We start from the raw sequence: 144179 nt of genomic DNA on the forward strand, positions 1-144179 counted from the left end.
CTTTTGGCCAGTATTAAAAAGAAGAAAAAATAGAAAGAAGGAAAAAAAAAAAGTAGGCAGTCCCATTTCTCCGTATCTGTCATTTTTAACACACACACAGCTTGTCCTGTTGGCTAAGGTTGGCTCTGTGCCACACCTGCAACTCTGCTCAGTGTTTGTCCCATGATCCGAGGGTCTTCACTGTTAACTGAAGCTTCCCCAGGCATGTGCATACGTACCTATCCGTACACGCTCATGTACATGCACACATCTTAAAGATCAGGTATAGTGGAGTTTTTGTTGGCTTTTTATTGTTGTTTCAACAACAATAAAAGTTCATGAGCATGGAATAGAAAAGTAACATCCTAAATAAATGTGTATAGTCAAATCAGCAGTTAGAAGATACAGCAGAAAATCCCCAAATCTCTTCTCTTTAGTCTTTCACGGTTCAAATAGTGAGCAAGGTGCCTTCATTAGAGAGTGTCTCTAGCTGTTCTTTAGTTCAGCACTGCAGCACTCTTCACTGCTAATTCCATTTCAGATCAGCACACATACCTCAGGAGAGAAAGAAAGTTTCATAGGAACCAAAACACGCGTGCGAAAAGATTGTTTTCTCACTTACTAAATAAAAGAACAAAGTGAGAGAAAAATCAATGCAGTGCAATGTTTTCTTGGGTTAAGCGTACAAAATGAAGCTTAAATGCACCGTTGCTAAAGTTGCTGACAATGCTGTGGATATTGATTTTTTAAATTGTTATAAAATTGTTTTTTAGGAGAGACATGTGCATCTATTTGACATTATGCTACCGATAAAAATCAGGTATATTGTGTTGCATAACTTTAACATGACCACGGGTGTTACTATTCCCCCTCCCTTAGGATACAGAGTAATGCATAAAGACAGTTTACACAAAACACTTGTGAACATGTGAACAGAGTTAGTAGCTGCGGCATGTAACCAAAATCACAACACGCCGAAACAACAGACTACATTTAATCAGATACGAATGGCAGATCAAAGGGCAGTTGTTCAGGTAGAAACGTTTCTGGTATAGGAAATCTCTGACCACATACCATTACAAGATAGGAAGTTCCCTAGGTCTTTAGGAGCTTTGAGTTTAAATAGTGCACTGCTAAGCCCACGGAGATTGTGGCCAGACAGTGTTAGACTGCAAGATTTAACGATAACCGTTACAGGGCATGATAAGTTGAATAAGTGAAATAATGGGAACATATACTTTTGTGCCTTGTAATAAGAGTCCCTGTACCCTTGCATTTCATCCTGGACATGTGACTGGCATCACAGCCAGTGTAAAGATGGATAGCCTAAAGCAGAGTTTTCTGCACTTTGTGATAACCCACACACTTGGTGGTTTCACTGATATAGTTGAAAAATGCTTTTATTTTTGGCTTTCTTTGTTCTCATACTATAAAAATCCAGTGAAACTATTACAATATTGGAATACAAAATCTGGAGTAACCTAAATCTATCCCCAGGCTCCGGCCACTCATACTGGGCTTTTTCTCTCAGAGGCGAGAGCTGTGTGTGTGTGTGTGTGTGTGTGTGTACGTGTGTGTGTTTGGTTGGTTGGTTGTTTTTAAGAGTTACAAGAGGTTCCTGTCTTCAGAAAGAAGAATCATTGCTGACGCAACCCAGAGAAAACCAGAAAGAGCAAGAAGGGATCAATCTGCTTTGGATCCCGCCTCTTTTTTAACTGTCCAGTCTCTAGCTATGAATAGAAAAACTAGTTTCCAAAATCTAACCTTAGCATCAGAGAACAAATTATTCAAGAATAGATGGAAAGCCAAGTGACAGTTGTCAAATGACACTTCCGATTTAATAACAGAAAGTTCCATCAGTGATTTCCAATGGCTTCAGCCTAAACTCACTATTTTCAAACTCCCAAGGTGTGTATTATCTAATGGCTTAACACCTGTCGGTTACCATGATGTACATTCATTGTTTCGTTCAGTCTTGTAGAAGAGCAGCTTTCTGACTGAGGTGCTCTCTCTGCATTTATTAGGTGGACTTTGTACAGAGGAACAGTTCCTCACCAACTATAGTTCAATATAATTTACAGTCTGTGCAGCAAAAGACAGGGGAAAACTTGCTTATTCCTCTAAGTCAGTTTGCAGAGTTGCCAAGTTAGAAATGGGTTAGAAACTTTTGATATTAGAAATTTGTCACGTGTTCCTATTTTTTGGTCTTCTTTTAGTCTACTGTAGGCATTATTGTATTTTATATGCAGGTTGTTTCATTTTAGGCTACTTAAAGTGTTCATGGCAGTTTTGTTTGTCTGTTTTCTGTATTTTTTTTTTTTTTAGTTGTTCTGGATTGTTCTTGAAAAAAATATCATGCACAATCAACTTAATTCTTTCCCTATCACTTGGCTCTAAAACACTCAGTTCTTCAGTGAAATTAGCAACTTATCTTGAATCCTCCCCCCACTTGGTAAGAAGCTAAAAAACCCTTTAACTGTGTAGTGTTGAGCTACTCTGGGGAAATAATCAAGAGATGCCCTCTCTGCCAATACAACAAAGCTAGTGTTAACAAAATAATTTAAAATTGTTTAATTCTAATCAAATTGGCAAGCCCTTTTTTTATCTTTTATTTTTTGGTATTATGTAGTAGTATTTCCTCTACTTCTCATGGGGGAAGATGGGGGGATAACAAAAGAATGATTTATTCTAAAACAGAAAGCTAAGATTTGAAATTATCTTGTGTTTTTCTAAAGCGAGAAGTCATAAATGTTTGCCCTAAAATGGTTTAGGTTTTGCTCCTACTGTTGAAATTACAACTGTCATCTTACCGTGTGGGAGCAGAGAAAGAACAAGTTATGGACCCCAAGATTCACCTTCTTGAGAAAAGCTTTTTTTCTCCCAAACAATTAGCAGTGTTCTGACTTACATAGGTGCTGCCTTATTTACGCTTATTTAGTCTTTCAGAAGTGAAGAAGCTGGCAAATAACAGCGCCTCAGGCCAGACGGACAGGTCAATTCTTGGGAAGATGTCTTGGTTTCCTCCTTGTTTACTGTGTGCGATGGTCCTTGTCCTCTTTCCTGCTGTCAAATTCAGCTACTGAAAATTTAGACTTTCTGGTCAACTGAACTAGGTAATTGACTTACTAAATATCTCTATTCTTTATGCATCCATTTTCATGTTCTTGCCAAAGAAATCTAAAATTTGATTCATAGCACTTCAGTAAATCTTGTTACCTTTAGAGGGGGAAAACCCTACATTTCTCAGCATGGAATATGATACCTTCATCATCTGGTCTCTACTTATCTTTCTGCCGTCCTCCTTATTGCCCAGGCCCCTCAGGCTCCACACCTAGTGTTCAGGCTCTGTCGACAACGAAACTCTGACAGAGAGCCTTTGACCCTAGGCTTCTGCATTTCAGCCAAGTGTGGTCTGAGAACAGTTCTCTTTCTCTGTCTCTCTCTCCTTCTCTCTCTGTCTCTCTCTCCATCTCTCTCCAAATAGTTAATTAGGATTCATTTTAAAATCCAGTCAAACATTGCCTCTGTGTGAAATATGTATCGCAAGCTCTAAAAATTGATTAAAAGGAATAATCAAGTCTCCCCCTGCCTTTTCTGCACAAATTTCAATTCAGATGGACCAGATAATTGGTGAAGGAATGTTCTTTTGTGTGGACTCCCAACTGAGTGTCTCTACACCCCAGTGTATTATTAGCTGCCTCCATAATGCCATGGACAGAATTATTATCACAGTAATTCCCTGAGTGTGTGACATTTATTATGTCCCATAAGCATCTTCAACTAGTTGATCTTTGTGTGTGTGGTGTATGTTTGTGTTCATGTGAATGTGTGCATGTTTGTGAAAGTGGAGGTCAGAGGTCAACTTCTGGTGTCTTCCTAAATTACCTCACCTTATTGAGAAAGGGCCCCTGACTGACCTTTGAGCTCATCAATTTTGCTAGGCTGTCCATTGAGCCTGCCTCTTCCTGCTCCCACCCAGTACTGGGGTTAGATATGTGCAGTGGGGTGCCCAGCTTGTCCATGATACTGGAATCCAAACTCCAGTACTCATCCTGTTTACATAGCAGGAACTTTATCAACTGACCCATTTCTCTAGCTCCTCTTATATTTAGTTTTTGGTATCCAGCACTATGTTCACTATAGCTCCAGTGAATATTTTCTAAGGGAATAAATATAAGACTGAAACATCTTAACAGCATTTTAACCATTCTTTCAAGTTGTGTTAATTTATATATTCTCTCAATATAACATAACTGTGCTCCCTGATGTTCCACATTTGTACCAGCGAAGGCATTGTCAGTCATTCACATTCCAAACACTGCAGGGGAGGGTGATCTGTCCTTCTATCTTGCTGTAGCTTTAAGAAGCCCTTAGCAGCTGTAAAGAAAGCATTTCTCCCCCATTCATTAACACTTCCTTAAAGTTTCAGATGCAGCCAAACTTTTTCTAGGAGCAGTAAGAAAACCAGTAAGTGTGATACAAGATGAAGACTGTGGGTAAGATCTTAGAATCAGAACAGAAATTGATTTGATCAATTTGATGAAACTGTAGGTATTTATATGAAAGTCCATTATGCTTATTCAAATTATACATGCTTGGGTTATGGTTCTGGTGTAGTAGTTTGGAAGCTGGTCCTAGCATCTGGATTTTTAAAATAAACCTCCTAAGTGACCTTGAAATGGTCCACAGAATGGAAAACACTGTTCAGGGAACAGCTCCATAGGACAAGTTAATTTATGAAACCACCTACTTGATCTGTCATGTTGTTAATGCAAAGCTATCATCTCTCCATTCTGTGTGTACATGTGGCAGAATTTCACAAACTGAAATTCAGACTCCTTGGCAAAGTTTAAGACAGAACACACTAAATAAAGGTCTCTGATGATGTTGCAAAAGCAAGAGTAGTTATGGGGGCGGGGGGTTCTGTGGTGAAAAGGTGTCACTTTAAGAATAGGTGGAATTAGGGACTGGAGAGATGGCTCGGTGGTTAAGCGCACTGACTGAAACCAGAGGACCCAGATTCAAATACCAGCACCCACATGGCAGCTCACAGCTGTCCTTAACTCCAAGATCTGACACTCTCACATAGACATATGTGCAGGCAAAACACCAATCACATAAAATAAAGGTAAATAAAAAAAAATAAGTACAATTTAAGACTCGTCTGTTATTTTAGGCAAGTCCCTCAATCTCCCTGGCTCTCCCTTTCTCACATAAAAGTAGTACTATATCTGCCCTTATCAGCCGCACACAATTATATAAGGTTTAAAATGGGTGTGACAACTGCTGCCAGGGAGGATGATCTGGTTACAGACTGTTGCATCTTATAATTATGATTTTAAATGATACATAGCCTTGGGGAATTTGTTAAGATAACCTTTGCTGCTTCCTATTAACGGGTAATTAGGATTTTAATAACCGAACTGTGTCATATTACAGTTCGGATACACGTGTAACGAAAACCTTGAGTGACAAAGATACAACATTAATTTATATTCAAGAGCAGGATTCAAGAGGTTTTATTGCTCCAAAGCATCTTCCACCACACGCGCCTGATCAACAGGACAAAGGATTCTGATGTACGCCTGGGTTTGACCATCACCGTTCTACTTCTCTTTGGATCTGATTGTAGGGAGGAAATCGTTATCCTTCGATTGAGCTTATTTTGCTTTATTACGGTTTCACTCATTATACCCAATTCACCAATCTAAATTGTATAACTCGGTAGTTCTTAGCATAACGGCTTGGCATTGGCAGTGGTTCTTGGCATAACCATCATCACCACCACTTACAGAACATTTTCACCAGCTCTCAAACCGGACAGCAGTTACATACTTCATTCGACCCGCCCCGCCCCGTTCCCCACTCCCTAGCAACCGCTGATTAAAGTCCGTATAGACGCGCTTATCCGAGATCTTTTATAAAAATAACGGCACCGTACAGTACGTAGACCTTCGGGGCGCATTTCCATCTCCTTCACGCCTCAGCAGGCGCACATGGATCGGAAAACACAAGGACGGTCCCCTAACAGGCACCCGGCTCCCTCCGCTCGGTAAGACCCGGCTCCCCGCCTCCAGCGTTAACCCCGCGACAGCGGAGGGCGCAGCGCCCCGCCCATCCCCAGAGTCGCCCCGCTGACGTCACGGCCTCCAGCCGCAGGCTGCCAGCCTCCCTCCCGGTCGCGGTAGCTTTGACAGCGCACGATGGCGGCGGCCGGGACTGCGGGGATGCCGGCGACCGTGTCGGAGAAGCAGGAGTTTTACCAGCTCCTGAAGAACCTGATCAATCCCAGCTGTATGGTGCGGAGGCAAGCGGAGGAGGTCTATGAGAATATCTCAGGTCTGTGTAAGACTACCTTCCTCTTAGACGCCGTCCGAAACAGAAGAGCAGGTTATGAGGTGAGACAAATGGCTGCCGCACTGCTACGACGGCTTTTGTCCTCTGGGTTTGAGGAGGTCTATCCAAATCTGCCTTCTGATGTGCAGAGGGATGTCAAGATTGAACTGATACTGGCTGTTAAATTAGAAACACACGCTAGCATGAGGAAAAAGCTTTGCGATATTTTTGCAGTGCTGGCCAGAAATTTGATAGATGAGGATGGCACTAACCATTGGCCAGAAGGTCTGAAATTCCTCATCGATTCGATTCACTCTAAAAATGTGGTTCTGTGGGAAGTTGCACTTCATGTTTTCTGGCATTTTCCTGGGATTTTTGGGAACCAAGATCGCCACGATTTGGATATCATCAAGAGGTTGTTGGACCAGTGTATTCAAGATCAAGAGCATCCAGCAATTAGGACCTTATCTGCTAGAGCTGCAGCTGCATTTGTTCTTGCTAATGAAAACAATATTGCTCTTTTCAAAGACTTTGCAGATTTGCTTCCCGGAATCTTGCAGGCCGTGAATGATTCCTGCTACCAGGATGATGATTCGGTGCTAGAATCTCTTGTTGAGATTGCAGATACTGTACCTAAGTACTTGGGTCCCTATTTAGAAGATACTCTGCAGTTGAGCCTGAAGTTATGTGGAGACTCTAGGCTTAGTAATCTGCAACGCCAGCTGGCTCTGGAAGTAATCGTGACCTTATCTGAAACTGCAACTCCGATGTTGAAAAAACATACGAATATTATTGCGCAGGCTGTACCTCACATATTAGCAATGATGGTTGATCTGCAAGATGATGAGGACTGGGTGAATGCTGATGAAATGGAAGAAGATGATTTTGACAGTAATGCGGTTGCTGCTGAGAGTGCACTTGACAGACTGGCTTGTGGACTTGGTGGAAAAGTTGTTCTGCCAATGACCAAGGAGCATATCATGCAGATGCTTCAGAGCCATGACTGGAAATGTCGACACGCTGGATTAATGGCCTTATCAGCCATTGGAGAAGGTTGCCATCAGCAAATGGAACCAATTCTAGATGAAACAGTTAACTCAGTTTTGCTTTTTCTTCAGGATCCTCATCCAAGGGTCAGGGCTGCTGCCTGTACTACACTTGGACAGATGGCTACAGATTTTGCGCCTGGTTTCCAAAAGAAATTCCATGAAATAGTGATTACAGCTTTGTTGCGAACCATGGAGAATCAAGGTAATCAGCGGGTACAATCTCATGCAGCTTCGGCTCTTGTTATTTTTATTGAAGACTGCCCAAAACCATTGCTAATTCTGTATTTGGAAAATATGGTGAAAAGTCTACATTCCATCTTGGTAATTAAACTTCAAGAACTGATTCGGAATGGAACTAAGTTGGCCTTAGAACAACTTGTGACAACCATTGCCTCAGTTGCAGATGCCATAGAAGAAAGCTTTGTTCCATATTATGATATATTTATGTCCTCACTCAAACATGTTGTTGAGCTCGCTGTTCAAAAGGACCTCAAGCTTCTTCGAGGAAAAACTATTGAGTGCATTAGCCATGTTGGTCTTGCTGTTGGGAAGGAAAAATTTATGCAAGACGCATCCAGTGTGATGCAGTTACTGTTGAAGACACAGTCAGACTTAAACAGTATGGAGGACGATGACCCTCAGACTTCTTACATGGTTTCAGCATGGGCTAGGATGTGTAAAATTCTTGGAAAAGACTTTCAGCAGTATCTTCCACTGGTGATTGAGCCTCTTATTAAGACCGCTTCAGCTAAACCCGATGTCGCTCTCTTAGACACACAAGACGTGGAGAACATGAGTGATGATGATGGCTGGCAGTTTGTCAATCTTGGAGACCAGCAAAGCTTCGGAATTAAAACTTCAGGACTTGAAGCCAAAGCAACAGCTTGCCAGATGTTGGTGTACTATGCTAAGGAGTTGAGAGAAGGATTTGTGGAATATACGGAGGAAGTTGTGAAGCTGATGGTTCCTCTGTTGAAATTTTATTTTCATGACAATGTTCGAGTGGCAGCTGCAGAAGCCATGCCCTTTCTTTTGGAATGCGCAAGAATTCATGGCTCGGAGTATCTTTCACAGATGTGGCAGTTTATATGTGATCCCTTAATCAAAGCTATTGGAACTGAACCTGATACGGATGTACTCTCAGAAATAATGAATTCTTTTGCAAAGTCTATAGAGGTAATGGGAGATGGTTGTCTTAATGATGAACACTTGGAAGAACTGGGAGGAATTTTGAAGGCAAAACTTGAAGGGCATTTTAAAAACCAAGAGTTACGGCAAGTAAAAAGGCAAGAAGAAAATTATGACCAACAGGTTGAAATGTCTCTTCAAGACGAAGATGAATGTGATGTTTATATTCTGACCAAAGTATCAGATATTTTGCACTCATTGTTTAGTACTTACAAGGAAAAAATTTTGCCTTGGTTTGAGCAGTTACTTCCATTAATTGTAAATCTGATTTGCTCAAGTAGGCCATGGCCAGACAGACAGTGGGGATTGTGCATATTTGATGATATCATAGAGCACTGCAGTCCAACCTCATTCAAATATGTTGAGTATTTTCGGTGGCCAATGCTCCTTAATATGCGAGATAACAACCCCGAAGTCAGGCAAGCTGCTGCTTATGGACTGGGGGTTATGGCACAGTTTGGGGGAGATGACTATCGTTCTTTATGTTCAGAAGCTGTTCCACTCTTGGTAAAAGTTATAAAGTGTGCAAACTCCAAAACCAAAAAGAATGTCATCGCTACAGAGAACTGTATCTCAGCAATAGGGAAGATTATGAAGTTTAAGCCCAACTGTGTAAACGTAGATGAGGTTCTCCCACACTGGCTGTCATGGCTTCCGCTGCATGAAGACAAAGAAGAAGCCATTCAGACTTTGAACTTTCTCTGTGACCTAATTGAAAGTAACCATCCAGTTGTGATTGGTCCAAATAATTCCAATCTTCCCAAAATCATCAGTATAATTGCAGAAGGAAAAATTAATGAGACTATTAGTCACGAAGACCCCTGTGCCAAACGCCTAGCTAATGTTGTTCGTCAGATCCAGGCTTCGGAAGAATTATGGTTGGAATGCACATCCCAACTTGATGACGAACAGCAGGAAGCTTTACAGGAATTACTCAGTTTTGCTTGAAGCACTTTAATACCACTTGAATAATTCATCTGTCCTAAAAGTAACTTCAAAGTGTTGTGAGTGAACCCATTACAGATGAGAGATAGCACTTCTCTGCTAGGTAGTTCATACTTCTTCCCTGTGCTTCTCCAGGGTCAGTGTTAAGGTCTTCTGTTTATTTGGCATGTGTCATCTCCTAAACTGTGCTTGTAACTTGTGCTTCCAGTTGTCTTAGAGTTATTTGTCACCTTCCCCCATTTAGTGTGAAATGTATGAATCACTACTATTGATGTTGGGCAGATGGTATACTTGGTGCCAAGATGTCTGTGACTATCACAGATGCAAAGAGCTCATGAAGAAAGGGGTATTTCGAGGATAAACATCTCTGGAATTGAGGGTGAAGAATAGAGTGGCGGACTTGTTCTTCCTTGGTAATACTACTGTTTGTGATGGTAATGGAAGGAGATGCTAGAACTAAGTCTCAAGGTACTGCAGTGGGTATAGGAGCCCCCCCCCCAATATAAATGAACCTTTTCATATAGTACTCCTGAAAAGTGGTTGGAGCATGCCTTAATTCCAGTTCCCAAGGTGTCCAGCTGACAGTTATAAGAACTTTTAAATCTCCTTAACCAAATTGCTCTCTTAAGAAATGTATCTAGAAACATTCATGGGTGTGAGGAAGGACTGAGAAATCGAACACTGAAAACATTTGACAGACTATAACAGCTTAATGAATACTCAGTAGTCATTGTTTGCGGGAGGCAGTTATTGTTACATGTTTTAGCAGAGTATTGCTCTGTGTTTGTATGTCATAGTCCCTCTTACCCCCACACCCAACCTTTAGGGGAACTGTCATTCAGAATGGGGGGTTAAATAGGTTTCTATTTTGAAGCAGTTCTAACAGATTCTACAGAATCAGTAAAACAAATTTTTATCCTTAAACATTAAAAAGAAAAGAGCTTTAAGACTCTTTTTAGTCATTTATCAGTGTCTGTGTATTACAAAACAGCTCTATGAATTTAATTACATCAATTGGAATGTCTTTAATGTTAAAGGTGTTTGTAGGGTAGAAAAAGTTTCTACCTAACAAAACTTCATTCAAAACTTACAACAAGAATGTCTGTTGTGGTTTCCTGAGTCTATTGTGAGTACTGTGTATGTAACAGAGCAAATATGTCGAATCCAGTAAGTGCTCAATAAACTGTCAGTGTTACTACTGTTGATTGTACCTCTACTGTGTTCTTTTTTTATAGTTTAGAATGTTTTACATCGAATTTCCTCCCTACTAGGTATGTATCCAGGCTACTGCAGACAGGGATATAAAGCTAGGGTTTTAGATAGTTCAGAATTTGATATATAGTATGGTTACAAGTATATTTAAAACTAATAGAGAAATAGCTACCTTGAAGATTTAAATGGCAGCTTTTTCTCTTATATATAATTTACCTACAAAATAACTATTTCTTATATAATAAAGTATTTTTTGAAGTTTAAGGACCTGATTTTTTTCATAACTAAGATACTATCATCTTGACCTCTTAATGAATGGAGTTTAAGGTTCTTTTTATTTATTATAGCTCTTTGCTTTTATGTGTCTTAAATCTTTTATCAATCTGCTTTTGTCTATTTCTACAGTCTTGTGAAGGTCTGGCAAATGGTTTGTAATTTGGCGCTGGAGTTTTGAAATAAGAGTTTTTAAATTTGAAATTTGGTAAACTATTTTCCTAAGTGTTAGTTTCCTCATCTGTAAGATAAGGCTAATAGATATCTATGTTATTGTTGTGAGAATCCAGGGAGATAATGAATATAAAGTGCTTATCAGCACGAGGTTCAATAACCAGACACTATTGTGTGAGAATTCTGAAATAGGTCTGATGACTAAAGGGGTGGGGGTATTTGCTTGAGTTCGGTTGGCTTTAGATTCTTGGGCTTTATTAAACGAAACAAAGGAAAGCCCAGCCAGGCATATTTGCCAGTTGATGAAGCAGAGGCTGAGGTGTGTCTGATAGAAAACCATGAATGCTAGATCAATACATGCATGTGTGTAAGCGTGCGCCTGCTTCACTATTTTACCTTCAACTGCTATTTAACTGAGGCCCCCACAAAGAGAGTTTAAGATATTAAATTGAATCAGTTTAGAAGTCTTTGTTTATACGGAAGTAAACGATGCTTGAGATTATCTCAAGCATTTAGTTATAAATCTCTTGTTCAAATTAATTTCTATAGCTTTGGTTTTATGTTTTATTCCAAGTTTCAAGGTGCTCAGTCTGAATATTATGTGCATTAGACAACGGTAACCTCTATTTGGGGCTCATTAATTCTCCCCCATTTTAAGCAACATGTAAACTAATGCGTTGAGTCCACATTTTAGCCACACCAATGACAAGCTGTACAGCGTAGAATAGAAATATGTGGAGACGTTTTAGTGAGAGTAAAATTCTCTTAGTTCTTAGCCGAACTCAAGAATCCCCGAACTTTTCGGTTTTTAAATTTTAATAGGAAACAGGATTCGCTTTCAAGAACTAGAGTTCTGCAAACCGCCACTCTTCTTTGGCGGAGCCCTTAAACTTCCTTTCTAAACTTTTCTGAATGCTGGTTTTATGCTTCAGAAAAAAGGCGGTCACAAGAGGGGCGCAAAGATAATATTCTACAACGGAGAGGATTTAATTTTGTGCATCCTCGTCATTCATTTGTCCTTAACAGAGGTTACCTAGTAACTGCCTTGAGAAAACGGTAACACTTAGGACTAGTAAGGGTCTCGCCTTCCCCAGTGTGCACCAGCGCAGGCGCTGTTGCTCCCTCCACCCCGCCCCTTACAGAAGCCTGCACACTGATGACATCATTAGTCCGCGCCACACACTCGGCCTCCGGGCCTGTGGAGGAGCCAAGTCCTGGCTTTGGCGTAGCTGGGCGGGACGAAGGGGGGCGGGGCCACCTGGCGCTACTACGCATGCGCGCCGGAATGGCGACGGCGCTTCTTTCTTTCCTTCTCTACACCGCTCTCCCCGGCCGGGGGGGCTGAGTGCCCTCCCCCTTCCCTCTCCGCCCCTCCCCTCGGCCCCCTCCCCCGCCCAGCGGGGCTCCTAACTGACAGTTGTCGCCGGGCCCGGTCCGAGCGCCGCCTCCTCCTGCCCAGGTCCCCCGCAGGTAGACAGGGGCGGGAGGGGGTGTGAGGGAGAGGAGGAGCCGGAGCCGCGGCGGCCCCGGGGCTGCGGCCCACCCGGGAGGGAGGGAGGAGAGCCCTCTTCCTCCTCGCCCCCTCCCAGCGCCCCGCGGCCCGGGAGGGGGTGGGGCGCCGAGGCCCCGCCGGCCGGGCCGGTGAGCGGGCGGGCGGGCGGGCGGGGTGCGGAGGGCGAAGCCGGCGCGGGCTGCGCGCCGCCGGGGGGGAGGGGAGAGGAGGGCACCTAGGCTCTCCTCTCCCCCCTCCCCCGCGCGCCATGTAACCCCGCCCCGCGGGCGCGAGCCTGAGACCCCCGCGCGCGCGGGTCCCGGCCGGCGACCGGAGACGGCGAGGCCCGATGCGGCAGGGCCCGCGCGGCGCCTCGGATCCCTGACGAAGCGGGCCGCGCTCTCGCGTTCCCCACCCCGGCGCCCGGAGCGGCTCCTCCGCTCGACCCAGCCTGGGCCTGCCGGGGGGCATGAGCGGGCCGGAGACGCCGGGGGAGATGGAGCGGGCCGCGGAGGAGGAGCGGCCGCTCCCGGCGCCCGGAGAAGGGGACGAGGACGAGGAGGCGGCGGCGGCGGCCCGGGCCTCGGGGCTGGTGCGCAGGAGGAGCGCCTCCTCGCTGGACGACGAGGAGGCGGCGGCGGCGGCGGTCGCGGGCGGTGGCTGTGAGCGGCAGGAGCTGAGCTACGAGCTGCAGCAGGGCCACCGCATCCTGGGCGAGTTCCTGCAGGAGAAGCACCGCGGCCTCACCGCCCCTTTCCTGCAGCCCTTGGGGGGCGTTGCCGCCGGGGAAGACGAGGGGGCCGAAGGGCGGCGCGGCGGCGGGGGCCGGGCCGGCCGCGTCCTCCCGCCGCAGCCTGGCCAGGGCATGTGCCTGCTGAAGATGGAGGAGAAGTTCTCCAGCGGCCAGTACCGGGGCATCACCGAGTTCGTGGCTGACTTCAGGTTGATGCTGGAGACGTGCTACCGCCTGCACGGCGTCGACCACTGGATCTCCAAACAGGGCCAGAAACTGGAGATGCTGCTGGAGCAGAAGTTGGCGCTTCTCTCTCGGTAAGCGAGCTGGGTCCCCCGCGGGACTGACAGACCGACACAAACAGACCCGCACACGTGGCCGAGGAGGGGCTGGGCCAGGGCCCGGGGGGCGGCGCTGATAGGTGCCGAGTTGATGCCTGGACGGCGGGAGGAGGAGCAGCGCTGGGCGTGGACGCGCCGGGGGTGGGGTGGGCACGGCTTGCAGGGTGAGCGCACCCCCGCTGCTGAGGAAGCTCAGTCCTAGGAGCCCCAGACTCCGAGAAGAGCTACACGAGTAGGCAGGGGGAGAGGGGTTTTTTGTAGGATGGAAGTTATACCCGCCACGTGTAGGCATGGTGTTTAAAACAGCACGTGGGGCGAAATACCTTTAGAAAAATAATTTTGGCTCGCGTAAAAAGATGGCCGTCAAAAATTTTATCTTATACTGTCAGTTCCAGCCATTTGAAATTTAGTGTTAGTAAATTTTACTGTTTCATCTGAGGAAGTTGGATTTTTGCACTGACAAGAAATGAATACATCAGCAGAACATCTTTCATATGTTCAGACTTGCTCGCGGAGGGGTGTGTCTGTGAGCATGATTATGAAGTGGAAGCAAGAAGAAAGTCTGTGTTTCCTGCTTTCACTCTTCACCTTTTCCTTTGAGGCATGGCCCCTCCTTGAACGTGAGGCTTGTCTTTCCTTAGACTGGAAGCCAGTGAGCCCCAGCCAACCTCCAGTCTTCATCTCCCTTGGCGCTGGGGCTTCTTCCGTTTCAATGGCATCTTTTTGATTGGGCATCAAGGGCTGTTTACTGTTGAGTCATCTCTCCAGACCCTGGAGTAGGAGTTTGACTATTTATTAGCTTGGTGAACTTGGCTGATTGACTTTTTTGGCTTGTTTTCTTGTCTATAAAATGGGATCTATAAAATATCTTCTTTAAAAAGTTGCTGTAAGGACAAAGTGAGTTTTTTTAAAAAACAAAATCAATACTGTTGGTTATGTAACTCCATGTATTTATTAAGCACAGTCAAATCTGAACCTGGGTATTGTATAAAATATGTAAAGTCTGTTCTTCATTGGTCTTTGGCTGCTCATAACCATTTTCAAATCTATTATTGACAGTGTCACTCAAGAGTAATATAGTGAGTGCCTAACTCATTAGAAAGCAAACTGAAGTTTGCTTTAAACAAACTGAAGTTTTTGCATTCTTCAGTGAAGTAGAAGTATTTGGTAATAGGTTAAATGTTTACAAATTAGCTTTGTAAGTTATTTTAATATTTTTATTTGTTTTTTTTTACTGCATTTGTTACTCATCTTCACAGTGCATTGTTGTGAATATGGTACATACTAAAAAGGAGTCCATTAACATGTCATCAATTTAAAAAGCTTTTTAAAAAATTTATTTTTAACTTAAGGTGTGTTTGTGGGAGGAAAATATGCTTGTGAGTGCATTTGCCCGGGGAGGCCAGAGTTTGTCACATCCCCTCCAACTGATGTTACAGGTGGTTGGGGGCCACCTGAAGTGAGTGCTAGGAATCCAGCTCTGCTTCCCTGGGAGACAGCAGTAAGTGCTGTCTCCCATTCTCCAGTAAGTGCCATCTCTCCATTCCCACATGCCATTATTTTGTAAATCACTAAGTATATTCCAAACTGATGTTGCAGGATTTTAAACCTAGAAGGAACTGTAGAGTTCTTGTAATCCATCTACTTTTATAGATGGAGAAACAGGCATGTAGAATGAGACAGAATAGCTAATGGAAGTTTTTGAAAGTAGCATATTGATATAGCTAAACTAGATATTTTCAAAATTACTGTGTACATACCAAATCTTTGTCCCACAAAAGAACAGGTTATTCTTTTCTCTTTTGCATAAAACTTTTACTAATATAATTATTCCCAGTGGCTTATGCCCAGAAATATTCTCATGTGAGCTAGTAGTGTCTACACTTAGAATTTAAACTTACAATGTTGTAAATTTAAATATATATATTTTATTAATATAAGGCCAAAAGAAATAATTCTTGCATTTTAGTAGCAAAGGTAATATGATGGTCTCAAATAGTCCCTCATGTTTTTGTACTAGTATTTGATGTATGCAAACATTTTGTAAGTGTTAGATTGTATTTGCGAATACTGAAAAAGTTCTTTTTTATATTAGCTTAAAATCTGAGTCATAACTGAGTGTTTTGAGTGGGCAGACCTTGGTGAAACATACAGCTGCTTGGCATACAAGTTGGATATATACATATTGTAGAACAGTATTCTACAGACTTTTTGTGTGATTATGATTTTCAGAAAATAGATTACTTCATGAATATCATAAAGTGGTATGTGGTATATTAGTAATTAAGCCAGTACTACATATTCTTTAAGTTTTGTCTCCTGATGTATATTTCTTAGACACTAAGTTAAGTATTATTTTCAAATAGCAAAGATTACTTCAAAATTGCCGCATATTTGGATCTGTCGAGAATATTCAGTGAGTAAAGGCATTTGCTTTCAAGCCTGGGAACTTGAGTTTGATCCCGGGGACTTAATGTGGTAGAGAGAGAGAAAACTAACTCCTGAAATTTGTCCTCTGACCTCTACTTGTGGGCTGCATAACCCTCTCCATAAATAAATGTAAAACAATTTTTTTTTTTTTTTTAGCTGCTCCATATACTATTAGGCTTTTCATTGAGCAGTTGACGGGGTATTAGGTAAAGAAGATGTCATGTTATTAGAGAACAGCCTAGTGGTACTTGTACTGTGAGCATGCTGTAACAAATCTCAGTTCATTCATACAGTGAAAATGTTAATTTAGATTAGTTGATGGCAAAAATATTTCTATATTTAGTGGAGTTGTCCTTGAAATGAAAACATCAAAGCCAGGTGTGGTGGCTTACGCCTTTAATACCAACACTCAGAGAGGCAGACACACATAGATCTCTGTCAGTTCCAAGCCAACCAGGGCTAACGCAAGATATCCTGTCTCAGAAAAACCCAGTGGGAAAAAATAAAAAGAGAAAAAAAGAAAGAAATGAAGACATTAGTTCCTTGCCCCAAGTGGTACAGAAACATTTAAAATAATATGATTTTGTAATGGATATCTAGAAAACATATTAGAGGACATTGGCTTAAAGCTAAGGGACAGGCGAGAGCAGGGATGGCAGGTGAGAGAAGAAAAGGAAAGGGGGAAAAAGTAGTTTAAGCAGCTAGAGAGTTTATACTTGTTCTGATTCTTAAAGGAGTTGAATAATGTTTTTGGATTTTTTTTTTCCAGAGGGGTAGTTAGATTAGGGACATTCCAGAATGCTAAACTACAGTGAATGCAAAGTATGAAACAGTTTCTAGAAAGTGCAAATTATTCTGCATTCTTTAGTAGGGGTCTGTTATCACAGAAAAGTATGTAGTATGATCCACTGAGGAAAGGAAGAAAATATTAGAACCTGAGTATATCCCATTGTTTTGACTTGTGTCTTTGTGTATTTATAGTAGCAGTAAACATAGAAATCTATAAACAAAATTTGCATATGTTATTAAATTTTTTTTTCAGAACCAGGATTAAAGCTCAGGTCTTGTTCTTTCAGTTTCTAAGACCTGGTTAATTGTTTGCATGCATTTTAAATGGAGCTACAGATGTGGGTTTTTGTTTGTTTGTTTGTTTGTTTGTTTCCTAAAGTGATGCCATGTTTTGAAACTCTTGACATAACCTTTTTAAGTAATTAATTTTAAAACTATACTTTATACCACTTGACTTGTTAGGGTTTCTATTGCTATTATAAAACATGACCAAAATCAGGTTGGGGAAGAATGGTTTTATTTCATCTTACAGTTCCATAGTATACTCTTCACTGAGGGAAGTCAGGGTGAAGGACCTCAAAACAGGGCAGGAATCTCGAGGCAGGAACTGAAGTCAGAGTAGTGCTGCTAACTGGCTTGCTCCCCATGGCTTGCACAGCCTGCCTTTTTAATCACCCAGGACCATCTGCCCAGTGTGGTGGACCCTCCCACATCAGTTGTCAATTAGGAAAGAGGCCAGTTTAGGGAAAGAATTTTCTAAATTCAGATTCTTCTTTTGAAAATGATACTATCTTGTGTCAAGTTAATAACTAACCAGTATTCTTTCCATTCTCATACTCTTCTCTATTAGACAATATGTCTAATCTCAAGGAGGTTAAGTTTTAGAAGTAATATAATTTCTCATTTGTGGTAACTGAGAAAGATCCGCATTAGTAATAGGGAGTAAGTTGGTGAGGTAGGGCACACCATCAGTCCCAGCATTCAAGAGTTAGAGAACAGCCTGGTGTGTGCATGTGTGTGTGTGTTAATTGCTAGATTTGCTTGGACCTGCCAGTGTCTAAATAATAACACAGAGACTAATTAATTTTTATTATAGCTTAGGCTATCTCCCAGCTAGCTTGTATTAATCTGACTATTCTAGTCCATGTCTGCCATGTGTCCCATTACCTCTCTAGGTTCATCCTACCTTCTCCTGTCCTGCTGACAAATTTCCTCTCAGTTCTTCTCTCACAGTCTTTATCTCTGCCTGGAAGTCCACCTTCCCTTCTTGCTTCAGCTATTGGCCAGGAGTGCTTTATTAAATCAGTCAAAAGGTGAGGGAGGCATATGTTTACAAAATACTGAGGCAGGTGATGAGCCATAAGAACAATACCAGAAGTACACAGCTCTCTCTGCTGGTATAGAAATCAACATTTAAATAATATTAAAAAAAAAAACCTTTACACAGTGTACAAAAATGTTACTCCAGCTCTGTGTGTGTGTGTGTGTGTGTGTGCGCGTGCGTGCGTGCGTGCGCGCGCGCAAGCGCGCAAGCGCATGCGTGTCAGCTGGAGCTACGTAGTGAGAGCCTGTCTTAAAAAAGTAGAAATAGGGATAAAGTTATGTAATGGAAAGGATTGGAAGAATAGATGTGTAAAGGAGTTAGGAAAACGGACTGAGAGCTGGTTTAGCAGTTGAGAGCACTTGCTGCTTGCTTTCAGAGGACCTGAGTTCACAACCTAGTCCCTATGTCAGGCGGTTCAGCCACTTGTAGCTCCAGCTCCAGGTGATCCAGTGGCCTCTTTTAGCTTACACACACACACACACGAACACAAATAAAAATAAATCTTAAAAGAAGGATTTAGAAAAATGACAAATATTAAGATTCTTTCAAAGTTGGTCAATGGAGTTTTGAAAGTTTTAAAAATATTTTCATGGGGCTGAGAGATGGCACAGTGGTTAAGAGTACTGACTGCTCTTCCAGAGGACTTGGGTTCAATTCCCAGCACCTACATGGCAACTTACATCTGTCTATAACTCAGTTTCATGGGCTCAGACATTGTCACACTGACAAAACACCAATGTACGTATAATAAAAATCAGTAGAGCATTAAAAAAAGAAAGAAAAGAAAGATTATTTGCATGTAACCCATGACAGCTTTTTCTAGTTTTAAAAGGTTGATGTTACAAAATATCCATTATCTATGATGCTAATGGAGGTGAATTAAGGTTTTTGCATTTGAACATTTTAGATATTTTGGCGAATATAATCTTAAATATCTTATTAAATTATTCTTTCTCAGTTAAGTTGATATTAAAATTATATAGGTATGGTCTAAAATAACTCTTAAAACACCAGTTCTCGACTTTCCTAAATATGAGACCCTTTAAAATAGAGATGTGTAAGTGCAAGTAATAACTGAATCAAAATGAATTCTGTAGACTGATATTAATCCTCTCCTAAGTTAAATTCAAGGTTTTCTTCTCGTATACTCAAATAAGCAAAACTCAAATTGGTTAAGAGGCTTTGTTCTCAGTAGTCTAACCTCTCCCACCAAATTCTGTTATTCTTTTTTATGAAAAAGTTGAAAGATTTATAGGAGCTCAAGAGAAACCAAAGTATAGAATTCTTTTTTATATTAATATTTAAACATTGGAGACTTTTAGCTTTTAGTAATAAAATCTGGACTTGCCTCTTGTTCAGAACTATAGAATATTAAGAGTTTGATATTGCATGTAATTTTAATTATAATTGCCATTTGTTTTAGAAAACTTTTATTTAGAAAAGACCCTAGAAATGTTTAAATGTAGGATGAAAATAGAAGAACTCAGTAAGACATTTATTGATCACTTCTTTTGTGATCACTTGTAGGTCTTGGGAGCACTCCTATTTCCGATAGATTTAAAAGCAGGTAGGAAGAAACAGATACACAGGTGTGCTGAAAAGTAAAACATTCTGTGATTCTCAAAATAGCTCCATTGACAGAACACTTAGGTGGCATGATGCTGTTTTCACAGCATCCTGTTTTGGTGTACTTATATCTCACTTGCTTTGTTTTTTCTAAACGGGTTCAAAAGGCTTTAAACAGTATGGAAGGAAGCTCCTCATCTAAGAGTTTACGTAAAACCTAACTGTTTTTCTACTTCAAATTGAGAAAAGTACTTACTTGGTGGGGTTGATTGGAAATTTTGGCTTGGCTTGTAAATCAAGTAGTCTAAGTGTTCCATGGGAGCATATTTTAGGGAAACTGATGAGCTGTGTTCTAGAGTGTTTAGCAGGTATGTAGAGAAGTGGTGTAACTAGTGGTGTGGGGACAAGGGTGAAGTTTAAAATAATAATAATATCTTATTATTTCATATTTAAGACATTGTAGTTTTGAGCTAAATAAATTTGATCTCATTGAATTAATATTTAAGCAGTTCTATACTAGATAGTGCATAAAATCCTCTACATATGTTGGTAAACATTTTGTTCCTTCAAGGTTGATTGGTGAAGACAAACACAAAGATCTGGAGATAGTAAATTACAGTAGTGGACAAGGGTACCAAGGCAGAACTTTATATGAGCATTGATGGTCTTCAATAGGTTTTTGTCAGAAAAAAAAGATTATGGAAGATTGTGGTTAAAATGTGTATATGATATATTAAAAATTGGACAGCTTGATAGAAGGTAGCTAGTAAGGCTAGAAAGAGTATATTATGGCACCAATAAAAGTTATTATTTTCAGCACTTTATCTAAAGTTTCTGTTCTACTGGAAAATATTTGAGAATGTTGTAGATTTCTTACTATAAAAATGCCTCGGTAGAGTAGTGTGTTTTTACTTTTATGCCTGTCAGTATGGTTGTTAGTTCCAGTACTATGGCCAAATACCTTAGAAAAACAACTTCAAGAAGTTTATTTCACTTTATGCTTCTATTTTAGCTTTTGTATATCAGATCATTTTTAGGCTATTTTCTTAAAATTAGAATTACTCAAAACAAATGATTGAATTATTTGATTTGTGGGTGTTTAACTTCTTGAATTCTTCATATGTTCTGGATATTAGCCCTCTGTCAGATACAGGGTTGGTGTAGATCCTTTCCCAGTCTACAGGCTGTCATTTTGTTTTGATGTCCTTTGCTTTACAGAAGCTTTTCAGTTTCATGAGGTCCCATTTATTGATTGTTGATCTTGGAGCCTGTGCTGTTGGTGTTCTGTTCAGGAAGTTATCTCCTGTGCCAATGAGGTCAAGGCTCTTCCCCACTATTTCTTCTGACAGGTTTAGTGTGTCTGGTTTTATGTTGAGGTCTTTGATCCACTTGGACTTTAGCTTTGTGCAGGGAGATAAATATGGATCTATTTGCATTTTTCTATATGTAGACATCCAGTTAGATCAGCGCCATTTGTTGAAGATGCTGTCTTTTTTCCATTGTATGGTTTTGGCTTCTTTGTCGAAAATCAAGTTTCTGTAGGTGGATTTATTTCTGGGTCTTCGATTCGATTCCATTGATCCACCATTCTGTTTCTATGCCAGTAATATGCCTTTTTATTTCTATAGTACAGCTTGAGATCAGAGATGGAGATACCTCCAGACGATCTATTGTACAGGATTGTTTTAGCTATTTTGGGTTTTTTGTTTTTCCATATGAAATTGAGAATTGTTCTTTCAAGTTCTGTAAAGAATTGTGTTGGCATTTTGATGAAAATTGCCATTGAATCTGTAGATTGCTTTTAGCAGAATGGCCATTTTCACTATGTTAATCCTACTGATCCATGAGCACAGGATATCTTTCCATTTTCTGATATCTTCTTCAGTTTCTTTCTTCAGGGACTTGAAGTTTTTTTTTTTTTTTTTTTTGTTTTGTTTTGTTTTTTTCAAACAGGTCTTTCACTTGCTTGGTTAGAGTCACACCAAGGTTATTTGTGGCTATTGGCGAAGGGTATTCTTTCTCAGCCCTTTTGGAATACTGCTAGCAATTTAAAACAAGGAAATCATGAAATTTGGAGGCAAATGGATGAAACTAGAAAAGATCATCCTAAGTGAGGCAACCCAGAAGCAAAGAATATATGGTATATATTCACTTAAAAGTGGATATTAGACATAAAATATAGGATAAATATGACAAAATCTTACACCTAAAGAAGCTAAGCAAGAAGGAGGACCCTAGGGAAGATACTCAATCCTCATTCAAAAGGCAAATGGGATAGACATCGGAAGAGGGAGAAAACAGGGAACAAGAGAGGAGCCTGCCACAGAGGACCTCTGAAAGATTCTACCCGGTAGGGTAGTGAAGCAGATGCTGAGACTCATAGCCAGACTTTGGGCAGAGTGCAGGGAATCTTATGAAAGAAGGGGGAGATAGAACTGGAGGGGACAGTAGCTCCACAAGGAGACCGATAGAACCAAAAGATCTGGGCCTGCAGGTCTTTTCTGAGACTGATACTCCAACCAAGGACCATGCATGGAGATAACCTAGAACTCCTGCACAGATGTAGCCCATGGCTGCTCAGTCTCCAAGTGGGTGCCCTTGTAAGAGGAGCAGGGGCTGTCTCTGACATGGACCCAGTGGCCAGCTGCTCTTTGATCACCTCCCCTTGGGGAGTGCAGCCCTACCAGACCACAGAAGAAGACAATGCATCCAGTCTTGATGAGACTTGATAGGCTAGGATCAGATAGAAGGGCAGGAGGACCTCCCCTATCAGTGGAATAAGAGAGGACCATAGGGGGAGAAGAGGGAGAGCAGGTAGGACTGGGAAGAGACTAGGGAGGGGGCTACAGCTGGGATACAAAGTGAATAAATTGTAATAAATAAAAAAATAAAATAAAACCCAAATAATAATTTTTTATTGTCCACAGCCATGTGTAATATTACAGATCTTTAACATTCTTATTAAATTACCTGAGGTTTATTTGTTTTGTTTTAGCTTGGAAAGACTACAGTGGTAGGTAATATTATCTACCCAAACTTTTTGCTGTGTCATCTTCCATACTTGTAAATGTTCTAGAATTATTCATGCTTAGATCTCAGGATATTGAGTGTATATACTATGAAACACAGGAAATCAACCAAATAATGGTTGTGGTTATTGCCAACCAGAAAGTTGCTAGATTAATCCCCCACCTCTTTCTTTTCCTTTCTACAGAGTTCACTGTCCCTAAGCTGACCTTGAATTCACTGTGTAGTACTGGGGACCAAACTCCAGGGCTTTGTGCATGCTAGGCAGGCACTGTGCCAACTGAGCCACATCCTGAGCCCCATTTAAAAATGTTCTGTGTGTATTCCTAAAGTTTATATAGTAAGCATACTAAATATTTATATTGAAAGATTTTTATTAAAAGTTAATAATAACATATTTGAATAAATTATATAGGTAAAAAGTTGAGTTTGATAGGAATCATCAGGACTCTGATATAGTATACTTAAGAGTATTTGTAACGTTACATTAGAACTGTGGCTGTTTAATTTGTCCTGTTACTTTTTCTGCAGTGGCCATGTATTATGGCTGTTATTTTTAAAAATTTTACCCAAAATATAAACCCCACGAGTTTTCTAGGTGCAGTTCTAAGGTTTTAGAATACCTAGTACTAAGGATTGAATTCACATTTTACTGTGTAAAGCTTTTGAGTACAAACTTCTGAAAGTATTTTCAGATAGAAATAACACTTCTGATGCTGTTTATATTTCTTTTCAAATGTTAGTGTCTTAGAATTCACATTTGTCCATTGCGATATTGAAATCTACTGAAAGATTAAAAATAGTGAATATAGATAATAAAACTGTTTCATCTTATACATGTTGTTCATTGTGAGGTTTGTCTTTTGTATTAAGTGAAAAGCAGTGCTAAGAGATAAAATGCAGAAAGTGTTTGAATTGGTGATTTAGTGCATGAAGTGTGTGTGGGATCTTCTTCTCCCAAAGGATAACCTTCTTCTTCAGATACTTTCAATTTGTTAAAGATAAAATTTCTTTGAAATGGTAGCGTACTAATTTGTAGGAAGTACCACTTTAGTTTACAAAAGACTTGCAGATTAGCATGTTAGCAATTAAAAAAAAAAATCTAATTCAAGCCAGTCTCACAAACACAAGTCACCGTATGATTTTTTTTTCTTGTATGTATAATGGTGGGGACGTATCATGAAAGTAATAATTGGATTATTGGGCTTATGAAAGGGTGGGAATAAAGGAGAGTAAGAGGTGGTGGAGGGTGAATATGATCAAGTGTGTTACATTCGTGTTTGGAAATGTCACAGTGAAACACCCTTGTATATTTTAATATGTTAACAAAAATAATTTTTTAAGAGGAAATAATTGGCTGAAGAGATAAAGAGGTCAATAAATACCCTGCAGGGGAGCATAAGGATCTAAACCTGAGTTTACTTTCGTGGTAGCTGGATGTGGTGGCGGTGGGGAGAGGTGGGAAGGTCCAGAGACAGGCGGGTCCCCAGGGTCTGCTGGCCAGCCAGTGTAGAGGGTGATTAGCTTGGGTTCAGGGAGAGCGTATTGGAGAGATGGCTTGGTGGTTAAGAGCACTTGTTGCTGTTGCAGAGGACCCAGGTTTGATGCCAGCCACCCACAGGGCAGTTCCACAACCATCCATGACTAATTCCAGAAGCTAAGTGTCATGTTACGACCTTCATAGGCACTAGGTTTGCACATATTGTGCACATATATATACATGCAAGTAAAACACTGTATACATATACAAACGTAAGTGAACCTTTTCAGAATAGTAAGATGGAGAGCGATGGGGAAAGACACCTGCCTGAATCACTGGCCTGTATATCAAGAAAACTTTTCCACAGAATGTGCAGAATCGTATTTTCCCAGGAGGTAGTTCATACTTTAGTTTTCATTTTTATTTTTATTATTGTATTTATTTATTTGTATGATCATGTGTTATTTGTGCACACATACACAACAGCATGCTTGTATAGGTTAGAGAACAACTTGAGAAAGTCAGCTTTCTTTTTCATCATGTATGTCCTAGGGATCAAATTCAGTTCATCAGACTTACCTGCCAAGCAATGTTACTGGCTCATATTTTTGTTTTTAAAATTGCTTTTTCAGGCAGGCCTTAATAATGCTTAATAATTCCAGTGTCTGGAAGGTCAAGAAAATAAGCTATTCAAAGCCTGCTAGGCTCTATGAGCCTTGAAAAAAAGCTGAAACAAAATACAATACCCGACTCGGAGGAGCATACTTTTGATGCTAGTGCTTGACCAAAGAGGCAAGTGAAGATCCAGAGAACTAGGAAACAGCTACTGAGTAAGCAATTCCTAAAGAGACAGATCAGAGTATTCTCTCAGGTTTGTCCTAAAAAGGAAGAGTCCACTTCATTTCACACAGAAAGCAACAGACTTTGAAGATTTGTACTTAAAATATACTACGAATACATTCATTCTTGACTCCCCTTTTTTTCTTCTTTGATGCTGCCTTATCTAAGACTTCCTAACCATTCTTTCTTAAGTAATTTCCCTTTTCTGGGTCATTATCACCTTTAATGTATTTTGTTCTTAATAGGTTTTTGTTTCATAACCTACTACATAATGTCATTTAGTTTATATTATATATAATATATTTCTCCTCGAAGAATATAAACTGACTGAGCACAGGGACTTTCTGCTTGGTTTGCTGCTGTGTAACTGTGTGAATATTATTCACTTGCAGTTAGAAAGTAAGTAGCTCCTTAAGAACAGAGGAATTCAGTAATTACTTGGGTTGGAAAGAAGCTCCATACTCTGTTCCTCAAAGAATGGATACAGTTTTTAGAAACCTGATAAAATTCACGGAAGTTAGGTCAGCTGGGGGCATTTTAATGACCCTCAGACCCTGCTGAAGAGGGTAGTGGGGAGTGATACTGAATTTGCCTACGTTGTAGAAGGTGCTGGTAGGTTCAGCTGTTCATACTACAGAAGGAGAGGGTGGGAGGGAAGACAGATGAGCATGTACACAATAAATGCTAGTATGAGCCGGGGGTGTTGGTCATTGCTTGTGGTACCAGCAGTGTAGCAAGAGGATCTCAAGGATCTCACACCAGCATGAGCTTGTGAGTAGCTAACCCACCCCCAAAAGAAAAAGCAATATATGGTTAATGTTAGGTAGAGTCTAGACTGAATAAAACGAGAAAGTGAGCAGAATAGCAGCATTAGTTTGACTGGTTGAAAGTGATGCATGCCTGTATTCCAGGTGGGTTACAGAGGTAGGTGGATCACTGTGAGGCCAACCTGGTCTACAGAGTGAGTCCAGGACAGCTGAGACTACACAGAGAAACTCTGACTCGTAAACAAAACAAAACAAAAAAGATTAGTTTGCTCAGACTAATTAGTGACAGGACCTGGATATGAATGCAGGTGGTTTGGCTTAAGAGCCAGTATTTAAACACTGCTGTGTTGCCAAAAGATATGTAGGGATTGAGAAGAAGCTTTTGATGCTAGTGGGGAGGAAATTATTATAAGGAATTTCAAGGAATAGGGGCTAATTAGAGATCTAGGGTTGTAGGATTGATAGTATTTGTAATATTGTTTAAAAAAAGTAATAGTAACATAGGCCAGGCATGGTGGCACATGCTTTTAATCCTAGCCACTGGGAGGACAAGGGAGGTGGATCTCTGAGTTTGAGGGCAGCCTGGTCTACATAGTGAGTTCCAGGAGAGCTAGAGCTACACAGTGAGACCCTGTGTCAAGAAACCATATCAACAGTAAAACACATGAAGTAACTATTATGGAAATCTAAAGAAAGGTAATGCGTCTAATGTATGTTAGCTAATTAGCAATCCACTGATTAATGTTTGCATTGCTGTTGATTAAATTAAGAAATGGTGTGTATATCTGGTAGCTAAATGGTATAAAAAGGAAGTAAATTTTTTCCAAGAAGTCACCTAAATTAAGAAGTTGGTTTAGGGAGTAAAGTGCTTGCTGTATAAACTAAGAACCTCGGCATCCACGTAAAAACTGGGTATGGCAATGCATTTCTGTAATCCCAGTACTGGGAAGCAGGGATGGGACGATGTGGAGAGCTCAACAGACCAACCAGTCTAGCTAGTCAGTGAGCTCCGGGTTCACTGAGAGATCCTGTCTTAGAAAATAAAGGCAATTGAGAACTATACCAGGTGTCAACTTCTGCCCTTCACATAACCTACACACAGATATGGCCCTTGCAGGCATACATATGTTGCATACATATGCATGCTTTAGATGGGTGGGTGGGTGTGGATGGATGGACGGACAGACAGACAGATAGATAGAATCTTCTTTTACCTGCAATACAGTTCTCTTACTGTTTTGAGACCACAGTTGTTTCCTTTATCTAGTTGGTATCTAATAACCATTTCAGGCATGTTCAAACCAGTGTTTGTGGCTTGTTTTGTTATGGTAGTGGTAATAGTTCTACCATTGCTAATACTATCTAGCACTGGCCAAAAAACCTTGTGTTTTTCAGGTTTCTTCCACTTCATATATTTCCCTTACTAAAAATGTCAATTCTGAGCTTGTGTATTTCTAATGTTGATGCTTAAGTTCAAGCCATTACAATTTCTTACTTGTAGTTTCCTAATTTCTGCTTTTTCCTTTGAGTTCATTTTCTGTCCATTAGCCGTTTATAAATATATATTAAGAGAAGTCAGGAAGTAATCTTACGGATAAGTGCTTCACTGGCATTTTGGGTTTATTAAAGAATTTAGCTCTGTTCTTCCTACATATCGGCCAAACCACCTAGGCACCAACCCATTTCTCCTTTCTGTTTATTTATTTGGTGTTTGGGTGTGTGTGTTCTGTGGTTCTAGAGTGGAGGTCAGAGGACAAGCTGGGAGAGTAGGTTCTCCCTTTCCACCACATGGGTTCTGGGGATCAAACTTGGGTCATTATGTTTGACAGCAAGCCATTTCTCCACCCTCTAAACCATTTCTCACCTCATCGTCTTTACTCTTGATCTTTTATTTTGAACACATATTCCTAAATGGTTTTGTTATTTTGGTTTAGTTTTGCATGGTTGGCTCAGCCTTGTCACTTCCTCAGAGAAAGTATTCTTAAACTAAGTATATGTAACTTAGAACTAAGAACTAATGTACATATTTGCTTACTTTGATTTTGTATATCTTTAGTATGGCAGTTGTACCAGTACCTAGCCACACTACCTATAAGCATTTAACTAATGCTGAATAAAGGCATTTAAAAAAAAAAAAAAGTGGATCTATCAAGAAGTTGTTGGTCAAGAAATGAAGTTGATTCCAGCTTCTGGCTATTACAAATAAGGCTGCTACAAACATGGTTGAGCAAATGTCCTTATTGTGTACTTGAGAATCTTTTGGATATATGCCTAGGAGTAGTATAGCTGGATCTTGAGGAAGCGCTATTCCTAGTTGTCTGAGAAAGCACCAGATTGCTTTCCAGAGTGGTTTTACAAGTTTACATTCCCACCAGCAGTGGAGGAGGGTTCCCCTTTCTCCACAACCTCTCAAATCTGTACACCTAAAGAAACTAATCAAGAGGGAGGACTCTTGCTAAAATGCTCAATTCCTATCCAGAAAGGCAAAGAGGATGGACATCAGAAGAAGGAGAAAAGAGGGAACAAGTCAGGAGCCTGACACAGAGGACCTCTGAAAAGCTCTGCCCTGCAGACTATCAATGTAGATACTGAGACTTATGGGCAACCTTTGGGCAGAGTGCAGGAAATCTTAGGAAAGAAGTGGCAAACAGTAAGATCTGGAGAGGACAGGAACTCTACAAGGAGAGCAACAGAACCATAAAATCTGAGCACAGGGGTCTTTCCTGAGACTGCTATTCCAACCAAGGACTATGCATGGAGATAACCTAAGACCCCTGCACAGATGTAGCCCAAGACAGTTCAGTATCCACGTGGGTTCCATTGTAATAGGAACAGGGACTATCTCTGACATGAACTGATTGGCCTGCTCTTTAATTACCTCCCCCTGAGGGGGAAGCAGCATTACCAGGCCATAGAAGAAGACAAGGCAGCCACTCCTGATGAGACCTAATTGACTAGGATCAGAAGGAAGGAAAAGAAGCCCTCCCCTATCAGTGGACTTGGGGAGGGGCATGCATGCAGAGGGTGGAGGAAGGGACCGATTGGGACGGGGGAAGGGGGAGAACCACAGGGGGGATACAAAGTGAATAAAGTGTAATTAATAAAGAAAAAAAAAAGAAAAAAAGAAATCATGCCAGTGATTAAAATATTGTTTACTTCAACAAAGCAAATGCATCCATTAAAATATATATCTATTAAAAAGCAAAACTAAAAGGCCCAAAACACCCCATATTGAGATATAATATACATATCTTAAAATGAAGGCAGTTAAAATATATAGTTACATAGTTTTTAATGTTATCCATATAGTTGGTATCAGACCCTTTTGGCTTTCTCTCCTTAAACACTGTGCCATTAGCAGTCACTCCTTTCCTTCTTTAGCTTGTATCCAGGCAATCAGGAATCTACATTTTGTGGGATATATTTTTTTATTCACCAGGGAAGGAATGGTGGATGGGGCTACAGCTGGGATACAAAATGAATGAACTGTAATATAAAAAATTAAAATTTAATAAAAAGATGTCAGCAAGCAATAATCGCCAAAGATAGTATATAGTATATTTATTAGCATTATGCTGTAATAAAAGAAGCTTATAAGAAAAGCTTCAAAGCCAAGTGATCAACAAGAGTTATTGATCACTATCAGAAATTGGTAATTTCACATTACCAGGACTCTAACTATTCTAACACGTATGTCTTTGGTAACATAGAAAAAGAAATCAATCAAAAAAGTTGGATTCTTAGGAGTGGCTGTTTTAAATCAGACTTGGACATGATTTTATGCTAAAGAAAGGCACAAAATTCATAAAATACGAATATTGAAAACCTGTACAATGATTGGTTTGGGATCAGAGAAACAGTTTTTATTGAGACATTCCTAAATTCTTTTTAATGGCTATCTTACTTGAGAACTACCTTCCTAAGTTGTAGTAGGTGATAGAGTAAAACTTTTCATAATGGTGGCATTAGAAGTACCTATTACGGAGAACAAGAGAGAGTGTTAACTACTTTCAAAGAAGTAGTCTTAGTGTAGATTGAACCAGATGTTTATAACTAAAAAAATAACTGCAAGGTTTTGTTTTTAGCAGTAGTGCTTAGTAGTAGAAGTATATGAGCAGAGGGGCTTTAGACTGAGATTTAAAAGAAGCTAAATGTGTGGAATAAAGAGGTAATTTGGTCAAAGGAGATAAAAATTGTTAATGTATTGAGTTCCAGCTTACTTATATGACTAGTGAAAAGAAGCTGGATTGTGTTAGAGCTAATGAAAGACAAGATACTACGTTTTTGGGTGAGCCTAGAATTTCAGTGAAAATAAGAATAATGACTGGGAGGAAGGAACAAAAGGGAAGGAATAGTAGAAAGTACGTAATAGTTTGTTATTAGTACTTTCTTGCATATTGTGGTTTCTGAAAATATCTTGGATATCAAGTAGCTTAAAAATGAAAGCAGTAGTTTCCAAACTTGGGTTTGTTGTTTATTTTTAAGCATAAATTTATTATTTGTACAAAGTGGTTGGTCAGGTTACTAAGCTTAAATAAGCTGCTTTGGAAGAGAAAAAATAGTGTGTATACTGTACTATTTTTTTTAGAAGTTCTCTAGGCATTTTTTATGAAAGCATTGTGATTTGTCAAGATCTGGTTTAATACTTGGCTGTGGAGATAGTTGAAACTTTTTGTATGCTAGGATTATATACTCATAAAGACGCATATATTTAGATAGAAGAAGTGCATAGCAGCTTCAAAGACTATATCACTTATCTACCAAACATGCCTAAGTTTTTGTTAAAGTCTCTAAGTAAAATTTCTTTCTTTTTCTAATTTCATTCAGTTGTTCTTGAAAATTAATACTCAGGTTGTGCTATGCTGTTAGTCATCATATGCTTCTCCAGATGCATTCTCCACCCTTGTATACTCTGTTCTGGGCCCCAGGAGGCTGATTTTTAAGGACTGCATCAACTAGTCTGCCTTGTCCCCTGACTTCTGATTGGGTTCAGCCAATGGAAGGCACTGACAGGAGGACCAAGAGGTAGGAGTATTTACTTTAACATCTTTCTCTTTCCTGGCCATCAGGTTGTCAGTAATTGTGCTCAGTTGCTGTGTCCCTCTTCTTTAGTTACAGCTCTCTTGATTCTTGATCTAATAACTATTCCTTATTCCATTCTCTTCCTCTTTTAGACTTAGAGTGGAAAAAACGTCTTGTTATGGCTTTTCCAGGAACATTTCATCATCTCTTATCTAGCTTCTCTTAGCCTTGTACATTTGTAAATAGTCCCTGCGTTAAACAACACTCACTATCTTAGTACAGGTCCTTTTTTGCTAGGACCTTGGGGCTTGTAGGATTATAGTTGCATTTTAACATTTTTTAAATGAATGAGTTAACAAAGTGAAGCTTTTCACTTAGAATATGAAACATATTAGATAATTTTATTTCCAGTTTGTAATTGTGTGAGTGAGTGAGTGTGTGTGTTGAGGATTGAACCAAGGGCCTTGTGCGAACTAAATATGCTCTCTACTTTTGTGCTATATTTCCTTACAAACAGTTGTACTATTAATAACATTCACATTGCTTTTAATAATAATTTAAGAAACCTCATGTAATAATGGAAACATTTCTAAATATGTTCTTAATAAGTATCTGTAAGTAAATATCAAGTATATTTATGTTAGTTTTAAGTATCAATTACCTAAAAGAAGTTTGCTTCTTTTTTTGTTTGTGTTGGTTTGTTTGTTTTGTTTTTTTAATTCAGGGTTTCTCTGTGCAGCCTTGGCTGTCCTCAAACTCACTCTGTAGACCAAGATGGCCTCAAACTCACAGAGATCTGCCTGCCTCTACCTCCTGAGTGCTAGGATCAAAGATGTGTGTCACTACCACCCGGCTTAGTTTGTTTCTTGTTAATACTTGTCATAATCATTGGAAGTAGAATTTAGTCTCTGAATTCTGAAATTCAGAATCTGTTAGCATAGACATTTTGTGCTTTAAAGGAAAAATCAATAGAAGTGATAAGAAAAACTCAGTGAGTGTAATATAATTATTGCTAAGTTTTTATGTGTAGTTGGCATCATATTTCAAGCTACTGTCATACTGACTTCATAAGATAATTTTCCTCATAAAAAGAAAATAGTTCTGTGTGTGTGTTTTTTTAATAAGTGAAGAGCTATTTTAGTGTATTTGTGTGATCCTTAATTATGTGACAGTTCCTGTTTGGAGGTAAAGTGAGATTTATTTATCATTTATAGCATTTTATTCTCTAATGAATAAAAACCAAATAACATGTTTAATCAGGACTGTTGTTATGGACAAATACTCATATATTGGAGTTTTAACTTTTAATTATATTTAATTGGCAATGTGAAACAGCTTGGTTTGTATCCTTTCAACGATATTTAAACATGCATCCACACACATAAACATATTTATATTATACACATATAAACTATATGCATAGTGTAGTTTTAGGTCAGAAAGTGCAGCCAGTAAGGGAGGGGAAAGTCCCTTATATTCCTGGACCTTTCCTTCTTATTGGGGTATAGATATTTTTTTATGAAAAAACTTTCCAGGGGCTGGAGAGATGGCTCAGAGTAAGAGCACTGGCTGCTCTTCCAGAGGTTATGAATTCTATTCCCAGCAACCACCTGGTGGCTCACAGCCATCTATAATGTGATCTGGTGCCTTCTCCTGCCTTACAGGTATACATGTAAACAGAACATTGTATATATAATAAACAAATCTTTTTAAGAAAAAGGAAAAATCTGCATATAATATATTTTAATCATGTTTTTCTGCTTCCGAGATCCTCTCTACTTCCCTATGCACCCAATTTTATGCTTTCCCCATTCCTTTCTCTTAAAAAAAAAAAAAATCAAGAAACACACACACATAAACAGAAGCAAAAGATCAATAGTACAAAAAACTACCCAAAGCAAGTTAAGACCAAAAGTGCACAAAATATTGTTGAGTGTGTTTTGTGTTGGCCAGCTACTCTTGGGCCTGGGGCCTACTGTGAAGTGGTAAGTGTCAAATGCAGTTCTTGGCGAGGTGTGGGAGCCAGTGTCTCATTTCCTCATTTTCCGTAGAGCTTGAACCATGTCTGAATTTAACCCAGCATGGGCCTTGTGTGTGTTGCCACAGTCTTGAATTCATATATGCTTCAGTCCTGTTACGTCTGGAAGACAGCTGTTTCTTGGAGTTATCCACCAGCTCTGGCTCTTACAGTCTTTTCTGCCTCGTATTTTACATAGCTCTCTGAGTTTTGTTGGGGGAAGTGGATAGACAGTTCTTAAGTAAATGCAAATTAACACAGTGTGGTAATAAGTAACAAAGACAAATCGTAGAGTGATAGGAGAGCTGTTATTAAGCATCACAGTCAGAGAAGCCCTCTCAGGTTTGGTGGCATTTGAAAGGTGGTTGAACTGATAGACCCAAATATGAGTATCTGAGGAAGAGTATTTTTATGAAGAATGGATTGCAAAGATTCTAGGGAAATAGGTGTATTGATATGATTTCAGAATAAATGGGAGACTTGGGCTGGCGTGCAGAGCAAAGACTTAGAAAAGCAGAAAGAGTGGCCTTAAGGGGTAAGGACCATATCTCTTGAATGTCAGATGTGTTCTAAGTGTGACTGGATGATTTTGGAGGCAACAGCAAAATAACAACATACTCCAAGTAGCTTTTAAAAGTATTGCACAGGTTTCTCTATTGATAGAGCTGAATGAAAGGAAAGAAACCTGTGTGAAGCATTTGTAGAAATCTAGGCTAAGAGTTTGGACTCATATACACACACACACAAACACACAAGCACATATACTTCTAGATGATGCCATTTTATTTGTGATGTTTGTAGATTAAATATATTTTATTCAAAAACTTTTATACTTTAATGACATCTTTTTTTTTTTTTTTTAGAGAGTGCGAGAGTGCATATACACATACCTGGTCCTTTTAGATGAATGAATTATATTCTGTGGTACAATAATTAATGTAATCTGGGCCATGGAGATAGCTTAGCAGGTAAAAGTCCTTGCTACCAAGTTTAATAACCAGGGTTTACTCCTTGGAACCCCCATGGTAGAAGGAGAGAACACTTTCAGTTGTCTGCTGACCTCCACACATACCTGTCTGTGCACACTACACACAATATATACATATATGTAAATTTTTGTTAAAAGGTAAATAGGGAACCCACTTGGAAACTGAGCTGGGTGGGGAGGGTCTAGGTCCTCTCCATGCATGATCCTCAGTTGGAGTATTCCCTAGTAAGGGGAGCAGGGCTGTCTCTGACATGAACTCAGTGTCTTGCTTGCTCTTTGATCACCTCCCCCCGTTGTGGGGGGGAGGGGCAGGCTTGCTAGGCCACAGAGGAAGAACTTACAGCTGGTCTGATGAGACCTGATAGGCTAGAGTCAGAAAGAAGGGGAGGAGGACCTCCCCTATCAGTGACTGGGGAAGGGGCCTAGGGGGAGAAGAAAGAGGGAGGGTGGGACTGGGAGGAAATGGAGGCACTACAGCTGGGATACAAAGTGAATAAATTGTAATAAATAGATAGATAGATAGATAGTTAGATAGATAAATAAATAAATGCATGCTATTTTTTAAAAAAGGTAAAGAATCTACTGACACCTGAAAGCAGTCCTCTAATCGCTATAGGCATGTGTGTCTCTCAATACACAATAAATGTAATTTTTTAATTAAAATATTAATTTTAAAAAGAAGATAACAACTGCCTGAAATAGAATACCAGATTAGCCCAAATTCTCCATTATTAGAAAACTAATGTTTTTATTCTATATAAAGCTAAATCAGTGTTATCTCCTTGTAACAGAAAAAAAATAGTACTACAATATCTCAATAGAATGTATTCATGGGATCCAGATGTCAGTGAAGGTAAGATTGATAAGTTATTCTAATTTACAGTCATAAGTTGATGTGGACACTGTTTAAGAAGGATGGGGCTTTTGATTGTACCTCACCGTGTAAAGCTTTATGCTTTTTGACCATTTTTAGGAAAGCAGGGAAATATACCCATAGCCAACATTTATTTCATATAAGTTCTCTTTTGTCTGTCTGGTTTGTTTATGCAGAGCGAATATTGATTTATTAAGGAACAGTAAGAACACCCAAGAGTAGGGAGGGGGCTCCAAGGGAGGAAAAATTCTTAGAAATTACGTGCAGTATTTTGAGTGATTTGCCTAAGTAGTGACTTAACTTTGCCATTGTAGAAATAATGTGCAAAATTTTTAGCTTGCTCCTTATTTATTTATTTATTCATTTATTTATTTATTTATTCATTCATTCATTCATTTATTTATTTATCAATTTATTTGTTTGTTTATTTATTTAGGGTGAGGGAGAGTGGGGGTTTTGAGACAGGGTTTCTCTGTGTACTGTCCTGGACCAGGTTGGCCTCACAGAGATCCACCAGTCTCTGCCTCCCAAGTGCTGGAATTAAAGGCGTGTACCACCACACCACACCCAGCTAGCATATTTTACAAAAGTAGAGAGATTTTTACCTGACTGGGGGGTGTTTTTCTTGAGGCAGGATTTCTCTATGTAGTCCTGGATGTCTTGGAACTCACTCTGTAGACCAGGCTGTTCTCAATTTCATAGATCTGCTTCCCAAGTGCTAGGGCTAAAGCTGTGTACCACCACCACCAGGCCTGAATTTTTTTCTTTATAATTACTGTTTGTATAATACATACAAACTTAGAAATCCATAGTTGGACTAGCCTTTAAAACTTTGAAAGGTCAGTGTGATGTTTTCTTTTTTAGTGTAAATATATTTTTACTGACTTTTTTTTTTTTTTTTGGCTGTACTATAGATCAATCTTAGGGTCTTATACATGTTATGTCTGAGCTACACCCCTAGGTCTCTTGTAAATGTTTTTAGTTATTTTAAATTTATTGAGATGATTTGTGAGCAATTAAGTGAACTGCTAAGATACTGTTTTTAAGCATTAGACCAGTATCTCAATAAATTAATAAAAATATCATAAAGAACACATTTGTATTGAGATTGAAGAGGAATTCTATAGTTATAAACTATTTTTACAGTTTAGTCAGAAGGCAGATTTCATTACATTCATTTGTATTACTAACATTCTCTTTTATTAGTATTGATAAGTAATTAATGTAACAGAATCAGTTAAATCACTTGGTAAAAAACACATTAAAATGAACCTCTAATTCACCTAATCAGGGTCTATTATTGCTAGGCAGCTGTTTTCCTTGAGCCGTATAATTCCTTATTCTTGGCCCATATAGTGTAATTGCTATATGTTGTAATACCACACTTGTTAATAATTCCCCAAAGTATTTATGTGTCACATCATCTTTCTCAAAATGTTTTATAACATTGTACATTTTCTTACACATCAAAAAACAGTATAATACCTATTACCAAAAAAACTTTTCTATTAAGGAATTAGTGTTTTAGTCCTTAATTTGAATACTTCAGGCTTATATTTGTTAAACATAGCAGAGATACTGTCCTTCAGTGGATTTTATGTGAAAGAAGTTAGACTCTTGTGTGGAAAGATAAAGCTCAAGCATGGCAAAGAAAAGTTTAACTAAATATTTTGTATGTAGTCAGCAGAAGAAATCCTACTGAAAGTAGTGGTGAAAAGGTGTGTTGCTTATCCAGAAGATTTACTTGTGAATTGACTTATTCTTCTCCAAGGCCCTTGAGAGAAAAGACCACGATAGCAGTTACATCTAGAGGCTCTGATGGATTGGAGGAGGAGAAGGGAACTGCATGTACTTCAACAAGGCGTCGGCCAACACCTCGAAGTTTGGCAGGTTTGACAAGTGGAGTTTTTGAGTCTGTAATGGTTCAAGTTTTGAGACAGGAAGAACAGCTGAGAGCAAAAGAAGAAAAAAGGTAAATGTTAAAATGTTAAATGTTCATTCAGATTGCCAAGAATTACTTTTTAAAGACTAGCTGCCCTTATATGCCAATACCACATTTTAGTAGTATTTCATAATGCACTGTCAATAAAATATGAATTGTTAATGGATCACAGTGAAATTTGTTTTCAAGTGTAGTTTTAAATTTTGGCACTATAAAATCTATTTTTTATAAAAGATTTTCTAGTTTTCTAGAAATAATCTCAAGGGAAGTTCAAATTGTAGCAGTTTTATTTACTTATATTTTTAGAATAGAATCACACATCTTTAAATTACTACCAGCTTCAGAAATAATGATATAAGGGCTGGAATGATGGCTTAGTGGTGAAAAGCACTTGCAGCTCTGGCAGAGGACCCAGAGTCAGTTCCCACATGGCTACATGGTGGTAACACTAGTTCCAGGAAATCAAACATCTTCTGGCCTCTGAGGTACCAGGTGCATGCGATGCACAGACATAAAACACTCATACACATAAAGTAAAAAAATAAATTTAAATTTAAAAAAAGAGTGACAGAAGTCCACCTCTGCCATTTCATTAATATTAACTTCTTGGATGACTTGATTGTTTTATGCTCTTCAGGAAAGGGTCTTGTAATCCATCAGTAGCACCTTTTTGTGCCCAGGTCATAGAGTGATGGCATTACATAACATTTGTAGTAAAACCAAAGTAGAGCCCCAAGAGGTAAGTAAACTCAAGCTTCTGTAATTGACTAGTGATTTACACCAAATCAAATCTCAAGCTATGCCAGGAATATTTGCTGACATAATTAGGATTTGCTAATGCTGGTTGAAGGCAACTTAAAACATTTTGTTGCTCTTATATTAATAAATGTAATTTGTTTTGATAATTGTAGGGCTAAAACTCAGCCATGATACTTTCAGCAGTCTTACTTTTTATAGTAGTGATTAATTGGGAAATAACTATGAAACATACCCCCCACCTAGTACAGAGCCCTAGAGAGTTTTTCTGCTATAGGAAATGGAAATATTTTAGAATTAAAATTAACAAGACAGTAGTGCATAATTGATTGGAATGGGAGGAACCAAAAAAAATTAGAAAGCTGATGGAAGGAAAACAGCTCCATTACCAGTTTCCAAGAGGAGAAAGAGGTCAGATTGTCCTGTAGGGTCAGCAGGACCTTATGCCTTCATGATCAAAGTAGAGCAAGGCAGAATGAACCCTAGAGCACAGCTGATGTGGTGGCACTTGCCTTCAATCCTGGTGCTAGGGAAGCAAGGCAAGGGGTCCGGCCTTCTGTGGGTGTGAGGCCAGCTACACCCGATAGTAATGACACTGTGCTAACAAGGAAGAAAACTTCTGACTGTAGTATTTTCCGAGCCAGGGTTAGCTTTCAACATGTGTAGTTTGTTTGTATCTTGAGTCACAGAGAAATAAAGTAGTTTGCCCAAAGTCACATAGTTTTTGAGCATCTCTTGTGCCTATGTTACTAAGCAATACATAATCCTATGACTTGTAAAACCATCAAAGAAGCTATAAATTTGAAAATGTGAGCTGAAAGGGAAGGGACAGAGAATGTGTCTAAAAAATAAGGGGATTGAGATGATGACAAACATTTAAGCATCCAACAGTATATATGAATGTACACAGAGAAGCTAGAAATTGTCCCAAGTCAACTTTTCTTTTAGCCTTATATATATTTACGTGTACTCCTGCCACAAATAAACGTAGAATAAGCCAAGGCAGAACATTGTCCATGAAATGTTACATGCTTCACCACACCCAACTCCCATGTGTTTTGTTTTGTTATCTAATTGTAACAGTTCTGTACTTACTCAAGAAAAAAAAAATTTCCCAGATAAATATGACTGGCAGGTGCTTCTTTAAAACTGTGCCCTGCCTTTCTGCTTTCAGTGTATATCAAGAAGAAATGTTTACCTTTGATATTCAGTTGATTTTTTTAATTATACTTTTTGTGACCTGTATAAAAGAACTGTAAACATAACTGGGGTTATGAATTTTTTTTTCTCTGGAAATTTCTAAGTTTCCATTTTTATGATTATATTTATTACCTAATTGAAGTTAACTTTGTGGTGTGAGAAAAGGATAAAACTAAAATTTTTCATACTGGTAACCAGTTAGGCCAATCTCATTCATTGGGAAAACAAAAAACAGTCTATTCTTTTTCCACTGAATTCTCTATGCATCTTTATTAAAATTAATTGAAAATGTATTTGTGAATCATTCTGAACTCACATATACATTTATGCTACTACTCCATAATTTGATGACTATTTATTTGATACTGAGTACTATTTGAATTTATTCAAGACTTTATATAGTAAGCTTTGAAATTAAGTAATGTGAATCTTCCAATTGTATTTTTATTATTTTTAAATTTGTCTGTATTATGATCTCTACTTTTCCATGTTATTTTAGATACTGTAACTTTCTATATAAAAAAAGCCTGGGGATTCTGATCAATATTGCATAATATTACTGATTAATTCCTGGGTATTTGTTTTTTTTAACATCTCTCAGTGATATTTTGTATTATAAATCATTTTAACTTGTAATTATGTAGAAATTTGTAATTATATAGAATAGTGGTCTCTGCCTCTTTCTTGATTTTGGCAGATTGTGCTTAATCTAATTTAAATGTTACTACATACGTGTAATTTTTTAATTATAAAGTTAATTCATTATTGTACAAGTTAGCTGGGCATGGTAGTGCACACCTGTAGTCTCAGTACTGGGAAGGGGGAAGGTAGGAAAATCAGGAGTTCAAGTCATTCTTGGCCACACAGGAAGTTTGAGGTCAACATCGTCTTTGTCAGATCCTGTCTCATAAAACCAGATTTGGGCTAGGGAGAAGGCTTAGTGGGCGAAGTGCTTGCTAAGCAAGCATGAGGACCTGGGTTTGAGCCCTAATATCTACTTTAAAAAGCTGAGTGTGACAGCACACAACCAGTACTGGGAGGCAAAAACAGGAAGACCTTGATCCCATGACTGTGCCACCCAGCCAGTCTAAGAAATTGGTGAACTCCAAACTCAGTGGGAGACCCTGCTTCAAAAAATAGGTTGGAAAGCGATAGAGGAAAACACACAATATCAACCTCTAGCCTTACCATGCATAACCTCCCCCCCATATCTGCACATAGGCATGCATGCAACACATTTAGGTACATACATACATACACACATACACACACACATACACACACACATACACACACACACACACACACACACAGACACTTAATTTTGAAAAAGAAAAATTGTATTATACCAGCTACTATCTTGACTTAAAATGATAGTGTGTTGTCAGCTGTTCGGATTGATACCAGAAAAAAAAAAAATCTCTTTCACAAAACATGTATTTAAGGTAGAATATTATTTTCTCAGTAACATTTCATGTTTTTATTCAGTAAGAGACGCTTTCTCCAAATAATGAAGTAAAGCGCCTGGTGTTATGTTACATGCCTTTAGTGTCAGCACTTGGAAAGCAGAGATAGGTAGATTTGTGAGTTCTAGCCCACCCTAGTCTACCTAGAGAATGCTAGGGCAGCAGAACTGCACAGTGAGTCCCTATGACATACATACCAAGCAAACAAACAGAACACAAACAACAGCAAAATCAGATGGAGCACAGTAGAAAAAAAAATTTACTTTTTGCTTCCACAGTGCAATAGATATATATTCCCCCCCACACACAATAAAGATATATTATACATACAATTGTTCAGTTTGATTTTTGAGTATTTTATTGAATACTATTGCATATATGTCCAGCAAGAATGTTGCCCTGTAGTTTTCCTTTTTTTGTTGTTGTGTTTTTATCAGTTTTGATATCAGAGTAAGACTGCCTTCGTAAAAATGAATTTGGAAACATTTCTTCCCTGATGCTTCCTGGAATAGTTTGAGGGAGTAGTTTCTGGTACTCAGGAGGGAGAGTTATGAGAAGATTGTTTTGAAAGTATGATATCTTCCATTGAGAGGTTCAACTCAAGCTAAGGAAGGAGCCAAAAGAACAAAATAAATACTTTCTGGTCATTTCCCAGAGATCTGGGGCGTAGAGGATGAGGTTGATAGACATAATCTATACATCAAAGAGTAGGGTAAAGGTCCAGGCAAACAAAAGATATTTGGTATAGTAGCTTTAAATTGTTCATAATTAAAATTAATTATTAATGTCAGGCTTCTTAAGATTCAGCATTGCTACAGGGCCTTTTTTTGGTGAATGATATTAACATCTATTGAATTGTGCAGTTTAGAAACCTGGGATTCATCCTGGAAATGTTTGTATTACTTACATGCATTTAAAGTACACCCTGAGATTCTGACAGTTTGTTTTCCAACTAGCTTTGATGTTTGTATGTGTCTCTTGTTTCTGACTTCATATAGTTCTTTTATCCTTCACTTAAACTAATGAGATTGTTTCTTAATTGGTTTAACAGTATCCATGCTCTACCCATTCTATTGTGTTTTGCCCATTGAAACTATATTGAGGTCTGGGGAAATAGCTGAGCTGGTAGATTTAAAGTTAGCTGTCTTTAGGAAAATACTGACAAGACAGCAGGCAATTTGTGCTAACTGGTACAGAGAGGGCCTTTTGATTTAGAAAACATCAATACTGTAAGTGAAAGACTTTCTAAAAATGAGTTGGTTAATTTATGGTTGTTAAAATAATCTTGACACTATCTCATCAGTTCATTTTATTTCCAGGGGTGACCTTGAACCATTTAAAGAACAAATATATTTTGTAGAACTTACTTATTGAACAAAAAGATATTTAGTACTTACAAAAATTAAAACTTGTTACAAGAATATATTGGCTCTCCTTACATAGATTCTGTTAGTCTGGAATTTTAATTTTTTTCTTTTTGTATTCATTTGTTTTAGTTTCTTTGTATTATGGGACAAATGCTGAGATCTCAGACATGTACCGTCTTACTCAGCATAGAATATGACCATCAGATAGTAGTTTTGATACCTTAATTGTATTAGAAATCTTTTCATGATTGTTTTTTGTAAAAGTTAATGTTTGGATTACCAAAAAATGTGTCCTTGTATTGTTTCACATACCTGTATAAACCAACTCATCTTTTGATTTGGAAATCCCCATAATTAAAGCAGTAAGTAGTTTCTACATTTTTGTAAAATAAAAATTCTGACTTTATAATCCATCTTTTTCCAAATCTATCAGAAATAGCAGTGGCGTTTGACAATTATGGTCACTCTACATTTTTTTTTTTAAATAGCTTCCCAGCCTTTTGCTGATTTCCCATGTGATGTTCCAGGTCAAATGCCAAAAATTTGATATTCTCATACCCACTCACATCTAAGGTGAGGGCATGTGACCAGTTATATTTCTTAAGTGGCATTGTGTAGGCACAACATGAAGTGGCAGCCTGAGAGGGGAGATGTCTACCTTGGCAGAGGTGGTAGTAGGAGTTTCAGATTATTCTAGCTTCTTATTTGCAGCTGTGTGGAATGCTGCTGGAAGTCTTACTAATTTTCCAGGAGAAGTACATAGATATAGTTTTGGTTCCTTCGTGGCTTCTTTCTTTTAAATTTGACGGGCTCTGTCAGTTCCCTATTAGACTTTAAATTCCTTTCTGTTTTAATGTTGATACTCTGTTGTTAGTGGAGAAGTAAAAAACCTGAATGATAAATTTGATGAGTGATAGTATTCCTAAAATATATACATTACTCATTTTAAAATGCAAATGCCTTAGCTTTCCTTTGTCATGCCTTCAGTTTGCTTACATTGTAGTGTTTCCATAATGGATTATTTTTAAGCATTCACTAAAAGTTTGTAAAAGTGAGGGCACTTTTAAATATGAGACATATGTGTGCATGTGTGTGTATGTATTTAAGGCTAATATCACTAGCAGTGTTCTTTCCACATTCATCATACATAGTTAAAGTAGCACATTTAGTTAGAATTTTTCTTACTTTTTCATACAGTAGCAGGCAAATGTTCTCCAGGCCTGTAAGAAACAACATTTTGAAAATGAGAGCTTATTAGAAAAAAGAAATAAAGGCCAGTTTTTTGTTTGTTTGGTCTTTAATGAGTGATTGTGGGTTTTATGATTCTTAGTCTGTAAATATTTCTCCAAACAGAAGGCTTAATATCATGAGTTAACATCCTAAAACCATGCGCTGCTTTCACTCACTCACTCACTCGTTTATTTATTTATTGATGGAGGAAGGGAGTGCTTGGTCTGCATGTACACCTGCATGCCGAAAGAAGGCATCAGATTCCATTATAGATGGTTGTGAGCCACCATGTAGTTGCTGGGAAATTGAACTCAGACCCTCAGGAAGAACAGCCTGTGTCCTCACTCACTGAGCCCTGCTTTCTTTTGTTCTAGGACTGTGTACTTAAATGAATTTTTGGAGAGCTGGTTTTAAAAGTTGGGTCTTTATCAGCAAAATGTGGTTAGCTTCAACCTGCCTGCTTGTCTTTCTTTTTTTCTTTTCATTTTTTCCCCCTTTGAGACAGGATCTTAGTATGTACCTTTGACTGGTCTGTAACTTACCATATACACCATGCTGGTCTTGACTTCACAGAATATACCTGCTTCTGCCTCCCCAGTGCTGGTGTTAAAATTATAAGCTATAATGTCTCAAAAAAAAAAAAAAAAGTGAGGGACTAGAGTGGTTAAGAGCACTTGTAGAGGACCCACATTCAATTCTCAGTACCCAAATGGAGGCTCATATCCCTTTGTAACTTTAGTTCCAGATATCCAGTGCCCTCTTCTGACTTCCACAAGCATTAGGCGCATGTGTGGTGCATATACATACAGGTGAAACAAACATACATACAAGATAAATTTAAATTTAGTATATTACATACATTATCTCTAGAGCTTTATATATTAAGGCTCTTCTATTTGTTATTCGCCACACTGTTGAGAATCAGTTGAAAGACTCCACAGTCTTGTTTTTATGAGACTATTTTAAGCCTGGAATATGGTACTCACCTGTCACTCCAGTATTCTAGGAGACAAACCAGGAAGATTACTGCAAGGTCAAGGCTAGCCTGGGGTATGCAGTGAGCTCCAGGCCAATCTGGGCTGCATAAGTGAGACCCTATATTTAACAAAACAAAGCAAACAAACAAAAACCCAAAGTAACCATATACTTCACACGCACACACCCTTCTTTACACTTTCTTAGTAAACCCAGAGTCTGGGACTAGGTTCTGGCATCCTCTCCTGAAAAATGCAGTTCATGACGAGGAGCATTGTGAACAGTATCCTTCCCTTTAGTAACTCCACATTGTGTACATGGAGTTGACAGCATCATGTTTCACCTACATGGGGGCTCTTCTAGGGGCCTGACCTAACAGAATGTACATGTAATATCATTGCTTAATTTCCCTTCCAAGAATAACCCAATTGATGCTAACTTTAGCCCGCGCTAAGGCTCTCTTACACTGGCCTGCTGTGGAATTCTGAAGAAGTCATCTCACAGTTAATTTTCTGTGTGTTCTTTAGTGTCTACATTAGATAGTTTTAGAAATTACTGTGTCGCCAATCTAATGACCAATAATCTAATGATCTAAAGGTTCCTTAACACTTTTTTAGGCAAAAACAGCCCATATATATATTTTTTTTCATCTGCTTAAATTTCCTCTTCCATTCTCCTCCTAAGTACTGGTTACTTTTCTTTCCATCTCTTCAGAAACATATAATTTTTCTGTATCGAACAAAGAGCCCTTTATTGATACTAGTTTTTTATGTATTATCTCCAGGATCCCATGATTATTTTCTGTTCTCTTTCTCTACTTGGGGTTTATTATTGTTATCACTATTAATTATTATTATCGTATTGTCTATTCTAGTATTTGATGTTCCTTCATAGGAATTGAGCATACTGAATTCAAATAAAAAATTTAATGCCCCAGAATTTGATACTTTGAAACTCTGATATAACACCAAAAAAGGAAAATCCCCACACCTCATGAGATTCACACTCCTTTAAAAAGTTTATATGGGTTGTACTCAGTGCACAGGGGCATTAAAATGCCGCATAATGCGTAAAACTACCTTTAGTCAGCATGTATATGATCTGTGGAACATAAATTAATTTCATGTATAAATTTAGATTTCATCTGAAAGATATGCTATTTAATGTATATCTAAAAACTATGAAATAAAATCCCCAGCATTTTTGATAGAGATACTCAGCCTGTGAATTCATTCTCTGGGGAAAACAACAACAACAAAAGACAAGGTATTACACATTTTGATTTTTTAATTATGTTTTTCATTCTTTCGTGTGTATGATATTTTGCTTGATGTATGTATGTGCACCATACATGTGCCTGGGGAGGTCAGAAGAGGGTGTCTGATCCCTTGGAACTGGAGTTATAGACATTTGTGAACTGCCATGTGGGTGCTGGGAACTGAACCTAGATTATGTGCAAGATGAGCAAGCATTCTTAATTGCTGAGCCGTTTCTCCAGCCTTTGAACTTTTTTTAAACTCCAGTGTGGGGCATGCATTTCAGAATATATGTGTGTAATTCAGAGGTCAACTTACCTACCATGTCCCAAACCCTTACATTTTGATTTTAAAATAGAAATCTATCATAAATGCCATTAAATTTTGTTTGTGTGTACAGTTGCATAGAGATCATCTCTACGCTTAGTATCTGAGAGCTTTTCCTAGCCACTAATTGATCTTACAGTGAGTTCATAGTCAAAGGTTATAATGAAAAAGTTGGTCAAACACAGAGACAAACATAGTAAGTAAACTTTTTTTGGTGTCTGATATTCCTACAGGATCTTAAAACAACTTTCTAAGTTCCTAATTAAATTTTATGGGAAATGACTCAAAAAAAAAAACTTTTGTAAAGTTAACAGAATTTTGATGAGGAAATTCTGTTTGTCTTAACTTATAAGTCTAGAGAAACTTTGTTTTTGGTAAAACAAATAGAATCTGTACTTTGAATTAGATAAATAGGACCTTGAAATGACCTGGCTCATTTTAGGTTTTAAATTTTTGACATAAGTTTTTTTTTTTTTTTTTAATTTTTAGACTATAAAGTTATCATACTGTTAAGGGGTCTAACAACAACAACAAAACAAACAAAAAAAACAGTCTCATTATACCTCATCCTCAAGTCTCAGATTCAGAAAGACCTACTTTCTCTCTTAGCTCTTTTTTACATTTATTTTCACATTGTCAAATAAGTTTTTGTATGTCTGTTTCTTGCGATTTTTTTTTTGTTTGTTTTTTAGTGTGTAGCCTGTATGGAAAAGAATATTTAGTTCTATTACAACTATTTTTACTGGTAGAAAACTTGCATGTTCTACTTCTGTCTTGATTTTGACCTCTTTTGCCTCATCTTTTTTGTTTTGTTATTGTTGCGATGTGTATTTTGAGACAGGATCTCACTGTATAACCCTGTTGTCCTGGAATTCATTATGTAGACCAGGCTGCCCTTGAAGTCACAGAGATTTACGTGCCTTTGCCTCCCTTACGCTGTGATTAAAGGCATCTACCATTGTGCCTCACCTATGTTGTTTTTATTAATAATTTAGCCATTTGGTTTTTTAACACCAAACTAAGCATTACTTTGGGGGAAGAAGGGGTATCGAGACAGGGTTTCTCTGTGTAGCCTTGGCTGTCCTTTATTTGCTTTGTAGACTAGGCTGGCCTTGAACTCAACAGTGATCCGCCTGCCTCTGCCTCACCAAGTGCTGGGATAACAGGCGTGCACCACTGGGCATGGCTTACTTTTTCATTAATATATTTACCCATTTGACTTAATAGTTTATTTCTAATCATTCTCGTATTTTATTTCTTTTTATGATCAGTTTTTTAATTAAATATATTCCGTTAAATTATTTCACTCTATATTTCACATTCACTGCTCTTTCTTTTCTTGCTACTTCTGATTGCCATTAATCCCATTTTTATGTGTGTTTTTGTGTGTGCGTACTTATCTCAAACATTTTAATTTTCAGCTGTAAAAGTTCAGTTTGGTTTTGGAGGGTTTTTTTGTTTGTTTGTTTCTGGGTTTGTTTGGTATTTTGCTTTGTTTGGATTTTTTTTGGTCAAGACAGGGTTTCTCTGTGTAGCCCTCGCTGTAGACTATGTAGTAGTCTAGGCTGGCCTGAAACTCAGAGGTCTGCCTGTGTCTGCCTCCCCAGTTCTGGGATTAAAGGCAGGTACCACCACTATCACCTGTCATTTCTTTGTTGTTGTTTGTTTGTTTTAAGTATGTTCCAAGTTAACTGAACTTTGTTGTCATTTTTGTTTGGTTTTATTTTCTATGTTTGAGTCCAGTTACTATGTAGTCCTGGCTAGCCTGGAACTCACTATCATCAACCAGACTGGATTTGAACTTGTAGCATTTTGCCTGCCTCTGTCTTTAAGTGCTGTAATTGTGCAAAATACAGTTTCAATAACTATCACAATGTTTGCTAATTCTAAGTATCATTCCTTAATTTGTTTTTATTGATTTTTTAAGATATATTTATTAATTCTTTGAGAATTACATGCTATATAGTTTGATTATTATGCCCTCACTCCTCCCTCTAGCCCCTCCCAAATTTACCACTATTACCTTCTCCTTGATGTTTCTGTCCTCTCTTTTCAAAATAACCTATTGAGTCCAGTTTCTGCTGCCTATATACTTCTGCCTGTAGAGCCTGGCCAACCTACCTGGGGCCACACTCTTAAATAAAGTTGACTGTACTTCTTCAGGGAGACACCACTTGTCTGTAGTTCATCAGCTATGGGTGGAGCTTGTGAATCCTTTCACCTCCATGCTAACACGTTGACTAGCTTGATCTTGTGTGAGTCTTATACCAGCAGCCACAGCTGCTCTGAGTTCATCAGTACAGCATTCCTGTCATCCTGTCCTCCCTGACCCCTGGCTCTTAACTTCATTCTTTTTAACCCCTCCTCCACAATGATCTCTGAGTATTAGGGTGGGTGGGTGATATAGTATCCTAATTATGGCTGAGCATTCCACTGACACATATTCTCTGCATTTTGGCCAGTTGTGAATTCCTGTGTTTGCCATCATCCACTGCACTTCTCTGATGAAGTCTGATAGCTGTACTAATCTGTGGGCACAGACAGATGGATTTAGAAGGCAGTTTGATTGACTCTGTCCATTTAGCAGATTAAGTATAGACTCATTCCTGGGGTCTGTGAGTTTCCCAACCATGGGTCCTTGGCCAAATTGATGGTACCAAGCATGCATTTTTTCCTGTGGCACAGGCTTTAATCAGAAATTGGTTGGTTATCCCTATAACATCTGTGTCACCATTGGACCCATGAGCATGTCTCTCCATAGTGTTTATTATAGCTCACAGGGTTCTGAGCTGAGTGAGACTGTTGACTTTTTTCACCCAGCTGCCTGTATCACACCATCCAGCACTATGAAAGCCAGCAGTGAGGAAGCTCTATGCTCATTGCCAACTTGATTTCTTCAAGTCCTGTGACCTGTGTGTGTGGTGTCATCAACAACAGGGTCTTGCCATTAGATTTTAGCAGGCAACCAAGAGCAATGTCAACAGCCTGTGTTGCTTTGATCTCTGGATACCTCTGACCAACAACTTGAAGGGAGGTATCACACACCTAGCACTGGGCTTCTTATTCGACATTGTATGGATTTGTGAAGAAGCAAAATTTCCTGTGTAGGGTCACTAAATATAAGTGCTTATAGAATGGGTTTCCATGTGCCTTTTTCAAAATTGCTAAATATAGACAGTGTATGGTTCTTTACAATCTGTTCCTGGCTTTTTAATTTAGCTTCCTTCATTCTTTTTGTCAAAAGCTTAACATATTCTATAGCTTTCTTAATTTTCTTAGTGTGTTGTTTCTTCTGGACAATACTTAAAACATTTATGTTGCAAGACATGTAGAAAAATTAGACACTGAGTCTTGGGTGCTTTGTTTTTGGGCTTCTGACCATTGTTTAATGGTTTTCTTACAACATACCATGTAACTGAAAAGTTTATGTGTTCTGCCTTTTGGACCTGACCTGCTGAGGCACAGTGGTGTTGTCAGTTTAGGAATACATTCTCCCTTTATTTCCTCCTTTTTTCCAGTAATTAAATTGAAACCTCTCAGATTGGCATCTTTATAAATGGAAGAAGCCACATTCTACCAGCCTACTACTACTACTGCCTCTACCACATAGTGAAAATAAAATTCTTCAGAACTATAAAAATATTTTAGAGGGAGCAGCCATTTATTCTGTTCTGTTTTTGAGACATAGTATCATGAAATTAAAAATTTTTTAAATATATTTGTATTTGCCTTTGTACGTGCATATATTATTTGTTGCCGAGGACAAGTTCTGGGAGCTGAATCTTTCCTTTCATTCTGAAGGTCAAATTCCAGTCATCAGGCTTGCAACAAGTAGCTTTACCGTCTGAGCCATCTTGCTGGCCCTCAACAGCTGAATTATGTTAATAACATTTAATATTTTTGGATGGCCAAATGCAAATTTGTACTAAGTTAATAATTTAGTACACATACTAAAGTATTCATGGAGGTATCTGCATTAATATTATTTAATGAACTGAGTCTATAAAATAACTGATTACATTTTTAATATAAGTGAGATAACAGTGTGAACTCTTAGCTAAAACTATAAAATAGAATTATTCTATAAAAGAAAGAAGGAAAAAAAAAAACTCCTGATCTTTGTCAGTGTAGTTTTTAACCGTGTATTTACTTAAAAGATTACAATTGCTGAAGCTCAGAATTCTTCCTGTCTGTGTTTTGGTATCTTCTGACTACTTCTTTTATTTTTTTTATATAATTTGTTTAATTTTATTTTATGTACATTAGTGTAAAGGTGTCAGATCCTTTGGAATTAGCGTTACTGACAGTTGTGAACTGCCATGTGGGTGCTGGAAATTGAACCCCGTTCCTTTGGAAGAGTAGACAGTGCTCTTGACCACTGAGCCATCTCTCCAGCCCTTCTGACTGCTTTCTACATGTTCCTTTTTTCTGGCCTCTTATAATCATTATTTCACCTGGTGCTTCCATTAGATGCACTTTTTAATTTCTACAAATGAGTGAAAAGTTGCAACCTTTGTCTTTCTGATTATGGTTTATTTCACTTACATAATGATTTTCATTTCCATCCATATTGCTAATAACAAATTAATTTTTTACACTCTTTATTTTTTTAATTCTTTATTAATTATACTTTATTCACTTTGTATCCCCCTGTGGTTTCCTCTCTCCTCCCGTCCCAGTCCCTCCCTTCCTCCACCCTCTGCATGCATGCCCTTCCCCAAGTCCACTGATAGGGGAGGTCTTCTTTTCCTTCCTTCTGATCCTAGTTAATTAGGTCTCATCAGGAGTGGCTGCATTGTTTTCTTCTGTGGCCTGGTAATGCTGCTTCCCCCTCAGGGAGAGGTAATTAAAGAGCAGGCCAATCAGTTCATGTCAGAGACAGTCCCTGTTCCTATTACAATGGAACCCACTTGGATACTGCCATGGGCTACATCTGTGCAGGGGTCTTAGGTTATCTTCATGCATGATCCTTGGTTGGAGTATCAGTCTCAGGAAAGAACCTTACGCTCAGATTTTTTTATTCTGTTGCTCTCCTTGTAGAGTTCCTGTCCTCTCTAGATCTTACTGTTTCCCACTTCTTTCCTAAGATTCCCTGCACTCTGCCCAAAGGTTGCCCTTAAGTCTCAGCATCTGTGTTGATAGTCTGCAGGGCAGAGCCTTTCAGAGGTCCTCTGTGTCAGGCTCCACACTTGTTCCCTCTTTTCTCCTTCTTCTGATGTCCATCCTCTTTGCCTTTCTGGATAGGGATTGAACATTTTAGCAAGAGACCTCATTTGCTCAACCATGTTTGTAGCAGCCTTATTTGTAATAGCAAGAAGCTGGAAACAGCCCAGATGTCCGTCAGTGGGGGAATGGATACAGAAATTGTGGTACATCTACACAATGGAATATTACTCAGCAATAAAAAACAAGGAAATCATGAAATTTACAGATAAATGGTAGGATCTGGAAAAGATCATCCTGAGTGAGCTGTCCCAGAAGCAGAAAGACGCACACGGTATATACTCACTTATATAGACATGTACTAAATTCTGTACATCTAAAGAAACTAATGAAGAACAAATTAATTTTTTAATGGCTGAGTAATATCCTGTTTTATTTATCTTACCTTACCTACTTATCTATGATAGGCCTCTTGGCTCATTTTATATTTGGCTAGCAATACAGTTTATTTTTGTGTGTGTGTTGTGTGTGCATGTTTCTTTGGGTGTGTGCTCACTTATATGCAGGTGTGTATAGAGACTTGAGTTAAGCATCAGTGTCTTCTCTATCACTCTCCACCTTGTTTTTTTCAGACAGGACTGTCCGGTCAGTTAACTTCTGGGATCCACCTATCTCTACCACTTTGTACCCCTCGCCCACCCACACATACACAAAATACTGGGCTCATAGCTGCATGACACTATGCCCAGCTTTTGCTTGTCCTGAGATCTGAACTCGCAACCTCATGCTTATGCAGCAGGCACTTTACTAATGGAGCCATCTCTCTGTCCCCTGCAGTTTCTTTATAGTTCTGATTTTCTTTTCTAATAAAGCTCTATGTAATACTGACAATCATATCACTTTTGCTTAAATTCTTTGTATTGTTTTATTATTATTACTATTATTTGCCATGTCCTTTCTGTCTTTCTGAGCCAGTGTTTCTCATAGTCAGGTTGGTCTTACACTTACAATCTAGTCAGGAATGGCCTTGAGCATGCAGTTCTTCTGCAGTGCTGGGTAGTCAAACCCTGAGCTTCTTACACACTAGACAGAGACTCTGCAAGCTGTCTGCCCGGCAGCCCCATCCCATAAATTTCTAGAGGTAATGTATGTGATAAAGGGAAACATTTTATAGCTTTTATTGAGGTCATAATGACATAACCACAGTTAAAGTTCACTGTGTCTTATTAGCTAAAGTAGATAGACATAGTAAGTTAAAGAGTCTGACCCTGGAGATAATGTTAGTTCACCCTCATAAAACCGAGGGTGCAGGAGTACATGTATATCTTATGGGGATTGAGGGACAGCATACTTTTAATGGGGCACTTTTTAATGACATGGAAAACTAGAACAAATGTCTTAGTGATTGAAGATAAATATAACTTAAAATTTCAGTGTTTTATGATACTGTCTTTAAGTAATAGTAGTATTAAATTTTGTTTAGGCTTCGGGAGCAAGAAAGAAAAGAAGCAGAAGAAGCTTGCCAAAAGGAAGTAGAAGAGTGGGAAAGAAAACTTCTTGCTCAAGCAGCTCCAGCCTGTATGGAGAACATGTGGGAAATTCCAGCCATTGGGCATTTCCTTTGTTTAGCCCAACAGATTCTAAACTTGCCAGAAATTGTCTTTTATGAACTGGAACGCTGTCTTCTGATGCCTCAGTGTAATGCCTTTCTATCTAAAATAATGACTTCTCTACTTAGCCCTCCCCATCGCAGACCCACCTTACATCGAAGACCTACTTTGCCTTACAGGACTTGGGAGGCAGTGCTGAGACAGAAAGTGCAGCAGTGGTACACGGCTGTAGGGCAGACGGACAACCCTGACAGCTGCGCCGAGAAGCTTGGCTTGTCGCCTCAGTTTTTTAAGGTTCTTGGGGAAGCTAATCCATTGGAAGAAAAACCTTTTCATGAGCTACCTTTCAACCAAAAAGTATGGCTACTTAAAGGACTTTGTGACTTTGTGTATGAAACACAGAAGGAAGTTCAAGATGCTGTGCTTGGGCAGCCTATTCATGAGTGTAGGGAAGTTATCCTTGGTTATGATTATCTGGAGAATGCTTATGTGCATTTTCCACAGTTCTGTGGTGCAGATGTGCGGATCTATAAACAAAGACCCTTTCAGGCCCCAGAATTTCCAGTTCCACCCATTAAAGTAAAAAGAGTACCTCGGATTAAACTGGAGAAATTCAAGTGTGACTATGTTAGTACAAGTAACGGAGAACACAGATGTCATAGAGAAGGGCTGCCCTCGACTTTCAAGAAAGAGCAGGAAATTGATTTTGATCCAGCCTGTTGTCCTGCTAAAAGGAACTTTGATAATCATGACATCTCTGTTGAAATGGAAGTAAAATCCAACTGTGACATTAAAGTTCACGGGCCCTGTGAAATTGAAAAGCCTGATTGTTGTAAAGAAAATTTGCAGAAACCCAGAAGTCCAGGAGAACTTACTGGCTTTGGAGAACCACTCAGTCCAGGTGAAATAAGGTTTATAGAAAATCAGGAAAAATATGGTGAAGCTTCTAAAATAAAGGCAGAATCCAGTCCATTAAAAGAAAATGCTCTAAAATCTTGCCAAATTCATATAAATGGAAGTCACGTTGATCATCCAGACATTAACTGCCATAAAGTTGTAAGGGATGTATTGTTAGAGCACTCACTACAGAGCCACAAAAAACTCAAACTAACCAAAATGAGGGCAAAAAAGAAGAAAAAGAAAAAAAAGAAATTGAAAGATGTTTTGAATGAAAATTTACAAAGAAAGCGTGAAGGTCTTCATTCTCTTGCCTTCAAGTCTTACAAACCTGAGATCCAAAATAAATTATTGATCATCAAAAAGAAAGGAAAACACAAGAAGCACAAATCTGGTAAGCGGACCTAATGAGCAAGACATCTTTAGGTGTAATTCTATTTTTCTGTCAGTTATGCATCATGGGAACTCTTAATGATAGATTGAAATGCATATGTGTACTTAGTTATGTATGTGTGAGAGGGTTAAGTTTTATTTCACATGGTTAAAAACTCGGGACAGATAGAAAGACCTGTAGGGGACAGGAACTCTTCAAGGAGAACAACAACTTGGGCCCGGGGGCCCTGCAGAGACTGATACTCCAACCAAGGACCTTGTATGGAGAGGACCTAGACCCCATGTTCAGAGGAAGCCCATTGGCTACTCAGTTTCCAAGTGGGTTCCCTGGTAAGGGGTACAGGGACTGTGTCCGACATGAACTCAATGGCTGGCTCTTTGATCACCTCCCCCTGGGGTGGGGAGGGTTGCAGCCTTACCAGGCCACAGAGGAAGATGATGTAGCTAGTCCTGATGAGACCTGATAGGCTAGGGTCAGAAGGAAGGGGCAGAGGTCCTCCCCTATCAGGGGACTAGGGTAAGGGCACAGAGGGAGAAGAGGGAGGGTGGGTGGGATTGGGAGGCGACTACAGAGAGGGCTGTAGCAGGGATACAAAGTGAGTAAATTGTAATAAATAAATAAAAACCCCCAGGACATGTGATATTTTTATATACTAACAGCAAAAATAGTTTGATACATCTGAATAAATCTCAGTTTGACATATTTGAATATTTTCATGTTTTTTTCTATAAATGATGTGCCTCATTACTTACATTAAGTGATTTCTTTTTCATCCAAGCTGATGACAGCACAAGTATATCAGCTTTTTTTTTTTTTTTTATCTAGAGTAATTATATTATTTACTTGGGTCTGATCTTTTTCCTTATATCACATTTTTAAATTTTTAAGCACTTTTTTTCAGTATATATTTTCACATCTAGAAAAACTGAACCTAGGAATTATGTCAACTAATAAATTACAAAGTATATACTTATAAAGGGTTTGTGTGTCGTTTGCCAATTTTAAATAATTCATATATTTGTCAGCAGCCTTTTTTAACAACAAAAGTACTATGCAGGTTGATTGGGGTTTTTTGTTGTTGTTGTTTTAAGGACTGTTACTTTTGTGTTTTCTATTATCTGTTTTAATCAGTTTATGTCTCATTTACCGCAGGATAGACATATGATCAATTTTATTAACCTTTATTTAAAAAATTGCTTGATGGAGGGAAAGAATAAGAATTGCTTCCCGAAATGAGTTGTTTCCAGTCATCATTTTTGGGTTTCATTTTAATTCCTTCTCACAGCTACATAGTTAATTATATTAGCAGAAACTTGCTCCTGGGTTATCAAATAAGGAGTGAGCTCTTAATTATTTAAATCATTAACTAGAACTCAGTATGTTCTAAAACATATATGTAAAGAATCATTGATAAAGGATAGGACAGAGAGATGTTTCAGCAGGTAAAAGCTTTTGCCACCAAGCTTGATGACCTGAGTTCTAACAACACACATACTTTCTCACACACACACGAAGGGGGTTGTATGGTAGTGTGCACACAATAAATAAATATAAATTCTTAAAGTAGTATAATGTTTACTACCAAAACCAAGCCTAGATTGTGGAACTGAAACTTCGAAAATGGTTCATATTGACCCAATTTTTTAAAGTAGCTTTCAGAAATAAACCTCTGGAATAAAAATTTACAAAGAATCTGTGAAAGTCTTTTATTCTCTGGCTTTCAGGTCTTACAAACGTGAGATGTAATAAGGATAAAGCATTTGTTTTACATTTCAAGCTGCTTATTTTATGATTGGATAATCTGCTAGTGGAATCTGCCAGTGGGGATGGCGCTGATCTCTGGAACAGACCAATTCTCCTAAACAGCAATTAATTGCCTGCAACTCTTTTTGTCTAGTGGCAGGACCTTGTGAGATCCATATACATATAAGCAACACTAAATAGAAATAACTTTTTCAGAGGAAAAAATATCAAAGTTTTTTTTTTTTTTAAAATGCATTCTTTTTAAAGTTACTATTGCCATTAGTAGAAAAGCAAAAGCAGTCTGTTTTCTACTATTAAGCAAAAAAATTATTTTTTTAAAAGAAGCCCTTTTCCTCATTCTTGTATCACTTCTTTAAGGAAACTTCCAATTATTTTCCTAATTAAATGCATAATTCAATCATTAAACATTTCTTTATAATACTTTTTTTGGGGGGGGGTTTCTAGACAGGTTTTTTTCTGTGTAGCCTTGGCTGTCCTGGACTTAATTTGTAGAGCAGGATGACTTTGAATTCACAGAGATCTGTCTGCCTCTGCCTCCCCGAGTGCTAGGATTATAGGCATGAGCCACTGCAACCAGCTTCTTTATAACTAACAGTGGCATTTATTTTTAGAATATTTTGATGAGTGTTTTAGTATTGTTACAGATTGTGTGAAGCAAATAGCTCAGATTTATAAATAATAATTTATAAATATAAATAATTTATAAATAATAGCTCACATTTACTGCATTTGCACTAATAAAAGACCTTTATATCGTAAGTTATCCATCCTTTTTTTTTTTTTTTTTTTTTTGAAATGGGTTTCTTTATGTAGCCCTGGACTCATTTTATAGACCAGGGTGACCCCAAACTCACAGAGATCTGCCTGCCTCAGCCTCTCAAGTGCTGGGATTACAGGCATACACCACCTCATCTGACTTAAGTAGTTTTAGTTTAAAGGAGTTTCCACCTCAGTAGTCATGCTTTTTAGCCAGATCATTTGTGATACCTCTAAACTGAGCTGAACAGATAAGGCAAGTGGTCTTATTTTCTTAAAGGTAAGACACTATGGTCAGTGAGATGGCTCAGTTTAGTAAAAGCTCTTACTGCCAAGCCCGATGACCAAGCTCATTCCTGAAACCCATAGGGTAGAAGGAGAGAACCAACTCCTACAAGCTGTCCTTTGATCTAGATATACACTCACATATATACATATATACATGTTTTGTTTTTTTTTTTTTCTTTTGAGGCAGGGTCTTAGTGTGTAGCTCTAGCTGGCCTACAACTCTGTTAGCCAGGCAAGCCTGGAACTAGAAGAAATAAACCTTTGTCTATAAAGTACTGAGATTAAGGTGTCCTATGCTTGGCTAATTAAAAAAGAGAGAGGGAAAAATTTAAGTTCAAAACTGGTAAATATGCATCTATGGAGGTGGCTCAACTCTCAGGAGCATTTGCTGGGGACTGGAGAGATGGCTCATAGGTTAAGAGCACTAGCTGCTCTTCTAAAGGTCCTAAGTTCACTTCCTAGCAGCCACATGGTGGTTCACAACCATCGGTTCCCTCTTCTGGCATGCAGGCATATATGCAGGCAGAACACTGTATACATAATAAGCAAATTTTAAATAAATAAAAAAAAGAGCATTTGCTATTCTTGCAGAGGACCTGAGTTCATTTCTTAGCACTCACAAGGAGCTTACACCATCCACAACTGCACTGCCAGAGGTTCTAACACTCTTCTGGCTTCAGCATATATACATGCAGATAAAAACTTATAAGAAATAAATCTGAAATAAAAACTGATAAATAGGCTTCTCAATTTAATAACCAAAACCATATAATAAAAATGGAAAAGCTCAGTGTATGTCATGGAAAGATTTCACAAAAAAAGGACATTTAGTACAACCACTAAATTTTACATCCTTACCCCTGTGCTATTTTATTTAATGTCCCTTCTATTTCTCCCTCAGGAGGAACATGTAAGTAAGACTGTTAGCCTTTATAAATTTTATTTCATTTAATCATAAAAACTCCAGAAATAGATGACTACTGTTATTTTTATTTTATGTATCTTAGTGTTTTGCCTTCATTTACATATGTGCATCACATGGGTGCATGTACTGGAGAAGGGGACCAGAAGAGGTGATGGATCTGCTGGAACTGGAATCAGAGATGGTTGTGAGCTAATATGTGGGTACTGAGAACTTAACCCTGGTCTTCTAGAAGAGTAGCCAGTGTTTTTAACTGCTGAGTCATCTCTCCAGTCCCAAGATTTTATAAATATTTTTTAAATGAGGAAGAGGAAGATCTGTTTACTTTTCCAGTGTTACACACCTAACAAATGGCAGGATTAGAAGAAAAATCTGAAAAGATAATTAAGGTGTAATGAAATAGCCATAAAAATCTGGTAGAGTTTAAATGAGCTGGCAGATGACTTTGAAGAGAAATTTAAATACAGATAAGGGATGCCATGTAACTTTTCTACTACATTGACAAAAAGAAAACAACAACAACAAAACATTCTTGTCTTAAGAGGCCGTACAGAAAATAGCAGAACTTGGCACCTAATTATTTTTCAGGTCCTTTTTTCCCTCTCAGAACTAATATTCATGTAACACTAAGTTAAAGGGAAAGATAATTGGATGTTTAAGAATCAACATATTGTGTGATTAGATAAAAGAAAATAACCATTATGACAAGAACATTCTTCATAAGCAAGGGGAACAATCTGAAAATCAATGGCTTAATTAAGATCAAATTGTTTACTTACAGCAGTCCAGAAACTTAGTTTAAGACATGCATGTGTAGTAAATAAGACACAAATTAAACTCCATTTCTGTGCTTTGACATCCCAAGCACTTCCCAGATCCACTGTTGAATATCATACAGTGTCCTTGGATTTTTTACTTTTAACAGTAACTTATGTCTTTTACCCGTCCACTTAATAATTATTGTAAAGCAAAAAAAAAAAAAAAAAAGGAAGGTAATGTCTATATTTGGAGAATGTTAAACCATGGAAATCATAGATCCAGAAAAGAATTATTAAAAGTCTTTGAGTAGCCCATCTGACCAAGGAATGAAAACAGACCAGGAATACAGGTGAAGGATGGGAATAAAAATAAGGAATAGAATGAGAGAAAGGAGACTTGAATTTCCAGTTCCAGATTATAAAGGAGGAGACATTTGTGCCTCAGTTAGAGGACAATACATTTTAATTACAGTTTTCTTTTAGGTGGAATATGAGTTCTTTAAGTTGTTCTGAGCATGGTGTTTTAGAGAGCTTCATTGCGTGTACTTTTGTAACATTACAAATGAGTTTTTAAATTAGGATTATTAAGATATTCTTATGTTTTCCGAGCACAAATTAATTTTGCATGTGACTGTTTTAAGCTCAGTGGTGTGGGGTGAAAACATCATATTTGAAATTCTGCTTATATTTTAAACTGATTTCTGATTCACACACAGTCTTAGGCGTAGATTATATTTGGTTTTATGAGACTAGGTGATTTGGGGCTCTGAGAGTAAAAGCCTTGAGTATGTTCAAGCCGTGAAAATGCCCCACTGGTGGCAGTTTGTGTATGTCTTGTTCTGAAACAAAAAACAAATTACCAAATAACTGGAATATGAAGGTGATTAGGCCGTGGCATCTTTAACCCCATTGTTCAGACATAATTGATTTGACCTGGCAAGTCAGACAGGTGCCCCTTTCTCCCTCACAATTATTTGTGTGTTTCTCATAAAGCTACTGCTCAGTGAATGAGGACAGCTTTTGCCTGATAGAAAAGGAGTATTTTTCAGTTATAGATTACTGGTGTTTGTACTTCACTGCTAGCCTCTCCAAGTAAACCCAAATAATGGCTGTGTAGTTTTGTACTAATCTTGCTTTATATAAAAAGTAATGTTTAATTTTAAAAGCCTGAATTTTAGCAAGCAATGGGAAACAAATATTCAGGCTATCTTTTGAGGTTGCACAAGGTGTTAAGCAACAGTGAATTGCAAATCTTAATTCTGATTTTTTAAAAAAGATTACTCTGAGGTCATTCAGAAGCACATATCATCCCTGCATAAGTCTGAAAGAAAGCAGAGTTATACCATCAAGAGTATAGTTTTGAAGTGAATGAAATATAGTTAATATCTGCTCCAGTGCATAGTAGCTATAAATCCTCCATTAATTTCTGTTTATAATTTATTCATTAATAAATGAGCTAATATAGTCTCTATCTTGCTGTTTTTCTCGCAAGATAAAATAACATTCATAAACCTGTCATGCCTATCAGTTGGTTCATAGTGGGAATCAACAAATGGCAGCTATGGCTTTTGTGAAATAGAGCTACATGGTGGAAGGAACTTGGACTTTGGAGTTAGAATCCCTGGGTGTGATGCTTACTTATTGGCACTTGAGTAAGTGAACTAATCCTTTTGATCTTTAGTTATCTCTAGTAAAATATTGGTTATTACCTACTTTCAACAGTTGTTTTGAGAAATAATTTATATTAAATCATTTTTAGTAAGTATGGCATATAGTAGGTTCCCAATAAATATTAGTCCGCTTATAACCACTATAAGCATTAGTCCTCCTACGTCCACTATTAAGTCATTTGTAAAACTTTGCTGAACACTATAAATTAAACCAGGAATGGTCATGTCCACTTACAATCACAGGCACTACAGAGGCGGAGGCCATAGGATCCTCATATTCAAGAGCGACCTGGGGATATAACTCAGTGGCAGAGTGTTGTGCAAGAAAGCATTGTGCCCTTGGGTTCAATTTCCAGGACTGAATAAAGTATTAATTACTTAAGTAATTTCAGTGTGGTCTTCAATACAAAAAGGACTCAACTAGGTGCACAGGATTTTTAAGAAATAATTTGCCTCTTTCCCTCCTGCCACTATACTGTCATTTTTTCTGATTAAAAAATGGAATTCTAAAAAATAAAAATTAAAGAAATGGAATTCTAGTATTTAAGGAATACTTCTTGGAAGCTATGCATGGTGTTGAGAATGTATAATTTCTGTCATCAGTAACTCAAAACATAAGAAAAAATTTTAGTTACAATTGCTTGATGGATATTACATTAGTGGACCTAATGTAAAAAAATATATATATATCAGGGAACATAAGACATAACAAAAGAAGAAGCAAGAAAGAAAAAGATTAAAAAGTAAGATTTTCAGGGCTTGGTGAGATTGCTCATCACTTCAGTTAGAGATACTTGCTACCAAGCTTGATAACCTGAGTTCAGTACCCAGATCCCACATGTGGAGGGAGAGAACCAGTTTCCACAAGCTGTTTACTTACATACTCAAAGTCATGTAGCTTGTGGGTGGCTATAGCAGATGTCCCAAGTCCACATGGCTTGGCTCTAGAGCTCAATCTTAAAGCCACTACATGACTACAGATGCAGCAGCGTGTCCAGGAACTTAATAACATGTAATCAGCCTAATGACCGAAGGAAGTAACCACATAACTTTCTAATCCACTCACATAAAATGCCTGCTAGAATTTATTGAGAATTTACAACCTGAGTTGAAAAGTCTATGAGGCAACAATATAAATTGCATTTGACTATTAAAGGTGTGTGTAGTTACAGAGCCAAATGAGTACATTTAAGCTAATTAAAGGAACTAGGGGATGTAGTTCAGTTGGTAAAGTGCTTGACTAGCATGCATGCAACCCAGGCATGATCCCTAGCATGGTCCAAATGGCATTGTAGTTCATACACATATTCCCAATACTAAGGAAACGAGGTAGGAGAGTTGTCATGAGTTTGGGGACAGCTAGGACTACATGGCAAAAAAAGAAAAAAGATGGCTTGATAGTTATAGGAACCTGCTGCCAAGCCACACAACCTAAGTTTGATCCCTCAGTACACCTCGTGGAATTAGAAAACATACTCCTACTAGTTGCCCTCTGATCTCTACAGGGGTGTGGAGGCACATACTTGGACATATATGCGCATGAAGTAAATAATTATTATTTAAAGTAATGGGGCATGCTTATAATTCAGCAGTTGGAAGTAGGAGAATAAATTCAAGATCATCTTCAACTAAGATCTAAGCTAGCCTGGGGTACAGGACCAAAGAAAGAGAGAGAAAGAAAAAAAAAGCCCGATACAACAATAAAAGAAGGAAAAAAAAATTATAATGATGAGATAGATGGCTGGCTCAGCACGTGTTCTCCAGATGTACTGGGGCCCGAGTGGTGACTCAGTGTTCCGAAGCTCCAGTTCCAAGGGATTCAGTAGCCTCTCCTGACTTCCTTAGGTACCAGTCACACATATAGTACACAAACATACATGCAGGCACACCACTCATACACATAAAAATAAATAAATCTTTAGAACCTTAAAATTATAAATAGAAAAGGCATCCTGGCATTCAGATCTGAAAGGCTCCTTGAGCTAGCTGCATTTTACAGACACTAAAAATTTGGTCATTTCTACCTAAGTATTGCTCATTTTAACAGCTCCTCTATTCTCCTGGAGTTAGTATTGTCATAGGTAACAAGGTAAGCACAGAAGCAAATAATGGTGATAATGATAAAGGAAATGTATGTTGGCTAATTTATTATATTCATTTAATTTAAACCAAACAGTGAAATCTGTTTGAACATAAGCACCTCAAAATTCACATAGTTCAGTCATAGTACATATACATTTTGAATCAAATTTAGGAAATATTCAAGTTATAATTCTGTGATTTTTCTTCCCTTTCAGGAATACAGAAAATAACAATTATATTATAATTGGAAATTATTTTAGTTGGGTTGAATAAGATGCTGCAACAAAATTAACATGTGAGATCTTATCAATTTAAAAAATATTTAAAGAGAGATATTAGAATTATATAAAATAACTTTTCTCTTTTGAAAAGTTAAGGATTGAGTTGATTTTAGTCTAAAAATAGTTGTGAATCAGAGTTAACAGGAGAAGAATCGCAGATGTTGCCCTGAGGTAGAGCAGTTGACCAGCATGCACAGATCTGGATTTGAAACCAGTACACAGCAAAAATTAAGAGGCATTTTCATGCTCCTGGAGGTGATGAACATCTGAAGACAGGCTCTCCGTTCAATAACTTCCTATTGTCCTCATAAACTAGTACCTTTATACAACATTTGTTGCACAATTAAATTAAGTGTCTTTATTTTTATTTTGTGTATGCATGTTTTGCCTGCGTGTGTGTCTGCACACCATGTGCGTGTAGTGTTTGTGAAGACCAGAAGAGAATGATCTCATGGAACTAGAGTTGTAAGCCACCATCTGGGGTTTCTGGGAATGGAACCCAGATCCTCTGGAAGAGCAGTCAGTGCTTTTAAAACCCCTGAGCCATTTCTCTAGCCCACAATTAAATAAATTTGTTATTCCATAATTACACACAAGGAGAAGATGTGGTAGCTCACATGTATAATGCCAGTTTGTGGGGGCCTGAGGCAAAAGAATTTTTGTGAGCATGAGGCCAGCCTTGGTTACAGTGTGAGATCCTCAGCAGTAAAACAGAGTAAGGAAGAATACATTTTAGCATGTTCCTTGCCAAAAGTGTGTGTGTGTTTTATTTTTCGTGAAGCTAAATGCAAAGAAATAGATACATACTTCAGATGTGTTCTGGAAATTGGACTCTTTAAGGATGAGGTTTATTTTTCCTCATGATTTCTGAGTACACAAAATACTATTGCACATTTAATGGATATGCTAATTATACTTTTTAAAACTTTGCCTATCAAGTACTACCAAAGTACCAAATACAGAGCTAAAGGAATGGCATCCTAATGTTCCTAAGGGGTTTCTGCTTTTGGCTGAGCAATGTATTATCTCCAGATAAAATACTTACCGAGGTTCCTAAGTCATTATTCAGGTAAGGCTCCTTACTGTGCTGTATCATAAGCTGTGAATGCAGATTTTAACTAAGCAGTAGTTTTGTGGCTTTTATGCCTACTCCTTTTAAAAATTCAAATGTTTATGCATCACCTTGAAAAGCGTAATAATCTTGGTTCTTACATAAATACACAGCATAGTTAATGTGTCTGTTACTGGTGGTTACAGTTTAATATTTGCTTTCACTGAGGCTTGTTTGATTCATTATTTTCATTTGACTTACTAGCAACCATCTGTTAGTTACAGTTTAACTTTCAAGGCTCTATGTAATTTGGTTTCTGTTAATGAGGTGCTGTAAACAGCATTGTGAAGTTTTTTCTCTTTTAATCTTGAAAGGAAAAAAATCCATATCTAAAAAAGCAATTACAAAGAAGAGGAAAACTGTCACAAAGTCACCTGCTGTACCGGAGTTTCAGGTAAATGTTTCAACATTGTTTCCAAGGTTTTTTTGTTTGTTTAAATTTTTTTTTGTTTTGTTTCAGTGCCGTTTCTTGAGAGAATGGCAGAATTTCAAGAAACTACAGTGTGTATACATGTAATGACTTTCTAACAATGTGTTTCTGAAGTATAAATGTAGGCAAAAATGTATTTTTTAAAACCTCATTATCTTTCATAAACCTTGGTGTTTTTAGTTTCCTATAGCAGCTTTTGTAGATGTAATTTAGTGGACGTGTGTGTACACATATCTCTCTTCTTTATGTCTGTATTCATATATTCATAAACAAATGTGTAAATGACTCTTCTAAGGAAAAAAACAGGCTTTGTGCATAGTAATGTTACTCTGGTAATCCATTCTTATATTTAAGCAATACAGAAATGATAGACTGATTAATTTGAAAAACAGTTCTTTTAACTCTTAGCTATAAATTATATTTTGTAAAGGCTAAATATAATAGTCTTTGAACATTTCTGCAAAAGAAAATTCTGCCATATGTACTAATTGAGATAAGCAATCTTATAACTATGTATGCCTTTATTTTCTATTTATAGAATAAGTATTTTCTTCAACAAATGACACTTTCTTTAAAAAAAAAAAAAAAAACTTTTACCATGTTGTGGCCAGTCCATTTTAAAAAGTTTATAAGCTCATAAACTAAAAGTGATATAATTGATTTTGTAGGTTTTAAGTAGTTAGGAAAATAAAGGGGCAAGAAAAATACTGTGTAACAGTAGTATTCATCTACTTTTAATAAAAATCCTATTTAGGGTAAGTTGAAAATTGATAAAAAGTCAAGTATCCTTAAATAGTAAAACAAAATATATTTTATAGTAGAATACTTTAATGACTTTAGGATGAATTACATTCTTTAGAATTTTTTACGTAACCTTTGTATAGTAAATATAATTTACTAGATTGTATGTATATGACTGGAGGCCATACTTCCATTCATTGCTTGTAACATGTTAGTGGTATACTATTACAGCTTTATGCTGCCACTGGTAATCGTGCTACTTACTTCTCCCACTCGTTTTTCCCCCAGTTTCTTAATATAGAACTGTATAGATCTTAGGACAGAGTGACCCATCTTTGGTATTTTCCTAGCTCCTAGCGTCGTAAGTGAATTCTTGTATGTCGTCGTAACACAAACTGCATAGGTAATACTTTGTACAGTTGTGGGTGCTGTTAGTGATATATGAAATCAACTCAATGGATTACATGACCAGCATTTCTTTAAGTTACCAAATTTTTAAAAAATGTATTGCTATATCACATATCTGTGTCACACATAATATCATGAATATGTATAGTCATATATGTTATTTTATGGAACTGTGGTTTTAGTTGCCTCTGTGTGTATGTGTATTGACATGTATGGTAAATGTTTTGTTGTTTGTTTTTTGTTTTTTACTCTGGCTCATGGAAACATGATGGAAAACATTGTTGTAAATGGTATTTCCAGTGAGTTATTGACCATTTGTTTATTGCTCAGAAATTTAAGGTCAAAAGTACATGTTTTGTTAGATTGAGCTATTTAAAATAAATACAGTCTATTTCCTGGTTCTTAAGGCATAGAGATAGAGGAGCATGGTGTGGTGTGCGTATGTACGTGTGTGTGTGTGTGTGTGTGTGTGTGTGTGTGTGTGTGTGTGTGTGTATGTGTGTCTTTGTGAGTCTGTATTGGGCTAAGGTAGCTCTTATTTCTGGTTTACAGTGCGAATAATATGCTATGATTCATGAGAACTTGAAACTGTCTTCTAAAAGTACAGCTTTTGCTGTTCTTGCAGAGGACTCAGGTTTGGTTCCCAGTATCTACATGGTGGCGTACAACCATCTGTAACTCCACTTCCTGGGGATCCAAAACCCTCTTCTAGCCACTAAGGGCAATGGGCACTTTGTGGTATACATACATGCAGACAAACATTCATACACATAAAAATTGGTGAAATCTTAAAATACCAATTATTATCTAATAAAGAAGTGAGGGGTTTTTCTTCACAAAAGACCTGGTAATATATTTAGCATCTTATTTGTTGGCATTGAACATAGAAATACTTTGTAGACATAGGTAAATAAGATTTTAATAGTAGCCATTATAAACCTAAATATCTATACTTATTACTGAAAATAAAAAAAACTTTGATGCATAAATATTAAATTGCTTTTATAAAACCTGACCTAGTTAACAAAAAGCTGATCTTCTTTAACTGATAGATAATGTGCTTAGAAACAGTTTAAAGGATTAAATTTAAGTCTTAATGATCTAAAAAAAAAAAAAAAGCCTGTTTTGTTTGACCTCAACTTCCTTGACAGTGTTCCTTTTGACTTGTTAAACACTAGATATTAAATTTTCGTCTTTACTTGCTTCATGAGAATCCATGTTTATATGAGCACTATTAAAAAACTCTGTGTCAGAGTAATGACTTTGGTTTCATTTTATGTGTATATTGTAAAGAAAGTAACAGTATCTGTGCTACTTTTTCCTAAAAGCTTTGCCCTTGGTTGTTAAAGTTTTTAAAGTATTAAAATAACCTGATGCCTTTATTAAAAGTGAAGATTCCTAAGTTTCATCCTCCAAAGACCATGGGTAGTGGGTATCAGCAATGTACTAGTAGTTAAAACATGGAATCAGAACTAGGGTACTTGAGTTTGAATGCCAGGCCTAGCACCTGACTATTCTGTCACCTTAGCTAAGTTACTTAACTTTCTGTAAGTCCAGTTCTTCATCTGCACAGAGGTGTGATAGCAGCCATTACATTCCTAGACCTTACTGTTCTAGCTGTTCTTACTTTTTATTTTCCAAATAGGCGTAGAGACTTCTATAGGAAAATACTGCACTTTAAGGAAAATTAATTAGGATTTTCGTTAAGAGCATCTATTGCTAACCTTAGCACTTTCCAGCTACTTAGGATATTGAAATAAGCCTTGAATTTGGTCTTATTAAAGTAGAATTTTAAAGTAAAAAAAAAAAAGTAATATATCTGATCAGAGTGAGAACTTAGACTTCCTTATTCTAGTACCCTGATAAGTCCACCGTGGCATTTCAGGACTGTGGGGTTTATTTTTTTCATCATCAGTAACTGTAAAAAAGAGAAAAAAATAGAGAATATTTTTATTTTAGATGGATAGAATATTGATGGTTCAAGTTTTTATATCAAATTTAGCAGTTATGATTTTGTCAATTTTTCTTTATTTTGTAATATAAAAAAAATCTTAGACACAGAAGTAATTGTCAGTTTTCCTAATAAAGTTGATTCTCCCTCCAGAGCCTTTTTTTTTCCTTTTGTACAGTATTTGGGAACTGTAATAGTATATAAATTCTCTTTTTGTGCTAAATTAAGTTAGAGATTATGTTTAAAACTTGATGGGTCAAGTTCCAGTAAACCACATTTTAAAGGATAATTAGAGGAGCTAAAAAGATGGTTCATTAGTTAAAGAGTACTCAGTGCTCTTTCAGAGGATCTGAGTTCAGTTTCAGGAGTCAAGTCAGGCAGTTCACAACTGTCTGCTGTAACTTTAGCTCCAGAGGATCTAGTGCCTCTGGCTTCTACTCAAACATGCACAGACACACATACATACACATAATTAAAAAATAATCAAAATGATTTTTTAAAATTCTAGTCAGTAGGAGGTAGAGAAATGGCTTGGCAGTTAAGAATACTTGCTGTTCTTCCGGAGAATTCAAGTTCTGGTGCCAGCACCCCTGTCATGTTTCTTACAAGTGCTTGTAACTCCTGCTCCATGGGATCTTGTGCCATCTCCAGGCTTACACAGGCACTGACACACTTGGTAGTCACTTAGACACACATAAATAGAGATAAAATCTATAAGGATATGTTTTGTTAGTAACCCCCACCCCACAAATACACACAAAATACTTTTTAATCAGTGTATACTTGACATCGTTCCATACACGTGATTCCTGCTACGGGTTCGTTGGTACCTTCTTATTTCAAATCGAGACTAAAGTTGAAACCAGAGTTTTTAACTTCTGTGTTATAAAGGTCTATGGATTAAGTTATATTTTAATTGCTACCTCTTAAAATATATTTTTTCAACTTCTGGTTTTTGTTTATGAATTGAGATTTTTTTTAAACCTCTCTAAAAAAAAAAAACCTTTCAATTTTCTTTAATGTAAGGCATTGGAAAATGTTTTTAATTACATGTTATTTTAAAAATATTTTGTTAATTTGTCAAAATTATTTTGTTCTCATGTCAAGTGAGTATTTGCTATAATTTATTGTCCTTGCTGTTATGGCATAGTGATCATAAGAAATAATATTCTTTTGGGGGGAAAGGGATGAGGTTTTGTGGGGTTTTTTTGTTTTTTGTTCTTTGAGACAGGGTTTCTCTGTGTACCCTTGGCTATCCTGGACTGGCTTTGTAGACCAGGATGATCTCGAACTCACAGAGATCTCTGGTCCTCTGCCTTCCTGAGGGCTAGGATTACAGGTGTGTGCTTGGCTAGAAATAATATTCTTGTAGCATATTTTTAACAACTGTTAATATAATTTTTGTTTATGTATGGATTTTAAATTTAGATCCTGTATTTATTATTTTAGTTGCAGATTTTATAACAAATCATGGACTTCTTCATTAGAATGATAGAATGATCCATTTTGCTTGAACGTATTTATTTTACATTTCAACATGATTTTTCCTTTCTAATATAACCTACCCTTTTTATTTTGTATGATGCCTTATTTGAAAATATCTTTCAAACCTAGTGAGCCTCTATCAGAATGGCGTGATTTTGGTAATTGAAGTGATAAGTAAGGAGATCTTTATTATGTAATTTTCTGAAATATGGTCATGAAATTCTTATATCTATATAGTACTTTCCTTCTCCTGTTATATACATTCATTTGTAATTTTTTAGTTGAAGAGGTCTTTTAATACTATTTGTCAATGAAAATTAAATTGATCCTAAAACTGTGTGTTCAATTGTTGGAAGTTTTTAAACTTTTTTATTTTGTTTAAAAAGAGCCCTTGTAAAATATAATGTAGTAAATGGAGTTTAAAATTCTGTAGTTTCCTCTACCAAAGCATCATCTGAGGTTACTTTACATCTGTTTTAATTCTTATGAAGATACATCTCTCTAGCGTACTCTAAGCATTGAACAAGTTACATAATTTTAGTCCCTTTCATCTGAAAATTGGTTGATTGTACCTCAGCCTTGCTTCAGTCAAGTGAAAGTCTTACTTTAATGAGCATGTATCACTGGGTTCTCCCTCGGGAGGAGAGGCAGCAGTAACCTCTGGAGTATGAAGGAAAGCTTCCCTGATCCCTGCAGCTCAGCCAGCTTTCTTTTTCACCCAAGAGGCCCTGTATCTCAGAAACACTTTCTAAATTAATACTAATGAGAAAAGGATTTAATGAGATGCTTTTTTTGTTCTTACTGAATACATCTGTGCTCCTTACTAAAGAGAATTTTTACTGTTGAATCTAATTTTAATAGAAATGCCATTTGAAATTGAAGACTTTCATTCTTAAAAAAGTAAGAAATGAGTTATATGTGACATAAAGTTGAAATAACTTAAACTATGTTTTTACTCCAGAATTTTTTAATAGTTTAGGATGATCTTACATATTGTATATTAGGTATACCGAAATTTAAAGAATGTATTTGCATATTAAGAATATAAACCAGACCTGGTTGTGATAAAACATATCTGTAACCCCAGCACATGGAAGTCTAAGACTAGCCTAGGCTACATAATTTTGAGGGCATCTTGCATCGTGTAGTGAGATCCTATCTCCACAACAACAGCAAAGATTGTAAATTATCTATATATTAAGTTATTTTAATGTACCTTCAATATAAATACCACTAAAAGAATTCTGACCCTCAGATTTAAAAAAATACTCTTAGGACTTAGATAAAGTACTATGTTTTAAGAATATTATCCTAAAAATATATTACCCCCTAAATTTGGAAATTAATTATTGTGAATTTTTATGCTTGTTTGCTTCATAGCACCAGAATGTCTATGTGTCTCAGTAGCTGGTTTATAATTCATAGTCATTAAGTACATGACTACTTAAAATGTAACTATAACAATAAACTCATCAGATGTGAGAAATACTAAATCCAAAACTATCAGGGTTCCCCTGTAGTTCTTACGCACACTGAAATTTGAGAAGAGTTGATTTCACACAGCTTATTAACTGGGTAAGCCATTTAGAAGTAGAGCTTTTAATGCTTTGGCCTTAGCTGATTTACAGTAGATGAAATATAACTGTTTGTTGATGTCATGAGTAACTGATAGTTAAAAGATCTTTAAAATTTTTAGGATGTGTTTAGTTGTTTGGGTATATGACTTTGTTGTTCCTGAAAATTTCTACAAACTGCACATAAAACATACTCTTATGCATTTTAAGTGAGATACCCTGAATAGGAAAATTTCTCTGAGCCATAGATGCGAGAAATCTATGCTGTGATATATTAAGCAGTATGCCAAGTTCCTTGAGAAAGGACAAGTCTGACAAAGCAGTGACAACAACGGGCTGCTCAGTCACTGCTCATTAAAACCCACTGGGGAACTGACAACGCTCTCTGACTTCATAGATACACTAGACGTTGAAGATGTTTTCTGGTTGTAAAGGTTCTTATCTAGTTGGCCAGTCCATTGCTTGACCATCACCATTTCTTTCATAACCAGATTTAGCAAATTGGAACATGCGATTTCTAATAATTATCAGTTGCACTCTCCCACTACAGTATTGTGTAATGATTTCTACTCTGAAGTTGCTTTTGTTGTTTTTTTGTTTTGTTTTGTTTTGCTTTCCAAGTACACTACCATTGAGCACATAGCTAGTCCTGAAATTGTTTAACTTGGATTACTTAAGTATATACATGCCTTGCTTTATCTTGCATTTGCAGTTTTGTAGATTATTCTAATAAGTAATTGTTAATACTAATTATGGTATAGCATTGGTGATAATTTTTTCTTAAATTTCTTAGGTTGTACCATATTTCCACCTTTGTAGTTTATGTTATATCAAAATTTCTTATGGTTTTAGCCAAATTTAAAGCACTTCCTATCTCCTGTTTTTAATTACTTATTAACAACTAGCGGTTATCTTGTTGTGACCCACTTTGCTTGTTACTTTTGTCTGATTTTCTAGTAAGAAAACAGTAACTTTACATTAGTGAATGTAAGAAGCACAGTGATAAAGGTTTTTGATAATTTATAAATATATACCATATTTTAACTTTAACAATATAAACATCACAAGATTTTCTTGCACCTTGAAACTTTTTGTATAGATAGTTTTGCTTCTGAATTTTTTATCACTTTTTAAAAATAGATCTCTTAATTGTTTAAATTATTTTATGAAAAGGTTAAATGTACTAAACTCACTGGGCAAACACAATAAATTTTACATGAACCAAATGGAATAACAATGTTTTGTTAGTATTTCAGATGCTTCAGTTTATAAAACTGACCTAAGCCAAGCTAGGTCAGTTAATAACTAAAGAATTCATTATTTTGGTCGCATTTATTTGGTAAAATAAAATGATCCACACAATTGTAGAAGGAAATAGTTACTACTTGTAAAGATGGTTTATTAAAATGTGTTACGCTCAGAAGGGCTGGGTGACTCACATCTGAAATACAGCACCTGATTGGTTGGCTGAGCAGGACAGAAGTCTGAGGCCAGCCAGGGCTACGTAGTAAGACCCTTTCTCAAAAAAACAGCAGCAGTAAAAATTATTAAACTCATGACAAGAATGTGTACTTAATTTTGTTCCTATCTTTGAATATATTGCACATAGTTTTAGTCCTCCTTTAGTATCACTGCCAGCAGAAATAACTCAATTTGTTAAATTATATAGGTAGCAAACAAAAAGGGATAATGGCCACCTGCAGTGCTGTATTTCTCCTGCTTGGAGATGGCCTGGTGGGATTGTAACCTGTAAAATCTAATGAGTTTCCAGATCTTTGTCATTCTGGGCTGAAAGTTAGTAATACTAAGAAAATAACAGGATTATAATACAAACTTAGAGGTAGAGTGTAGGATGAGATTACCAATGTTGAAAATTTAGCTTATTTTATAGGAAGCCTGAAGTTCATACATCATAACAAGTAAATATCTCAGATACTAACTGTAAAGCTTTCCGTGCTTTTAATTATTGCAGGGAAATACTTTTAATTTCAGTATATGTTAAAAAATTTCTGTTACCACATTTTGGGTGTTTTATATTATGTGTTATCAAGCTGTGTTTTTGTGTTTTGTTTTAGCTTATTTGCACTAATCTTGATGAACTCAGGGACTTAATCACAAAAATCGAGAATGAACTCAAAGATCTGGAAAACAGTAGAAAAAAATCGGTAGGTGTTTATCCAAAAGTTTTATCTATTATTGTCAGCATTAAAATTTATTCCTGCTTTTTTTTCCAAAGTTTTTAAAAATCTTGTTTTCCTAATTACATAAAAATTTACAATTAAAGATAGAAGCATTGTTTTTTCCATTTCTCCCATGTGGTCTAATTTTCATTTTTAAAACAAAAAGATGGTATAGGGGCAAGAAGATTAATTTTCTTTGCCTGGTTTATAACAGGTATAGTCTTAGATATTATCCAGTATGCTGATTGTTTTCTAACTGGTAGCTTTTAGATACTGCGTATTCTTAATTACTTATCTTTAATAGAAGCCTATTACATAACAACAAACTTTATTATATGTAATATAAAACAGATATAACCAGACCACAAATTCCTTTTGTTCTTACCAACGTGACTCCTAAAAGAACCATTACTGAACTATAGGGTTTTTTTTAATTAATCTTTTACTATATGTCTTAACAATAAGTGATCAGTTAGTTTCCTGAATCTTTCATTGTTCTTAAGAGGCTATGTTACATATATGAGCATATATGAGCATGTTCCATATATGCTCTTACTTGGTAAAATGCTCCATGTTGTTCTTTATAAATAGATAAAATTACTTAATTGGCTTTCATGGTTAGATTATATCATATTGGAAACGCAATTATATACCAATAAGTAAATGGGAACATTACCAAATATTTAAGAAAAAAATCAGCTGTTTAAAAAAAAAGCCATTTGTTTTCTTGTGAAACCACTTGCTTTGTGCTTAAAACCTATTGGTATAAGTATGTATAAAAATAAGTGATTCAGCAGGTTTATAGTAGCCATTCTACATGCTGTTAGAAATGATATATTAGAAGTACTTTGAAGGGAACAAACTGAAGTATCAGAAAACTTCAGTCCTCTGTCTTAACCCAAAGAGTGAAAGGACCTTATACGTTTCAGAAGTCTGTCGTACGACACACCTCAGAGGATTACTGTGATGTAAGAGGTGAAGGAATGTTCGTAATAGTCATCAACCAAATGTGGTGATGTATGCCTTTAATACCAGCATTCAGGTGAGGCAGTGCCAAAAGGGTCCCCAGGAGTTCAAAGCCAGCCACATCTGCATAGTGAGAACCAGGCTGGTCAACACTACTTAGTGAGACTCTGTCTCACAACAAAACAAAAACAGTCTAAACAGTCACCATTTAACACGAAAACCATATGGTCAGTGTACCATCAGAAAGTGGGGAAAACATTTCAGAAATACTTCCATTTAAATATTGAGGCCTTATGTTTTCATATGTACTTTATGTATCTGGGAAGTCTCTTGATATGGAAGACTGTTTTACTAAAATTTACTACAGTAATAAGTTGTACACAGGAAAAAATAGTGTGAGAATATTTTCAATGAAAAGGGTTCTTTTCATCTTACTCAATATTTTATGTTCATAAAAGGGTGACGTCTTTTTTAAAATCAGGCCATAATTTATAGTTTTGCAGGTTTTCACGTTTTATTACTGAGCAGATTTCTGTAAATTGTGAAAGCTTTATATACTGTACTTAAACATTACTTTTTCTATATGATAGGAATTTTGTTTCTACTGCATAGCTTTAGGCTAGTTGATTTAAGTACATACAGCACATTACAAGAGGAAAATTTTTTGCAAGCACTCAAGATTTTCTCTAAAACCATCCTCACTTCCTTAGTGAAGTGGAGCTGCTGCGTAAGCAGGTTGCCTTCCTCATAGGATCAAGTGGAAGAAAACTTAAAAGAAACAGACGAGAGGTCTCCGAGAGTAGGTCTGTTAGAAAGTTTCAGAATTGTTGAAAGTGCAATGGATTATATTTTGTCTTCAAACTTGTCCATGTCCTTTGTTATTTAAAAGTTGCTTTTAATATTTCCATTCTTGAAAAAAAAAAATGGGATTCTTGTAACTGTGCCTTACCAGGGATAATTTTACTGAAGTATCAATAGGATGTAAGTTATTTCTTCTCAGCTGAAACTGCCTGAAGGATTTACGTAGACAATTGTCTTAGCCAGTGAAAATGACCACAGAGCGTAAAACAAATAGGCAATTTTCATTTTACAATTTTGTCCCCCACATACACACCTTTTTATTTTACAAAATCTGATGTTGAATATGATCTATGTAAATTACAGAAATTGACCATATATTTGTTTGGTATCATTTAAGAGTAAAACACACACCTTAACAGAATTTTTTACATAATCTAAAACTTAAACATTAATAAACATAATCATTTAATGAAGAGCTTTTGTGCCTCCTACAATAATGAGCACATTTTAAACCTCTGTAATTGACTCAGTGGGCACTGTTATGAATGTCAGTTGTTTTATTATTGTAAAAATGTGTTGTTGTCACTTACTCTAATTAAAGATTTATCTATATATTTTGAAGGATTATTTTGGTACACTTACTTTGGTCTATCTTTTTTTGGGGGGGGGCAGGCTGTCAGTTATCACCTCTTATTATGTTAATATATTTGCCCTAGTTGAAATACAGTGGATGTAAAAAGCAGGTAATACCTACTGGAATTAGATTTACAGTGAAGACCGTTGTGGGGAGGCTTTTTTATTAATAAAATGTATGGACTAGATAATTGAGATAGCTGCTTTGATTTACTCCTTGTCTCATGGGCTTCCTTTGTTATTGCAAGATAAGTGAAGGATTAATATTTATCCCAAGAGGACTGAAATAGTACTTAGGATCAAAACATTTCTTTCATTTAATATTGATTTTTCATTATTTTAATAACAAAGATTTAAATGTTTAGTTACCGACAAGTGTCACTACAAAGTTAGCAATTTCACATGGGATATTGATTTAATACCGATTCATATAATAAGCACCTAGATGTTTCAGAGAGCTTCTTCTCTCTGGGGTCTTTCCAGATACTGTTTTCTACAGACAAGAAAAGCAGGGCACACTTTACACCCTCCAATCTTAGCAGTAGGGAAAGGAGGATCAGAAGGTCTGTGTTTTGAAGCCAGCCTGGAACACGTTACTTTGTCCTGGGGATAGAAAAAAAAAATCCATTTTCTTATCCAGCCAACATTGCATTTAAAAGGTTGTTTTTATTTTCTAATTTAACATACCTTATATTGTAGAGCACTTTATAGTTAAATTTAAAAGGCTTTTAAAATAACTCAGGATTTGCCATTGAACTGTTTATTACAATGGAAGATTATAGTCTCTTAAAAATCTAGATGGTTTCATTTGGATTCTGTAATGCTGTACTTAATTATCTGCCTCAGCTCTGTCTAAAGTAAGGCATCTGGTTAGGATGGGAACAAACATAGTCTGACAATGCCATCATAATTTAGGCCACAGAAGGTTTGAGTGTTCTCAAAGAGGAATTGCACCATTTGCTGCTTGTGTTCTTGTTACTTTAGTTGAGATAAAATTTTCATTCTGCTGAGTTATTTGGGAAACATTCTTTCTAGTCTAGGAAATTTTTTTTTGCTTTCCTGTAAGTTAGAACATGAATGTTTTAATACATTTACTCAGTCTTGCTATATTTGAAATTTGTTAGACATACTGCCTTCAAGGTAGTAAAAAATAGAAAATATTTGCCACTCTTTTAAAAAATTTTCCATGTGAACCTGTGTTTTCATTTGCTCAATTTATCAGTTCAATCAAAGAGGTATCTGCCTTTAAGCAAAATTTTGTATACAGACAGATTGAGCATAAGAAAATATTTTAAAATGTATATGGTTTTCCTTTTTTCTCTAGTGAAGAGTGAGCTGCCTCACTAGGAATATGATCTGCCACCCAGGTTTCTCTTTGTACAAAGCAGTGATGTTATCAAAGTGGTAATTTGCCTTTGTACTTGATTTATTGCTAATTTAGAAGTGCAATTAAAGCTCATATATACAATATACACATTCAATGTAAGACTTAATCTTAGGTGAAAATTGGTGTTAGTATCAAGAGAAAATTTTACCCCAGCAATATTAAAATACTTTTTAAAACTTTTTCCATACTGATGTGCACTCCTTGTAACTATAGTACCAAAACTAGCATTTTTTTTTCAAAAGAGACTATGTAACAGTGAGATTAAGGTGATACTTTATCTAAACTGAATATGCATGACTGTTGAAATGTGGAAGGAGTTTCTTACTGAATGTAGTATTAATTTTTCATTTAATATTACTTAGACTACAAAAATATCAAACAATTTAGTTTATTAAATTAGGTTTTATTGTTTTTCGCTTGGTTTGTGTTTTCAAGTCAGTGTTTCTCTGATAGCCTTGGCTCTCCTGGAACTCCCTCTGTAGACCAGGCTGGCCTTGAACTCAGAGATCCACCTTCCTTGTCTCCCAAGTGCTGGTATTAAAGTAGTCCACCAGCAAACCCAGCTAAAATAGTTAAATTTTATTTGTGCTGTTTCATTCATAAGAGCTTACATTCTTTGCAAGCCACCTTTGGATTGGATTTGGTTTTAAATGAGCCATCATTGATCACTAGGGATCCACTGACACTTTGACAGTTATTCTGATTCTCTTGAAAATTATAATACAACGATACTAATAAATTGGCAGTCCTTTTTTTGTCATAGGATGTCTGTCTCTAGTAAAAATCAGGGCTGTAATACAAGTACTTTGCCTTGTAATGTATGTTTCTTTCTGTGTACTAACATTTGTAAGTAAAAGAATGTTGGAAAGTAGCATTTGAACTTTGGCTATATATGTAAATTTTTTGCTTTGTAATTTTTCGAAGGATAAAATGGTATACGGCTTTCACACCTACAACATAATAAAATTTTGTTTTTATAGTAATATTTTCTCAATTTAAAAATAAAACCTTGTGTATTTCTTATAGGTCTTGATAACTTTTTTTGATTATATACAGCATTACAAGAAAATCTATATAAAAATTGAATGGTTTGTGTGTGTTTACTATGCAAAACGTCTGAATTTATTAATGTTTAAACATGTCCATGCTGATTAGATACTTAATAAATCTAGAATTTGTTTGTTTTCCTACTTTCCCCTTTAGGTTTCCAATGTCCCCAGCATTAGTAGATTGCCAACTCCCTCTGTGCAGAACCCTAGCCAGTGTTAAGCTGGTATTGTAAATCCATTTCAGGTTACTGCAACAGGATGGAGTTGTTCTTTAGTGATGAGGTAAGTTCCCCATGCTCATTTTACACTCATTGGTTTGCAGTTGTTCACTTTACAATATTGTGTAGTTTTATAAGTTTCTGAGTATAATGCATCAATAACCCTGGGGAATCATATGAGGAAAGAAACTCATAAAACTACATATAGAAAAAAAAAAAAACCAAACTTACCTTATGACCATAGATCAGCTTCTTTTAATAATATTCCCTAGAGGGTTATTTTAAAACTCCATGGTTTGGAGTTAATACAAAGGGATCTGGCGATCTGCCGATGCTGTGGACATGGAATGAGAAGCAGTGAAAGGTAAGCTGCACATTTAGACTATTAGCTGTTGTTTTTCTGTTGCATGCTCAGAATTCATTGTTCACATTAAAATGTATAATCTGTTAATCTAAAAAAATGTACTACTCTTGGGCTAGAAAGATGGCTCAGTGGTTAAGAGCAGTTCTTGCAGAGGACCAGATTCAGTTCCCAGCATTCATGTGGTACTTCACACCACCGTAACTCTTAAGTACCCTCTTCTGACCTTCCTGGCTATGAAGCACACATAGTGTACATATATACATGCAGGCAAAACACATCAAATAAAATGAACAAATCTTTAAAAACTGCTCTTGTTATTAAAAAGTAACCTTAATACATGTTCATAATACTATATTTATATAATGCATTTGAATTTATCTTTAAAAATAATTTAACCCCTGAAAATAGTCAGAATTCTGATGATAAAAAGGTTAAAATTTCCTTGTGTTCAGTTACTTATTTTAAAGTTATTAATCAGGTTATATGCATAACTTGAATAATAATAAAATAACATTTTAGTAATACTCCAGCACTACAGCACTTGAATAATTGCCCCAAATACCATCCAGTCTTGATCTGCCTAAATAGTTTGATATTTACTTCTGTAATCAGTACACATAAAAAGTATGCCTTTCTAAAAATAATAATAATAAATAAATAAATATATTTTACATTAATAAAGATAAGGGAGTCCTCCATATTTATTCTTACTTCCTTTAGAGGCACACTCTAAAGCGCAGGCTGTCCTCAAACTTGAGGCCGTCATCTTGCCTCCAACTCCAGAGTGCTGGCAATACCAGTTTGTGCCACCATGCCAGTTACTGTTTTCCTTTTTTCTTTGTTCTAAATTCCATTTTTAAGTATGTCCCTATTTTAATTACTACTATACTTTTAATTAACTTGACATTGCAAGGGTGCCTGCACAATATAATCTGTTAGTGCTGCTTTAGGAATAAGTGGATGTACAGTATAATCTGTACTTATTTAGGAATTGGCTTTGCGGGGACCAGGAGAGACAGCATGGTGTTTTGAAAAGACAGTAAATTTTAACATTTCTGAGATGCGGAATTGTAGTTTGAAGTCATTCTATTTTACAAGTATTTACTGAGGTGACTTTAGACAGCTTTCTTTTAGAAAAGTGTACCTTTTTAAGTTTTAGTAAATCCATCTTGGAAGAAATTTCAAAATTATTTTTTTTTCTCTTCTATATATAATCAGTAAAGTTGATCAGTTAGAAAGCTATTTCTGGCTTGTGGATACTTAGTTTAAACATCATTAAATATTTGTTTAATTTGAAGTAGATTTTTATATTGGGCCAAAGGTAAAGCAGATTGTTTCTAACTCTAATTGCTTGTAAAAATGAATAATCTTTATGCTTTTTGTAATATTTCTGCTGTACACTGTGGTAACATTCTTTTTTTCTTTTAACTTACTTACCTTTATTTTATGTGCATTGGTGTTTTGCCTGCATGTATGTCTATGTGAGAGTGTCAGATCTTGGAGTTACAGACAGTTGTGAGCTGCCATGTGGGTGCTGGGATTTGAACCTGGGTCCCCTGAAAGAGCAATTAGTGTCCTTAACCATTGAGCCATCTCTCTAGCACCACACTGTGCATTGCAGAAAGTAAGGTAGAAAGCAACAATTTTGGGACAGGGGAGTTAACTTGGCAGTAAGGTACAAGGCTCAGAATTCAATCACTAGCTCCAGTGGTATGGGGCACAAAATGTCATTATTTAACCGCATTTGGATTGACACATGAAGCTGTGAGTTCCTTTCCATCTGAGTAGCTGAGAAAAAAAACCCTTGCCTTAAATGCCATTGCAAGCAGTGATTCTGCTCTTTTGATCACCTCAAGACTATATAGATTCACATTTCCATGGCAGTGTATATAAGGTTCCTTTCACTGGAGTCATTATATTTTTTATAGTTTTATATATTTTATTAATCTTTTATGATAGAAGACCATAGACATTTCAAAACAGGTATGAAAGTTTAAAATCTGTTTTCTGATTAAACATTAAGTTCCCTTCCTTGTATGTAGTCTTTTGGTTGAGTAATATATTTTCTAGATGTTAATTAGAATTAATCAAAATTAAATGTAAAATCTTAATCATTTTTAAACTCTTACAATGCAAAAATTAATTTAGTAATTTAGCAGAGTCACCACTACAATATGTCTTGATATAAAAATGTCTAGAGACATAGTCTGCCCTTCCTGTTCCTCATCTACCCAACTGTTGTCTTCCTAACTGATGTCTCCATTCACCATCTCATCACCACTGTGCTAATCCAAGCAGCAGCTGTGTGTGCAAACCAGATTAGCTCTGTGGGTGTCCCTTTTCTCCTTGTGATCCCCACTACTTCTCTTCAGATTTTAATCCTTTTCTAATGAGAGAATATTTTCTTTCTTCCTTAATACTATTCTCTCTCTTAGGTTTAGGGAATTTTTATTCTACCCTCTCACCATTTCTCATTTTCCACCAAGTAGTTGCTGGGTGTGTGATTAACACCTGTAACCCCAACACTTGGGAAGCTGAGAGGTCCCGGACTATACAGCCAAAATCTGGGCATAGCCCAGGTGCCCCTCAGCTGAAGGATGTATACAGGAACTGCGGTGCATCTACACAGTGAAACACTACTCAGCAATCAGAAACAAGGAAATCAGGAAATTTTCAGACAAATGGTGGGAACTAGAGAAGATCATCCTGAGTGAGGTATCCCAGAAGGAGAAAGACACACACGGTGTCTAATATATATATTATATATTAGACAGGTATTAGTATATATTAGACATATACTATAGATAAACATACGAAAATCTGTTCACCTAAAGAAGCTTAAGCAGGAATGAGGACCCTGGGTAAGATGATCAGTCCTCACTCAAAAAGGCAAACAGGAAGGACATCATAAGACGGAGAAAACAAGAAATAAGACAAGAACCTACTACTACACAGGGCCTCTGAAAGACTCTTTCCAGCAGGGTATCAAAGCAGATGCTGAGGCTCGTAACCAAACTTTGAATCTTATGAAAGAAAGGGGAGATAGAAAGACCTGGAAGGGACAGGAACTCCACAAGGAAAGCAACAGAACCAAAAAATCTGGGCCCAGGGTTCTTTTGTGAGATTGATACTTCAACCAAGGACCATGCGTGGAGATAACCTAGAACCCCTGCACAGAAGTAACCCATGGCAACTCAGTCTCCATGAATTCAGTGGCTGGCTCTTTGATCACCTCCTCCTGATGGGGAAGCAGCCTTACCAGGCCACAGAGGAAGAAAATGCAGCCAGTCCTGACAAGACCTGATCGGCTAGGGTCAGATAGAAGGGGAGGAGGATCTCCCCTATCAGTGGACTTGGGGAAGGGGCTTGGGAGGAGATGAAGGAGGGAAGGTGGAATTGGGAGGGGATGAGGGAGAGGGCTACAACTGTGATACAAAGTGAATAAACTAATTTATTAAGAAAATAAATTTTACGTACTTTTTTAAGGTTTATTTATTATGTATACAGTATTCTGCCTGTGTGTATACCTGTATGCCAGGAGAGGGCACCAGATACCATTATAGATAGTTGTGAGCCATCATGTGGTTGCTGGGAATTGAACCCAGGACTTTGGAAGAGCAGTCAATGCTCTTAACCTCTGAGCCCCCTCTCCAGCCCCAAGAAAATAAATTAATTTTTTAAAAAAGTTCTAGATAGCCTGAGCTACATAATAAGTCAAAGGGTTAACATAGTGAGATCCTGTCTCAAAGCCGAAAGAAATGAGTTTGCCACCTAAGACTATCTACATATGAGAAATTTACATTAGGATTCATTACAGTAGCAAAATTACAGTTATGAGGTAGCAAAATAATTTTATGGTTGGGGGTTACCCCAACATGAAGAACTGTATTAAGGGGTCACAGAAGTAGGAAGGTCAAGAACCAGTGTGTTTTAGAAAATCCCACAGTCAATATTTGCTGCTCTTGCAGAAGACCTGGATTCTGTTACCAGTACCCACATTAATAGGCGCAGCAAGCACCTATTAATTCCAGTTCCAGAAAGTCCAGCTCCCTCTTCTGGCTTCATATGCATTACACACACATCATGCACTTTGAATAAAAAATTTGGGGGGACATGAATTAGCATAGGGCTCATATTTGCTATATCTATAGCATATAACCAATCCAGAGCTGTTCTACTCTTCTAATAAACAGTTCCCTTTCTAATACTCAAAAACCTCAGCAGATATGCAGCTGTTTGTGTTTATGTAAACACACATTCTATTGCTCTACCTTTTTTTATCAAGCTATACTATTAATGACTTTGGGTTATGAAGTTATAGAATTGTCATTTTAAATAGTGTGTACATGTGTATGTGTGTATATAAAAAGTTGGCAACTTCAAGTACATCGTTAGAATACACCTTTGCTTATAGCTAGTGGCCTTACTCTTCTATATATGGTCAGATTGACTCAACAGTTGCTTATAGATTGAAGTCTGATGTTATGCATGTTAAATGTGATATGTGGTATAAAATTGTATGTATTTTGTTAGAAATTATACATATGGATTATATGATACATTAATGTAATAGTTAAATACTGTGCTGTAAATGTATTGTTACTGTAATGATCAGATGATTTTATATGTTGATGAGTTATATCTTTACTTGAGTCTTTATAACCTATATCATGTGCTTATTTGATGCTATTTGTGTTTTTGGTTTTTGTTGTTGTTTTGTTTGGGGATTTTTTTGTTCTGTTCTTGAGTCAGGGTCTCACTATGTCACTAGCCTGGCTGGCCTTAAACTCACAGAGATCCAACTGTTTCTCCCTCTCCAGTACTGGAATTAAACTCATGCACTGCCACACCTAGTCTTTATTGTAGTTGTTAATAGGTAGTGATACAGTTCTAAGAGCTCGGACATCAGAATCAAGCAGATGTAGGTGTTCATAGATAGAGTGTACATAGATAGAGCTGTAGATAGACTGATAGGAGATAGATAGATAGATAGATAGATAGATAGATAGATAGATAGATAGATAGATACAGAATACTAGTAAGTAGGAGGGACATCAGTAATTTTAGTGTAGTGTTGTAGGCTTTAACAGCCAGTTGACTGGGCTTAGGAAGGTACCTGAGTGGTTATGAATGCTTGCTGTTGAAGCAGGAAGACTTGTGTCCTTATGTTGTCCTCTGGTTCCTCCATTCTCCTGCACATGCACACACCTACACACACATCACAACACAACAAATAAGTGCAAGGCCCTGGGTTCGGTCCTCAGCTCTTGAAAAGAAAGTTACAAAAACTTTACTCCATGAGCTGTGTTTACTTATTTAGTGACTTTATTTAACTATTTGTACCTTTACATGGTCTTGTTCATTTGGTTGGTAGCTTTGTCTTCCCCCCACCCCCCGCCACTTTGGCACTGGGGATCAAACCCAAGACACTACATATATTTGGTAAATGATTTACTAAGATATTTACAACTGACATAATTAGATTATTTTTAAATTTGTTTTTTTTTCTATTTGGATAATATGCATTTGCATTTTCTCCTGTAGAACTGAAGATCACTAAGCATATTCAGATATTTCCTCTTTTTGTAAACTTTTGTGGAAGAAATATTTTTGATGAATTACTGACATTTTGTTGTTTTTATTAGAGAATAAAACTTGGTTGATACTGACTTTAGGTTAAGTTTAAGGAATTTCCTTTTTAAAATTATGTTTCTAGGGCAGATGGCACCACCGGAGGCAGGCTGTGAGAGAGCTACACGGCACGCTGGTGCGCCTTCTAAATGAACTGCTGCCGTGGGAGCCGAAGTTAATGAAGGCTTTTCACAGAAACAGGTAACGGGCTTTGCGACCTGGTTAGCTTCTGCATTTGTGGTTTGAGAAATGTAAAAGTCATTTAGGTGTTTTCCATTCATTTGTAATTCAACAGATACGAAAAACACCTTCCCTGCAAATTACTTCCTAATGGAAGAAACATACAGATTCAAATGTGATAAATGCTGGTGGGGAAGAACGGGAGGAAGGCTGCTTGTTAAGGGGATGAGGTACAGATTAGAGGGAGAAACAGAAGGACACAGTCTCTAAATATAGAAGCATATTTGGCATTTAGAGGACGCACAAAGTCAGTTAAAACCAAAGAAAAATTATTAAAGGTTGTGGTAAGACATGAAAGTCAGAGGTAAAGGTAGTCAAGTCAGAAAGAACTTAATCTTTTAACAGTTTTATGTGGACCAAGATGAAGAGCTTTTCAAAAGTTTGTAACAGACAGGATGTTATCTTCTCTGTTTTGCTTGCTTGCTCCCTTGCTTGCTTGCTTGCAAGTGCTGAGACTTGAATCCAGAGCCTTGCTAAGCAAACACCACTGAGCTATATCTCTAACCTTAAGGGGTTTGTTTTGTTTTGTTTCCATTGATTGATTGATTGATTGACTGACTGACTGATTTTGTATGTATGGAGGTGGTGGGGGCTACAACCTGGAAAAAAACACGTTTGCCATGGTGCACATGTGGAGGTTAGAGAATACTGCAAGGAATTGGTTCTTTCCTTTTACCATATGGATCTTGGTAGCAGGCACCTTTGCTCATTTGAACCTTCTCTGCAGCTACCTGACCTTAAGTTTTAAAGTATTCACTCTAACTGCCAAGTTGGAAAAGTTGTAAAGATGAAAGCAGTTGAACTAGTAATACTATAGTAGTTAGTTACCCTGGAAAAAATGAGAGTAGCTTATAGTATGACATATGACAGGAGTTGTTGGATATCGTTGTGGATATAGCGTCAATGCAGAATTGGTAAAATTTTCTTAAAGGTTGCATATATATATATATATATATATATATATACACACACACACACACTTACATCTATGTCACACACGTGCTCAGACACACACAATAGGTAGGTAGGTAGGTAGATGATAGATAGATAGATAGATAGATAGATAGATAGATAGATAGATAGATAGATATAAACAAACTTAAAACAAGATAAAAAGGGTAAAGGTAAATAGAAAACTTAGTTCAAAGCATATAAAATAATAACCTCCAGGAAAACATGTAATTGTTTAGAAATGTTCTGTCTCTCCAGTTTCTCAGAAACAGCCAGAATCCTATAAAAGTTAAGTATCATTTCAGCTTTGCTGCTCTAGGCTTTGTGAACACTAATTCTAATAAGACCAAAAGTTTATAACTCCTATGTGGGACACATGAACCCTGCAACTGGGGAGACTGGCCTGGAGCAAGAGTGAAGTCGAGATATGTCCAAACCGTGAAAATCTCACCTTGAGACCAAAAGCAGTAAGGATTGCTTCGTCCCTGTTCTAGGCCTGTATGTCTCAGTGCAAAGGTCTTGCAACCCCCACCTCTACCATCCTTGAGGTAGTCAGGTATCCTGGTGACCAGGTTTCAGGTTTTTCTCATAAAGACATGTCTAGCTAACACTAGAATTCCTCTCCATGCAAATGAAGCATTCCCAGTACCTCAGCCCCAGCCAGTGATGTACACTCACCTCCCAAATCCTTATGCACTTCCCCAAAGTTTCTATAGCCCTTATTCTCCCCTATAAAGAAGAGCTGTGTCACTGAAAGGGCTTTAGCCAAGAAGGCTTTCTCCCCTCCGGGCATTCACTGTCAGACCAGGATCCTGCTAACCCACCTACCCAGCTAAGTTTCATTCCTTCAAGTACAGCATCTGTACACATTGGTGTCTGGATGCTCCGAAGGGAAGAAGCAAGACCTGGACTCTGGAAGGACACTCATGGCCCAAATGATTGTGATAATCTTTTTAATAATTACAGTAATAATCAATACTGTCACATAGGACTGGCAAGATGGCTCATGGAAAAGTGTGTGGTATGCAAGCCTGATGACCTGAGCTTGATTCCTTGAACTCATGGTAGAAATTGACCCTGATCAGCCCACGTGTACACATGGCACATAAGTGTGCTTTCTTGCATACACGTGGGCGCGCGCGCACACACACACACACACACACACACACACACACAATATAATAAATAAAAATAAACTTTAAAATTATTATCACTTAAATTTTCTAGACTGGCATGTAATCCCAGCAAGTGGAAATCTGAGGTAGGAGGATTATAAATTTTAGATAAGCTGATCCATAGTAAGACCTTGTTTTCAAAACTATGAAAAAATCTAGACTGTACTATAATGAGTAATTTCAGGAATGTATGAGGTAATAGTCCAGCTGGCAAAGTACTTGTCTTGTAGTAAAGTGATTGCCTAGCAAGCACAAGGACCAGAGTTTGATCTCCAGAACCTATGTTTAATATCAAGTATTGTGATGCATGCCTTTAATTCCAGCACTTAGGAGGTGGAGGCAGGCATCTCTGTAAATTCAAGATCAGCCTGTTCCTTATAGCAGATTCCAGACTGATCAGGGCTACATAGTGCTATCCTAGCCTTAAAATACAAACAAATAAAAGTCAAGCATGTACATTACATGCAGATCCCTAGGGCTTGCTGGCCCATCTACTTGGTGAGCCCCAGGCTAATGACTCGAGCCCACTTTTTAATTCAAATAAAAATGTATTGACTTTCTTAATAGTTTTATCCACAGCCTTCAAAAAGACAGAAAAATGGCATGTTCAAACTATTCAGAAATGTAAAGATGTAACATTTCAGTTTAAGCATATATCATAAGTTTTGTCTTCTTGGGCAATTAATAATTGGCAAGACTGAACTAGTAGACATTTTAGGTACACTTAAAACAATTTAATGACAATTGAAAATATTTCAGTATTTAACTTAAAATGCTAAATTAATTTAGTTTTCAAAAGTTCCATGTTAGATTGGTTTATTTCAGGAGCCGCCTGAAGAAAGACTATGATGATTTCCGAAGACAACCTGATCATGGTCAGTTCACTAGGGAACTGTGGACTACGGAAGAGTGTGAAGGGAACCATGAGAGAGAGCTCTCTAAAGCAGAAATCAGTAAGTCTGCAGATGCAGCAGAACCTCTAGACAACCTGGAGAAAGAGCACGAGGATTTAGGTAGGCATTCAAACTTTTTAACTATAAGCATAATTTCTGTTTGCTGTGAAGGCGAAAGGTAGTCTGGTTAGTAGATGTGATTGAAGAAATCTGATACTTTACAGAAATACTACTCATATCCTGTTAAGCAATTTCTTGGAAGTCATTATTAAATTTCTAAGTGTTTCCAGAACCAGTGCCTAATCCTAAATTATATATGTCTCATCACTTGTTACAGATCATACACAACTAATCTGTTGCCCTTTTATAATTCATTGATTATCTTTTTACTGTTACTGCTCTCAAAGCTCTGTTGGTCAAGTTTGCTGTAAATGAATATGACAAAGCCTTAAGATTTAAAAGATTTTTTTTAAAATGAGGTGTGGCCAAGGTTGAAGGCTGACTGAGACCAAAGTAAACACATCATTCCAAATAAGTATGGGTAGCTAGACCAAATTACATGTGACTCATTTCAACTCACCAACGGCCTTCTTTAGTTATATAAGCAGTTTATATGAAAACTTGTGGTTAGCAATATGTTAACATATTTCATGTTTTCTGTGAACTGTAAAAGTGAACTTCATTTGACCAGATTTGGCCATAAATTATTTAAGGATAAAGAATAGGAAAGGTTGAACATTTGTTTCATTTAGACTCTCTAAAGATAGTATCTAATAGCAACCTCTATGGTATAAAGGTTTCCCTATCTAGAGAAAAAAAAAAAACTAGCCAAGTTAAACTGAATGTCTTTTTAAAAGCTGCAAGTTTTTTTTTTTTTTCTTAACAGTTATACATTGGCAGCAGGATTAAACCAAAACTAATTTTAGTAATAGGTCACTCTTAAGCATATTTGGGATATGGAAGTGAGCATGTCAAAGGTCATTGTTACCTTCTTAGATAGTGCAGAAGCTTTAGAATGACTGTGCAGTAGACATATTAAATTACCTCCTCAAAGATTGGCTTTAATTTTTTAGTTACTTCATTTAAGTATTCACTTTACATCCAGGTTGTAGCCCCTTCCTTGTTCTCCTCTCAGTCCCACCCTCTCTTCCCCATCCCCCATCCCCGACTTTAATTTTTATAATTGTTGATACTCAGTCATTGTTTTCTATAAACAAGATGCTTGTTTTTTTATAATTTTCAGATGATATGAAATTATCAGAAATAGGCTTTTCTGTGGCCAGAAGCAAGCTGTTGAAAAAAGAATTGCCTTCTAAAGATGTAGTAAAATCACTGCCTAAACCACTTAAACGACAGTCCAAACAAAGTAGTTACCTGGATGATAGCACAAAAGAGCTTTCCCCAAGGAAGAAAGCAAAGCTAAGCACAAATGAGACATCAGTTGAGAACTTAGAAGTCGACATGCAGATTGACTGTTTGAATGAATCCAAGCCTACAGAACTGCCATTTTCAGAGTCATTTGCTTCAAAGGATTCAGTACCAGTGTCTACTCTTCAGAAAGGGACCAAACCTATTCAGGCCTTGCTTGCAAAGAATATTGGGAACAAAGTGACCTTAACAAATCAACTGCCCCCTTCCACAGGTAGAAGTGTTCCTGCTGTGGAAAAGCCAGCTCTATCTCCTGTTGAAACAAGCCCCATAAAGCCAGCATTGACCTGCCTCACCAATACAAAAGGACCTTTACAGATGGTATACAAAATGCCCTGTGGTCAGTGGTTGCCAGTAGACCTTCATAATAGTTCTGTCAAGATTCATATGCAGCCTGTGGTAGATTCTAAAACAGGAGAAAAGATCATGCAGCAAGTTCTTATTCTGCCTAAGAATTTTGTGATTCAACACAAAGAGGGGAAAGCAATTGCAAAAGAGACAGCACCACCTCAGCAGAAAGGCGCAGAACACTGCTCCTCTTCCCCACAGACTGCAAGTGTAAACTGTTCTTCAATATCTGTTCCTGTCACCTCTGTTTCTACCCAACTGCCTAATACTGTTTTCAGTAAGACAGTTACACCTTCATCAAATGTGAATGCTAGATCACAGCCTTTGTCGCCTGTGACCTCTGTGAGTAATGTGTTAACATCACCAGGTAAGACTAGCCAGAGTGACGCAGGAAAAGTCAAGAATGCAGTTCCATCAGCCACATTCCCCCAGCCTACTACTTCACCCACCATTTCCTCAACAGTTCAGCCTCTATTACCAGCAACCACACTAAATGAATCTGCAGATCCTGGCAGTTCCCTCACCTGTTTTTCACAGCAAACTCTTGATTCTTCTGAGGCAAAGCAAGAACTTAAAACTGTGTGTATAAGAGATTCACAGTCGATTCTTGTTAGGACTCGAGGTGGGAACACTGGAGTTGTAAAAGTACAAACCAATCCGGAACAAAATTCACCTAACAGTTTATCTTCAAGTTCTGTTTTCACCTTTGCACCTCAACTTCAGGCATTTCTGGTGCCAAAATCAACATCATCCCCTGCTTTTTCACAAGTAGCTGGAATGACCACTACGTCTAGTCTCCCATCTTTTAGCCAAGCACCTACTTCTGTTTCTATTTCATGTGGCTTTCATCCACCCCTGGGGAAAAATCTTAAATCCACATTAGGCCAACCCTCTGGCAGTGGTTATGCGGGCCCCATCATAGAAAAAACTTCATACGTGCCCTCTTCACCTTTGAAGCCCCCTGTTCCTTCCAGCTCACTGCTACCATCAACAACAAATAGCTCCGTTAGTGTAATTAGCATATCAGCAGGAAATTTCGGACAAACCAATGCAAATGTTATTCCTACATCAGCTAAACCACAAGTAGATTATAGTACAAAAAGTTACCCAGTTACAAGAGCAGATGCAACAACAGCAGTAAATGGAGATGTGCTCAGTGAGACTCCAGTTCAGAAACTTATGCTGGTATCAACTCCATCTATTCTTCCTTCTGGCAGTGGGCCCTCAGTTAATATGGCACCAGCACCAACATCTACAGGTATCTCTACCCAGAAAGTAGTTTTTATTAATGCTCCAGTTCCTAGTGGCACTTCAGCCTCAGCTATTGCTGCAGAATCATTAAAACAGACACTTCCTTCTCCCTTGAATAAAACATATGTTAAGACTCCAGAGCAACCCCAAATAGTACTAATTCCGTCTACAGTGGGAACACCAATAAAAATAAATTCTTCACCAACTGTGTCTCAGATTAAAGATGTGAAAATTGGACTAAACATAGGTCAAGCAATTATAAATCCTTCAGGAAATCTTCCAGCTATGTCATCAATTAATATATTACAAAGCGTAATGCCAAAAGGAGAAGACAAAAGTAGTAAGGGCTGTGTTTCGCCCTTGTCTACAAGTGGTAATTCAGTTCCGGCAAGCTCAAATATTGTGAGTCAAAATCTTCCTCCTGTTAATGAGTCAGTGGTTTCTACAGCAAGAGCTACAAACATGTTCTCAGGAACAGGAGTAAATGAACATTTGAGTTCCCTTTCAGTGACCTCATCCCCTGCTTTAGTTGGGACACGACCTCCTGTTTTAGTCAGTGGAAATGATACCTCTTCAAGAATTATGCCTGTTTTGTCAAATAGACTTTGCCCATCAAATCTCGGAAACACTGTGGCTATATCAACTGTAAAAACGGGACACCTTGCATCATCTGTTCTCATTTCAACTACACAACCAACAGTGTCTCCTAAATGTTTGACATCAGCTTTGCAAATCCCTGTTACTGTTGCCTTGCCTACACCTGTGACTACATCTCCAAAAATAATCAACACAGTTCCACATTCAACAACAGTACCAGGAGCCACACGCCCTGTATCTCTCTCTAAAAGACAGTCTCGAACTTCTCTCCAGTTTCAGTCACCAGGGAATTCAACTACAGTGCCAACAAATGCAAACACAAATAAACCTCAAGCTGAATTATCATCCCTCTCACCAAGTCCAGGTAAAATAATTAATATTTCCAATGTTACTTCTATGCCAAACCAGCATCTGTCCCCTTCATTAGTAAAAACAACTCCCAATAACAATTCTTCTGCAGTTGGCTCTGCCATTCACACCTGTACACCCCCATCAAATATAACTAGTCTGGCAGGTGCTTCTTTCAGTGAACCTTGTATTCAGCAAAAAATAGTTATCAACACCAGTACCCCTCTGGCACCAGGTACTCAAATAATGATGAATGGAGCCCGGTTTATTGTTCCGCCACAAGGTCTTGGAGCTGGTAGCCATGTCCTCCTTATCGCTACTAATCCAAAATATGGACCTCCCCCCTTAGTTATTAACAGTGGCCAAGGCATACTGCCTACACCAGTAGATAATTCTGTCCAGAAGATTATACAGACATCAAATAATTCTTTAAGTGGACAGCCTTTAAAACATTCTGTAAGAAACTCAGCAAAGATTGTAAACTCTCTTGGAAGCCCAAGTTCTCTCTCTACAGTACATACAACACCAGACATTGCAAACACACCTGCTAAACTTTATGTTCCACCTGCATCACCGGCAGCATTGACTTCAGTAATTAAATCTTCTCCGGCTACTCTTTTGGCTAAGACATCTTTGGTTTCTGCCATTTCCTCCAGTAATCCTCCACTGCCAAGTAGTACATCGGTATTTCATTTGGATACCTCTGTCAAAAAGTTATTGGTTAGCCCAGAAGGAGCCATTTTAAATACCATAAATACTCCAGCATCTAAGGTAACTTCATTGTCTTCATCTCTTCCTCAAGTTGTTGTATCAGCTAGTCAAAATCCTTCCTCTGTCTTCCCTGCTTTTCCATCATCTTGTTTAGAGAAACCTGACACAGCTGCATCTTGAATTTAGACTAAATGAGCCAGTTTTTGTATAATGGGGCATTGTTTTAACTCCCATAAAAATTTTAACTGTTTATTATACCGTTGAAAACATACTTGTTTTCATACTTGTGTGTACAAGTATGTGTGTGTGTCTTAATGTATCTTCACAAGCTTGCACAAGACTTTGTTTTATTGGGGAGGGGAAAGTATACCATTTCACTCATTGGTGTGAGGATGTTTTCCAAGGTTCTTTGTTCAAAATATGTCATCAAGATTTACCTGTTTATATAACATAAATTGAACAAAGTAAAGCTTGACTAGTTTAAGTAAGCTAGCCTTTTCACACTTATATTGATATGTTTCTTCTTGAATTTGGACTGTTGTGGTGTATCTACAGTAGAGTATTCTGTGTCGTTAGTAACATCTTATTTTTGTTTCTGTAAATATATATATATATTTATGCATTAAGAAAATGCAGTTTACGGTGTAAAATTGTACATATTCCTTAAATCCCTAATAATCTGTACTAAATATATGTACAAAGAACAATACTGTCTTATTTATGTTTTGTTTACATAATGTATAGTTTTTTAAGTATTTTAGTAATTTTGGACCAGTGAACTGTTAGCAACAATGCAGAAGAATCTGCATGTAATAAACTGAGTTGCTGTATTTCTTTGTTTGAATACCATTTTTAAAATGTGTTCTTGTCCACTGAAAGAATACATGATATAAATGAAAATAGTCCTTTAAATTTTTGCATTAAAATTGGGACATGTATAGAAATAATAGCACTTGCAGAGGCTTTATACTTGACAGAGCTTCCTTTCATGTATCTTACTTGATTTTCACAATAATCTTGGGAGCTGAGTGACATGTCCAAGCTTATCTGGCTCATGGGGAGTAGAGCCAGGACATGAATCTGATGCTTCACATTCTTTCTCCGTAGTTCTACTTCACTTCTGTTTTGAAGTTTTCTTTCAAATTTCTGTGGTTTCAGACATTTTTTTTTAAATTAATCGCTAAATTCTTTATCAACAAAAACAAATGTGTGTTGTCTTTTTCAGATGAGTGTATTTGGTTTATGTCTATACATCTAAAACATGTTTCTTAAAGCTTTTTTAAGGGTTCTCTGTGTCCCTAGGCAGGCCTGGAACTTACCAGATAACACCGGCTAGCCTTGCCTTGGCCTCCTGAGTGTGCCAAGGTTACAGACATATACTTCCATACTTGGCAAACCTTGTTTTTTAATAATCTGTGTTCATAAGAGTTTACAGAAGTAGTGCAGAGTGGTGGTGTTGCCCTTCACCTTCATTCTCCACACACATTTCTGTTTAAATTGAGGTATTGGTTCATTGTTACTGATCTTCCAAAATTATGTTTAAGAACATGAATTACTTTGTCATTTGAAATTAAAAGTGAGAGAAAATAGTAGTGCTCTTTCTTCTTTTACTCAGATTATAGAGCAGCTGCTTAAATTCTTTTATTAAGCAAATTTTGTGGCTCAGTTGGTTTGACTCAGGGCTTGAATTTGTAGTGCTTGAGAATGTGCCTCATTGTAAATAAAAGGTAGTTTTGTGTTTACTGGAGCTTTATTACTTTATTACCTTACTGAGAGGCTGATACATACACATTCCGCTTACAATATTAAGCCTCAGCACAGCATTCTAGTCTCAAATTTAAAATAGTAGAAGGAAAAGGCCTAGGCTATGGGATAGCTCAGTGAATAAGGGTGCTTGCCACCAAACCAGAAGACCTGAGTTCAATCCTCACGACCCACATGATGGAAGGAAAGAGCAGGCTTAAGCACGTCACACAAAATAAATACCATTTTAGGATATCTTCTCATTATTTAAAGAAAACAGCTAGAGAGATGGCTCAGTGGTAGAGAGCACTTGCTGGTCTTCCAGAAAAGCTGAGTTCAGTTCCCAGCACCATACCTGACACCTCACAACTGCCTGTAATTCCATTGCCTTCTGTGAGTCCACAGGGACCCACACAGACAACATGTACACCCACATACATAAATAGAAGAGAAAAAGAGGAGGCCTAAAGATTCCCGTTCATACTACATTAAAATGGTGTTATTAAAGTGGAAAGGATAACGAGTGTTCCTAAAATATTGCTCATGTTTTTCAATTGTTTTATACCAATAACTCAAGGGCAGAGTGTTTGCCTAATTTGCACAAGTTCATGTGTTCTACCCCGAACAACACACACACACAAACACACACACACACAAAATCATTAGGTGTGGAAGGGAGAACGGAGTTACTTATTTTTGTCAGTGTAGGTTAAGCTAGCCTTGAACACTTGATCTGTACTACCTCAATGCATTGATTACAGACATAACCACCATTCTTACCATTTCAGAATGAATATTCATGCTTTAAAACAGTGCCTTTGCCAGTTCTGTCTCTGATCTCCTAGATCACCTACTCCTCCTTTTCCCCATGTCTTTATCAGTATTTTTAAAACAAAACTTGGTTCTTGAGGGCTGGAGGGATGGCTCAGTGGTGAAGAGCACTGGCTGCGCTTCCAGAGTTCCCAGGCTTCAGTTCCCTGTGTGTATGTTTGTGTGAAGGTGTCAGGTTCCCTGGAACTAGAGATACAGTTGTGAGCAGCCATGTGGGTGCTGGGAATTAAACCTGGGTCCTCGGGAAGAGCAGCCACTGCTCTTCACCACTGAGCCATCCCTGCAGCCCCACCAACCCCAATCTTGAAAGCTTGGTGTAAGCTACTGAATCCCTGGAGTAGAAGAAGTAAAAGCAGTGTGAGTATGCCTCCTGCTTGTTCTTCTCTGTACTGGGCTGTAGTTTCCAGAAATTTTGAGGCTTATCATCTCCTTTTTCTGACTTTAAAGCTTGATTATAGGTTCTCATTCCTCCATGTCTGGCTCTCATCTGAGGACAGCACTCCTTCACAACCGTGTAAATGCCTGCTGTTTTTAAGAGGGGCCTCATCAGCCACTGTCATCCCAGCAATTGGCACACAGTGTTTGATACATACTTGTTGACTAGAATTCTAGGTAGCTTTTTTATTTGAAGGCTACTTTACCTTGTTTTGAGACAGTAGAATGCTTGCCTAGCATGTATGCATGAAGACTTGAATTTGGTCCCCAGCACCAGGGAGATGGAGGCAGGAAGATCAGAAGTTCAAGACCATTCTAAATACATAGTTGAAGACCAGCCTGATACATGAAGCTCTGTCTCAAAAACAACAACAACAATAAAACAAAAAAGACCTGATCTTCAGTTTCAGAAATTTTCTCTGACTGTTCTTTGCTATCTCTCTGACCCATGTTTTTATGTTGTTGAAACTTTGCTTCATTTTTCCATGCTATTTTTTTTCTTCTCACGGTTTTAGGTTTTATTAAAAATGATGATTTCTACCTAAAGTTCACATTTAAGTACCTTAAAGATGGTTTTGCCATTGCCTGAGATTAAGAGATTTTGATGTTTCAAGTGACCGAACTGTTAAAGGCAAGTCATAAGATGAAAATGTAGAAAACTCCTTCCCGTTCCTTTGAAAATCTGAGCTATCTTCAAGTGAAGTGGGCCTCTCCAGATGTTTACTGTTGTAGGACCCTGCTGTTTGAGGTTGCAGTCCTCCAGGAGAGGCTAGCCTTTCTGAGCTAGGCATAGATATAGATGCCTCTAACCATTTCTGGTATATGACCGTTTTGTCTTCTTTTCCTCTTTTTTTTTTTTTTTTTTTTTTTTTTTTTTTTTTTTTTTTTTTTTTGTTTTTTTTTTGTTTTTGTTTTTGTTTGTTTTTTGAGTCAGGGTTTCTCTGTGATACCTTTCTGTCCTGGACTCACTTTGTAGACCAGGCTGGCCTCCAACTCAGAGATTTGCCTGTCTCTGCACTGTCGTATACCAACCAGGCATGCACCACCGCACACCACCGTGCCTGGTTGGTATATGACCTTTAGCACAGTTCCCTTCTAGCACCTCCCCAATTATCCTATAATGTATAAGTACTGTGTTCCCATTCATTCATATGATAGGACCATGCTGTCGAATGCAAATTAACGCATCCCTGGAATCCCTAGCCTTAACCAATTATGTACCCCAATCCTGGGAGCCACCCACCTACCCACTCCCCAAGGACTGTAGCCTTTGTTTATCCCAAATAAAGTTGAGCTATCTTACTGAAGTGGTTCCCAGAGGTCATTCTGTGTACTTGAGGGCCATCTGAATCACCAGTCATTGCCTCTACTCCCTTGTTCTGAGGACCAACCGGTGGCCAAGGACCCCAGGAAGGAGAAGGAGCTACAGTTTACTTTTTCCTTTCTTAAATAAGTATGCCTGTTCTTTACCATAGCAATAATCACAATGTCCATATCAGAATCTCCAAGGGAAGTCTGTAGAGTACTGAGCCTCAGGTTCAAGCAGACAACAATGTTAGGACTGGAGGAGAGAGGAAAGGTGTTGCTATCAGAGTGAAGGTGGTGTTACTTGTCCGGTATATTTGGCTAATGGGAAAAGTCTGCTTCTGGTCAGAGGAAACTAGTCGTGAGTTCTGACTACTCTAGTCCCCTCCACGCTCTCAGGAAACAAGAGGCCAAAGCAGCACCATGCTCTGCACCCTTCCCTGCCCATAAGTGGGCACACTGCAGTGGAGGCTTGGAGCCCTGTGCTTACCAGTGGACTTGATCTCCTAGGTTTTTCTTCATCAGTAAGTAAGCCAATTGTACCTACAATGTCTATAAGGATCTCCCCTCCATGAGCCTTGTTTTTGTAGTCCAGGCCTTGAAGCACTGAATTCTAAGCCTCAACCTCAGGGCTAATGGTACTGGTCTTCAGTGACAGGATGCCAGTGCCCTAACATTCATGGGTTTTCTGTCCCTGATTCAATGTGAGCATCTAGATGGAGTAGACTCCTTTAGTTGTCACGACACAGGCTCCTAGCACCACATGGCACAGGGCTCCTGAGGTAACCTGCACTTGAATGGGTATCCAAGGTGTGGATGCTACATTTTGTACCTCCTATTCCTTTCAGCAAGCATTTTAATTTCTCTCTGGTGACTCAGCCCAAGCCTATTTATCACTGTGACACTGTTGGGGGGACACTAAGGAGACGCTGTCCACACGGAAAAGGGATTTGTCACTGTCTGACAGTGTGGGAGGCTTGGAGAGGCCTAAGGATCAAGCCGTGGGTCCCTCATCTCATTGAATGTTGTTTTTTGTTGTATTTATTCCTTTAATCTAGTCTGGTAGAAATGGTCCTGTTAATATTATGCTTATATTAAGTGATTTGTTGACTCCACCGTAAATAAATAATCGAGTAGTGAAATAGATTTCTGTAAATAGCCTTGAGTTATCTGTGGTTCTTAGTAATGTCTCTTAACAGAAAGCAAGGCTCATGGCTCATGGCTCTTTACAATGACATGTTTTTATTATTATTTTCATTTTATAGCTCTACTTAGGAAAGAGGTACCAGTTTGCATTTAGGGTGTTTTAAGTGTTGAGAGCATCAGTTTGATGGAAAGGAACTGACACAGTTACCCTTCAGAGGCTGTTAGGAGAGGGAGCCCTGATTGTGTGGTTGGCAGCAGGAGTGGGGAGTTGGGGGTGGGGTCCTAGTGAGGGCTCTACTGCTGTGAGGGGCACAGTGGAGAGGAAAGGCTCACTGTACACTCTGGCTTACACTTTTACATTGTAGCCCTGATGAACAGGAACTTAGGGCAGCAGCTGGTGCACAGACCATGGAGGGCTGCTGCTTACAGGTTTGCTCAGCGTGAATTCCTATTAAGAGCGGGGCCAGCAGCCCAGAGGTGATCCCACCCACAATGAGCTGATCCTTCCCTATGGGCTTCCTACAGCTTGATCTTTTTTTGGTTTTTGTTTTGTTTTGTTTTCTTCAAGACAGAGTTTCTCTATAGCCCTGGAGGTCCTGGAACTTCCTCTGTAAACCAGGCTGGCCTTGAACTCACAGAGGTCAGCCTATGGAGGCATTTTCTCAGTTGATGTTGTTGATGTTCCCTCCTCTTACATGACTTTAGTGTATGCCAAGCTGATATAAACTGTCCAGCACAAGATGCAAGCAGGCTTTCAGATCCCAAGAGGAGCTTCAGTGGTAGGGAGAAAGCTGCCATGTACAGCATGACAGGGACCTGACGGGAGGAGCCCTGAAATCCTCAAGAAAAAGGGGGTTTCTGAGTTTGGGGAGGTTGTAGGAGGTTCTGCGCCATGTGACTTGGCCAGAGCAGGATAAGTGCTGAGGGACAAAGGCGCGTGGTAGGACTGTAAGTTTGCTTTGTAGTTGCAAGGGGGAGGAGCTGGACTTGCTTCCCTTCTGAGGCCTGAGTGCAGTCAGCAGTCAGGGACACATGGGGTGCAGGTAGCCTGACTTCCGGCAGAGGGAGGAGAAGACAGCTAGAGGGTCTCTGCTCTAAAAGGTGATCATGGGGATGTATCCAGATTCTCTTTCATAAGAGGGTAGGGATGCAGATCAGGTGGTAGGGTGCTTGCCTAGCATGCATGAAGCCCAAGGTTCAAGCCCCAGTACTGCACAAACAACCTGTAGTCCTAGCACATGGGAGGTGGAGGCGGGAGTAACAGCCTGGTCACAAGCTACATGACGGCTTGTCTCAGTAATAATCAGGTGACCAAAAAATGTAAGATAATTGATACATGGATATGAAAGAAATTGCACACTGGGCTGTGGTAGCACAGGCCTTTAATCCCAGCCCTTGGGAAGCAGAGGCAGGCAGATGTCTGAATTTGAGGCCAGCCTTATCTGCAGAGTGAGTTCCAGGACAGCCGAGGCTACACAGAGAAATTGTGTCTCTGAAAAGCCAAAAAGAAAAAAGAAAAGAAAAAGAAAAAAAAAATCACACGATGTAAACAGTAATACCCACTGGAGAATCTTTGGTCTGGTCCTTTGTAATTTCTTCTGTATGTTCTTCTGAAAGTTTGAAAATTAAAAACTAAATAGGGATGAGGGGGATGGTTCAGTGGGCAGAGGTGTTTGCTATGCAAAGGCTGAAGGCTCCCTGCAGACCTAAAATGTCAGGTGTGGTAGTGCGTGGATGTCTGGGACCCCAGCACTTCCACAGACCTGGCTGGAAGCTTTCAGGCCAGCTAGCGTGGAGTATGTGCAGAAATGATGGGCCCTGTTTTCATTGTCATGAGGACACTTAATACACAGATATCAACCAAACTAAAATTGCTTTTACTTTTTAAAATTCTTAAACCACTTTCAGGCCTAACAGAAAATTAACTTACCATTCATTATGAGTGTTGAAGTAAAATATAATTAGGACTACATAATAGGTATGGTTCAAGATAGAGACTCTTAGCGATACTACGTGGACTCAGTAGGTTTTATGTACATATGCACAAACACATATATACATATAGAATTTGAGAAAAACAGGTGGGGACATGGGAGAACCTGGATAGGAAAGGAAAAGGGATGGAACTGATGTAAACAGTATTCATGTATAAAATTCTCAAAAACTAAACTTTATAGTTTAACACATACATATATTTGTTAGTTTGCTTCTGAGAAGGTGACTTAGTCTGCAAAGTGCCTGCCACACAAGTTTGAGAGTGTGGAACCCAGAACCACATAGAGGCAAGGTGTGGCAGCACATGTCTCTTAGCTCCAGAACTGAGCAGTGAAGTCAGGTGGTGCCGGAGGTTCCCTGGCCATCAGCCAAATCAATGAGCTCCAGGTTCAATGAGAGATCCTGTCTCACAAATACATACATACACCACACAGAGAGGGGTGGGGGAGAAGGAGGAGAAAGAGACTCTTTACAGTGTATTATTGGAGGATCATTTTAAACCACAGAGCTCCCTGCTTCACAGCTCAGAGAAATAAGTTTTTGTTTTTAAACCTGTAATGGGATCCTTTCTGAGCATTGCATAACATCTGCCGCAACTCTGCACAGCTACACTGGCCAGTGGGTTGCTTTGAAGAGCTGAGTAGTAATTTGTAAGTAATTTGTAAGTAGCTAATTTGTAATTAGCTGCATCTCATTCAAGGAATCAGCTGAAAGTCAGAAGAGGTGGCTGAGCTGTTAAACATTGCTCACTGCGCTTGCAGAGGACTCAAGCTGAGTTCCCTGCACCCATGTCAGGCAGCTCAGAGCCACCTGTAACCCCAGCTCCAAGGAATCCAACAGCTTCTGGCTTCAATAGGCAGTGTCGTGAAAACACACATGCATAAAGGTACACACATAAAAATTAAAAAAAATAATTTTTCTTCACAAAGAAATTAGATGCTGCCAGACCATCCATGTGACTCTACCCCTCAAAATAATAATAATTATTACTATTATTATCATTAATGGTTTAATAGCATTACTGCTGGGACAGATAGTATGCATTTAAATGTTTATTGAAGCTTTTCCCAGGTTAGTATTTCTCATCGTTGCTCACTGTTTCTCTGGTTGCCCTATCAAGAGTCTAACCCTGGCCTCTCAGTAGAGTTGAACATGAAGCAGCATTCTAAATAAAGCAGCACACGGCGTCCACTCAGCCTACGACAAAAGCATGAGGGGAGTCAGCTCAGCACTCTTAGCAGTTTGCTGGCTCTCAGGGTGAGTATGGTGGTGGCGACTGGTTTGAAGAGAGCGTCTCGTAGGCAGGTGGAGCGTTGGGAACCTGTGAGGATGAGGAAGGGAGAGAGTGAGCGTGGCAGCGGTGTCCACATTCAGAGGAGGGGTTGAGGCAAACCTGTTTGCATCATGTTCATACCTTTGCTGTGGGCTGGAGCTTCTAAATGTTCATACATATTTTCTTTGCCCAGTGGAGGAGTTGTTAAATTTCACAAATACGTATGGGCTGTTCATGTTAGAATTGGTTTTTATTTCTTTACAATTATTTCAGAAATAATTCAGAAAGAATTGTTTTTTTTTTCATGTATTTATTTACTTAGTTTGTTTATGGCTGCAGCACCTGTGCCCCAACACCTGTGTGGATGTCAGAGGACAATTTGGGGAATTGGTTCTCTCCTTTTACCAGGTTGGCCCCAGGAACCAAACTCAAAAGTTGACAGGTTTGACAGCAAGTGGCCCATTGGGGCAACTCACCCATCCCTGAATTCTTGAATTCCATGTGTCACTCAAAACACTTCATCTCCACCACATAGACCCTGCTAGTTGTGTCTACAGGCACATTTAGGGCTGGGGGAGGGGCAGCTCAGGGAGAGACATCATTCAAAGACAACAACCGGGAGGTTGGGAAGACACATTCATCTACCCACTGAGCACAGATGCGTCAGCCTTTCGGTTAATGCCCACAACAGTTCAAGGAGGTGCTGTCTAGGGGGAAACTAAACCACAGAGGATAGAGCTAAGAATCAAACAGGTCCGTCTGACGCCAGAATCATTGCTTTTGCTAGGCTTACTGTGCACTAGTACTGTACAGCAGAAATGCATGCGAGTCACGTGCAGAACTTAAACGCCAGGTAGCTTCCCCTTTAGAGAGCTGGCACATTAGATAAAATATTTAACTTGGGCCTCAGTATAATCATTTCAACATGCAGTCGATTAAAAAAAAAGTCAGTAATGGCTCTATTTTCATAATCTGTCTCTGAAATACGTGTCACAAACTTCTTTCAAACTGCTGTGTTCCAAGGGTTTTAACGCGTGGTGCTGGTTCAGCTCTATAGGAGGATATTTTCCTGTGGCTCTTACGTGTGGAGCTCTTACTGTTGACTGTAAACTCTAATTCCAAGAAGATACGACTTAAGAAACCCTATTCTCCATGGTTGCTTGTGTGTCTGTTTTTATAAAACATACAAAGCAAAAGTTACCATGTTGACCTTTATGGGGGAGAAACAGATTGCGTCTAGGGCTCATGCAAACTAGGCAAGTACTCTCCCATTGATCCTAGTCCTAATCGCTGGTCAGTTAACAGTTTAGTGGCAGTAAGTGTATTCACATTACTTTTTAAACAGAAATCACTTTGTTCACTTGATGAAAATACCCAGATATACAATCTCTACCTACCACAGGCTGATGATTCTTTTCCTGAGAAGGTAGTGGGCTGTCCTGGTGACCAAGACCCTCACATGAGCATTGTTCACTCGGGCATCTTTCCATCAAGGTACTTTTAGTTCCAGCATGAAGCTTTTTGTCCTGAAATAGAAAATCATAAGAATGAATGGTAAAAATAATAATAATAACTGATTGCATTAGAGGAAATAAAAAGGAAACAATGTTCTTAAAATGGGCTTTAAACCAGCTGCTGCCACGTACTTCCTGTGCATCCTCAGGCTACTCCCTTTATCTCTGCAAATTCCTAGGTCTGTAGTAACAAGATGATACAACCCACTTCTCAGAGTTGTCAGAATTAACTAAAGAAAAAACACAGAGGCAGTGCCTGGCACCACGCTGTCACTAACTGGAGAGCTGGGAAGAGGAGTCTGACTCTACAAAAATGAACAGTTTGTGAAATTATCCTCCAAAAATAAGGAGATGGTCTAGAGAGACGGCTCGGTGGTTAAGAGCATTTGCTGCTCTTGCAAAGGACCCTGATTCTATTCCAGCACCGCCATCATGGCTCACTACCGTCTGTCACTCCAGCTCCAGGGGTCCCAGGCATCTGCATGCATGCGGTGCACTCATACATGCAGGCAAACACTCATACACATCTAAATTGCACATTAAAGTTTTTTTTTTTAAATAACAAAGGAGATGGGCTGGAGGCTAAGAGCACTGGCTGTTCTTCTGTAGGTCCGGAGTTCAATTCCCAGCAGCCACATGGTGGCTCACAACCATCTACAATGAGACCTAGTGCCCTCCTCTGGCATGCAGGTATGCATGCAGACAGAACATTGTATACATAATAAATATATATATATATTTTTAAAAGAACTGTACTTGGTGACTCACCTGTGTGTTCCATTGTTTTAGGGCTGGAGAGATGGCTCAGAGGTTAAGAGCACTGGCTGCTCTTCCAAAGATCATGAGTTCAATTCCCAACAAAAATAAAAAAGGAGAAACTAGGAGGGATGCTATGCCTGTCTCTAATTCCAACACTGGGAAGGCCAAAGCAAAAGTTTGAGGCTAGCCTGGGCTACAGAATAAGAAATCCTTCAAAAAAATAACAAAGAAAAGAAGAAAGAAACCAATTTCTAAGCCCCGTAGACCCTTCTCAGGTTGGTTTCTTTTTTTTTTTTTTTTTTAAGATTTATTCATTTTTATTTTATATGTATTGGTGTTTTGCCTGCATGTATGTCTATGTGACGGTGTTAGATTCCCTATTACTGGAGTAGCAGATGGCCATGTGGGTGCTGGGAATTGAATTGTGTCCTCTGGAAGAACAGTCAGGGCTTCTAACCACGGAGCCATCTGTCCAGCCCCTCAAGCTGGTTTTAGTATTTTATCACAATAGAAAGCAAGCTAAAAAATAATACTGGCTGAACTATGTCACATAATTAAAACGCGCTTGCCTAAAGTTCTTAGACTGGAAAATGCCAGCTAGATTTTAGGAGATATCTGAGAGTCACAAAGCAAGATTTTAGTATAAATTCAAATAAACATGCGGCCTGAAAAGATGGCCAGCCGGTAAAAATTCTAGTCTAATATCTGGAATTCGTACAAAAGACCAGACATGGCTGTGAGCATCTGCAGCCCGGCACTCTTACAGTGAGATAGCAGAGGGAGGCCAACCAAAAGCTCACTGGCCAAGTAGGCTGAAACATGCAGAGCTCAGGCAAGAACGAGAGAAAACCTGTCTCAACAAAGTGGAGGACAAAAGCTGACTCCCAGAAATTGTTCTCTGACCTCCACATAGATGTCATGGCTATCGTGTGCCTTCCATCGCCCACACATCCATCCACAAAGTGTGATGGAGCCTTTGCTTTTTGTGCTGGAGGGCTAAGGGACAGAATATATTTCTATCTTATAAAAAACAAAACAGAAACTCTGAATCACTGATTTGTGTTAGAAGAATGGTAGCCTAGGTTAAGCTTGAATCTTATCAATCAATATATTCATAGCCATGCTCTTCGATTTTGTTGTTGTTTTGTTTTAGTTTTTTCAAGACAGGGTTTCTCTTGTTTTGTAGACCAGGCTGGCCTCAAACTCACAGAGACCCGCTTGCCTCTGCTGCCTTGATTGCTGGGACTGCTGATGTGCTCCACCACACCTGGCTGCTGTTTGTATTCTTAAACTTGAAGAATTTAAGGGAAGAGAAATCACTGTCTTGGGATTTTGTCCCACCAATCCAGTAGTTGCAAATGGGTACCTTGGCTGCCCTGGACTCAGTTTGTAGACCAGGATTGTCTTGAACTGAGAGATCTACCTGCCTCAGCATCCCAGAATGCTGGGACTATAGGCATACACCACTGCCTGGCTGAACTTTTTTTTTTTTTTTTAATTGAAGAACAGGGCTGGAGAGATGGCTCTGCAGTTGGGAGCATTGACTACTCTTATGGAGGCTCTAAGTTCAAGTCCCTGTTCCTGCATTTGGCGTCACACAACTAACTGTAGCTCCAACCCCAGGGAGACCTGCTTCTGGCCTCTGTGGACACAGGCCCTCTTGTGCACAGACACACATACTTATGTACAATTTAAGATTAAAAATAAAAGATGAAGACATGATAAGTAAAAACTAATAAGCATTGGGTTTTGTCATATTTTGCCATGACTAAGTGTAGAATAGGGCCTGTGAGGTTTGGAAAACTTAAAGCAAAAACAAAAATAAAGCAAGGCAGTGATGGACATTGAAGCCAAATCCTGATGCCCTACAACCGAGTGGCTTTTATTTTATTTTTGTGTAGCCCTGGACATCCTGGAACTTGCTCTGTACACCAGGCTGGCCTCGAACTCGCAGACATCCACCTCTGCCTCCCAAGTGCTGAGATTAAAGGTGTGTGCCACCACCACTGAGCCAAGTGACTTTTACGAGCCTGTTTTTCTAAAGGGGAAGATGAGTGAGATGACCAAATAGTAAGTAACCAGTTGCAGGGAGTGTGATCACTCCATGCCAGGGCGCACGGATGGAGTCAGGCGGCAGAAAGTAAACCCCCACACACACTCAACATGCACAGTGGTGTGTGTCCTACAGGCAGGGTTTCTAGGCTTAATGCAATCTCGGGCTTTCCCGAAGTTTGTCTGCAGTCTTGTTCACACTTCAGTGCTAACTCTGTCTAGAGGCCTCTGCTTGGTGTGTGGGTCCAGTGTGCCTCGCCTCTTTGGCTTATGTCCTGAACCCTCCCTCAGCTAAAAAGAGCAATTGGGGAAAGAGAGGAGACAAAGCCACCGCCCGGTTTCCTGGCAAAAACTTTTCAGCTGGACGGGTAGACAGAAGGCACTTAATAAGTGAGAGTATGACCCGGGCTTGGGAGCTGGGACCATGAGCATGCCAAGGAGGCAACCTGGGCTCAAAGCAAAGGTTTTCTGCAGTCTTGGGGAGTGTGGGTTCACACTCCCAAAAGGTTTGGTCCACTTCACCATATTTCACCCTCCTGAACTCAGTGCTGTTTTTAAGTATATTTTTGCTGTTCCTATGACAGTATATTTTATTGATTCTATGGCAATCTAATTTTGAAATGAGGTGGTTGAAAGCCTGTTTGGGAATTTGGAGGGGTGCTTGTTGTTGTTGTTGTTGTTTCTGAGACAGTGTTTTTCTGTGTGACCTTAGCTGTCCTGGACTCATTTGTACACCAGGCTGGCCTTGAACTCCCAGAGATCCACCTGCCTCTGCCTCCCCTAGTGCTGAGATTACAGGTGTGTGCCACCATGCCCAGATGCTTTTAAAACAAACAAACAAACATGTTCTTCCTAGTAGCCTATTGTGGCTACGCTCCTGTCTCAGCCTTCCTGAGTGCTGGGATAGTAGGTGCCATCATGCCTTGCTAGTGACTTTAAGTTTGTTTGTTTGTTTGTTTGTTTATTTGTTTTAATGTCTATGGTGTCTTGCCAAAATGTATGTCTGCACCATGTGTGTTCCTGGGGCCTGTGGAGGCCAGAAGAGGTTGACAGATCCCCTGGGACTTCAGTCACAGAAGGCTGTGAGTGCTGGGAACTGAACCTGTATCCTCCGGAAGAGCAGCCAGTGCAGTTAACTGCTGAGCCATCCCTCCCACCCACTGGCTTTTATTTTTAGAAGTTTGTTTTTTATATTACGTAGTACTTGGTTTTCTTTTGAGATCACATTTAAGTTTTCCTACCTTGCTGTGTCTTGCTGACCTCAAAATGCTCGCCCTTTGTTTTGGAACCTCCGTAAAATGCTCAGGTTTTGAAGGCTCCCTTCCTAACAACGTTCATGACATGCGCCTTAGAGGACCAACAGAGAGATGGATGAGGGGAGAATATTCAGCGGTGTGCCATATGCTGTGGGGAAGATGGTTTTCTCATGCTGCGTGATCGTCATCAGTAAGACCTTCAACATCACGGGCTGCTGAGTATGACAGAATTAGAAGAACCTGGAACTTGGCGGGAACACAGCTTGGCAGGGAAGAGCGTTTGCTGCCCAGACTGATGAACTGAATTTGATCCCAAGCCCCCACAAGCTGGAAGGAGAAAACCAACTCCAAAAGGATGTCCTGTAGTCTCCATAACCAGACCAGGGCATGTGCAGACACACGCACACACACGCGAGGGCATCCCCAGAAGTTCAGGGGACCGGTACCTACCATCAAGCTTCGGTATCCACTTCGCCTTCTACAATACCAGCAGCCGAGAAGCAGAGAAATTCCCAGGACTACAATCAGGATGCCAATCCCTGCGGCCCTGGACCAAGAGAGAGACATGCCCAGCACAGCTCAGATTTGTCCCAGACTTCAGTGAGACAGCAACCAATTTCTCCCTTCCTGTGGTCCAGGAAAGCATCTTCCAGTCTCCAAATAGTTTGTCATTCTTCTCACGGGGTGCCCAACCAGCTCCAACCTCCAAGGACAGGGCCTAGTTTAGTAGCCTGTAAGTGTGAACACCCAAGTCCCAAGCATAAGGGCTGCCCTGGCCTCTGACCTTCATGTGAACAGTGTATTTCCTAAAGTAGAATAATAACCTTTTCTTCTCAACAAGGCTCATTGAAAGCCTTTCTCCAACTCAATGCAGAAAAGGGAAGTAGAAACCAACACTGACTATGAGCCATTGGCTGTACTAGCCAGTATGCTAGTTCTCATAACTTTGCAGCCTAGACACCACTTATTATCTCTGCTTCACAGAGGACAGAATAAACTCAGAGGGCCAGCAACTTGACACCCAGAGCTACCATGAGACAGTCACGGTTTTAGCCTGAGGCCATCCCGGCCCCCAAACTCAGAGAGGAGTCTGAGCTGGACCTAATGCACAGTAATGCTGTCACTTAAGCATGTATCTGGTCCTGAGCATCAGGATCTGATCTGAAGCTATGAGCCAGGTGCTTGTGTTCCGTGTCCAGAGGGACCTGGGAAGCATTACAGCTGCTGCAAAGGCCCCAGGAGCAGAGCTTGGCTTGTGTTCCTGCATGGCAGTGCCAGCGAGCTGGCATCTGCCTGATACCCATCTCCACCATGATCAGCCCTTAGGACCGGACACTGTCTGTGACTGTCAACTTGCCAAGAAATGCTCTTCAGAGCTGGTTGACTTGTACCAGACTGAGTGGCTGCAGCAGAACCAGAGGAGGGAGTTTTGCCAGTACCACCGACCGCCATCTCAAGGTTGTTGAGTCCTTAAGCTTGCCCCATCCAACTCCGGATGGGATGGAGAGACCTGGAGGATGGCGTGCCGGAGGGAAGCTCTGTCCTGATCATGTAGGCCAATCCACACACAGAGCTACGAACTGGCATGGTCCAGGCACTGGGACCTCCTCTGAACACCACTATTTTGTGCCAGCCACTGTGCCACCCCCAATCCGATGCGTGCATTCATCTGTCAGCACAGCCATCCTCTGAGCGAGGGACAGTTCAGGGACAATACAGCTGATTTTAGGCTTCAAAATGCCCGAGGCTGCGCAGCCAGAATGTGCAGAACCAGCAGGCTGAGTGGTACTACAGGGCCGTCAAGGGAGCCCTAGGAGTCAGGCCAGAACTACGCCCCCTGTCCAGTGCTTTCCTGGAAGAACACTGTCACAGGATGAAGCTATCACAAGGAGCGTTCAATGGCTCATGACTGAAGGCAGCTGACGAAATTCCCAGAATGCTCATGCTCTAACTTCACCCTCCACTCTCCCCCTGAGCATCTCGACACAGAGCTCTCTTCTGGCTCTTCATGCTCAGTCACATTGTACTTAGAACACACACACGTGGCTGGAAGCATAAAACATCAAAGAATGCCAGACGCACCAGAGGAAACTGCTGCTTGGCCTAGCGGGGCCCCTCGGTCATCCAGACACCTGAGGCAGTCATCCGAGGTGCAATTAAAGTGCAGATTTTGGGGGCCCACTCCTAGCCTAAACTGACTCCTCTTGGTGGCAGCAGCTAGGATTCTAGTTCCCTGGATGACTTATTCCCATGCAAGTGTGTAAGAACCCTGCGTCCTGAGGCTTCTGAGGAAACTAACAGCGACAGGCAGGTAGCCCTTTTTGATCGGCTATGGGAATTCGCTTCATATCGTTCTTCCTCATTGTACCACTGGCAACCTTTTTTTTTTTTTACAATTTATTATATATCCCAATTGAAGCCCCCTCCCTCAACTCCTCCCAGCCCCACCCTCCCTCCATCTTCCCCCCATCCCCTTCCCCTAGTCCACTGAAAGGGGGAGTTCTCCTTCTCTACCGTCTGCCCATAGCTTATCAAGCCTCATCAGGACTGCCTGGATCCTCTTCCTCTGTAGTCTGGCGAGGCCGCATCACCAGGGGAGCATGATCAAAGAGCAGGCAACCGAGTCCATGACAGAGGCAGCACCTGTTCCCCTTACTCAGGTACCCACATGGAGACTGAGCTGCCAATGGGCGCCATCAGAGGAGGCGGTCTAGGTCCTCTCCATGCATGGTCCTTGGTTGGTGCCTCAGTCTCTGCAGGACCCCCTGGACTCAGATGTTTTAGCTCTGCTGGTCTCCTTGTGGGGCTCCTGGGCCCTCCATGTCCTTCTATCCCCCCCTTCTTCCATAAGGCTGCCTGCACTCTGACCAAAGTTTGGCTGTGAGTCTCAGCATCTGCTTCGATCCCCTGCTGGGCGGAGCCTTTCAGAGGAGCCTCTACAGGAGGCTCCCATTCTGTTCCCTCTCTTCCACCGCTTCTCAGGTCTATCCCATTTCACCGACAACTTTCAACTGAGAACCTCAGAGATGTATTGTTTCAGTAGGACATCTCTGCCCTCCCTTACCTCAGACCCTCCATTCTAAACAAGGCGGCCAGATGATCAAGGACCTTTCAGGACAAGTCCCGATATCGGTGGCCTTGTGCATCCATTGTTTTTGTGTTCTTCACTACCCTGCTTAAAATCACATACTGGATGTTTCGGGTACTCCATGGCTGGGGCCTTGGGTGATGTCAGTGCAGATGATGGCATGCACATGTAGACCGAGTGGGTGTTTTTTTTGTGCTGGAACCCCGGCCATGGTGTAGATGATGCTACTGAGTCACAGGTGCCCCTTGTAAGCTGTTGTCCCCCAAACTCCAAACCCGCCTTGCTATGCCCTGCTCTGGACCCTGGCGCTGGCCTCTGCAAACCCTGTTGCTGCTTTGCCCGTGTGCCCCTGCGGAGCGTCCAAGAGGAGACCCTGTGCCAGTTTGCTTCCTGCTCTGTCAGCATCACCCCACAGCGCTCTCCATGGCCCGCCCAGCTCGCTACCAGCTTCACCAGCTGAGGATGCCGACGATCCACCACGTGACTCAGCCGTCAGCCTCCTGAGCTGGCAACACCCTGCCTCCAGCCTCCAGCTCGGCAATGACTCACTCCCAAACCGTCTGTGCAAACATTTGCCTTCCTTGAGCCCACCAGCGCAGTGCTTCATAAGCAAACACACTGTCCTCAAATCCCAACATGTGCGCCCCGCTGCACATCTCCCAGTTTCCCCAAGCCTGTTCCCACATACAGCACAGCAGGCAGATATTGGGGTCACGACATGGGGCATAGAGAGGGGGGGTGAAGGCCAGGCGAAAACAGCGCCTCCAAACTTCCCTTGGGCTCCCTCTCTGTTGCAGAAACACGAAGATGATAGCCTACCGTCTTCACTCAGAGGCAGTGCCCAGGAAGTGACAACAAGAGAGAAGAGAACTGACAGGCCAGGACTCCTGGGCTACTAAATGAGAGATATATAAAATTCTAGTTCACGAAGAGTCCGTGGAGTCATCCTAAAGATGCCCAAACAATACCATATGCAAAGTATCTCCCACCTAAATAGTATGTGGTTGAGACAATTTGCTAGAATACGTCACTTCCCACCCCCCAACTGTCTATACTGTGGTATGGGAAGGCCCCTGGAAATGCTGCCAGCCAGATCCCACTGATGGAGCCTCTACCTTGTCTGCTGGCTGACTCTGTGTAACCTGCGGAAGATTTTCTGCAAGGGAAGCAGATCTGCAAGGGGTCTGAGCACACAGCATAAAGACGGTCCAAACCGTGGGTCGTGACCCCTTTGCAGGTTGAAGGACCTTTGCGCAGGGGGTCACACACATATCAGATACCCTGCATGTCAGATGTTTACATTATGGTGCAGAACAACAGTAGCAAAAGTACAGCCAGGAAGTAACCATGAAAATAAAGTCAAAGCCCGTCTGGGGTCCTTGCTCAGGTTTGCCTCCTACCCACCACTCTCTCCCTAGCACACGTAGTTTGTCCTATTTCCCTAAGGGTACCTCCATGTTCCAGAGTTACTCCCTGCCTTGCTCTCCCACCGGACTCTGGACCTTTTCAGAGATAGAGAGCAGTGTCTCCGAACTATGAGCTTAGTTCTTGGAAGTAATAATCACATAAACACTTATTACTAATTAACCTGGAAACCCAGACCCCTTCTGTAGAATGGTATTATGGGACAAAAGTCATGGCCCCCAGCTTCAGCCTGGAGTGTCCACGCAGGCTGAAACCCACACATGTGTCCCTCACCCACACTGGCACTTTAACAACTTAACTCTCTTCTGTCTACAAAGTACCTGCAGGAGTCCTGAGAGGAGCTGTTGGAACAGGTTTGAGGAAGGAGTTGTCTGGGTTCTGGACAGATAGTTCCCAACTTGGGAACCAACAGCAAAGGCCCAAGAATGCAGACAAAAATAGCAATAGCTAACTTCTCTCGCTTCTATCTTCTTGACTGTCTGTGGGTGAGACTGTTGCAGGGCCTCCAGTGGCTTTATCCTCTGGGGAGAGGAAACACTAGAGAAATTTGCAGATGGGGGATGTGGGGGTAGAAGTCAGCAGGCTGTGTCTTCAAATGGCAAACTGGGACCCCCAAAAGGTCTGCTTTGTAACTTACTCTTCAGCTGTGACGTAGTCGTGGCTGTGCCCCTTCCTGGGGTTATTGAAGTGAGAGGCTTCTCGTGGCATTGTGCGGACTCGGAACACAGGACACCTAAAAGAAAGGCACATGGGCACAGAGACTGTCCCCAGGATGGCTGTCAGCTAGCACATCCCTAGGTCCTCCCTGCGGGGACTCAGACATCCTTCGCTAATTCTGAGAGCTTTAGAACTAGCTTAGGCTCGTTCTAAGAGGAAACTACATCTGAAACAAAGCCTTTAAAACTGGGTTAGCCCAGGGGGAGGGCATCTTCCCCGGCCTTTAGTCTGACTATAATAACAGAGGTTTCTATTCTTTCTTTTTGTGGCTCTGCTGGCCTAGGGCAGCAGGCAGTAGAGAAGAGGTGGGCCGGAGGCATGAGTCAGTGTGTAAGATGTTTGCTGCACAAGTCTGGCCAGCTGCCTTCGACCCCCAGAACCCTGGGTGAAGGTGGGAGGGGCACCGACTCCACAGCATTGTCTTTTGAGCCCCGCATGTGCACAGTGACACATGCACATGGGTACTGACATGTACACATATACCATGCAAACACGCACATCACGCACATAACACACATGTGCACGCACACACATATACACACATACATACATTCACACACCGTACTTACACATTCCCACACCACACACACACACACCATATATACACGCACACACACACACGTACACACTGTATAATAATAAATGTAAAAAACAAAACCAAAAGAAGCTGGGCAGTAGTGGCACACACCTTTAGTCCCAGCACTCAGGAGGCGGAAGCAGGTGGATCTCTGTGAGTTCAAGGCCAGCCTGGTCTACAGAGCTATCTCCAGGATAGCCAGGCTACACAGAGAAACCCTGTCTTGGAAAACAAAAAACAAAACGACAATACAGAGAAGCGAAAGAAGATATCTTATTTTTCTCTGGAATCACCACCGTCATCAACCTCTGGCCAAGCAGAAGGTTATGGTGGTCAATGAGGGGCATTTCCCGGTGCACCCCAGGCTGAGCCTGGCCAGGGAACACGTGGTGACAGGGCACATCTTCCAAGCCCACCTTTCAACAAGGGAACTCAGTATTATTGGCCAGGTACACATTGCCCAAGACCAACTGAGGATGCCAGGACCATGGTTTATCTAGTAAATTGTCTTCCCTCCCACCCAGTTCGATTTCTGTCTATCCAGGTCTCATGGCTAGGAATTTATAATTTTTTTTTTTAAGACAGAGTTTCACTGCCCTGCCCAGGCTGTCTTAGAATGCAATATGCAGGCTAAACTAGCCTTGAACTCATAGAGATCTCTGTGCAGGAATTAAAGGCATGTGCCACCACACCCAACCCAATAAAACACAAGAAACTAAAATTTGCATAAATTAATAATAACAAAAAAATCTCATGGACTGCAGTATTTAGAAATAGAGTGAGCTCATTGAAGAGCAATAATGGAAGCTTCCCTTCTTGCTATTGTGGTGGTGGTAGGCATTTTGTGTGTGTGTGTGTGTGTGTGTGTGTGTGTGTTAGGTTTTCCTTCTTTCTTTTTTTTTATTTTACTGTTTTTGTAAATTTTAAAGGTCCATTCCCATGAAATTACATTAATTAGCTCCAATTTGAAGAACAGGGAGGATGGGAGAGGAGGAGAATCGGAATTTTCTTTTTTACCATGTGACTGCTTTCCACTGGGGGCATTTTTGCCTATAGTTTGCCCTTCCCAGGTATGAAAAGGCAATTAGAGTTGAACTCTGGGATCCTCCCTGGCGGGGAGTGTAGGGTGAATCCTGTGTTGACAGATAAGAGGCCTAGTTGATTCTGCATTAGCTGCTTATGTGCGCATCTACCTCAAGCTCAGAGCCTCAGCAGACGGGACCCATGCACCTCACCCCACGCCAGACAACAGTTGTCCCATTGGGTGACAGACTAAACCTAGTGCAGAGAGGCTCCTGTCATTCCTATCCATGGCAACCTTGGTGGAATGGGAGGGAACAGGAGAGACTGCAAAGTCCAGAAGTGAGCCAGCTACAGACACAGGAAGAAACTGCTGACATCGGGGACAGAGGAGCCCACCAAGCCCTATTCGGTTGCTAAGAAGCCAGCGCTCTTACCTTCCTGGAGGAGACTCTTGGTCTTCTGCCTGCTGACGGCCTGGCTGTGTGTGTGTGGAGACGGCTTCTCTATTAATTAAAAACAATTTTTTTTTTTTTTGTTCTTGATCTTGAGTCTCATGATAGTCATGAGTTTGGGTTCATAATGGGTTGTCTGTGACTGCTTATTTGGCATGAAAGAAACCAACTCATTCTACCCTTCAGAAGAAACAAGAGACAAAAAAAAAAAAAAACCCCACAGCTCTCGGTGGGCCATGTTTCCCACATCCCAGCACTGTGCCCCCAGGGAAGCCATTGTTTCTGAAGTTGCCAGGCAAACTACCAGGCACCCAGTTAAACTTGCATTTCAGATGAACAAGTCTGTTTGTCGTGTACCTATTTGTAATATTTTTACTGTAAAAGTGCCCCAGCTGTGGAGTGCTCGGCTCTGGATGGGGCTTGCATGTCACACCTCTCCCTGCCAGGCTCTGGGATCTTTCTGGAAGAGGAGACTGGAATCTTGAGAAGGAGTGGGTGACTTCAGGGAGAGAGAGCTTTCCAGACACAACAGGGCAGTTGCACACATAACCTCCTGGCAGTTGTGAGAGCAGGCATAAGACCTATGGACTCCAGATCAAGGAGACAAAGACTATCCCTGACAGCTGCTGGGAAAGAGGGGGGTCTTCTTTACTGATGCGACCCTGGAGCGTCAGCCACCCTCCAGGGCCTATCCCACTGCCATGAGTGGTTGGATGTTGCCATGCCTACTCCGTGCGTGAAGAAGAAAGAGGGGGAGGGGAGGAGGAGAACTTAAAGTTGGCTGGTTGGGGAGGTAGGAGTGGAGAGGAGGGTCTAGGAGGAGGTGGAGAAGAAACATGATTAAAACACATTGTAGGAAAGCCTCAAAAATTTTAATAAAATGTTGTTTTTAAAACGTGTCTCAAAAATTTATTTAAATGTCTCATATGTTGTTGGGATGAAGTTACACTAAAAAAAGCCGGTGCAGTGGCACACGCCTGTAATCCCAGCTTTCGGGGAGCAGAGGCAGGTGGGTCTCTTGTCAGTTCACGGCCAGCCTGGTTTACGGACAACCAAGGCTACACAGAGAAACCCTGTCTCGAAAAACAACAACAACAACAAAAGTTACACTAAACAGTTACATTTTGCGAGCAGGGCATGGTGGCTCATGACTACTAGCACTTGGGAAGCTGAGGCAAGAAAATCTAAATTCGCGGCCAGCGTCCCCTTCCAAATGTGGAGATTGTCTGAAGTCCAAGTTTAGCCAGGTGCCTCAGTTCCACCTCAAAGATTCTAAGAGTCTGTAGACTGAGATGCAGAAATCAAGTCCTACAGTCCATGTCTTCGTTGTTTGAGGTGGCCCTGAGGCTAACTGTCCACTGAGGACAGCGGGTTTCCATGCACTTGCAAGAGACAGATGGAACTTTCCCTTTAAAGGTGGGCCTACTTGGACTCTCCCTAAACCGGGGGTAATTCTGTTTAACATCAAAATCAAATGTGTCGCCATGGGACATAGTCTCCTTTGCTAACTGACTCCACAGACAGACAAATCCTCCCCAGTGTAAGGAGTACGAGGGTCAGCTAGAAGCTGGGTGAACTGACCACGAAGATCCCTTCTCGGTTATGTCTGAGAGCATATTCTCTCAGAGCCTGGGACTCTGGTTTCCAGGCTGGGCTACGAACAAGAGCTTGCTGTGTGTGAGGGTGATGGTCTCCTGGAGACTTAGTGACTCTGGTTAGAATGAGCAAGGGACACACAAAGCAGAAAGAAGGTCCTAGGTACGAGGGGAGGGAAGCCTTTTTCCAGAGAACAGACAGAACTAAGTGGTAGAATGGAGAAGGCTAGGAAAATATGATAAAGAGGGCTGGAGAGATGACTCAGATTTAAAGAGCACTGGCTGTTCTTCCAAAGGTCCTGAGTTCAATCTCCAGCAACCAAATGGTGGCTCACAACCATCTATAATGAGATCTGGTGCCCTGTATAAATAATAAATAAATAAATCTTTAAAAAACAACAGTTTGAAGAAAATACGGTAAAGAGGTGTTAGGGTGTGGCTCTGTGGCAGAGCACTTGTGAGTCCTTGTGTTCACTCCCTGTTTTTTTGTTTGTTTGTTTGTTTGTTTGTTTTGTTTGGCTGTCTTGTTTTGTTTAAATAGGAGGAAAACATCTCAGGCAGAAAAACCAGTGCAAAGTCACTGAGACAGAACTAGGGCATGAGCTAGGCTTGGGGCTGGGTCAGGAGATTTTTTTAAAGACCTACAATCTGTCCTGCCTGCAAGCTGTGCTAGAGCAACAGTGGCACAGAACTTGTGGGAGGAGCCAACCAACGATTTGACTCCACAAGACAAAACCTATACCCAGCACTGCTTGGGTGAGCAAGAACCAGAGACTACCTAAGCCAGAGACCTAAGGTAAAACCAAACACTACCAGTCTGAAAAAAAAATTCACTAAAATTACTCCTAGAGACATATCTGCTACATTCATAGATCAGTGCCTTATTCAGTCGGAGGAGGAGCTTCCTCTGGGGGCAGATGGAAACAGACACAGAGACCCACAGCCAGGCATTATGTGGAGAGAAAGTCTGAATGGGGGGGGGGTCTCCATCAAATCCCTCCCCTAGAATCTCAGGGTGCCCCCAAGGAAAAGGAGGCAGAAATAAGCAGAAGGGCCAGAGGGGCCGGAGGACACCAGAACAAGGCCCTCTGAACCAACTAAGTAAGGCACAGATGAACTTGCAGAGACTGATAGAGTAAGCACAGGGCCAACACAGGTCTGGTCCTGGTGCTCTGGGTATTACAGCTTTTAGCTTAGTGTCTTTATGGGACTACTGAGTGTGAGAACAAGCAGCTCTCTGATTCTTTGCGATTGTTGTTTGAGACAGCTTTTCTCTGTGTAGCCCTGGCTGGCCTGGATTCACTTTGTAGAGCTGGCTACCCTCGAACTCACAACAATCCACTGGCCTCTGCCTCCCTGAGTGCCGGGATTAAAGGCGTGCACTCGCAGGCCCAGCTTAGGTCTCTGATTCTTATGCCTGCTCTTAGGGTTCTTTTCCTTCTGTGGAGTGGCTTTGTCCAACTTCGATATGATGGGTTTTGCTTTATCTTTTTTATATGTTATTTGGTCATGTTTGGTTGTTATATCTTAGAAGCCTTTCTTCTCTAATGAGAGACAAGATCTGGAGGGGAGAGGAGATGGGGAGAAACTGGGAGGAGCAGATGGAGGGGAAACTATAATCAAGATATATTGTATGAGAAAAGAACCTGTTTTCAATTTTTGAAAATGGGATAAAAGGGACATAAAGTTGGGAAAGAGAAGTGGAGGGATCCAGGAGGAATAGAGGAATAGGAGGTGAATAAGATAGAAATACATTGTATTCGTGACTGAAATTTTCAAAGAATTTAGACATACTGTTATACTAAAATAAAAATGTTACATTAAAATTGAAAACTGAAAAAAAAGTAATTTATTTAAATTTTTTTTAAATAATGTGTCTTAGTTTTTTAAATAGAGTGTCTTAGTTAGGGTTTCTATTGCTGAAAAACAAAACAAACAAAAAAAAAACTTCTAAAACCAAAAAGCAACTTGGAGAGGAAAGGGTTTATTTGGTTTACATTTCCACACTGCTGTTCCTCACCAGAGGAACTCGGGCAGGGCAGGAACCTGGAGCCAGCCGCTGGCGCAGAGGCCATGAAGGAGTGCCGTGTACTGGCTTGCTCTGCCTGCTTTCTCACAGAACCCACCTGCCCAAGGATGGCACTACCCCATGCGGTGGGCTGTGCCCTCTCTCCTCAGTCACTAAGAGAATGCCTTACCAGCCGCTCTTCCGGAGGCGTTTCTCAGGTAACTCCGGAGTGCATCATGTCAAGTTGACAGAAGACTAGCCAGCTCAGCCAGTTTGGATGTTTTGTCTGAGTGAATGTGGGTGAACCAGAGGTGTGCCCGGTGCCCAAGAGGGGCCAGCAGAGGGTGTTGTATCCCCTGGCACTGGAGTTAGAGGTGTTTGTGAGCCATCATGTGGGTGCTGGGAGCTGCTGTCTCTCCAGCTCCCCCTACCCCTTTTTATTTCCGAGATAGGGTGTCATGTAGCCTAAGATATGACCCTGAATTCACCAAGAATCGGATGAACTCCGATCCCTCTGTGTCTCTGCCAAGGGCTGGAACGGAAGGCTCATTGCACCCCGACCAGTTTGGATGAGGAGATTTTGTAAAGAAGTTGGGAAGGATGCGGGCCTCCAGCCCCTTCACGTTGGGAGGCAGGAACTTGTCCGGCAATTCCCAGAAAATCCAATCAGTGGCGATTGCCCACCTGCAAAAAGAGCTGCGGTTCTCCGCTAAGAAGCCCAGCGTTTGCACCCAGGTGCCTGGATGACTAGGGTGAGATCCCAGAGGAAGGAGGCCCTGCTTGCTGTCTTGGATCCGAGGTCACACTCGGATCCAGAGACTGTGATTCAGAGAATCCGAGTGTAACCTGGCATTCTTCCATGGTGGGGACATTCTGGGAAGCTGTCATCAACCCTTCCCACAGCGGAGCTCTGTGGACAGAGGGACATGCTGATGGCGCTGCAACCTGCCAGGTGTGTGCTCATCAGTGTTGTGAAACCCAAAGGAAGCAGTCATCACCAGGTCCTCTAACGGTGTGTGTTTGGCTCTTTTAGTGCTTTGCAGCCTCCGAGGCAGCCTGTTCTTTGGAGTTGCACTACCAGAATGAGCTGTGTGGGTGCTCAGACTGGGGGGAAAAAACCTACCACATCCCATGTCCCGGCCTCACACAACCTCCAGGAAGTTCTTCCTGATTTCCTCTCGGATTTGGTCTCAATCACCGTCCTTGGATTGACCTCACCTAGCCTTGCCGTTTCCAAGAGACTGCCTTTTCTTCCCCCAAGGGAACAGCCGGGGCTGCAATCCAAATTGCCTGCTCTTCGTCTCTTGATCTGAACCACGTGAGGCTAAGGGCATCTGCTGCACAGGTTGCTCTTGAGAGTTTAATGAGGTGGCGCCCGGGAATGCGCACACGGGACGTCCTGAGCCACGTCGGAGCTGTTCCCGTGAAGCTGCCCGGAGCCCCACCTCAGGACTGCCAGCCCTGCTTTTGTCCCAGGTTAGAACCCGCGCCCACGGACCTCCCGGGCCACTGGCCGGTTCTCTGCCGCCACCTAGAGGACACTCCCTAGGGCTCCTAGGCCCGTTTCATGAAGGGACTGACCACGGGTTTGATCTTAAAACCGCCTCTCTCTGGGCACTGGGCAGGTGTGGAAAGACTCCTTTTCCTAGCACGAACGGCCCCGAACTTCAGCTCTCGTCGTTTATTCTCACTGAGTGACTTCCCCTTCTGAGCTTCAGCGTTCTCACTTGTAAAATGGGAAGAAGGAAAAAAGGGAAAAAATTAAGAGAGAAAGAAAAAGAGAGAGGGAGAGAAAGAAAGAAAGAAAGAAAGAAAGAAAGAAAGAAAGAAAGAAAGAAAGAAAGAAAGAAAGAAAGAAAGAAAGAAAGAAAGAAAGAAAGAAGAGAGAGAGAGAAAGGAAGGAAGGAAGGAAGGAAGGAAGGAAGGAAGGAAGGAAGGAAGGAAGGAAGGAAGGAAGGAAGGAAGGAAATGACACGGACTTGGGAACTGCTAGCTCGGGGCCTGGCCGCTTACTGAAGTTGGAGGAAGGCTGGCGCCTCTGTGAACTTCCTGCGAACCCGCAAGGACTTGGAGCAAGAACCCTGGGTGCTCAGGCTCACTGCTAAGTGTCAGTCTAATCAAATGTCACTGCCCAGACAAGGAGGTTCTGATGGTATTGCCGTGCGAGGTGGACAGTGAGTGGTGCACCGCCTGGGAAGCCCTTGAACTTGGCAACGACAGAACCTGCTTTTCCTCCCTGACACACCCAAATGACAGCCCGCCTCGAGCAACAGGAAGGGTGCCGTTAACCTGGCCTCGGCCTCGCTCACGCACTTGCTCGGGGGTGAGAGGGCTCTGCTCCCAGGGCCAGCAGGGAGAAGGCGGAAACGGGAAATGGCGCGCTCCCGACCAACAGTCACCGTCCACGGAGGCGGCGCTGTCGCTCGGCTTCCGCGTTCGCTGTGACCTAAGGTGACAGCTGCAGGTACTCCAGAGAGAGCCGCGGGGGTGCTGGGCTGTGTGGGGCGGGAGGGACGGAACGCGCCTCTCTGGCGTGTGGAGAGGTGAGGCGGGGGTCCCCAGGCCCGGAAGGGGGCCCTCCAGGTGGAGGGGAAGCGCCACTCGTAGGGTGGGGTGACGGGCAGGGTGTCCTGACTCTGTGTCACCCCGATGCCCGCCCCCAGGGGGCGCGAGGGCTGCCTGTGCTAACGGTGTGGGGCAAATCCTACCCAGACGAAGCAGCGAGTCCCGGACAGGCTGGACACTGGGTTGGTGACGTGAAGGGCAGAGAGGAGGCCGCGGGCTCTTTAGATTCTGAGCCGAATGCTTGTTCCTGCGTCTCTGGGTGTGGAAGAGGTCTCTGCAGAGCGGGAACACAGACAGCCCCGGTGAGGGAAGGCTAGGAAGGGCCAGTGAGTACTCCAACATCGAGCTACGCCCCTAGCCCCTAGGATGTGTACGTTTTACTTTTAAGGTTTGGTATTTATGTTTTGGCGTGCTGTTTTATATTAGATTGGGTCATTTTAGAGCAGTTTCTTATTTTAAAAATCGAGTTATTTGTTTTTGTTTGTTTGTTTAAGTAGCTGTTTCCTTCAGCCTTTGCCAGGTAGGTGTGTGACTGACTGGCAGATTTCCTGAGACCTCATTTTCCACCATCTTGCTCCCTCCAGATCACAAATGCTCAGGTAGGCTGCACCGCTGGAATGCTGGCTCATAGGGACCGCTATACCAACCCCCAGGTTGGAGTTTTTTTCTTTTTTCTTTAGACGGCAGCCTGCCATGCACCCCAACAGCACTGAGTAAAATGTTTATCCTGTTTCTTGCTCTATTCCGGCCTCCGCTCCAACCAACGCAAGGCACCTGAGTCAGATTCCCAGATCCCACAGCTGTGGTTCCAGAGCAGACCTTTGCCTAAATTCCCCAGAGGGGCTACAGGAGAAACCAACGGTCAAGCAGCCGGCATCTTCAGACTCCCTGCTGCCGCCTGACTTCTTAAATTGGCGTAAGACGTCTTTGAAGCTCCTGGCCAACAGTTGAAAGGATGAAGAAACTGGGCACAGCGCCTCTTGTCTGTAATCCCAGCATAGACGACAGGAGGCAGGACAATTCCTGTGAGTCTGAGGCCAGCCTGTGATGTGTAGTGAGTTTGGGGTCATCCTTAGCTGCAGAGTCAGAACCTATCTCCAAAACACAAAAACAAAACAAACAAAAATCCCACAACAAAACAAAACAAAACAGGGGGCCGGCAGGTAAAAGTACTTGCCACACCAGTCTGGAGGCCTGAGTTTGTTTTCCGCTGTTGTCGCCCGACCTCCACTGTGGCCATGGTTGCCCCACCCCCACGGCCATAATAAACGGATAACTTTGGAAATCAACAATTAAATAAAATTGATGAGATTTTAAAAGAAGGCTGAAAACAGACTAAGCAAAGGCTGCAAACGAGACCCCACTGCACTGCTCTCTCCTTGTGGATCTTAATGGGACACAAATGTTCCACATTGCTGTGTGTAAGTTGGGTCTCTATAGAAGCCAGGAAACCTGAAGGAGCTATGGAGCAGGCAGAGCTTGGGGGTAGGCAGGGGACAGTCAGACAGGCAGTATGAAGGGGGACAGAAGAATAATGGGGGTGAGGTTTAAGTAGGGAGGGGATGGGAGTCAGAAAGAGGTGGGGAAGGATAATTAACACTAAGGGTATCTGAGAAATCCGTCTGGGATCTACAATTTTAGCGTGTGTGTGAGTCTCATTCAAATGGAGTTACCCTACGAAGGGAATAACGTTCCTCCCAGAAGCCATAGCTTGCCAAATGAAAGGCGTAGTAGATCTCACCTCAAGCTGTTGGTCAGAGGGAGGTGGGCAGAGACCTCCCGAATGACACGGCTATTGCCCTTGCTCTTTGTTGCCCACCAGAACTTGATAGTAGCACCCTCCTGCTGAAGACACTGTGTCCTTTGTCACAGAGCTAAGAGAAATCAAGCTGTAGCAGATATGGAAGCGTCCTCCCTATTGGCTAGCTTTCATAGAACCAGAAAGTGCTCTGCCGATGGAGTTTTCGGAAAAGTCACCGACAGAATTGTCTACATGTGAACCCTACAAGCTGCACCAATAATCGGCCTGCCAAGGTACACCCATGGATGCTATAGTGCCATGCTAACGGGGTTTAGCAACTGCTTTCTGATTGGGTTTCAGGCTAAATCTACAGGAAGAAACACATGGCTGGTACTGTAAATCTACCCAAGAACCCACGACTGGGATCTCATAAGCCCTGGGAGTAAACCTACTACTATTATTTTGCTAAATTGGCACAGCATCAAACTGCCTTTGTTATGCATTATCTCTTACAATAGGTTAGTGAAGCTCTCATGTAAAAAAAATTTAATATTTATTTTTATGTCCATGAATGTTCTATCTGCATGTACACCTGCACGCCAGAAGAGGGCATCCAATCTCATTAGAGATGGCTGCGAGCCTCCATGTGGTGGCTGAGAATTGAACTCAGGACCTCTGGAAGAGCAGACAATGCTCTTAACCTCTGAGCCATCTCTGCAGCCTGAAGCTCTTATTCTTAACTGTAGAAAAGGGTCTTTGGGCAGTGGATGGTGGATGACTCACGACTGGTCAAATGCAGGGAACAAGTGACTATGGGCGCTCAGCCGTAAGTGGGGTATTTATATTACACCCTGTAACAGTTACTTTTTGTTGTGATAAAATAACATGACCAAAAAAAATAGCTTGTGGAAGAGTTTATTTTGGCTCATTGTTCCAAAGAGATAAGGGTCCGTCATGGTAGGGAGGGTGCAGCCAGGGGGCAGCATGGCAGCTGAGCAGGAAGCCAAGAGATCACTTTCAATTGCACAAAAGATTCAGAGTGTGAACTCTAAGAGTGGGGTTATACACTCTCAAAACTCAACCCTAGGGATGCATTTCCTCCGGGAGGGCTCCACCCCCCATAGGTTCCATTCCTCTTCAAACAGCACCGCCAACTAGAGACCAAGTGTTCAAATATCTGAGCCTGTGGGGAAACACTTCTTAATTAAACTACTATCTAGCCCCTCCCCACACAGCTCAAGACACAGTGTGGGATAGGACTGGGTGGTTAATGTTCTCTTTCCATTTACTGACTTAAGGCTTGGTCTGCTCTCTTTGTGGGGTCATAAAGAGTATCATTATTTATCTGAGACCTCTCTGATTTCTGATTTCTGATTTCTTTTTCCCCCAAGACCAGATTTCTCTGTGTAGCCTTAGCTGTCCTGGACTCGCTTTGGTCAGAGCAGGCTGGCCCCGAACACACAGAGATCCACCTGCTTCTTCCTTCCCGAGTGCTGGGATTACAGGCGTGCGCCTCCTTGCCCGGCTTTTCCTCTCTGATTTCTTAATGTAGGAGGAGGCACAACTGTATTTGTGTCTCAAAGGTTGGTGTATTGTTTTCATTTTCTAGGAATACTTTTTTTATTTGTTCAAGGACCAATTTCCCAGTCAGTGGTGTGTAGCGTGGCCCAGGCTCTCTCTTGCTGCTGATTTGTAGTCTTAATCCATTGTGATCAGATCGAATACAAGGAGTTTTTTCAGTTTTCCTATATTTATTTAGATTTGCTTTGTCTCCTAATATATATTTGAGAGAATATGCAATAGAATGCTGATAAAAACGAGCAGTCTATGAGTAGTATGATCTATAGATATTTGGTAAGTTCATTTGATCCATGATGTCATTTTTTTTTTAAATCTATGATGTCAGATATTTCTAGTTTTTTTCTTTTCAGAATGACCTGATAGTTGGTGAGACTGGGGTACTGAAGTCACTCACTGCAACTGTGCTAGGGTGAATCTATGACTTTACCTCTAGTACTAGTTTATGAAATTGGATGTTTAGGGTGTATATACTGAAAACCACAATGTTCTCCTGATGTATTCTCTTCATCAGCATGAAGTGCCCTTCTCTGTCTTTTGTCACTAGTTTTGGATTGGAGTCTATTTTATTAGATATTAAAACAGACCCCTGCTTTTTTGCCTAATTCTGTTTGCTTAGGTTTATTTCCCCACCCTTGTGGCCTAAGGTCAGAACTTTCTTGTGGTAAGGTGTGTTTCTTTGAGGCAAAAAAATACATGGTTTATGTTCATCCCTGATTTCTGATCCAAACTACTGGTCTTTGACTTTTGACTGAGAAATTGAGGCCATTAACATTCAGTGTTACTGTTGAAAGATGTGTATTTATTCATGTCACTTGATTTTGTAGTGTCTCTTATGCTCTCTTGCCTTCCTCTCTTTCTTCACTATTCTAGTGTGGTCTGTTCTTTCCTGTGGCTTGTGGTTAGGTTTGTGTTTTTCTTCAGTCTGAGAAGTTCTTTCAGTTATCTTCTGCAGAGCTGACTTCACGGCCATAAATTCTTAGTCTTTGTTGAAAGTTTACTTTTTCCTTCAGTTATGAGAAGTTGCTTTGGTGAGTATAGCAGTATGAGTTGGCAGTTGTTTCTTTCAGAACGTGAAGTAGATCTTTCCAAGCCCTCCTGGCTCTTAAACATCCAGGCGACAAATCTATGTCGTCATTCTGATGGGCCTGTTTTTATGGGTAACTTGGTGCACCTCGCTTGTTACTTTGAATACGCTGTCTTCGCTAAAATTAAAGTCTTCTTCTATTGGGCCAATAACCCATGAATCTAGCCTTTTACCTCTTTTAAAGATTGATTTTTTTTGTTTTAATTTTGTAAGTATGGACGTTTCGTTTGAATGTATATATATGTATCATATGTGCGCAGTGGCTAGGATGCTGGAAGAGCACTTTAGATCCCCTATAACTGGAATTAAAGATGACTATAAGTTGCTATATGGCTGCTGGGATCAAACCCAAATCCTCTAGAATAGCAGCCAGCGCTTTAAACAGCTGAGCCATCTCGCTATGGCAAATCTAGCCATTTCAGGATATCACTTGTGTCTTGAAATTCTCACGGATGTTTTAAAAAAAATATTTTATTGTTGTCTGTATTGAATCGTTGTTCTTTGTCTTTTGAGTTCAGATGATTTACCTTCCCTGTGATCTGTTCTCTTGGTGAGACTTCCCACAGAGCGAGACCTGCCAGACAATTAAAACTCAGCAATTATGATCTTTAAAACTCAATCACGTTAAAAAAAAAAAAAAAAAAAAAAAAAAAACAAGCAAAAAGCAGCTATAGTGTTTAAGTATTTCAGGGTAGAGGACCCCAAAAGTGAAAGATTCACCCCCACCTTGAATAAACACCAAAAATGTCCTTTCCTCCTTTGACAGCTCCACCCTTGGGGGACAGAGATACTAAAAGTGTTTAAGCCAAAAAGTCTTTGGCTCTGCTCTGCCCAGAGGCCAGTGATGCCAGAGAGCGGGTGGGGGTCTAGATTCTTGCTCTTCTCCCTAAATGAACATCCCTTTTCTTGGAAACTGTGTGTAAGGATGTAACTAAAACCGAGGGGTGTCTGAACGCCTTGTAATCGGGAATTACACTGACTAGTTCCTGCTCCCACTGCAGCTCATCAAGTAAAGCTTTGCTAACTCTAAGTGCCTGCAGTCTCACCTCACTCCCAGGGAGGTGCTCCTGTGGCCTCTCCTTCTCTCTTTCTCTTAAGATCCCACCTAGGAATCTGTAATCGATTTCTTTCTAAGACTCAGCCTCTGAGGCCTGTGACTTTCATTCTTCAAATTTGTGGGGTGAGACCATGAAAGCCACTGGCTCATTGTGACTGGGTACCCAGCACCCTAACTCCTGGGCTTAGTTCATCAGGAGCCATAAATGGGTCTGACACTCTCAAAGACACCCCAAAAGTTCCTGTATCACTGGGATAATCTTTGACTTACTGCTTTTTTTCAGAGCCAGTATTTTTCTTTTCCAAGAGCCTGTCTCTGTCCTTGTCCTTGTCTGTCTGTCTGTCTTTCTCTATCTCTGTCTCTCTGTCACACACACACACACACACACACACACACACACACACACACACTCCCGAGGCTACTGTGTGTTCATTGCTCCTCAGGAAAAGTGAACCAGTCTGGCCCAGTGCACAGCAGCTTACAAATCCTGCCTGAGTTACTAGAACCGAACACCACAGACTGGGAGCTGACAAGGAGCAGAATCTGTTGCCTCACAGTTCAGGAGGCTGAGAAGTCCAATGTGATGGTGTTGACAATGGCCTCTTGCTCAAGAAAGCTAAGAGTCTGAAAGAGCAATGGGAAATATGGATGACACCAAACTTCCTCTGGTGACCAACTCACACTTGTGATAATGGAACAAATTCCCTCCCAGACTAATTATCTCTTAAAAGTCCCATTCTTAACAAAGCCATAGTGTTTGCATTTCAACATGAGATTTGTTTGTTTATGGTTGGGTCTCCCTGTGTTGCCCTGTCTGGCTTTCAACTTCTGTTTTCAGCCATTTTTCTATCTTAGCCTCCTGAGTAGCTTTGAGTACAGGCGTGGACCATATCATGTTGGGGCTTCCGTATAAGTGAAGGGCTCATTCAATCCATAGCAACCAACCCTCCCCAACAATACCAAAGATTCCCTAACCTAAAAATAGGGCCAGGACATAAAGGAAATGATGAGGCAAGGGTCAGAGAAGCACTGTGGGTGTAGTTCAGGCAGCCAGACTTCCCTGAGGCAAGAGAAAGAAGGTTATGGGTCAAACAGTTGAGCATGCTGGGAGCTAACGGACACCTATGAGGGGTCCTGGCCAGAGGCAGAACAGAAGAGCCTTGGCTGAGCTTCTGTTTAGTAAGATTCCTTCCCTTCACTCCCAGGAAATGAGCTTAAGGAGGAATTGAACTGTGAACCTTCTTAAAACTGTGCTCCACAAGTTCCTGAACTTTCCTGCCTGTCTGCTCACCAGAGTTCATCTGAAGGTCCTGGGCAGCTGAAGGAAGCTGTGTGCATACATGCTAGTGTGTTCGTGCGCGTGTGTGTGACCTGAAGAAGTAATTCAGAGCCCTTCAGACTTGCCCTGTTTTGATCTGAGATCTTCTTTCTATTATTGCTCATACCAAGAAACACCCTTCGCAGGCACAAAGGTTATCTGATCATCTCACTTGACAGCATGGCCCACCTTGAAGCCAGCACCCTCACCTCCTCCCTGGGAAGAAGTGGCATCCCATGTATGACCAGGGATGATTAAAACATGAAGAACACCTTGTCTTTGGTGGCTGTTTGCTCAAATGTATTAGTGCCTACCTTTTCATGAACATACATACAAAAGCACTTGCCATGTGTCATCTTAGAAGGCAAAAGTATGTATATTAAGAGGGTTTTTTGGGGCTGGAGTGATGGCTCAGAGGTTCACTGTTCTTCCAAAGGTCCTGAGTTCAGTTCCCAGCAACCACATGGTGGCTTGTAACCATCTACAGTAAGATCTGGTATGCAGGCAGAATGTTGTATAAATAATAAATAAATCTTTAAAAAAAAAAAAAAAAGAGGGTTTTTTTGTTTGTTTGTTTTGTTTTTGCTGGGAAGTGGTCCTAGAATTTGGGAGGCAGAGACAGGTGGATCTCTGAGTTTGAGGCCAGCATGGTTTACAGAGTAAATTCCAGGACAGCCAGGGCTACACAAAAAAAAAAAAAAAAAAAAAAAAAAAAAAAAAATCCTGTCTCAAAAAACAAACAAAAAAGACAGCTTTTTTCTTTCATTTTTTAAATTGTGGACCAGCCTGATGAGGTGGCACAAACCTTTAATCTCAGCACTTAGGAGCAGAGGCAGGGGCATCTTTGTGAGTTTGAGGCCAGCCAGGTCTACACAGTGACCAGCCTGGGAAGGCTACATAGAGCTTCTCATTTTCAAAACATTGTGAACCAAAGGTGTAAAACCTGTTCATGTTTAAGATATCTACTATGGCATTATTATAATCTTATCAGTTAATAAACAGTGACTGCTGATTAAACAAAAAGAATAGTTTCTTTTTTCTCTTCTGGGACAGTGCTTGGAGGCATTTGACATACTATCGTAGGCTTTCATACAGTACAGCCCTCTAACGAAACAGGGCTGTCTCCAACCCTTGGTAACAGGGCTGTTCACCTTTATACCAAGAAGTCTGGGAAAGCACCCCAGTCTGAATGCGGTGTGCACCCAGGCAGACTTTCAGGGTTCATGGTGTAAGACCTAAAGTCCTTAGGAGATTATCTAAAACAAAGATGCAGTCATCAGGGCCTGCCAGACCTGTTACAGGACAGAGCGTGCTTTTGTACTGAGGAGCAGAAAATTGTGAAAGTGTTGAAGGCACAAACACAGAATCAGAAAGCTAAATAAACATGAAGCTTTTTTTAAGTTAAAAAAAAAAGTGGGGTGGGGATGGGGATGTAACTTTTATGGCCCCTAAAAGGATGATGCTACTGATTACCTTATCAGCAAACAGGGCTCAGCTTTCCTTAGCCCTTCAGACACTCACTTTGAATCAGGGTATGGCCAGCCAAGTGTTGGAGATAAAAAGTGAACAGAACAGGGCTGGCCAAATGACTTAGTGGCTAAAGCCATGGCCATCAAATCCCATGGCCTGAGTTTGCTCCTCAGCCCCCACATCACGGGAGGAGAGAACCTGTTTCCTCAAGTCATTCTCTGACCCCCATTCATGCACAGTTGTACATGTACACACACAAATTAGATAAACAGAATTTTAAAAATGAATGGGCAGAGCTCATGTCGGCACTGGGTTCACCGGCAGTAAAATTTATGCCCCAAATACTGACAACATATTTACCCCATCTGAGAGTTCCTCTTTATAAGCCTCTCTGAGCTTATTTGGCATCTAAAAAAAAAAAATCATTGCTAGGATCTTTCAAATTCTAGCATTGAAACTTGTGTACAAAGGAGGTATATTTTCCCAGCAGATACTGACAGCCATGCTTTTACTTGATACTGACAGCCATGCTTTTACTTTTACTCAACTTTTACTTGAGTCTGAATGCTTGTTGAAATTCAACCTGAAAAGCAGCAAATGTATAGCCTGCTCCAGTGCCTGGTAATTAGATAGCTACTACTCAGTAAATTCTAGTACCTTTCTATATGAAGCATCAACCCTGAACCAGGCCATGATCACAAGAAAATTAGCATAGTTCTTAAGGTAAGAAATAATGTAGGGGACAGTGGTGGCTCAGCCTTTAATTCCAGCACTCAGGAGGCAGAGGCAAGCAGATCTCTGTGAGTTGGAGGTCAGCCTGGTCTACAGAATGAGTTAGTTCAAGGACAGCTAGAGTAAACCCTGTCTCAAAAAACAAAAAAGAAAGGAAGAAAGAAAACAGAAAAAAAGAGTGTAAGGCTTTGCGAATGTTATGGTAAATTGAGGCAGCAAACACCAAGTGTATGGTCCTCTATTTTTATCTTTCCTAACTCATGGCAGTCATTGCTAGCTGATCACTGGCCTTTGCCACAGAGCCTGACCTTAGTTCTAGCTAGAATCCTCTCAGTAAACGATGTAATCATTTGCTACCTCCAAGCCAGGAGAAAGAGGCGGAGGATGGAGAAATTCTTTCTTATCTTTAACCCATCTGTGAAACAGAGGCTCTCATTTTACACAACCATCCCATGTAGCTATTATGGGGCAAAGAGGAACGAGGAAGTGTTTGAAAGATTGAAAAGGACAAGGTAGTCCTGGAAGAGCCCTGTCACTCACCTCTCCTACCAGAAGAGTTTTGTTAAGGTCTGTTTAAGACAGAGGGGATCTGGGACAGATTCCGGGTTTTTGATCGGTTGGTTGGTTTGGTTTTTTGAAACAGTCTCACTTGTGGAGCATGTTGGCCTCACACTCACTGTTGTCCTCTTCCCTCTGCCGGGCTCTTGTCCCAGAAGGACTCTCCTTGAGCCAGTGAGGTGGCTGAACAAGTGGCTGAACAGGCAAAGGTGTTTGCTGTGTAAGCCTAAGGACCCAAGTTCAAGTCCCAGGGCTCGGTGGTAGAATGCCAGTCAGGTAGAATATGAAATGCCCTGTGACCCAACTCCTCCCACCCCCCAAAAGGTGACTGCAATAATATTTTTTTAAAAGGGCTTTCTTTTTACAAATAAGGAAGAAAACATGAAAAAAGCATAGCAGAGAGAAGGCGACATGCACTGGGGGCAGAGGCAGGAGGTAAGGTTACAGTCCCGTTAGGCCTCTTCCCCAACAGAGTTTGTAATGGGTTACGAGGCAGCATTGGGCTTGTCCCTCATCATCCCTGTTTGCCTCCAACCTTTGCTCCAGGCACTGGCTCAGAGCCCTTCACTCCGCCGTCTTCTGCCTCCAGGACATTCTTACTGACATTTGCTGGCTCAGTCTTCATGCTGTGGCCCAGGACTGGGTAAGTCAGTGCTCGCAGTGACTCTTGTAACTTCCCTGAGTAGTAAGAACTGACTGCATTGAATCCCCAGTCAGGCTTCTGGCGGGTGTTTACATCCCAGGATATCTATGAAGGTAACCGAACACAAACGAAAACTTAATCAAAATATTGTGAGGTTATTTTTTTTGTTTGTTTGTTTTTGTTGTTTTTGGGTTTTTTGTTTTTTTTTGTTTTTTTTTTTTTTTTGCTAAGCAATTTTTTAAAAACATTTATTTAGAGCGGGGGTGGCATGGGTGTGCTATTGCACGCACAGGAGACGGAGGACAGCTTGTAGGAGCCACTTCTGTCCTTCTAACAGGTGTGTGCATGCGGGGGAGGGGTCTGTGGATCCGAACCAAGTTTGTGAGACTTGGTATTTCTTTATCCACTTAGCCATCTAGCCAGCCCTTGTGTGAGTCTTTAAAAATAACTCAGTTGCATGGTTCGTTAGTATGAGCTTGAAAAACGACTGTGTCATGTCGCAGTGCCAAAGGGTTGGGCATACCTGAGCTGGCATAGCTTGTTCAGCCTATCCCCCCTCAAGGATACTCTTACTGGCACAGCTGCTTGGAAGCAAAGCTATTGTTGTCTGCCTGCCTGATCTATCATCTCTCTATCACACCATGTTGTGACACTATCCCCAGCATTCCTTGCACAGGCTAGGCCGTGCTTTTGTCTATGGCCACGCTCTGCCCTTGACTCTGTGACAGAGGATGGAGACGGACTCCCGCAGCTCTTGGCCTTTGACACTTCACCGTCATCCCCGCCCACACCTTTGTAAATGGTGCCTTTCCTGCCCCTCTTAAGGGTACCATCTCTTTCCAGCCAGAATGGGGGAGAATGCTGACAGCGCATGGAAAAGATGAGCCAAGCTCTCTCTAGTGTATACTTAACAGGCATAAGCATGGGCCGTCCCTTCCCACCCCTCTCCAGCGACAAGTCACCCACAGAAGCTGTTTGCTTTCCCCACTCAGCTAACTGGTAGAAGGACAGCCCTAGCCCCAGGACAGTGAAAACATGAGGTGAATCAGGACATACCACTCCAAGACATGCTACTTCCGGCTGATGACTCTGAGAAGGAAGCACGGGAGAAAGGAACAAACCCCGGGAGCATTTCTTGCCTTCTCCATGTCCCCTAAAGCAGGACACCAGTGTTCCTCCTCTTGTGTAGTGATAATCGCCTAAGCCCAAGAGCTGAAGAGCTGGTCTTCAGATAAGTTTGCATAAACAATCGAAAACAACCCTTCCTTTCCTTCCCACATATATTTCTTGTCACTGTCCTACAATGCACTGCCTCTGGAGATCCTAACGCCCCTTTCTTTGTGTGGTTTCTCCCCACAACCATTCACCTTCTGTAGAAAATGCTTGTATCCGCTTTCACTTGTCTGTGAAGCCCCATCTGAATAAAAGCATGAACAGGGGTAAAGCGGATGCCTTTCCTTTTTGTCAGTCTCCCTTTGAGCCCTCGGGCACTAAGTCAACAGGACAGGGGAAAAGACTTTCCCTTTTCCTGCACTCTGAAAGAAGGAAGGCTTTCCGACCCCACAGAACTCCACCTCCCTGTGGGGAACACAATCCATCTGTTGCTCTTACAAAGTCTTTCTTGGCTTTCTGATTTCCAAATGCAGATCTGAGATAGTGCAATAAAGCACACTTAACACAGGGTTAGAAAAACAAACAGGCTGGTGAGATTGCCAACCAGGTAATTGCTTGCCCCGGCAGGCCTGAGACCGTCTCTGGAACCCACAAGGAGTCAGAGAGAACTGACTTTTTAGACCTATTGTATGACCTCCACACACATGGTGGCTGCATCCATCACACATACACACACTTAAATACATACTTATACATGTACACGTACATATACACACATATATGCACATACACACACATACACTTACACACAAACACACACACATATACATACATACACACATGTACACGTCTACCTTTTCAGTTCATAGATCCACACCAAAATTTACTTGAAACAAAAGTGAGATAAAGACACAACATTTGATCTAGAATTTTCCACAAAGCAATATTATTTAATGAGTTGTCTAAAGTAGCTTATTAACAAATTAGGGAAGGTTTTTTTTTAAGATTTATTTATTTATGTTATGTAGATGAGTGCTCTATCTGCATGTACACCTGCATGTATAGATGGTCGTGAGCCACCATGTGGTGGCTGGGAATTGAACTCAGGACCTCTGGAAGAGCAGACAGAGCTCTTAACTGCTGAGCCATCTCTCAGCCCTCAGGAAGTTTTTTATTTCATAGTCAGAAACTCTGCTCAGTTAAAGACAATGACTTTTTTGAAGAAGCTTTGTTTTATAGAGATAAACTTTACTGGCTTCAAACTTACTATGTAGCCAGAATTGAGTTGAATTTGTGATTTTTTTTTTTTTTCTCTGTGTAGCCTAAGCTGTCCTGGATTCACGCTGTAGACCAGGCTGGCTACAAACTCACAGAGATCCACCTGCCTCTGATTCTCTGAGGGCTGGGATTACAGGCGTGTGCCACCATACCTGACTGAATTTGTGATCTTTCTGCTTCCACTATGCCAAGTTTTATGGGATGGTAGGGCTTGAACTCAGAGCCCCCTGCTAATAACTGTGTGCCTCAGTCAACTGCTGAGGCCTTGGCTATGGGAGGGGTTTTCTTTAAAATGTTTGTGAAATGACTAGTTGAGATAGAGACCCTCCCCCTGTAACTGGTCACACGCTCTCACCTTAGATGTGAGTGGGTATGAGAATATCAAATTTTTGGCATTTGACCTGGAACATCACATGGGAAATCAGCAAAAGGCTGGGAAGCTATTTAAAAAAAAATGTAGAGTGACCATAATTGTCAAACGCCACTGCTATTTCCGATAGAATTTGGAAAAAGATGGATTATAAAGTCAGAATTTTTATTTTACAAAAATGTAGAAACTACTTACTGCTTTAATTATGGGGATTTCCAAATCAAAAGATGAGTTAGTTTATACAGGTATGTGAAACAATACAAGGACACATTTTTTGGTAATCCAAACATTAACTTTTACAAAAAACAATCATGAAAAGATTTCTAATACAATTAAGGTATCAAAACTACTATCTGATGGTCATATTCTATGCTGAGTAAGATGGTACATGTCTGAGATCTCAGCATTTGTCCCAACAAAGAAACTAAAACAAATGAATACAAAAAGAAAAAAATTAAATTCTAACCTCTCTACACTATACTAGCCTGGTTATTTCCCAGCAATGTGCCCTTTTACCTGCCTTCTAGGCTCACCCCTGACCTCTCCTGCTCCATCCTTGTCCTCAGGGCCGCCCCCTCATGGAGATCTTCTCCTTGACCTTCCTCTTCCTCTCTGGTGTCTACCTGAGACCCCTCACTCTCCTGCCAAGCTATTGGCTGATCAGCTTCTTTATTAACCAATCAGAGATGATGGAGAACAATATTTCCACAATATTGAGACAGAAAAGTCTTGATAGAAGTGATAGTGCCCTTGCCCAGACTGCAACCAGATCTGAAGGCACAAAAACCGGAGTCTGAATACACAGTGCGTAAGACCATCCCCCAGCACTCTGCAGACCAGGCTGGCATCAAACTCACAGGGATCTGCCTGCCTCTGCCTCCCAAATGTGGCGTACCCCCACACTGCCTGGACGTTTTAATTTAGTCCTTGAGAATTTCATATATACATACAATGTTTTTTTTATTATTAATTCTATTTACATCTTGGTCACAGGCCCCTCCCTCCCATATCCCCTCTCCCCTAGTCCTCAGATAGGGGAATCTCCCCTATCCAGACATCCCAGCTCATCTATTCACATGAGGACTGAGTTAATCTCCCTCTTCTGTGGCCTGAGAGGGAAGTCCCATCAGGGGGAAGTGATCAGAAAGCAGGCAACATATACTCCATGTCAGAGATATGCCCAGCTCACCTAGCGAGTGGGCCCATGTGAAGCCTAAGAGGCCCACTGGACTTACCTTCTTGGGGTTTGTGCATTGTAGTATATCTATCCTGTACTATATGACTAAAATCTGCTGATGATCGAGTATATACTGTGTATGTCTCTCTGAGTCTGTTACCTCACTCTGGATGATCATTCCTAGTTCCATCCATATGCCTGCAAATTTCATGGTTTCCTTGTCTTTAACGGCTGAGTAGTATTGCATTGTGCATACAGTGTATTTTAACCTACTTACCACCCATTCTTCCTTTCAGCAACTCTCAGACCCCCTTCACATGTCCCTCCATACTTCCTGTCTTATTGGTTTTTAAAAATGTTTATGAAAGTTCCTCATCGAGGGGTGGGAGCTTGTATGCCTCTCCTCCATCCGAAAGCGTGGGCTTTATTAATGGAGAACAACAGACGGTTTATTGAAACCTGACAATCATTTGGTTAGATATTTTTGTTGTTGTAGTTTATTCAAAGACAAGGTCTGATATAGCCCAAGCTGGCCTCACACTCATGACTGAGGATGACCTTGAACTTTTGATACTCCTGCTTCTACCTCCCAAGTGCTGGAATTACAGGCATGCACCACCACTAGCTGGAAATATCACCTTTCAAGCCGCAACTGAACCATGACCTTGTTTACATAAAATGTCTGTGTTTAGTGCACACAAAACCACGAAGAGGTAAGGGAAGCTGATAGTGAGGACTGGGTCGAGGGCTGGGCTGGGCTTTGTTGCTGGCCTGGAACTCAGTGTGTTCTTGGGCCAAATCAGTTCCTCTTCCCAGGCCCTGCTTCTCCTCTATAAAATGGGGCTGGATGGTTATCTGTAATGTCTGTTCTCTCTTGCACAGGCTTGGAGTGTCTGATTACAAGCCAGAATTCAGTCATCAACAACTTCCAAATACTAACAGGCCTATTTGGAGTGAGGAGGCAGAAAGAGTTCATTTAGCTCAAAGTGGTTGAGAGTTCAGGTTCTGAACATAAAACCAAAACAACCTGCCATTTCCCATCGCCACATGGAAATCAGAAACAAACGAACAAAACACTGACAGGGAACCATTGAGGAGTCTTTCTTTCTACTGTTCCTTATATCAGAGTGTGTGGTTCCTGTGATGACTCTAAAATGACCACAACAAATTCGATGGGTAAAGGTGATACAAATATGTCTGCTTTGCTATTCAGTGGCTGGCAGGGATCAGTTCACGCTGTGGTCCCAGAGGAGAGGAGATTCTATTTCCTTCTCTCCAGCTCCAGGAGGCTGGGAATCGGCCTCTGCTTCCATCCCTCCCTCTCCTGCCTCCTACTTGCCTTATAAAAACTCTCCTGTCCCCTACCCTGGGGGACCCAGTACAATCTCCACATCAAAGTCCTAGGAAGCTGGAGAGAAGTCAGCAGAAAAGGGTTTTGGCAATGTGCCCCTCCCTTATAATTAGCAGGTGTAAAACTAAAGGTTGGCACTGTAGGACTAATTACTGGTCTGAGGACTTGAGTCATATCTTTGGCCACAAGAGGATACATGCAATCTTGAACTCATACCCAGAAATAATTCCCTAAACCTGACAGCTATCTGATACGAGCACTAGGAGCCTAAGTCTTTTATTTCTAAGATTATGGTGGCTTTCAGAAAAATAACAGAGATGTCCCATTGCCCTCTTCTATAAGAGTCAGCTGGAGCAGGCCTGTCAATGGTTTGTACAGGACAAAGACCTGCAGAAAAAGCCAAATGTTCCAAAGCCCTCAGAAATACTGTCAGGGGCTAGAGAGACGGCTCAGAGGTTGAGAGCACTGGCTGTTCTTCCAAAGGTCATGAGTTCAATTCCCAGTAACCAGATGGTGGCTCACAACCATCTACAGTGAGATCTGGTGCCTTCTTCTGGTGCACAGCACACATGCAGGCAGAATAGTGTACAAATAATACATAAATCTTTAAAAAAAATGCTGTCAGGGTGCCCAGACTGTGCCACCCAATGGCCCCTTTAGCAGTGGTCCGCTCTCACTTTATTCTTTATTCCATCATCACTCCACCTCTCTGCTACATTGTACTATGTGTCTCACTTGAATTATTTTGACTGAGATAGCAAGGCCCAGGGAACTAGAGCCACTTCAGAGAGAGCTGGGAGAAGGGGGTGGGATAGAGCCTGGTGACAGCTGCTCTCTCTTCCTGGTTTCAATTGGATTTGCTTTGTCTTCATGGAGACCATGCAATCCCCTGCTCCTTTGCACTTGCTGCTTCCCTTATCAAGTGCACATCTGTACTGGGCTGTTGGGTTTCCCTTGCTTTCTTATTTTAGAGACTATATGCCTCAGGTCCCTTGCTCTTGTTTCCTTCAATATCCATGCTAACCTACCTAACTCATGCGTCTTTTTCTTTCTTTCTTTCTTTCTTTCTTTCTTTCTTTCTTTCTTTCTTTCTTTCTTTCTTTCTTTCTTCTCTTCTCCTCCTCCTCCTTTTTTTTCTGAGACAAGGTTTCTCTGTGTAGCCTTGGCTATCCTGGAACTCACTCTGTAGACTACGCTGGCCTCATATCTAAGATAAGCAATTGTACCTTTATTGTGTACCAACAAAACAAAATAAGATGAATTCCAGGGTGAAACTTGGTTTCTGTCAGCCAAGGAAATTCCAGAGTCAGACAAGTCACATTTCACTTGATCTCCAGACTAAAGGGTGAGGGCTGATCTCATCATTCACTGGTATGTTGGTGAGGAAGTGGAAGGGTGTGTTCTCTGCGTGCCCCTTGTGTTCTTTCTCTACAAGATGGGCAACTCCCCTTCAATCCCGATTTACTCATCCATCATTACTGCAGCCTTAGAAACTGAAAGCTAACCTGACCTAAGAGTTTGAGTTGTGTTTACCTTTTCTGGAAATGGTTAGGCAAATGTTCTAGGGTAAAAGATCCAGATTGATGCAATGGATGACTCTTAGCAATTTAAGTTAGATGTTAGCATGGTAGGATAATGGGCCATTTAAGCTTTAATGGCATCTTACTGCTACATCTGTCTGGCAAAAGACAAAAAGTGGTCAAATGTGCCTGTGTTTAGGGTTTTTGTTTTGTTGTTTTGTTTTTGACTTTATGAGAAAAGCCCAATGACACAGGGATTTTTTTTTTCCCCATGAAGGAAAGTGTGTGAGGAAGGAAACAGCAAATGTGAGAAAATGAGCTAAATGTGTATAAACACATTTCTGTTTAAAAAAAAAAAAAAAAGCTTTTGGTATTAAAAAGTATGGCAAAATATGGTTTTGTCCTACAAGAAAAATTTTGCCCCCAAATGGAAATAGAACGATGAGGACAATGCTAGAAGGCTATTTGTAAGAAGGCTGTAGAAATTAAGACAATGTGATGAAGCTGGCTATGATTTAAAGTTATTAAAAATTCCTGAGGTCAGCCAGGCAGTGGGGGCACATGCCTTTAACCTCCCAGCACTTGGAGGTTAGAGGCAGATGGATCCTATGAGTTCGAGGCCAGCCTAGTCTACAGAGCAAGTTCCAGGATAGCCAGGGCTACACAGAGAAACCGTGTCTCAACAACAACAAACCAAACCCAAAACAAAGAAGCAAAAAGTCCTGAGGTCATGGGGTGGGGAGACAGCTCATGGAGAAAGTGTTTGCCAGGCAAGCGGTGAGGACTTGAGTTCAAATCCCCAGAACTTATTTAAAAACCAGACACTATCGTACACACCTATAATCCCAGCCCACCTACAGCAAGACGGGAATCCTGAAGTCCTCAACTGTCCAGCGGGGTAAGCTTTAGTTAAAATAAGGCCGACCCCGGGCTTGCCCACAGTTGTCTGGATCCTAGCCTCCGGGCACTCAGTGCTCGGACCTAGGATGACTCAGCTTTTACAGAGTCCTGATTTTCAGGCAATATCAGGCACTGCCGTTGAACCGTTGAACCGGTCTTCAAGAGGCAGTAAATGCGCAAAGGATTGTTTTAATTGGTGTGTTAAGAGAGCAGGGTTTTGTGGAGAGCTCTGGTAATAAGAACAGGAAAAACAGGTTGGCAGCCAGAGTTCTCACCTAGCAACTGCAAAGCCCTGGGCTGGATCCCAGCACACAAGTCTAAGACAAACAAAGGAAAAATACTGCTTCTTAGACAGAAGGACAGAGTCCGTCTTCTGGCATCCCATCTGTCCGGTTCCCGGGCTTCTTGATGGCTGAGAGCGGCTAGAAGGGTGCCCACTCTGTGCTGAGTGGTGCAGAGAGAGGGAAGCAGGGAAAATGTACCTTTGAAGAGCATCTCTGCCCGTCTATCTGAAGGTCCCTGCAATATCCGTCTCCAGCACCATGCCAAACAGGAATAACAACTGTTCTGACCAAGTGCATGGGTGAAATGTGAGACCTCCCAAATTAGAAAATGGGTGTTTCCATCAACACAAATATGCCCTTTCTCCTTCCAGAGAGGGACAACCGTCCCATCCAACAGGCCAGGTGACTGATACTGAAGGAAAGGGATGGCAGAGTCCCAGGGACATTGGCTGATTACTCTGAAGGATCACAAAACAAACAAAGCTCCTCCCTTCACACCCATGGGAGCAGGGGCTCACCCAGACCCTGGGAAATGTGACTCCGTGTGGTCACGTTTCACCCGGGGGTAGATTTTTGCAGTGTTACACAGGAGAATCGATACACTATGACTACAGGTTACCTTCAAAAGCACCTAGAAGACTTCAGATGGCTGCTAGATACACACTTTATTCTCAAACTAATCCTGTGCGGTTGACAAGGTTTAAGCCCTCCTCAGATTACTGAGGAGCTCTTCTTGGCTTTTGACTGCCTTCCTGTGAGACTGTGTACCTGTCCTTAGCGGTGACATGAATGAAGACTGCTTCTGTCTGCTTTCTGACCCCTTGTCTCTCCCACCTTTCAACTGTCCCACTCTGCTACCTTGCAAGTGTGGCAAAGTAGAAGTATAAATGTCCCCAGAGAGGCAAAAGCAGCAGGACTGAGAGGCTGAGGCCAGACTGGGATATTTTGTGAATTCCAAGCTAGCCTGGAACTATGTCTCATATCTGGAACATATATGGAGCACATACATGGAACATATATATGGAACATATCTCAGGCTATGCCATGAGGTTACATCTTTAAAAAGGTTATCTTTCTGCATCTTCTTACACACCTTCAGCTTCACAGGAGTTCTGTGTACATCAGGACCAAAAGGCATGGCTTTTGGGTACATTTGCCTGTTCAGGCCAGCTTCATAGTACATCATGGCTCCTTCTGCTTTTCCTACACAAATGCTGTGAAGGTCTGAGCACCAGAATTCTACCCATTCCCTCCTTCCTTCTGGAATTTCTGCTATGTATCAGGGTCTAATGGCTTCAGGGGAACTCCTCAGGCCCCGCTTGATGAGATGGTTTGGTGGGTAAAGGCTGCCAGGCCTGACAATCTGAGTTTGATTCCCAGGACCCACAGGCTGGTTCCCTGACTGCCGCACCTTTGTTGTGGCCCACATACAAACCACACATAGTGTGCGCCCACAGTAAATAAGTAAATCTTTTAGAATAAGTTTCTTTTCAAAAGAGGCCAGAACAGACCCCATTTCTTACTCTAAGAGAAGCTGATGAGGCCACAGTCCTGAAGAGATCAATTGATCAAGGGTTAGTGTTTTTTGTTTGTTTGTTTTTTGTTGTTTGTGTGTGTGTTGAGAGAGAGAGAGAGAGGACAAAAATGGCTGAAATAAGTTATTCTCTCATTTTCTTGCTCCTTACCCCACAGGCTTAAAAAAGAAAATTTCTTTTTGAAGAGCACAGATAATGGCTGAGTTCTCTCAGGGTTAGTTGTAGGTCACGGACACGAAAACTATAGAAACAAACAATGATTTTGAGAGATATTTTTAAGATCGCAAAAACACTAAAGAACCCTGAAAATTGCTTGATGAGAACAGAAATGCCTAGTTACAGGTTATAGTCAAGTCTAAGTGTCAAAGACCTTGTACTGAGCGAAGGGAGGGACAAGGACAGGGAGTGGCATCCCTTGTCCCTGTTGGCAGGAGTCATCTAAGGCCACCGGCAGGGTCAGGACACTTCTTGGGCTCAGGAGAAAACCAGAAGGCTTGCCCAAACAAGCCCTAATTTATGGTATGCCACCAGGAAGAATGTGGTATTATGAATGGTTATCTCTGTAGCAGATGGTATTTCTGGAAGACCTGGGTTAACACTTGAAATATATTTATGTATACATTATGGCTTCCTGAAAGGCAGATAAAGTTGAAAAAAATCCACCTGTAAATGAACAAAAGGAGGGAAAGGGCTGTAGGTCGTTATGTCCAAGCCTCTTCCAGGGGCGACCATCCAGGCTGATCCCAAGACTTCTTCTCAACAAGTCTCCAGGTAGACAAAGCAGATTTCTCAGAAAGAGTGAATATGGTCTCCCATGCTAGGAAGCCTGACCTTCTTGTCCACTCGAATCTAAATCTAAGCTGAAGACAATAGGAGGCAGCTTCAGGACTTAACCTATCAGTGTTCTCTCACTAGATGGGGTATCTGACTTTGTAGTGATATTCCTTAACTCAGGAGTGGGTCTGCAGCTTTGCTTACAGTTCACCTCTTGGTGACAGTTTACAGTTTACCCGTCAGATTAAGCAGCTGGTGGCAGGATTAGGCTCTAGTGGAGAAACACGTCCGCTTCCATAGCTGCCACTGTCGGATCTCAGACAGTGCCTATGTCCAGAAATGATAGTCTTGCACTACCTCAAACTGGACTGTAGAAAGATTTCTGGCACAGGATTCCTCAGGAACTTGGGAGATGGGTCCTCATCTGCCGAAAGGAGTCATTTCCCTTGTCTCTGGCAGAAGGGACATACAGTTCTCCACTGACATCCACCTGTGGTTGCTCATCAAAGCCCATGCTGGCCGCCATGTTCCCCCAAATGCTACTCACATGTACTTGTTACATATCTCTTTTCTTGTTTTGTTTTGCTTTGGTTTTGTTTTTCAATACAGAGTTTCCCTGTGTAACCTTGGCTGTCTTGGATCCACCTGCCTCTGCCTCCTGGATGCTGGGATTAAATCTTTAAAAGCAAATTTCTTCTTTAAAGAGGCCAGAACAGACCCCATTGCTTACTCTAAGGGGAAATCAGAGAAAGTCAGGCTGAGTTTTTCCCTCCCTCTGTGAAGAGGATCTGTGGCAGAAACAAAAAAGACACTGTCAGCCAAGACAGAAGAGAGCTGAGGCAAGCTGAGGAGCCTGCAGTCCTGAAGAGATCAGTCAGTCAACGAACTGATCCATCAAGGGTTAGTTTTGTCTGTGTATGTGTGTGTGTGTGTGTGTGTGTGTGTGTGTGTGTGTGTGTGTGTTTCATGTGTGTGTGTTTCATGTTTCTGTGTGTGAGAGAGAAAGATAGATAATGCCAGCACAGCCAGGCTGTTATGTATTTCAAAGCCCCTTACTCTAGCATCCTGACCCTTCTCACTTCCTGCACTCCTCTTCCACTATGCTAGCCCCCAGGTTGTTCCAGACCCCCACTTCCCCTTTATAACAGCAAGGTTTCCCCCTGCCTCCCACTAGTGTCTCTCCTGACACTCTCTACTCTTACTTCTTCTTCCTTTTCTTATTCTTCTTGCTGTCCTCCTGATTCTCTCTGCTCCCAAAGGATAGTCCTGGCCACGTCCATTCTGCTTCTTTTTCTCTCAGCTCTGGACTCTCCCAGATGACTCTCAATGCTTTCTTTCTCATCCACAATGAAAATCTTGGCCCTAACCATGGAACAGCCATCTTGGTGGTTTCTTTACTGTCCCCTCACTTATCCCCACTTTGTACATTACTCTCTTCCTTTCCTTCCTCCCTAGAGGCACAGGAGAAGAATAAATACAGATACTATCCCAGGTCTAAAGTCTAGGCGTGTGTGTGTGTGTGTGTGTGTGTGTGTGTGTGTGTGTGTGTGTTAGGGCTATGATTTACAAAGTACCCCAGCGTGTTCCCTGTATGTGTAACCAGAGGGGTGTGGAAAGAAACTATTTCAGAGCATTTGCTTCTCTTAGAAGCCAAGCACCAAACTGACAGAAATGCCAGACTCATGCCCCTCACTCACTCTCAGTGTGCAACACAGAGACAAAAGGGCAGAGCTGTGTGACAAGGTCACATCTGCACCTGCACAGGAAGGGGAGGGAGAATGGCTATCTGATCAGTTCTAGGACTGTTCTCTTTTCCCCAAATCTAAAGATAAGAATCCTGTTTGGAACCTGATTCTCATACAGCACAATCTTTTATCTTTAGTGAGTACATCCTTCAGGGCTTAAAGGCAAGAACACCCGGGTTGTAAACGGGCAGCCAGGGAGCAGGATCACATTTGTAAGCCTGTTGTGTTTGGCGCTCACAGTGATCTCCTTTTTAAGTGAGCAGCCAACACCAACAGAGCAAAAGATTTACATACACATCTCAAGTGCAGCCATCTATTGGGAAAGCAGAAGGTTCAGCTCCTATAAGCCCACATTCCAAAGGGACAGAACTGCTGATTTAGGTGGGTCTCAGGGTTGCAATTTACCCCAGTCCTTGTCCCCACAGGCCCCACCCCACTCCTATCTGGCAAATTGAAGCTGCCTTGTTTAGTTACCCTACCTAAAAGACCCATATCAGAAAATGGTTTGCACTGTTAAAACACACACACACACACACACACACACACACACACACACACACACACTCCAAAATGGGCACTCCATAATGGGGGAGGGTATTGTAGGAGAGAGGTTGGGGAGAAGACTATCCCAAGACATCTGGAAGAGTCCAGAGCAGACTGGACATGGCCAGGGCCAAGGAAGTTGGGGCATGGAAGAATCATGCAGGTTATGAGTAGCTGTGAGAGGGAAGCCCATGACTGGAGCATCCTGGAAGTTTAAGGTAGAGAAGGATGTGAGAACGGACCAGAAGGCTATCATGGCTTTCAGATGTATAACAAAGATGGTTAATTGGGGCTGAAGAAGCCTGGAGGCTAGCATAGGCTTTGATAGGTGCCAAGGGTATATACTGGGTCTAAACTCAATTTTGGATCTAGTCGGTAGATCTATCCTTTTGGTGGAAATAGGGTACCCTTTGGGCCTGGCGATGTTTTGTTCTGCTTTCTAAATAAACCACAGTTTCTTGGCTGACAGGATTGCACTGAGAGGATGACATAATTTGTCTCCATTTTAGGACCAGGCCTGACATTAGAAGAAAAGTCATCAGTCCCAGGAACTAGGCCATAGATCACTAATTCCAGGGACAAGACCATAAAATCCCTACCCAAGGAACAGCCTGGAGATAACCACAAGAACTGCTGGGCAGCCTTACCTCATCCTGTAGTCAAACATTCATGGCACAGGAACGCAGCCCACCAACCACCCGGATGCAAGCCAATTAGGAATCGACCCTTGTAATTTCCCCAGAACCCACCAACGAAGTTTTAGATTACCTAACCCTTGCTAGAATCCCCCTAGTTTCCTATAAAAAGGCCTAGATGCCTTTGTCTAGGATTGCCATTTTGTAAAATGGTTTGACCCCTGCATACAGGTTTTCTCGAAATGAAACACTCTTGCCAATTGCATATGTGAGTGGTGGTCTCCGAGTGATGATTTCAGACTTAACGTACACACAGCAAAGACATACATGCAGTCAGAACACCCACACACATAAAGTGAAATGACATCAAGAGAATCAACATCTCTGCTGCAGATCTGTCTGTGTTCCTTAAAAAGCGAAGGTCAGACATGCTCGCTTAGTACTTAGTACAGAGACTGTATCTATAGTTAAATGGTTTATTTTTAAGGCTCAAACGTAACAGGACCAAGCCTCATTTAACCTCCTGTATATGTTTTCAAGATTAAGCCTAGGACGGGTAACTAGAAATAAGCAAAACTTGTCTATTCAAATATACTTTAGATAGAGAGATGGTCTTCAGGCACTTCAGATATCTGCTGAATGTGGCATTTAAATGTTTAATTAAAAAGAAAACCTTACTAATACAGAGACCTCGGCTTCTAGTGGTGACCCCAATCGTTCCAAAGAGGTGGGGTACCGATGACCCCACAGGTATTTCGGTAATGCTAACCATTTGGCTAGACTGCCCCAATGCCTTGCCTGCTGCTAGGGCCCAGCCTGAACTGTGGACAAACAGGACACAAGGGATGCTTCACATTGCTTAAGAAAAGTAAGGTCAGTCTCCCAAGTTCCTCCTCCACAGGAAGGCCTCTCAGATTTGCCAGGCCTGCTATGCCACCAGCGAAGCCATTGACACCAGCCTAGTGGGGTGGCTGTCTAGGTAATGGGTAAGTCTCCATCATCTTAACTGATACATATGCCATTGGGACTATACTTCCTGCTATGGTTTATCCTTCTCGGCTCTCTGCTGGCACTGACAGCTGGGCTAACTGAAGGTGTGTCTGCTTGGCAGCGGCAGACAACCACCTCCTTACCCCAAGGCCACAGCCACCTCATTAGTCCATTTCATATTTAAAACAGTATGTCTTGATTTTTATAGATCTACTAGGTCTCTTGTTAAGAAAAGGCAGACAGGTTTTCCTTGCTGACAGAGTTCACATTAAAATATAAGTAGGTTTCCGGTATAACTATTTATTATTCCTTTATTTAAAAGAACTTGCTCTGCAAGTTCTGTTCTCAGTAGTTACCACTGTGCTCACTGATAGCTACCTTTGTCTCTGATAAGTGATTACACGAAAAGAAAAAGGCTTAAGGTCTCTGCAAATTATGAGAGCCTAAGAGAGTGTTTTAGGTTGATAAATGCAAGTTATGAAGGTTGGAGGGGGTGAAAACTTAAATGGTGATAAGAATGTGATTTAAGGCATATGAGAGGAATAAAAAAAAAATACTTTGGATTTCTTCCCTCACTATGCTATGTTGTGGTAAGACTTCAGAGTTTAGGCTTGAAAATGCTTCTCATTGTGCTAAATGTATATACCCACGGTCTTCTGAATAGAGAAGAGAAGCCCCTCTTTCACCGTCTGTAGTCATACTAAAGAGTGTTCCTGCTTTTAACCCAGAACTGTTTCCCAAGCCTCTGCCGTGACACAAAGGTTTGAGAGCCTCTGCCTTCTCTACTGTGTGTGTTTCAGCATGTGAACACACCTTAAACAGGCCCAATGGACCACAGAGCTAGACCCCAGGTCCCAGAGAACGCTGGACCTCCTCAAAGCAGACAAGGGAGGCACCTGGATGTTCTTGGAAAAAAGAGTGCTGTTACCGTATCATCGAATCTGGCCTGATAGGAATTAATACCACAACTAATATCACTCCACAAACTGTCTGAAGAATTCCACCAACACAACCAAGGCAGGTCTCCACTCCATTCTTTCTGACAGTCTTTGCTCTTCACTACCCTAACTTAGTTCATAGGGCTGGTGGCAACAATTCGTCTATTTTCTCCTAGCACTCTGCCTCCTCCATTTCCTGCAGGAACACATCCACCAAATAAGGCTGTAACCCCGGTACCTCACCGCCACATCACAACTACTC

At 40.4% G+C, this 144179-nt stretch overlaps 3 protein-coding genes and 1 long non-coding RNA gene across 13 annotated transcripts; 3 read left to right on the forward strand and 1 right to left on the reverse strand.

The window, feature by feature from the left end:
• The first annotated feature begins 6151 nt into the window (after positions 1-6151).
• On the forward strand, positions 6152-10700 carry Ranbp6 (RAN binding protein 6). Of its 3 annotated transcripts, none has more exons than XM_055614233.1 (2): positions 6152-6377; positions 7434-10700. In XM_055614233.1, exons 1-2 carry the CDS (start codon positions 6183-6185, stop codon positions 9498-9500), a joined length of 2262 nt encoding a protein of 753 aa, XP_055470208.1. In that variant the 5' UTR covers positions 6152-6182; the 3' UTR covers positions 9501-10700. The 3 variants fall into 3 exon arrangements, with proteins under 3 accessions (XP_055470208.1, XP_055470209.1, XP_055470207.1); XM_055614234.1 differs by having other exon boundaries at positions 6152-6318; positions 7434-7603; XM_055614232.1 differs by having other exon boundaries at positions 6152-10700.
• A 2325-nt stretch (positions 10701-13025) lies between these two features.
• Kiaa2026 (KIAA2026 ortholog) lies at positions 13026-92563 on the forward strand. Of its 5 annotated transcripts, XM_055614235.1 has the most exons (8): positions 13026-13698; positions 36618-36818; positions 52012-53429; positions 63376-63455; positions 71726-71815; positions 82965-83080; positions 86071-86258; positions 87382-92563. In XM_055614235.1, the coding sequence occupies exons 1-8, from the start codon at positions 13118-13120 to the stop codon at positions 90999-91001; spliced, it is 6294 nt and encodes a 2097-aa protein (XP_055470210.1). In that variant the 5' UTR covers positions 13026-13117; the 3' UTR covers positions 91002-92563. The 5 variants fall into 5 exon arrangements, with proteins under 5 accessions (XP_055470210.1, XP_055470211.1, XP_055470212.1 ...); XM_055614236.1 differs by lacking the exon at positions 71726-71815; XM_055614237.1 differs by lacking the exon at positions 36618-36818.
• Positions 92564-99519: 6956 nt separating this feature from the next.
• On the reverse strand, positions 99520-112443 carry Mlana (melan-A). Its single transcript, XM_055614156.1, has 5 exons — positions 112395-112443; positions 110281-110376; positions 105581-105677; positions 100947-101075; positions 99520-99597 (listed from the first exon to the last, which is right to left on the reverse strand). The coding sequence occupies exons 2-5, from the start codon at positions 110349-110351 to the stop codon at positions 99529-99531; spliced, it is 366 nt and encodes a 121-aa protein (XP_055470131.1). The 5' UTR covers positions 110352-110376; positions 112395-112443; the 3' UTR covers positions 99520-99528.
• Positions 112444-118027: 5584 nt separating this feature from the next.
• LOC129681923 (uncharacterized) lies at positions 118028-125858 on the forward strand. Of its 4 annotated transcripts, XR_008720897.1 has the most exons (5): positions 118028-118479; positions 119091-119179; positions 119351-119605; positions 120403-120614; positions 125249-125858. It is a non-coding gene; the product is annotated as an uncharacterized LOC129681923 (long non-coding RNA). The 4 variants fall into 4 exon arrangements; XR_008720896.1 differs by lacking the exon at positions 125249-125858 and having other exon boundaries at positions 119351-120001; positions 120403-121744; XR_008720894.1 differs by lacking the exon at positions 125249-125858 and having other exon boundaries at positions 120403-121744.
• Positions 125859-144179: the final 18321 nt, after the last annotated feature.

This window comes from Psammomys obesus, unplaced genomic scaffold (assembly GCF_907164565.1).
Source record: "Psammomys obesus unplaced genomic scaffold, mPsaObe1.curated_primary_1811, whole genome shotgun sequence".
In the NCBI taxonomy this organism is placed as follows: domain Eukaryota; kingdom Metazoa; phylum Chordata; class Mammalia; order Rodentia; family Muridae; genus Psammomys; species Psammomys obesus.

Excerpts from the sequence above, each read along its gene's own strand:
- Mlana (XM_055614156.1), bottom strand. The coding sequence starts at position 110,351 with ATGCCACGAGAAGCCTCTCACTTCAATAACCCCAGGAAGGGGCACAGC. Across the intron at positions 101,076-105,580 it reads GTGGATACCGAAGCTTGATG|GACAAAAAGCTTCATGCTGG; the intron begins GTAGGTACCGGT and ends TTTCTATTTCAG. Across the intron at positions 99,598-100,946 it reads AAAAGAATCATCAGCCTGTG|GTTCCCAACGCTCCACCTGC; the intron begins GTAGGTAGAGAT and ends TCATCCTCACAG.
- Ranbp6 (XM_055614232.1), top strand. The coding sequence starts at position 6,183 with ATGGCGGCGGCCGGGACTGCGGGGATGCCGGCGACCGTGTCGGAGAAG.
- Kiaa2026 (XM_055614235.1), top strand. The coding sequence starts at position 13,118 with ATGAGCGGGCCGGAGACGCCGGGGGAGATGGAGCGGGCCGCGGAGGAG. Across the intron at positions 83,081-86,070 it reads AAGGCTTTTCACAGAAACAG|GAGCCGCCTGAAGAAAGACT; the intron begins GTAACGGGCTTT and ends GGTTTATTTCAG. Across the intron at positions 86,259-87,381 it reads GAAAGAGCACGAGGATTTAG|ATGATATGAAATTATCAGAA; the intron begins GTAGGCATTCAA and ends TATAATTTTCAG.